The sequence below is a fragment of the Lates calcarifer genome, linkage group LG15 (assembly GCF_001640805.2).
Source record: "Lates calcarifer isolate ASB-BC8 linkage group LG15, TLL_Latcal_v3, whole genome shotgun sequence".
Taxonomy (NCBI): domain Eukaryota; kingdom Metazoa; phylum Chordata; class Actinopteri; family Centropomidae; genus Lates; species Lates calcarifer.
The window spans coordinates 14,410,731-14,532,837 of NC_066847.1; the positions used below are offsets into that span (position 1 = coordinate 14,410,731).

Below are 122,107 nucleotides of genomic sequence, written 5' to 3' on the forward strand. Positions count from 1 at the left end.
ACTGCTGACAAAACTTGTGCAAAAACTCAGCTTAACAAACTGAGGACACTGACACTGTATCACCTTCTAAAGGTGGGAAAATTGCCTATTCACACTTCTGGCAGATAGTGAGCAACATTAGCATATTTTTAGTCCTGTTTTAGTGACCTGGTAAATCTGAACCAAAAGAGCAATCAAAACAGACTAAAAGGCTCAGCAGCTTGTTGGTTGGCTGACTGTTTTGTGCTGGTTTATTACTACTAGCGATTTCATTCACATTACATAAAGTTGTTTAATCTATTGTTATGATTAAAATATTGATTTATGCTGCTTTAAACCAAGACATATAATACTTCTTACTCTTACTCTTACTCTTTTATAATGTGTTATGTGAAACAAAATTATGAATAGAACTTTATCTATTTCAGTTGGATTATCAAAATAATAACATTGCAAAATGAGTAGTCATGGCATAAAAGAACTTACATTGTAATTGGTTCTGTGCCATGTTACTTACCGGTCCTTGCCAATCAGGTTGCCCTAGTTTTATAAGAATGATGCAATGGAGACCCAGTTTCTTGGTCTGTGTTAACTGGTTACAATAGCCATGGCCTTTTGAGCAGAACTTTACAACATCCTCATGTATTGTGCAATAGACAAATGGATTTTGTTAGAATTTAGTGGCAGCATTGCACCAGAACTTACAGCTTCCTATACAGCATCAGCCAAATTTGTTACTGAATGAGTGAGACTGAGAGCAAGTGAGACTGGGCCAGCACAGACTCAATCTTTGCTTTTGCTGTTACGGGAATGGATGTTCCGAAAAGTAAAAGCCTCTTAAAAGACACGGGCCAGGCACAGCTCATTACTTCTCTTTATTCCTTATACGTTTGCAGGCCAACATAATGCCCTTTAAGCTGTGCAGCATCTGTGACTTGATGTTTGGAACTGAGGTTTTTTGGCCAAGGCCTGGGCTGACCTGTGTTAATAGGCCTGGAGAGTTAGCCTCTCATGGTTAGCACTGCCCTGGACCAGTACAGATATGTCACAGCCAGTACTGAGAGGAGTTATTTTGAAGTCTTACTTTCCAGCTAGTGATCGTGTTACCTCACACTTGTAGTTGGGACCTGAGTGAAAGGCACTGGTGCTAGTCCACTCATCTATGAATGAATGTGGATGCTTGTTCAAAAACCAATCAATGGAGATGGTTTAGCTTTGGGTCTGTCTGGTCTCTCATTGCGAAACGTAACACACTGAATTCAACTGAATTTAAAAACAAAACAGTTCAAATACTTAAATTGAATCTACCCCTGTCGTGTTGTGTGTTGTATCTGTTTTGAGGGCATACTTTCATTAAATGGCAAATTTCAGCCTTTTCAAAAAGCTCCAAACTCAGTAACCTCTTCTAATGAAAGTGCAGTTTCCTGGCTCTGACTCTTTGTACCCATATTTAACAACACCAGAGGTTATTTGATAACCCAGTGCCCAGCTATCTAAAAATAGCTCTGGAGATTTCTGGGGTTTTGTTTGACTTCAACTCTTGGAAAAAAGCTTACAGGGTGTTTCACAGGGGCAACAGAACTGGCGTCATTAACCTCTGTGTTGAACTCAGTAAACAGAAAAAAAATCTTGAACTTTTACCACTGCTGGTTACATGACATGTGGCATTTGCAGCAGAAAGCAAGACCCATAGATTGAATTAAAATGTGCTTTAATTCCAAATAATGATATCAGTAGTTTATTATTTTAACTTGTTACTAACAATATTGTTCTTTTAACCTAATATGACAAACATGGATATTTAACACCATTGCTCACATAAATGACAATGCCTAAAATGGGCAATGTACAAGTAAATACTACTAAAGTTGGTTTAGTTTATTAAAAGAGACTTTCAATAATGAGCTGATTATATAACATTTCTCTTATTCTTCTCTACAAATGTACTTGATGTTTTACTAAACAATTCTTCAGTTAGAGTTCTGACAATGTGAGTTGCATGTCAGACTAGAAAAGGGAATAGAGTAACAACAGGATCAATCATTTGGTTCAAATAGTCTTTGCTGACTAAGTGGGAACTCTTGCTGCAGATGATAAGTGAGGAACCTGACCTGGGGCAGTGTCATACTTCATTTTAGATTGTCCTGCCACGTCCTTCAGTAGGAAGCCTCAGAGTTTCAGTTCCAGTTTTGTAGGACATTTTTTTTAAACATCTTACTTTGAACCAAAAATATTTTACAGTAGATTATTCAGTTATCAAGCTCTGGAGGTATATATCCAAATGCATGTATCAGTTTAGTCTTAAATACTCTGAGTAGCAGTGAAGAAAGCAACAAATTCTTTCTGGTTTTGTACGGCTGCCTGGACTAATTCTGATCTCATTATGAAAGGTAAACCCTGCCATCTGCTGGTGTAAAAACACAAAAGCTTTTATTGGATTAGTCTGTAAATTAGAAAGACAACAAGACAATATCCTTTTGATTTTTACATTAAAACATTTGGTTTAAGCAGATCTTTTTATACAGCTTTTTATTTTCTCTACCAATTGGCGATGAAATCAGGATAAAGGTGAGAGGATTCTTATAAAGGTGCATTATACTGAAAAATATTTTAACAGCAGAAACACAAAACTGGATTATCAGTATATTGGAGCTATCAGATATCATCCTTTAATCCTTGTTGTGTGGTGCCCCCCTCTGCCTACTGGCTGCCACATCTAGGCCAGCTCTCCCTCTTATATCCAGCAGGCTGGGAATCAAGCACTGCCCAAAGACCTTTCTTTTGTCTATTTTACACATGTTTGACCTTGAGGCCACATTTCTGCAAATCCTGCCTTTTTCTTATTTCTAAACCAGAGGACTTTATTTGCACCACTGCTGTTTGAATAATTTCCTAACATTCACTGGGTTTTTCATGGTTGGGTTCAGTTTCCATTTGTAATGCTTGTGTAAGAATAGCAGCATCATATAAGGGTCCCACATGAATTTTGCCATTCCCAGACTGGTGCTGATAATGTGCCAAATATAACCATGTTGTTCTCTCAAGATCTTGTGACATAATATTAAGTCTTGGTTAGTTACTGAATGGTGGTTTTTGTATTGACCTCTTTTAGCAAGAACCAAAATGTCTCAAAATGATAATCTAATTGTTTATTCTATAGCTACATGATTAATGGCCATCATCATAGTATTATATATTTATATAATGTGAATGCATGAACCTGATTGTAGCTGTAAAAGGTAGCAAAATTCTAATATGAAATATCCTGCAAGGTTACTTTGTAAAAAGATGTATCACATACAATAAAAATGTATCTTTAGTGATTTAACTTATAAAGTATATGGATAAAGTCCCCAAAGAGGAGGCCCAGGATAATATGGTGATCATCCATATTAGTGCATTATTTTACGTTTGGACCAGTGAAATTATTTACTGCACTGCTTTGTAACAACACAAAAACACACTTTTTTCGCCTCTTTAGACCCCGAATGATCAATCAAGCTTGTATTTTAATATCCTATTGTCTTAGCTTTTTGGATTCTATTGTCTTAGCTTGTAAAGATACAACCCAGAAATGGGCTATTTAACCCTTTCTCTGGTCTTTAGTACAGTAGTTTACCTGCAAATTACTGCATGTACTTAAAGATGCAAATAAACAAAGATGCATCGGGTGAACAAGATGAATCTAAAGACTGAAGAATGCCAGAGTGTTGTATTTTGAATACACTAGTAATGTTTTTTTCTTGAGGCCAATCCCGTCCAATTTAACACATTTCCTGTTTGTGCTCGAGGTCCAACCAGCGGAGCGGTTGCATGTGTACTAATCAACACACAGAGAAGAAGCCTGGTAGAGCTAAGATGGCGGCATGTGGATGAGGAGGCTGGGATCCTAACTCGAGGTTTTTCGCCATTAAACGATTCCTATGAATCCACATATACACAGTAATCGAAAGAATAACAATTTCCACATCTTCCACACGTTTGTGTGTGATTTTGGATTGACCCCATGACATCTATACACTTCGTGGTTCACCCGTTGCCCGGGACGGAGGATCAGCTCAATGACAGGTATTTTGTTGCGGCCCATGGAAAAGAAGAATTTGAATCAGTATTTATGTGCGGGGTGTGATAAATAGGGGTGTGACTGTATTTATGAACGATGTTGACATTGTCATGCGTGTGGATTCGGGTTTTAATTATTTAAATGACCCCCCCAGGGTTGAAACAAGGCCCGGCATCTTGAACAATCCTCGTTAGCTTGCTGCTACCTAAACAGTCGGTCCAGTGCTAGTTGCTATCCCGATAACTGGCTATCGTACGAATAGCTAATGCTAGCAGGCTGTTTCCTTGGTTCTCTAGAAGGATTGGCTCCCAGTCAAAGTTGAGATAGACAATGCGGGTTGGGGGATGGGGGAAAAGAGAGGGAAATTGAGGTCGTAAAACATAACGTTGATGAGAAAATTAGGAGTTTTCGTGTATCGATCGCATATACACTCATTTGATATGTGTCCGTTTTTGTTTTGTGGGCGTCTGGTTGATTATCATGATCAATGAAGAAGCTAACGTCAGCTAACTGATAGCTAGCTGCTAATGCTAGCAAGCTAATTCGCTACCACGCTCTTGACAAAGCCAAATATTTGTATTCCTGGATCTTTTGTGACAGAGTGTTTCTGAAAGTTTTATGACACAGTTTGCTTGCTAACACGATCGAAATGTATTACCTCATTTGTCCGGTTTTAACATTGCGCACTGACATAAATATCTAAAATATGAAGTGAGACACAGTTAGCAACATTGCATACTCATTAATCCTGTTATCGACTTTAATAAGAAGACAAGAAAAGGCTTACAAAGTGTGTAAGATGGATTCTTCAGGGTTCACGTGATCACATGTTTTTTAAAAATGATTTTCACTGTTAATCAGGCTCCAAGTATCTACAGCGTACACGTAAAGTAAATTGGATTGCACACAATATTGTTAGTAGTGACATGCTTCTTGCATATATCACGCTGCGTTTAATGGGGTTTCTGTCGGAAATGTCCAAACTGAAAAGATCATTAGTCGGTGGTAGTTTGAAGAAAGGTCCAGGACATTGTGTGTGACCCGTATTTTGGTAGAACATGTGATTTATAATAAACCTATTTATATCATCCATTGAGATTGAACTGATTAATGAGCTGTTCTACTTAAAGACAAAGAGGTTGAGAAGTCAGTGTGTTTTTAGAATGACCTTGAGATTAAGAACTGGATATAGGCTCAGGATATTTGGACCCTTTTTGCAGGGTGGTGTGCTATCTAACTCTGCTATCTAACTCTGGGAGCAGGCTAGGTCTGAATGCAAGGACGGCTTAGTTTACTCTGCTGGTTACGAATCTTATTGAAAATGCCACTCAGACATCTTGGTGGTATGGGCCATTGGTTCCTTGAAGAGGTCAGGGCTGTTTCATCCCCAGGCATGCATGCCATTGCATGCTACAGTCACCATGTGCTGCTGGGAGGCCCCCTCCTCTCTCTTCCCTGTGAAGTTACTTGCAGTTGTCAGGGCAGATAAGTGCTTCTATCTGAAATAAAAAGGGTTGGTCCAGCTTGGCTCATTAGAGGTGCTTGCCTGGCATGGACATACGATCAGATTGACTGAGGTCTGCCTAGACACATTAATTTAGCACAGTGGAATGGCAGTGCTTATAATTTAAGAACTGGTCTCCTGTTGTTGCACAGTAACAAACATGATTTGTAACAGTATTTGAATGAATAGACCTGACATTAACATGTAGCTTGTATTCACATAGTCCTTACCTGATTCGTAAGTGTGTTGTATTACACTTACTACTGATGATGAGTTTTCTGTAGTCAGATGAAAATGTAGTTGCCTTCCACCCCAGAATGCCAGTTGGCATTTGCTGACATCCTTTCATTTGAGTTTGAATCAGGGCATTCATCAGAACAGTTGCCTCAGTGCTTCTCTATCTGTGTATAATGACTATGTATGGAAGAAGCAGATTGCAGAACCATATATTTAAGGTGACAGCATAGTTCAAAGAGGTGAACCTGTGAGGAGTTTAGAGTTTATGTTTCTTTGACAGAAGTCAGGATACAGTTCATCTTAGACCACATATGTGCTTAAGCATATTTGGATAACTGCAGTCCCTCAACACTATTGGCTGTAAATGGGTTACATGAAAAGGTGAATCAACAGTTTGTCATAGATAGTCAGTCTGTATTGGATATGAGGGTGGAGCATATTTTTTCAGAATGTTAATGTCATTACGTTGTTAATGGTTTGCACTGCAGATTTCCAATCATCTGCAATAGCCAAGCAATTAAATTAGGCTGGCTGCTTTGAAAAATGATAAAACAGAATATATTTAAAGCTTAGAGCAATCTGTGAGTGTATAGTAAAACTGGGTAACATATAATGATTGAACATAAAATTATGTGACTGAAAGTTGTATAATGTAGTATTTATTATTCCATTGGGAATTTGGGATTATTTTTGGATCACTGCAGCGACTTCAGAATCAGAATCAGAATCAGACTTTATTGCCAAGTAAGTTTGCACATACAAGGAATTTGTCTTGGTATATTGGTGCTAAAGGACAGTTATAGTAAAAGAAAAGAGTGAAGAGCAAGAAGAACTATATTTACAAGGAACATAAATATACATAATTAAGAAGTAAAGTGTAAAGTGTAGAGTGCAAAAATGTGGCAGTGATTGTCCGGATGTGCGTTAATATAATGCACTTGTGCCAAAGTTGAGTCTTGAAAGATACTCTCTAACTCTGACTTGTGCCTCTTGCTGGCATCTTCTCCTTAACAATAGATACTAAGGTTCAGGGGTACATTAAAATTTTAGAGTTGTTTAAACATTCCTTAGGAAATTTAAACTAAATTAAAAGAAGTAATAGTTGTAACTAAATACTCTAAATACTTCTGTACGATTGGTTACTCTATTGAGTTGCTCAAATGTGTCTTTGTTGGCATAAGTTTGAGCACTCTTCCAGGTCTGAGACATGTGCTCTGTTATCCTGTGTGTAGTCCACAATGGTTCACAGTTTGTTACAGATGTTCACATATCTAGAGACTTGTTAATGTTATGTGGGTCAGATTCTATGCTCCTAATTTGCCTCATTTGTTTGACATAAATCACAAGTGGTGTATACTAAACATCCTGGGATTATTAGGCTTAATCGGATTTAACTGAAAAGTTGAAACCATTTGACATGCTTCTAAAATGTCTCTGTTAGGGTGATATGATGACAGTAATTTCTGTGAAATTGTTTGTGATATATGTGGTTTGTGTCAGGACTGTCTTTAAATTTCATGAATGAACCTGCATTACTTAAGTCTTAAATAGGTCTGACTTGCATTAATGTGGTTTTTATCTTCTTGTCAGACTCCGTGAAGTCTCAGAGAAACTCAACAAATACAGCTACAACAGGTGAGTCTGTCAACACTGGAATTGTAGGCTGCTTTGCACACTGATCAACTGTTGGAAACAAGATCCCTGTTAATTATCCATTATATTGTCTCAACTGTTGTTTTACACTTTTTCCCCTTTTCCAATGCAGTCATCCACACCTTAGTTTGCTGGAGCAGGCCACCCTGAAACAGTGTGTTGTTGGTCCAAACCATGCTGGATTTCTCCTTGAGGTAATGCTGCAAGACATTTTATCATGAGCATTAATCAAATACTAAGGGAACTAGAGAATATGTTCATCAGTTTTCCACCAAAAACAGTTTAATATAATCTGAAGATTTCCTTTTGCTTTAAAACACAATATAATTTGCTTGTATTTTACTTTGTGGTTCCATTAATTGTGAACATAGGCTAGCTCTAATAGCTTGGATGTATTGTTTATACATAGGACACAACCCTAATTAGGCTAATCCAGTTTGAACAGGGCTATAGACATGCTTAAGAAGCATGTAGTAATTGACCTCAGTTTGTTTATTTGAGCTTTAACTGAAACCTGTGTGTTGATTGTGGAATTAAATGTTGTGGCTTAATGCTTTGCACTGCAATTGTGCTTTAATAATCACACTCTGTCAATATGTAATGTAATACTATATGATATGGTTATAACGTGAATTATTTCTTCCAATATACAGCACCTGTATGATAAAATAAATTGGTGTGCGTGTCGTTGATCTGGATAGTCATGAACTGTCATAGACTCAGGTGTTGTTGGGTTTTGATTGTTTGACTCTATGATATTGTTAATGTAGGAAGTAATTTTATGTTTGTCTTTACATAGGCTTTAGTCTCTAATTTGATGCAATACAGTATGATTTTTTCATTTGTTAAATTTGTGCACACTAAATAACATGAATGCATCTCTTCTAGGATGGACGCGTGTGTAGAATCAGCTTTGCTGTCCAGCCTGATCGCCTGGAGCTCAGCAAACCGGATGGCAGCGATGGGTGAGAGACTTCTCTATGATGGGATCTGTCCCGGAAACTGTTTTAGCTTTGGCATTGAGCTGGAAAACAGATGGCTTGTGGAGATGTTTAGTTCAAGATGCGCTGAACATGCTCAGGCTTTCTGATGGTGGTTTCTGTGATTTGAATGCCATTTGGCACTTGTGCCCTTTTTGGCTGAGTATGAGGCATTTTGACATGGTTTCACTTTTAGAATAATACTCTTAGCTACAAAGATTTCTATCATCTTACATCTATCAAGAGTGAAATGTATACCTGAAATATCTCAAAGATGTATTCCCAAAAAGTCCTCTGTTGGGCTGCTGTGGGACTGACCAATGCTGTGTTTTTGTGCTTGATGAAATGTTGATATCTATTCAGTGATTCCCTCAATAGAGCTGCTTTTCAGAGATTCCCCCCCCCAAAAATTACTCTGTAGGGACATATTTGTTTTACCAAGACAAATATACTTTTGTCTTTATTCTAATCTTCGACACCAAACAACCAGCAGCAAGAGAGTCCCAAAATTGTTTGTGTAACTTTTTGAAAGCCAGTTGCCTTTATGGCTGTGCAAGTGTGTGCTTCTTGCCGTGTTTCTTTTTTTTTCAAGAAAAAAACAACTTTTTTACGAGCTGCTTTGTTTTGTGTTGGCTATGAGCATGTATTTTTGGTGAATGGCTCATTGATAACTGTCGATATATTGCCAGCAGAACAACATCCAACAGTGATTTCAGACTTTTCAAGGCCCCTCTAGCTGCTAAATATGCATGGCTGTAAAAGGCTAAGGAGCTTCTTGCTCCAGACTTTTCTGCAGAGCACATGTTTTGTTCACTGCTTCAGACTTGCAGAAGAAGATGAAATGTAACAGCCTTTCAGTCAACATTGTTGTGGGTTGCTTGGAAGTCTATGGGAAAGAGTATCATAGGTTGTCTTTGGCAAGTATGTTAGCTTACTGAACAAGGCCTAATATGTTACTTTGAATTGTAACATGAGTTACAAGGATTGTGTTAGTTTGTGAATGAGCTTTTTCTCTGTTGTAATGATTTGAATGCCTATTTCTGTATGTAATTGTCCTATATTACAGTGCGGTACTAAATGTGATTGTATTATTTTTGTTGGAAATTATTTTGTTGAAATTCAGTGTCATTGTAGTCTCTGCTATATGAAACGCTGGCAAAATAGTCATAATTAAGTTCCCTTGCCACAGCAAAACACATCAGTTAAGAATATTAACTAAAGTACTTTTGGTTAAACTCAGAAGACATCCCATTGTAAGAAATCTTGAAATAGGAGCAAGCAGTCGCAGCCCTAAACCCCAAGAACTTTTAAAAATGGAAAGTCTTGAAGGAGGAACGAGTTGCAGCCAATTCTGATTCCCAAGGGTGTTGCCATGCTAGTCTCCAAAATACCCCGTCCTGTTTCACAGTATAATATTAAGAGAAAATGAATCCTGAACCAAGGGGTATAATTTAATAAATACCTGGAGTAAATTTAGCTTCTGGTAACCCAGGTAATAAAAAGTTTTTTGGTCCTTCTGGGACTTCTGTAGGTTTGTAACTGATCTCCCATCTTTTGTTTCCAGTTCAAAGTTGAGCAGTGGTTCAGGGACAGGAAGGAGCTCCAGGCCAGGCAGGACTAGTGATCCGCCCTGGTTCCTGTCTGGTTCTGACACACTGGGCAGACTGGCAGGCAACACCCTTGGGTAAGTTCTGGCAGGGTTGACAGAAACAAATGGTCCTGTGAAAGCACAGTGCTTAGAGCATAGCACTGACGCTGCAGCAGTTTAGGGGTGTATTCCTCACAGGCTTCAGTGCCACATATTAAGAAGAGAGAACTTTAGGGTGCTGTAAAATGTAACAGATAAATGTGTTCACAAAAGCATATATCATCGACCCCGCTAAATTTACAGCATGCAGTTGTTTTCTTAGTGTTCTTGTTATTTGACAACTGGAGAAGCCATTCCCTCTTCAAAACATACCTGTTGTGGGTCCTGATATTGAAGTTGTGCAGAACTGACAGAGCTGCAGAATAACCCTCTGAACCTGCACCCTTACACTTTAACGATGAAATAAAACAAAATGATGCTTTAAATATCCAAAATATGTACATAATATATTTATTACTATACTGTATCATTATACTTTTATGTTTCTACACTGTTAATTTCTTCCCTCGTGTAAGTGCTGCTGATACAAAACCTTGTCAGTCTGGATTGCCCTGTCTCTGCTGTCAAAAAGGCTGAATCCCTTCGTACCCAGATGTGTGCGTGTTTTGAGTCTGCTCTGTTAGTCAGATGGTGTTTTTGGCAGTCGTGTCTGACCATGGCCTTGCACTGTATGTAACAGGAGTCGCTGGAGCTCTGGTGTAAACGGAGGCAGTGGAGGAGGTGGAAGTGGAGGTGGAGCAGGGGGAGGTGGAGCTGGAGGTGGCAGCAGTGGAGGAGGAGGGGGCGGAGGAGCAGGTGGAGGTGGAGGCACGTCGGGCAGGTCGTCAACAGCGGCTCGCGATTCCCGCCGACAGACCAGGGTGATCCGTACAGGAAGGGATCGTGGCTCAGGCCTTCTGGGTAGCCAGCCACAGCCAGTTATACCAGCTTCTGTCATCCCTGAAGAGCTTATTACTCAGGTACAAAATTTGTAGAGTTTATGCACCCTATCCCTATCCTCATAATTACAATATTAAAACATTATTGTCAGGTTTTTCTAAAACAGTTTTCTTACTGAAACAGATAGATATTTACACACTAATATGCAGCCACAAATGAGCATCAGTAAACTCTGTTTTTACCATGTTGCCCTTTCCCCAGGCCCAAGTAGTCCTTCAGGGGAAGTCCAGGAGTGTGATCATTAGGGAGCTCCAGAGGACCAACCTGGATGTCAACCTCGCAGTCAACAATCTGCTGAGTCGGGATGATGAGGATGGAGATGATGGAGATGATACGGCCAGCGAGTCTTACCTCCCTGGAGGTTTGTCAAAAAACAAAACAATAAATGGGGCAAATGTGATTGTATTGGATTTTTTTCTTTTTTTTTTCTTCTTGGGTCAAGAGATTTCTGTTAACTATGTCACTGTTCAACACTGAAGGTCAGGCTTAGCAGCACTTCAGTATTGAGTAGTATTTATTTATGATCACTAAAACAGTATTTTCCATAATCATAAAAAGAAAAGATTATTATTATTTCCATTATTATTCTTAAATGTTGCATCCATCTGTGCCCTTGTTCCATGCAGAAGACCTGATGTCCCTGTTGGATGCAGACATTCACTCTGCCCATCCCAGCGTGATTATTGATGCTGATGCCATGTTCTCTGAGGACATCAGCTACTTTGGCTACCCCTCCTTTAGACGCTCGTCACTGTCTCGCCTGGGATCCTCCAGAGGTAACTCAACAACTCGCCTCTGTCTAGTGAGGGGAGGGCAGGGTATGAGGGAGGCTTTGGTGGCAGCACTGGTGATGGCTGGTGTTTATGGGGATGTACCTTCACTGGCTTCAAAGGACAACACAGCAAACAGAAAAGCTGGGCAGTTTTTTCAGTATTTTTCTGTTCCAAAAAAAAAAAAAAAATCAACTCATTGAAGATTTAAATATAAAAAAAGTTTTTAGAGGTAAAAATGTTTTCCTTGCCAAATAGATACTTCACTGAGTTGTAGGGTATATGCAGAATAATGTGCAGTATCTGAAATTGTATTAGCTTGTTTGCTGGGGAAATTTTCTCTTCAGTCTGGTTAGCTGGTTTTGTAATAGGAATGTTTGGTGTTACAGGCTATAAATGTTTGGTGTTGTATGGTGCATGGCTGTAGTACATACTGTGAGCTCTCTGAGAAAGGCCCGCTAGGCCCACCTGTCTTAACAGGGACCCTTTAAGGCAGTCTATTCTAAAAACCTACCTAGCCCACTTTTAGCCCATATGCATGCTTCCTTTCTGTCATCCACTTCCTCTTCTACCTCGCATTTTAACATCTGAGCGTGCGAACTGACTCACTCACCAGTATAATTTAGACTCCCACTCAATCTTCAATATTGCAATTTTGATTTGCATTACAGTAATTCTAAAGACTCTATCTCTCTCTATCTCTCTATTCTAAAAACTATGTTGACGGGTCTTTCCCAGAGAGTGGCTTACTTCTATCCCACTGGTGTGACCTTATTGCATACCAGTTCTCCTTCTTCCCTTAGAGCGTGACTCAGAGCTGTTGCGTGAGCGCGAGTCTGTATTGAGGTTGCGCGAGCGCCGGTGGTTGGATGGGGCCTCATTCGACACAGAGCGAGGCTCCACCAGCCGTGAGGGTGAGCCCAGCCTGGACAAGAAAAGCATCCCGGTCCAGAGCCCTGTCTCCCTGGGAGAGGAGCTCCAGTGGTGGCCTGACAAGGTACTCAAAAAGATTTTAAACACAAATTACAAATCCTTCACCACGACATAGCTGATGAGGTTTTGTTGGCAAATTGAATTCATTTGACATTTAAATTTAAGTTTTGCTTTCACTTGACATCTCAAATTTCCTTTTCAGGATGGTGTGAAGTTTGTGAGCATTGGAGCCATGTTCTCAGAGCTGGTGGCTGTCAGCTCCAAAGGAGAGCTTTATCAGTGGAAATGGAGTGAACCTGAACCCTACAGGAATGCACAGGTGGAAAAATTCAACCTATGAATTGAATTACAAAAAAACTGCACTATATGTTTTTTTTTTTTTTTTTTTTTAAATGAAACACGGTATGCCGCTACCTATATCATATTGTATCATGCCTAAAATATTAACTTTTCTGCCTTTAGAATCCTTCCATTCATCACCCACGTGTATCCTTCCTGGGCCTGGCCAATGAAAAGATCACCTTATTATCTGCCAATAGCATCAGAGCCACTGTAGCTACAGAGACCAACAAGGTAGATGATGATTACTCCTTGACATGAGAATGTGTGTGTGCTCTGCTTTGTTCATAATAACCGTTTTTAATCACAAGATCATTCTGATAGCCAAAATACAAACAAATGTTTGTATTTGTCTGTCGTTACTAACATCACACATATTTATTAAATGAATTGTTCAGTAATTCATGTTTGTGTGTGTGTGTGGGTTATAGGTGGCAACCTGGGTGGACGACACACTGAGCACAGTGGCCTCCAAGCTGGAGCACAGTGCTCAGGCTTTCCCTGAGCTGCAGGGGGAACGCATGGTGTCCCTGCACTGCTGTGCACTCTACACATGTGCACAGCTGGAGAATAGCCTCTATTGGTGGTGAGAAGAATATTTGTTTTCCATTAAAATACATTGAATGGAATTATAATTCTTTGTTTTTAACAATAACATTAGCTCCTGAACGTCATCATAAGATTGTTCTCCTGCTAAGTGTAGGGTCATAGCAACCACAGGAGTGTTCATCAATGTCATAGAACTGAATTTATGTAGTATTCAGTTATAGAAAGCATAGTTTTAAAAAAGGGTATGCTTTGTCAAGTTATAGGCTTTTCTCTCTGTTTGCATTGTGTAGTTGTGATTGTTAAGTTTTGCACATGCTTAACCCAATTTTCTTACTTTTCGGAATCCCCCCTGGAAATTTGTTCTTTGTTTGTTCCACTGAGTAGCCCTTACTCGTAACTGTCTTTTCCTGTCTTCTGCCAAAATACACAACAGGTATCTAGCAAACAATGTGAATCCTCCTTGAGACCTGACATTTAGCAAGCATTACAAAGTGATGTCTTTGTCAATACGAAGGGAGAATGGTATATGTCAGGGACGGGTATCATGAATGTCAGTGATGTTTTGACACGTCACTGCTTGCATTTGTCTGCAGGGGTGTTGTGCCTTTTAGTCAACGGAAGAAGATGCTTGAAAAGGCCAGAGCCAAGAACAAAAAGCCAAAGTCCAGTGCTGGCATCTCCTCAATACCCAACATCACAGTGGGAACACAGGTAAGACACAATTTTTAATTTTCATTATTATTACAGAAGTGATTCAGTGCTGCTTCTTTTAGGATTTTTTTTTAACATTGTCTGTAGACTTATGACTAATGTTAGGGGCTTCATGTAAGTCTTTCAGTTAGTGTCAAACAAATTTCTTGCTACTAATAAATGCAATGGTTTCTTTCCAAGGTGTGCTTGAGGAATAACCCCCTCTACCATGCCGGTGCAGTGGCCTTTTCTGTCAGTGCTGGGATTCCCAAAGTGGGTGTCCTTTTGGAGTCTGTCTGGAACATGAACGACAGCTGCAGGTTCCAGCTGCGCTCACCAGAGAGCCTCAAGAACATGGAGAAGACCACTAAGACCCAGGAAATCAAGTCAGTTTCACTTTATGTAGCAAAAATCTGTTTTTAGAATAGTCTTCAATTATTTTATGTCAGTAAACTTTTTTTTTTAAAACCACAATTATAAGTATAGAGTATGAAGCTATACTAGATTTCATGAATCCAAAAGTAAAATTCCTCTCTCTCTCTCTTTGTCTTACCCTTTAGGACTGAAAGCAAGCCAGAGCTGGTGAAGACTGAGATGGGCCCTCCTCCCTCCCCAGCATCTACCTGCAGTGATACCTCTTCCATTGCTAGCAGTGCCTCACTGCCCTACAGTATGTCATCTTCTCTTCTGCTATCTCTGCCTCTTAACCTCTAGCTCTCTCAACAGTACTCGAGTCTTGACTTTCCTCTCTATCTCCCAGGCACAGAACCAATTTCTTCCTCACTCTGTGCTGTCATTAGCCCTTTGACTTTGAAACAGATGGTGCACAGGCTTTTTATCAGCAAACACCCCCCTCCCACTCCCCACGGCTGTTTCCCTGTGAAGGAAGTGTGGCTAGCTCACAGTGTATACTGTGGTATATTTAGTTGCCTTTTTACTTATCATATGACGCACGCAGCTAGCTGTCAGTGTTGATAATTGATTTTCCTTAGTCCACACTATAGTTGTTGACACCTGATAAGCAGTATACTGATATGACCCAAATCAGGACTATAATTCTGAACCATTCCCAATTCTTTAATGTTTGAATTATTTGAGTATGCAGTGATCAAAGTACTAAGTTGATATGTGGTGTTACTTGCAGAGCGAAGGCGTTCTACCCCGGCTCCTAAAGAGGAGGAGAAGGTGAATGAGGAGCAGTGGCCTCTCAGGGAGGTGGTGTTTGTGGAGGATGTTAAAAATGTCCCTGTGGGAAAGGTGGGTGCATCTGAAATATGGTAATACGTAGAATTGGAATAATGAGTAATGAAAGTAAGATCTTCTGTCCCTCCTCTGTATATGTATGTTTCTGTGTCATAACATTTCAGTTTCACAAATTAATACCTTCATATTCTGTCCTAGGTTCTTAAAGTGGATGGCGCTTATGTCGCTGTGAAGTTTCCAGGGACATCAAGCAGCATGAGCAACCAGAGCACTGCTGCTCCCACTGACTCAGACCCATCATCACTGTTGCAAGACTGTAGACTCCTCAGAATAGATGAGCTGCAGGTACAGACATTGATCAGACTACTGTTGGGTCTTCAGACTTTGACTCTGAGTTCAGAGTTAATTACTGAAGTATGTTTCTGTGTGGATGTGAGAATCTGTCCTGCCGATATTGATATTCATTGACATTTGGTCTGCTTCAATCTGTTCCTGACAGGTGGTCAAAACTGGTGGGACTCCTAAAGTTCCTGATTGTTTTCAGCGCACACCTAAAAAGCTTTGTATCCCAGAAAAGGCTGAGATTCTGGCTGTGAATGTTGACTCCAAAGGTGGGTCTTTGGTATATGTCAGTATGTGCTTGTAGATTTGTATTTTTCTATGGAGTATTTCCAACTCTTAAAAATCTTGAACATCTCTCCACCCTCCAGGAGTCCATGCAGTGCTGAAAACTGGAAACTGGGTAAGGTACTGTATCTTTGACCTAGCCACAGGCAAAGCTGAGCAGGAGAATAACTTCCCTACTAGTAATCTGGCCTTCTTGGGGCAGAGTGAGCGCAATGTGGCCATCTTTACCGCCGGACAGGTAAGATAACCTCCTGAAAGTGTGACATACAGTTACAGATAAGCATGACATTATGTAGAGAACCTTAGTTTCTGCGTATTAAAAACATTTTATTCCACCCAGGAGTCTCCTATCATCCTCCGAGATGGAAATGGCACAATCTACCCAATGGCCAAAGACTGCATGGGTGGAATTCGAGACCCTGATTGGCTGGACCTGCCACCTATAAACAGCCTGGGGATGGGAGTGCACTCTCTAGCCAATCTCCCCTCAAACTCCACCATTAAAAAGAAAGCTGCTATCATTATTATGGCTGTTGAGGTAAAAATGACCTAATCAGTGCAATGTAAAAAAGACTTAACATAAGCTAACAAATAAATGGTATTTAGTTTATACTTGAAAGTTTCTCCTCTAGCCTTGCATAGTCCATCCCACCAGTGTTAGTGGCAGTTTTTTTAAAATCAAATTTGTCCATGTTTTTTTTTTTTTTTTTTTTTTTTAACATGTTTCTCTCCAGAGGTAAATGTGGCAGAAATGGCATCATGATCAGTACTCACTCTTCATTTTTGTCTTTTCCAGAAACAGACGCTGATGCAGCACGTGCTGCGTTGTGACTATGAGGCGTGTCGGCAGTACCTGGTGAACCTTGAGCAGGCATTCCTACTGGATCAGGGCAACCAGGCCCTTGCAGCACTTCTGGGCCACCGCTGTGATGGAAACCGCAACATTCTCCATGCCGCCGTCTCTGTCTGCTTCCCTGTTAGTAATAAGGAGACCAAAGAGGAAGAAGGTAAGCTGGTGTATTAGTCTGTCAACACTCACTTAGGGCTTGATTTAACAACATAAAGACTCTAATTCTGATGTAAATTATATCAGAATAGTATTTTATCTTATTTTGCTGGTTACAGTTTTCTTCCCAACATGTCTCTGTTTTAGACTTTGCCATGTTTATAAGAAAATGGAATTGTGAAAGAAAATAACTTTCTCTCTCAACACACTTAGAGCTTGGAGTCTGCTTACTTTTATTGGCTTAATTGCCTGCTTCCCTCTGACTCCCTTCTCCATGCTTAGTGATCATGCTGTTTCATTTCAGAAGCTGAAAGGTCTGAGAGAAACACATTTGCAGAACGCCTGTCTGCTGTGGAGGCGATTGCCAATGCCATCTCTGTTGTTTCAAGCAACAGCTCTGGAAATAGGACTGGCTCTTCCAGCAGCAGAGGGTAAATAACCAACTTCTCTGATTCTGTGCTATTTTGCTGAACAGTTTGTGCATAAAACTGTTAGTGTTATTTTTGTACACATAGCTGCTCCTTAAAATAATCTCTTTGCTTTCCAATTACAGTGAGCAGATTCTCTTGTATCAGAACACAAGCATTGTTGTTTTTAATTTCAGTGCCATGCTTTACTTTGTATCACCTTTAGGCTGCGTTTGAGGGAGATGATGCGGAGGTCTCTAAGAGCAGCAGGTCTTGGTCGCCACGAGTCCGGCCCATCATCCAGTGACCACCAGGACCCTGTGTCTCCACCCATTGCCCCACCAAGTTGGGTCCCTGACCCCCCACCAATGGACCCCGGTTAGTGCATCTTAACAAGACTCTAAAAATTTGTCAGTTATTTCTTCTGTGACATTGACTGCAGTGACACTGTAAGGCTTAGGCATTTAACCATGAAATTGAACTCTTCCCTTGCCTTTGTGAGTGAATCTAAGACTTTGTGTTATGTTTCTTAAGGTCAGTGAAATCTGCAAATCTTATGTAAAAAGACAAAGCTGTGAAAGATTTGTTATTATTTCATCAACAGATGGTGACATTGACTTCATTCTAGCACCAGCTGTGGGTTCACTCACCACTGCCTCCACTGGGAACAGCCAGGGACCCAGCACCTCCACCATACCAGGTAACAACATTTTCACTAGAGGAGCAGAGGAGGAGTGAGGGCAAGATTATATTTTTACTGCTAGTCAAGATTTGTGATGATAAAGGGAAGTTCAGTTGTGGGTAGCATATGGTTCACACTGCAAAATCATGACTTTCTTCACTTGGTGCTTTTAAAGGTATGCTAAGCTAATACATTTGTAGAGAAGCAGAGAAAGTATTGTGTATTTATGTAGCTTTGATACATATCTCTACAGGTGAGGTCATTCTAAATATGTTTACATGGATAAATTATGGCACGTGGTCGAATATATGTAATCTTGGTGGTATCAGTGTAAATTACTGCTTCATCAGCAGTCTTGGGCATTCACATTCTATTTGAATATGCTTGGTGTCTGTCATCTAACGCGTTGTTTCCTCCATATAAGCAGGACCGTCCACTGAGCCATCTGTGGTTGAATCTAAAGACAGGAAGGCCAATGCCCACCTTATCCTAAAGCTGATGTGTGACAGTGTTGTTCTGAGGCCACACCTAAGGGAGCTGCTCTCTGCAAAGTATGATTCTTTATTTCTGTATGAGCATGCTTACAAATACTCTGCACAGAAGTGTACATTGGATCTTTGCTTATCTGTCCCTCTAAATTGCTCATGAACATTGTTGTTGCTGTTGTTTGACAGGGATGCCCGAGGAATGACTCCATTCATGCTGGCTGTCAGTGGGAGAGCATACCCGGCAGCCATCACTGTTTTGGAGGCTGCTCAGAAAATGGCCAAGGGTAAGTTAATAAGTCAGCTTTCTGTGTACTGCTGTAAGCTGATTTCATTAAAGGGAGACTGGTATGGTCACAGACCTGTGCTTATGTCAGCTCTTTGCGCCTAGTATGTTTTCTATCTATCTATCTATATCTATATCTATATATATATGTATATATATATGTATGTGTGTGTGTGTGTGTATATATATATATATAAACTCGTAGGGTCCCCGCCCCAACACACACACACACACACACACACACACACACACACACACACACACACATACATACATACATATATATATATATATGTGTGTGTGTGTGTGTGTGTGTGTGTGACCACCTCTATGAGTACATTCTGAGAAAGCAGCACACTTACTGTGAATCTGATATAATTTTAACTGGTTAGGTAAGAGCTGGAATGTTGGAGGTTATCCATGAGTTATGTGAATCCTGACCTATTTTGCTTCCTTGCTTATAATAGTGAACTATCATGTTGTAACTCACATTCCTCTGTTTTCATATTTTCCTTTTTGCCCTCATATTTCTTGCATGCAGTGGGAGACCCAGGCATCCCAGAGAAGGAAGATGCAGATTCTGTGTTCATGGAAATGATTTGCCCCTCTGGGACCAATCCAGATGATTCTCCCCTGTATGTTCTTTGCTGCAATGACACCTGCAGTTTCACTTGGACTGGAGCTGAGCATATCAACCAGGTCAGCCCTAGAGGATATCATTACACTGAAATTTGGAGAAAAAGAATTACAAGACTTGTTTTAGACTTAGCTCAGGCCATGTGCACAAGTATCAAGTAGTTCATTCATTTCATATATTTGTTATGTAACTTGACAACCAATTAATTCAAGATGGAAAATTTTTTTACTTAATTATTGCTACTCACGATGTGCAAGCAGCAGAATGAACTATTTCCAGCAGACACCAAAGTAGACAGCATAAATATATTACACACATCAGGCCAACTAGCATAGCTTTGTGCTCTTTCTGCCACTGGAACCTCACTCATTTTGAAGATTGTTTGTGAAGCTCCTCACTACGTAAAGTTCACTTGAGAGTTGACACACTGACATTTTTCATCACACTGACTTTTTATTTAGGATATCTTTGAGTGTCGAACCTGTGGTTTGCTGGAGTCCCTGTGTTGCTGTACTGAGTGTGCGAGAGTGTGTCACAAAGGACATGACTGCAAGTAAGTCCTAGTTTTCAGCATGACTTTATTTAAGCTTTGTAATATCAATGCCAGCACCTGCATTTAGACAATGTCACATTTACAATTATAAATTTGTCTCTGTTTTTCCAAGGCTGAAGAGGACTTCTCCCACAGCATACTGTGACTGTTGGGAGAAATGTAAGTGTAAAACACTGATCGCTGGCCAGAAGGCTGCTCGTCTCGATCTGCTGTACAGGCTACTCACAGCCACTAACCTGGTCACGACACCAAACAGCAGGTAAGACTCCAGTGCTCCCTGTACTGTTACTGGTTTACATCATCTCCACGTCACATAGAGTAGTGTTCTGTCTTTTGTGCTTTGTAATCAGTAAGTGACTGTGAGTATTTTAGGCTATGTTACCTCAACTATATTATATTATCTATATATATATTAACTATAGTATATAGCTGATGAAGAGCATTTATATTTTGAAACTGAAAATGTGATATTTCTGACTGATCTTTTGTTTCCATCTACAGGGGAGAGCATATATTACTGTTTCTGGTGCAGACTGTTGCCAGGCAGAGTGTTGAGCACTGTCAGTACAGACCACCACGTATCAGAGAAGACAGGAATCGCAAGGCTGCTAATGCTGAAGGTAGGTTGACCATCAGTCTCTCATTTTAACTTTAACCATCAGTACAGACAAACATTTTTTTGTATATTACTTTTTAAAATGTTAATTTTCTATTATTTTCTCACAGTTCTGACTGTAGTCAAGTCTGTAGCTATCCAATATGTTATTTCCAGAAGGCACCTGATGTATGAAATCATTATTATTCTTTCCTCTCTTTTAGACTCTGATATGCCAGACCATGATCTAGAACCTCCTCGCTTTGCTCAGCTGGCTCTGGAGAGGGTTCTGCAGGACTGGAATGCCCTCAAGTCTATGATCATGTTTGGTTCTCAGGAGAATAAAGACCCGTGAGTATCACAGCAGAACAGCAGCCCCAACATTAAAATGTTGTTGGTAATAAGAGCTTGAAAGACTGCATTTAGTTTGTGGTGGCTAAAGAGCTGAAAAATGAGAAAACCCAACAGCGATGTATCTTTCCAAAAACTATATACCAGTGATGTGGGTTTATCCACAGATGTCCTTGTGGGCAGTTTTTTTTGCTGCCTTTTTTTTTACTAGTCATACACCAGTCCAGCATACTTCATTGAGATTGCTACTGACCTAATAGAATGCATTGGTATCATCCAAATGTGACTGATGTAGTTAGAGCCTCATGTTACCTTACAAAGAGAATTTTAATTTCTAATCATTTCCACACAGTACACAGATTAGTACTCTGTAACAGACAGTATTTTGAGTTGTGTAATTTTGGTCTCTCCTAGACTTAGTGCCAGCAGTAGAATAGCCCACCTCCTGCCTGAAGAGCAGGTCTACTTGAACCAGCAGAGTGGCACCATTCGCCTTGACTGTTTCACCCACTGCCTCATTGTCAAGTGTGCTCCAGACATCACTGTAAGTCCAGTTAGTCTTTCCTAATGCTCTCTGGTCCTCTCTCTCTCTCTGTCCTATTTTGTTCCTTCAGTTTCTCTATTTATTACACAGAATTCAAAGTGTGCACACAATGTTGAATAAAAACTTCAGTCATTTCTACCTAAGAAAACACCAAATGATACCACCTAGATGTCACAAATAATTATGCATTTTCTTCAGGGGTTTTTTTGCTCACACCCTTGCACTTGGAAATATTTTGGTCATCCGTGGGTGTTTTTATTCTCTTGTATTAGTTCATAGACACTTTACTGGGCACACTGGTGAAGGAGCTGCAGAACAAGTACACTCCTGGCCGAAGAGAGGAGGCAGTCAATGTTACCAGGAGGTTCCTTCGCTCTGTAGCCCGGGTGTTTGTCATCCTCAGCGTGGAGATGGCCTCTTCCAAGAAGAAAAAGTAAGGACATATAACATTAAGGCTTTGATGTCCAGTTCTATAGACAAAGGCTCTAAGAATTAACTGTAATTTGAGTTATGACTGCCCCGGCTCAATTTTAACATACAATGAACCTACAATTTTTGGCACCTGTTATGACATGATATTTTGAATTGTTAAAAACACTGACTCTGTCTTCTCTCCATTTCCTCCACAAAGCAACTTCATCCCCCAGCCCATCGGGAAATGTCGGCGAGTCTTTCAGGCTCTCTTACCCTATGCTGTGGAGGAGCTGTGCAATGTAGCAGAGTCGCTGATTGTTCCAGTGCGGATGGGTATTGCAAGACCTACAGCTCCTTTCACTTTGGCCAGCACCAGCATTGATGCGGTTCAGGGCAGCGAGGAGCTCTTCTCTGTAGAACCTCTGCCGCCAAGACCCTCCCCTGATCAGTCCAGCAGGTTGGTTGGTTTTAGTGCCTTCATTTAATAGGTGGAGTCACATGGTAGTTTTTTTGGCAAGTTATTCTAGAGTACAGAATTATGAAGGATTAAAATGTGCATGCAGTGAGATGGTTAAAAGCCCATTTTAATGTGCTGAAGTAAAGTGTGATGACTTAATGTTTTTCAAATCATTGAGTCATTCAGTAGAATTTTACTCAGAGAGAAGAAACTGAAATAAAGAAGAAGCTTGATTTTTCTTATTCACTTGATATAAAGACTTCTGGGCTTGTGCTTCACTTTTCTCAGCTCCAGCCAGACAGCTGCCTCTTATATCATCAGGAACCCCCAGCCACGACGCAGCAGCCAGTCTCAGCCTGTGAGAGGAAGAGACGAGGAGCAGGATGACATCGTTTCAGCAGATGTGGAAGAGGTGGGGAGCCTCATTATAAAATCATTAAGGCAGTAATGAACTTTCTATGCAAGAGATTCAGGATGCACTGACATTTTAACGACTAGTTTAATGTTTCATTTAGTTTACTCCTATTACATTATAGTCGTAGATCAGATCTGGTTTATTCAGTCTTGCTTCAGAGTTTTCTCTCTCAGTTTCTGATTGTTTGTTTCTCAGGTTGAGGTTGTGGAGGGAGTAGCAGGGGAAGAAGACCATCATGATGACCAGGAGGAGCAGGGAGAGGAAAATGCTGAGGCAGAAGGACAGCATGACGAACACGATGAGGATGGTGAGACAAACCCTACTTTTTATAAGTGGAAATAAGAAATAAGTGACAGTGAAGTTTATTTTATTTCACAAATAATTACTTGAACCTAAAAACCGTGCCAACAACAAGTGAAGCATCTGCTTGTCTTTGTTTTTTGCTTTTAGGAAGTGATATGGAGCTCGATCTGCTGGCAGCAGCTGAAACAGAGAGCGACAGTGAAAGCAACCACAGCAATCAGGATAATGCTAGCGGCCGCAGGAGTGTCGTCACAGCAGCAACTGCTGGCTCTGAAGCAGGTTGGTCAACAGCTGTTTTTAATCTGTCCCTTTAGATTTAATTTTAGATTTTCATTTAAATCCTTCATGAAACATTTTCCTCAGTTTCAATGTACTGTTCCTTTTTGAGTTTTTTTTCTTTTCTTTTTTTTTGGTGGTCATGCGGTCACCAGTCTTATTGACCTCCTTTAACTGACATCTCTCCAAATTTTTGTAAGGGTCCAACTGCTTAGTAAATAGAAATTGGATTTCTGTCTTGCTGCACTGTGGTGTACTTTTCCTTGAGTTACCGACTAATTCAGTTCTTAGAGAATCACTAGAGCTTGACAGCATTTTGGATTGTGGGGATTTATGTTTGGAAAGCTAATGATACAGCAGACAAAATGGTCCCTGGCTGAATACCCAATGTATTTCATTTGCAGGCAGTAGGGTGTCCTTGGCATTTCCTATTTTTGGTATGAGATCCTCTTTACTTCAATGCATATACAGATGTCAGGGCAAGAGTGAATTTGCAAAGTGCATACACAGTTTCCTGCTGAGAGTTCCTTCAGTTCGTCCCCTCACATTTCACTGTTACTGTGTCATTTTTGTGTCATTTTTAACTAATACTTTCCCTCATCACAAGTTTAGTCTTGTTCTTTCATCCAAATAACAAACTAATCAACTTGTAGCCTTTTCCAAATGGTGTGGTGTTTTTTCTCCTTGGTCATCTAAGATGTGTAGTTTCTACTAATAATGTTATCTTGTCATTATTCAGTACAATTGAAATATTGCTGTTCTGTCTCTTAAATGACATTTCCAATAATCCTAAAACACACAGAGGATAATACCATATATAATTAAGCACAAGTTGATCAACAGAGAGCAGCTGTTGTTTTGACCTGATGCCTCAGTGTTTTCATATTAGTGTTGTTTGGCCTTGTAGTGGTGTGATTCACTAACCCGCACTCCTGCCTGGAAAAATCTGATGTGAGAGACAAAAGAGAGAGAGAGGCGAGATGAATAATCAAGCCTTTAAACTTGTCTCCTTTATCTTTTTTCCTCATCCCTCATCCTCCTCCCCTTCCTCTCTGAAGGTGCCAGCAGTGTTCCGGCCTTCTTTTCAGAGGACGACTCCCAGTCCAATGACTCCAGTGACTCTGACAGTAGCAGCAGTCAGAGCGACGACGTCGACCAGGAAACATTTCTTTTGGATGAACCACTGGAAAGAACAACTAGCGCTTCACATGCCAACAGTGCAGCCCAGGCTCCCCGTTCCATGCAGTGGGCTGTAAGAAACACCCCCAGTCAGAGGGCCACTGGAAGTGCCCCCTCCAGCTCATCAACACCAGCTGGTCAGTAAAGTTTTGCCTGTTTCTGCACTTTTAGATGTTTAGATGTTTGGTTCTCCAGATAGTGTCGCAGAAATAGTGCATATTAACTATAACCAATGTGATCTTTGTCTTTTGCACAGCAAGCTCCACAGGCCTGATATATATTGACCCTACCAACCTGCGCCGCTCCAGTGCGATCAGCTCCAGTGCAGCAGCAGCGGCAGCCGCACTGGAGGCCAGCAACTCCAGCAGCTATCTGACATCTGCCAGCAGCCTGGCCCGGGCCTACAGCATTGTCATTAGGCAGATCTCAGACCTCATGAGTCTAATTCCCAAGTACAACCATCTAGTCTACTCACAGTATCCTGCTGCTGTAAAGCTCACCTACCAGGATGCAGTCAACCTGCAGGTAAGATGTAGCGCCTTCATGTGGTGATCAAAATGAACTCAACTCATCCACAACTGCACCAAAATATTGGTGTAAAATCTACATCATTTAGTAGAGTAAAAGATAGTATAATAACAAATGACCATCCTGTCTTGACAATGAATTAGTTAATGTTTGACATTAAGTAGGTAGAATGTTTGGATTTTGGTCAGAGTTGGCTCATATAATTCTGAGCATACGCTGCAGTCTAACACAAAAAATGTAAGAAACACTAACTATTCTGAATGTGTGGGTAATAGATAATAGCCAGAAATGACATAATAATTATACGCATCACTTACATTATTATAGCATCAGAATATCTTAAAGAATGACAACACAACAAAGTGCCACCTGCAGAATCATATCAGGAGCTCCCTGCCAATCCCACCCTTATTAAAATGTAAATGGCATTGTACCCATGTCATTTGGCACAGCAGTGACTGATCATTATCTGTTTAATAAAATGCTGATCTGCCCAGTGAATTGAATGAGACTAAATGTTTGTTGAAACAGAACTATGTTGAAGAAAAGCTGATTCCGACCTGGAACTGGATGGTGTCCATCATGGATTCCACTGAAGCTCAGTTGCGATATGGCTCAGCCCTGTCATCTGCTGGAGACCCTGGTCACCCCAGTCACCCACTCCACGCCTCTCAGCACTCAGCTCGCAGGGAACGTATGACTGCACGAGAAGAGGCCAGCCTCCGCACCCTGGAAGGACGCAGGTAAATGAAATAAACTAGGGTTATCTTGTTTATTTTTTTCCCACTACTTAGTTTGATCAGTTGATTTATTTGTTAAACTGTTATGTCAAGCTATTTAGTTAAAACGAGTCTTTAATGGAACACCTGAAGAGCCTTAACACAAGTTTAGGTATACAATTCAACAAGAAGACCTGAGGAAACCACAGAAGAAATTAGAAAAGACAGCTCTTTACAGTCCTAATCTAATCCTTCATATTGTATTTTTTGCTTGACGTGCACTTATAAGGTAAGCATTGTTTTTACTCGTTCTGCATGTGTTTTGTATTTGTTTCAGGAGAGCGGCCACTCTTTTGACAGCTCGCCAAGGCATGATGTCGGCACGAGGCGATTTCCTGAACTACGCCCTATCGCTGATGCGCTCCCACAACGATGAGCATTCTGATGTGCTTCCTGTACTGGACGTGTGCTCACTGAAGCATGTGGCGTACGTCTTCCAGGCTCTCATCTACTGGATTAAGGCCATGAACCAACAACCACACTGGACACCCCACAGATAGATAGAAAGAGGTAAATTAAGAAAACAAGGGAAAATGCTGTCTTTGTATTCCAAAAATGAGAGTTTAATTCAAGGGAAGAGTAATTCTGGTCTGTTTACAGCCAAAAAGAGGCAAAATCCCACATTTGATGCCATTTCTTTCATGCTTTCAAATTGAATTATATGCCACCAAATTATCAAATAACCTATATAGAATTGCATATGATTGCCTCTACAACCTCTACAGCCACATTTTCACTACTGTTTATGTTCATTTCACAGTATCTTGCTTGATGAAGAAAATGGACAAATGATTGTTGTTAGGGAATTTGATTAACCACTGCTTAAAATTTAAAACATGTGTGTGTACCTGTGGTTTAAACAGTATTTATTTGTATTTGTAGGAATCGAGAGATCTTGGAACTGGGTTTGGACAATGAAGATTCTGAACATGAGAATGATGAGGACACCAATCAAAGTAAGTCAGATGATTACTTGATAATATGCAATGCATAATAATAATAATAATAATATTGATGGCCTATCAACTTATAATTTTGTTTTTTGTGTGATAACAGTTGCTTTGTTTCTGCTTACTTCAGGTTCAACTCTGCAGGACAAGGATGAAGACCCGGTACCAGCTGAAACCGGTCAGAATCACCCTTTCTTCCGACGTTCTGACTCTATGACCTTCCTGGGCTGCATCCCGCCCAACCCCTTCGATGTTCCCCTGGCTGAGGCAATTCCACTGGCAGATCAGCCCCACCTCCTGCAGGTCAGACCATGTTGCTGTGTCCTTCTGTGTCACACACAGGGGCCTCCTAAAAAGCTAATGTGGACACAATACATGCATATTTGAGTCTAATAGTGTCTAGTTTATATTTGTTGTGAAGAGGCTGTGTTTTGGCAGAGATGCCTTGAGCACTTGTTCACTTGTGGCACAAGCAGCAGCAGTAGTTTGAGGTGACAGGCACCACACCACACTAGGGACTGGGTACAGTCACCAGACAGACAGACAGACATAACTGAAAGGAAGATATTATATGATGGCCAAACAACCTCTGTGCCGTCAACTTTACTTTACCTTCAATTTTACTTCCTCTTTCACAGCCTAATGCCAGGAAGGAGGATCTGTTTGGTCGTCCCTCTCAGGGCTTGTACTCCTCCTCCTACATGGCAACCAAAGGCCTAGCTGAGGCAAGCATGGACAGGAACTGCCTGGAGGTAAACATGGGCTCCTCTCTACCCTCCCCCTCTCAGGTATACCACCCCTCTTCACTGAAAAAACACTCTGGCAGCTGTTTTCTAATATCCACACAACAAAGCCCATTAAAATATTGAAGTAACTCTACTTCTAAATGGAAATCTGTAGAAACTATCCAAAATTCATCATTTCCTATTCATTATTTCCTCTACTCTTTGGAGGCATTGGAAATAATAGATAGCAAATAATAATGGAAATGTTGGATAGTCTTTTTGCTTATGTAGACATTTAAGTGTGAATATTGGAACACAGCCTGTGTTCTTTGTCCCATTTCCACATTTCCATCCTTTCATCATCACACTGTCATCATCTCAAGACAACACATCTGTTCACACTACTAAAGAACTACTCTGAACCTCACTAAAACAGATCCTGCCCACTAAGATGTCTTACTCAGCCAACCTGAAGAATGTGATGAGTATGGAAACCGGCCAGCGGAGCACTGAGAACCAGTCGCTGGCAGAGCAGGAGCTGGAGGCTTCAAAACCAGGCCCTTCACCACATGACCTCGCTGCCCAGCTGAAAAGCAGCCTGCTTGCTGAGATTGGCCTCACTGAGAGCGATGGACCACCTCTACCATCATTCAGGTAAACATCCGAGCTGTGCCATGGTCTTAGCTGAGGCTGCAGCTGAAATTGTCCTGAGAGAAATAATTGTCAAGGAAAATTTTGTTTCTGGGCTTGTTTGGCAGAGAGGCATAAAAAATTAAATGACGATATTATAGCCCTCAAGAAAACTTCAAAAATATATGTACAATATATACTTTGTAATACTAAGATGGTTTTAAAATATCAAATGTTGTGTGTCCTCTGTCCAGACCTCACTGTAGTTTCATGGGGATGATGATCTCACATGACATGCTACTAGGCCGCTGGCGTCTGTCACTGGAGCTCTTTGGTCGTGTCTTCATGGAAGATGTTGGAGCTGAACCTGGATCAGTATGTTTTCATCTCAGCATTTTTTTTAAATCTATGTAAAAATAACAATTGTCTCTACATTAGCCTTTCTTTTATAACTCAGAAAATGACTCGCACAAAGAATTATCTACATCAACCAAACACAGTCGTATTGCTCATGTGTTTAAAGCTTTCCTAACATTATATATGCACACCCAGCAGTAAAATGGGTATCCCAGTTTAGTCTTCTCTCTTGCTTTTTTCATTCCATAGTTTTAACGTAACAATGGTGTTTTAGGTTCTGATGGGAGCTTATAATAATTTGTCTTTTTTTTTCTTGTTTAAATCTCAGATCCTCACAGAGCTGGGTGGCTTTGAGGTAAAGGAATCCAAGTTCCGTCGGGAGATGGAGAAACTGAGGAACCTGCAGTCCCGTGACTTGGCCCTGGAGGTGGACCGGGATCGAGACCAGCTAATACAGCAGACAATGCGTCAGCTAAATACGCACTTTGGCAGGCGCTGCACAACCACACCAATGGCTGTACACCGGGTGAAGGTCACCTTCAAAGATGAGCCAGGCGAGGGCAGTGGTGTGGCCCGCAGCTTCTACACGGCCATCGCCCTGGCCCTCCTCTCCAATGATAAGCTGCCCAACCTGGACTGTGTTCAGAGTGTCAGCAAGGGCATGCAGGCCAGCAGTACGTGTCATCACGATTACAATTCAAGTATGACAATACATAGAAACTATACTGCATTATGGAACTTGATTTCATTGTTACATTCAATCATGCTTTTGTTATGCTGAAAGCAGTTATCACATGCGTGAAAAAGAGATTTTGTTACATAAAAAAACTAGCACTTAGAAATTAACATGCTCTATTTGATGTGGATTTGTGTAGATCTAATGCAGCGTTTGAGGAACAGAGACCGGGAAAGAGAGAGGAGAAGTGGAGGGCTTCGAGCAGGATCTCGGAGAGACCGAGACAGGTAAACTTAAACTTAATTCCTCACCTTTTTGTTCTAAACCAAAAAATGTCTGGGCTGTGTGAGCCGAACCTGTGTGTTTGGCTTGTACAGAGACTCAAGGAGGCAGCTGTCCATAGATACGAGACCTTTCAGGCCTTCATCAGAAGGCAACCCCAGTGATGAGCCTGACCCTCTACCTGCACACAGACAAGCTCTGGGGGAAAGGCTTTACCCACGTGTTCATGCAATGCAACCGGTAATAAAACATCTGCATCTGTTAAAGCTCTGTGTTATCATAACTTATTTAATAATTAGCAGATTTGCACAATACTTGCTTGCACATTGACAGGCCCACTCAGGAGTCTGCATACTGTTGAATGATTTCTTGTTTGAATTTAGGATGTTTCCTTGACTGCACTTAGACCAGCTGTGTGTTTGTCTCCTCAGGCGTTTGCCAGTAAAATCACAGGCATGTTGCTGGAGCTGTCCCCTGCACAGCTGCTGCTGCTGCTGGCCAGTGAGGATTCTCTCAGAGCCAGAGTTGAAGAGGCTATGGAGCTTCTCATTGCGCACGGAAGGTGAAATAACCACATCAGTCACACGGCCAAAGATGTGAAATACAGTGGCCATCATTAGTCTTCTGTAGTGAAACATATAGATGGAGTAGTGGTAAACAAATTTATATCAAAATGAACTTTGTACAGAACTATGATGAGTATTCCTTGAACAGTTAACAGAAAGAATCGATGTTCCCACACTAACCAAATTCTTCTGTCTGTTGTCTTCCCAGGGAAAATGGTGCTGACAGTATATTGGACCTGGGTCTCCTGGAGACTCCAGGAGAAAACACAAGTAAACTCAATATCTGTCTATTGTACTTTCCCACTATGTAGAATTACTTTAATTTCTTACCTGCTAGTTATATTCTGAAACATCTGGGGCCCAGTCTTCAAATGTGGTTTAAGTAATTCAGGCTGGTAACAGGCTAAAATAATTCTGTTTATTTTTATTCAGCTAATTTGGCTCTTGAGGATTGATTTGTTCATCCTGGATGAAGACATCTTGTGCTTCTGCTTTAAATTAAAGTAAAATGACCAAAGCTGAGATTAACTGCATATTAGCAGTGAATGTGGTTAGACCAGAAGTGATGCTGGTGCATGATTGGTGAGGTTCTTCCCCATTGAAATGCAGGAGACATTTCAGTGGTAATTAATGGCCTGCTATAAAAATAGATATTTCTAAAATCTCTTGCTGTAAATGCATAAACATTTTCAGTAAATTGAGTTCTGCTGTTGGTTATTCAATAAGACTTGGTGTTCAAATAACCCCATCCCATTTTAATGTCAAAATGGATGCCGTATGTTCTGGCTCTGTTGGTCTTTTATCAGTCAACTCAGTATCTCAAAATGTAGATTGTGTGTTTTTTTTTTTAGTAGTTTTATTTAGCCCTGCTTATCAGCCAATTTGCCATATTTAACACAGCCCTACTCTGTTCTTTTTTGCGTGGTTGTAGCAGCAGGAGAACCGTAAGCGTCATGGTTCGACCCGCAGTGTGGTGGACATGGAGCTGGATGACCCAGACGATGGGGACGACAACGCTCCTCTCTTCTACCAACCTGGCAAACGAGGTTTCTACTCCCCACGACCTGGCAAGAACACAGAAGCCAGACTCAACTGCTTCCGTAATATTGGCAGGTAATACATTTTGATGTTCTGTCCAGTCACACAAAGAATTACATTTTGTTAGTGTAGTAAAATAAAAACAAGATTTTCCCACGACAAGAAATGGACAAAGTTAGGGTAAATGTATTAAAGGTTGAACGAAGTGGGAAAGAAAAAGTTGAGTATTTTATTTTCCTTCCAGAATACTGGGGTTATGTCTGCTGCAGAATGAACTCTGTCCAATCACGTTGAACAGACATGTCATCAAAGTGCTGCTTGGGAGGAAGGTAAAAGAAAATATGTTTTTTATTACATATTTTTGCAGCTGCATTTAAAACCCTACTCCATGATGTTGGCTCTTTTCAGAATGAAGTTGCTAAATGTTCTTCTGTTTGCTACTCTAGGTGAACTGGCATGACTTTGCATTCTTTGACCCAGTCATGTATGAAAGCCTGCGGCAGCTGATCCGCCATTCACAAGCTGGTGAAGCAGATGCAGTATTTGCTGCCATGGACTTGGCCTTTGCCATTGACCTTTGCAAAGAGGAAGGGGCTGGACAGGTAATGGACTACACTGTCATTGTGTCATCAGTTGTGGATTTTAAAACTAAATGTCAACAAATACAAACAGTACACATTTGTAACCTTTGTTCTTACACCTCTTAAGGTTAATTTGTTGGCCTGGTTTTCTTTTTGTCTTTGGTTGTCTGACGTACATTATTTGCATCACTGAACACAGGTTCAGATTTTGTAAGTAAACTATGAATACTCTCAATGCCACATATTAAGTGATTGTTGATGCCTTCTTCCTCTGGTTCAGGTGGAGCTTCTGTCTGGTGGAGTTAACATGCCAGTGACTCCCCTCAACGTGTACGAGTATGTGAGGAAGTATGCAGAGCACAGAATGCTGGTTGTGGCTGAGCAGCCGCTCCATGTAAGTAAAACACTACCAAACTTGGTGTGTCTGTGTTTTGGCCACCGAAATGTGTTTTCATTCTAATTCTGGGTTCTGTCTGTCAGGCAATGAGGAAGGGTTTGCTGGACGTACTTCCCAAGAACGCCCTGGAGGATCTGACGGCTGAGGACTTCAGGCTGCTGGTCAACGGCTGCGGAGAAGTCAATGTCCAGATGCTCATCAGCTTCACCTCCTTCAATGATGAATCTGGTATGGCTGCTCTGTCTGGATCTTCTTTACTCTGTTTGCATCCATCCATTTTCCTGTCTTATCTCTGTTTCCTGTGTTTACATAGTAATAGAAGATTAAAATTTTTGATGCATTATAGTGAGCAAAGACTTGTTCTTCATCCAACAGGGGAAAATGCAGACAAACTACTGCAGTTTAAACGCTGGTTTTGGTCCATCGTGGAGAAGATGAGCATGACTGAGAGGCAAGATCTGGTAAGTCTTTTTTTTCCTTTGTAAATATACTTCAGAAAACAACAGTTAAACCTGATCAGTTATTATTGGTGGTGCATTACCACTATTACATTACATTACACTAATGGTTAGGTTATTGACACCATCCTTTCCTGAAATGTTTTATGGAATAATCAGAATGATCTTATATTCATTATTTTTGACTTGTATATGTTTTTTTATTTTTAAGAAATGCACATCTTTTTCTTACATTCTGTACATATTGCTGAAAATGTACTGTTGTGTTTGTCTTTATTGTGAATGCTAAAGAGGGGGGATGCAAATGAATTGAAAGTCTGTATTTAACCCTATTTTTATATAGTAAAATGTACTTGAAGTGACAGCTTTTAGTCTGATTTCATTCTCAGACAGCAAGTGATGTGCATGACTTGCACCACTACTGAACACAAAAGAACGTATTCAATATCAGTCACGTGTTCAAAGCTTCCTCTTAAGTCAAGCCATGGACTTGAGCATTACAATTTTTTTGTCTAAAATCAAATACCATGGTGACTAATGTGACTGACTATATTCCTCCTCCTTAGGTGTACTTCTGGACCTCGAGCCCGTCTCTTCCAGCCAGCGAGGAAGGCTTCCAACCGATGCCCTCCATCACCATCCGGCCTCCAGATGACCAGCACCTCCCCACAGCCAATACCTGCATCTCACGTCTCTACGTGCCACTCTATTCTTCAAAACAGATACTCAAACAGAAACTCCTGCTAGCTATTAAGACCAAGAATTTTGGTTTTGTGTAGAGGCTCGACAGAAAAGAGTTTAAAAAAAGGAAAAAAAAAAACATGTTTACTGTTGTGTAATATTTACCTAGCTCCATTTTTGTAGATTTATTTTTTGTCTATACAATTTTATGAAATTCGACATACTGTCGCTATCTCCCCAGGCGGTAATATTTGTTTGTGTTGTGAACACAAACGGCTTGTTATTTTTATTTCAATTTTTATTGCTTTTTTTTTTTTCTTTTGTGTTAATGAAGAAGAGGTATACAGTCCAGAACATTCCTGCATTGGCACTGTAAAATGTAAAGCCCACAGCTCTGCTCTATTGGCTTAAACCTTTGCTTCCCAGGAATTTGGTTTGACAGAATGCTGTCTGCCGAAACCCAGCCAAAGATGACAGCAGTAGAAGTATTTAAAAGAAGAAAAGAAGACACACTGTGATTATAAGTTTTTTCCTTCCCTAGAAAAGTACTATCACTGACAGTTCACTGCTGCCTTTGTGGAAAGTCCTTTTTTTCTTGTACAGGGGGAGTAGGGAATTTCAAAATAAACTTGGATGCAAATAAGTTGTCCGGTCTTTTTTTTTTTCCCCCTCACTGCTTTATGTTCACAGTGATAGGGAGTTTAATTTCAGATTAGTGTGTGAGGAGGCTGCTGTAATAATCCATGAGTCCTGAGTCCATGTTTTTATTTATGTTTTAAATAAAATCACAGAATATCTTGTGATTCTCACCATACAGCTTGGTCATATATTCATAATAAATAGAAGTTGGGCTTGCTTTTAGGAAATATATTACATGTACACACTTGTCAGTTCATTATCTTGAACTTGACATTTATAGATTAACCCTCAGACCCCTCAGCACTAGCTGAAAATAATGCATCAGTACCAAACTCACCAATTGATTTTGTTTCTTGTGCTGAATTTTATATATTCCCATTTTACAAGTTTGATCTCCAATTATTGGTATTACAGTCTTATTCTGACCTACACACCGAACAGGGCCCCTCACAGGCTACCAGGTATTAGCTAGTGTACTGTTATACTTGTAGTTAATAGTAGTAGTGTTTTAGTAACTCTATTTATGCCGTTTTGCAGTGGACTTGTAAAGCAAGGAAGTTTTTGTGTATTTGCATTATATAAACAAAACAAATGCAGAGGAAAAGTCTTACAGAGTAAAGTTTAACTAAATATTATTTGTATGGTTGGAAAGTATAAACGACAGAGTAAACGTAATAAAGTATTTTATTAAATATACCTGAAGACCATCTATCACTGGTGTTTGCGGGAGGACTGGAACATTTTTTAAACAGAAGGTTTTAACCAATCATCGTGGGAGAATTCATTGCCCCACCCATCTCATTGGAGCTGTCATGGCTCGTTTTTGTTGCCTTCATAACATTTAGTAAAAAACAGAATTTAGTACATCCGCTTAATTAAGTTGTTCAGGTCAAGTGAACTTATGACAATGACAAAATCAGAATGTGTTATTCATGGAGCTAAAGGCACCTTGACAATAAATGACAGCAAATGTACAATAACAAATATTGGTAAACAATAAAAAAGCACAGTTATATCTTGTGCATCGTTCCCCTATTCAATCTGCCACTGAAAACACGTCTTAAAAATAGAAATAACTACGGAAACAATACGCTGTGTTTAACTTTTTTGGTCATTAATCACGGACTTCTACGACACGCATTTGCAATTTGCATGCTTAAATTTCCGGTTTACAAACGTAAGCGAAGGCAGCATTTCTCCTCCAGTCAAAACGGAGCCATATGAGGTGAACCTGCTTTACTCGCGGTCACAGTGGATGCATTGTGGTGGTGCGGTGGTCAGCTAACGGTGGCATATTATCTTACGATGATTTCAGCCAGTTCGCTGGCTAGTTAGCTAACTTGGTTTGTTACCGCAGCCTATAGAGCATTTAGACAGCTAGCTGTCCGATAAGGCCGATGTTGCTGGTGGAGGAGGGGATGAATTTATTGTTTTCCATCATGTCGAAGTCGTCCCGTTATTTTTAGCTAGCACTGCAGGCTAGCGCAGCTAATAGCGGCAAGCTAAGCGTGACTAATTTGTCTGTTGTTTGTAAAACAATGCAAATGGAACAGTGGCAGGACGCGGCCTCTCAGCAGGTCAAGCTGCTTACAAATCGTCTGAATGAACTGTTGTCCAAAGGCCTGGACCTGCTGCGCTCCGAGCTCGGTGTGGATTTGGGACTGAAGCCTGAGCTTATTCCGCCATGGGTGATCCTCTTAGCGGCATGTACCGGGTTGGTGCTGATGGTCTGTCTGTGGGCCTCCGCCTGCCGGACTCTTTTTAAGAAGCGACCTGCTGTAAACCCCGTGGACGACGGCATTGAAATAAAACGCGGTGTCAGTAAACCGGTCAAATCTGAGGAACCGAAGAAAAAGAAGAAGAAAGCAGAAAAGGCACGTAAATGACACTGGTCTACACCCATGCCTAGCTGAACAGTACCGTAAGCCAGGCTAGCTGTCATGCTAACATCTAATTGACAACTGAAGCTAACTTGCATACTTTCACCCCAGGCTAGTGTCCAACCTTGCTGAGCTAGCCTTAGGCGGCGTTATATTGATTGACTGTAACATTGCTGAAAATTGTTAATGGTCCTCAACATTTTATCTACACGTGTTCTTTTCAGAAAGCCCAGGCTAATGGGAGAGCTGTCTCTGAACCACAGGAAGAAGCCATAGTATCGGAAGAGATAGTGCCACATCACCAGCCGCTGCCACTAGAAATCAAAACTGAAAAGGCTGCAGAGGTAATTTGCTGTACCAAAGACATATGGCAACACATTCAGCACAATGTGGTGGGACCTAAACATCTTTATGTCTCAGTTGTGATATCTGTTGTACATGATGATGTGATGAACATTTGATGTTCCCTGGTTGTGTGTTTTAATGGTTACACCTCACTGCTATTGCTTGTGAGTCGTAAAATGCAGTTGAGAAAACACCACGTTTTCTCACTGTCACCCTGCAATGATGTTACAGGAGCAGCTGCCAGTGTTGGGTTACAGTTTTTAACCTGCAGATGCAGCATAATCCTGGGCGATGGCTTCCTGGCTTAGAACAGTACAAGCCTTTCATCTAATGCCCTCCTCTGGATACCACAGAAAAACAAACAGTGGTCCTAATGATGCTGGAATCAGAATATGTAATTGTACAAACACCAAATGATTGAAATGATGCTTACAAAAGGGACGTGTCACAGATTTAGTCTTGGATGTACTTTCATTTATAAATAGATGTGGCTGGAGCATGCCGATTTGATTGACTGTCCATGGGTTCAGTGTGCATGAGTTTGCATGCCCAGTTGCTGTTTTTGGAGGTGAAGTCCACTGTAGCCTTACCCCTATTTTATTAGCTCCAGCTTCACAATCACAAGTGTGTTTTTTTTTTTTTTTTTTTTCCAGATACTTAAGCTTTAATTTCTAAATTATGTATCTCCACTATGTATCCTCCTTCAGACAAAGAAGTCCAAGAAGAAGGCCAAACAGGCTGTAAAGGAGATCAAGACAGTAACTGCAGATGGCAAAGAACCAGAAGAAGGTGAGATATAATGAATCACATCATTATTATTTTTTTTTTCCATAGTATTCTCTGGGTATACTCTGTTATTTTAGGAGGTCTGTTTCATTTTGTTTGTTATTAAGACACTATTTGCAGTAGACAGGCCATTGCACCAAATACAGGAAAAAAATTCTGCACTAATTTTGTAATGAATTTGGTTAAAGACTGGTGGAATGGGACCAGTCTGAGACTCAAAACGTATTTGGTGTGTATTTGAACAGTCTCTGCATCTATTCCTTCATCCTGCTTAATCCATACCTTATTTCCTCACTAATCCCACAAGGAACTCTTGCAGTATTTTGCAACTAATTCCACACTGCACTCACAATGTTACTTTCCAGGCACATGGGAGACCAAGGTCAGCAACAAGGAGAGGCGTGAACAACGCAAGAAGGACAAAAGTTCTAGTGATGGCTCAGCCAGTCCTGGTGGAGGTGACACACCTGTGAACAATCCCCCAGAGCAGCCCAAGGTCTCTGCAGCCCCTGCGCCTGCAACTCAGAAGAAGAAAAAAGGTGGCTTTAATCTTGTATCATTTTCAATTAGGTTGTGATTTGCTTATTTTGAGAAGTTTTAAAATTGAGAAGAGGGAAGGAGTTTGCAGCCATGGGTTTTTACTTGTATACATGCACACAAAGCACAAAACCTCTGGATCCATCTTGGATAAACAGCCTAATTTGGCATCTAGAGAGAGGTCTGTATAAGATGTTATTGCATTTATATGGTCTCCTGTTGACAGGACAGACTATAAAAACAGGCATTAAGGGAACTGAGTCTCAAGTGAGTGTTACAGCTGAAGTGTGTGCTCTCTCTATCAAAAACAGCCTCATAAGGATGGTGTTCATGGCCTGTATTGACCTTTTCATCCTTTGTTCTCAGGAGAATCAACAAAAGTGAAGGCAGAGAAGGCAGAGCCTGTTGTACCTCAAGGTAATTATTAGCAGAAAATGCTGAAGAGGCTATTGAATGATTACTAATTCAGAAAGAATGATGGTGTCTGTTTATTCTGGCTGAGTATCAAGTGTTTCTCTTGGTTTTAGTTAACAACAGAGAGGTGGCAGCAGTCACTGCTGGTGTGACTGACATGGCAGTTAAGGTTCCTGCTGCTGCCAAGACAGGCCCCTGGACAACCAGCAGAGAGCCAGTGTCATTGTGGAGATCAGAGATAGATGGTAAAAATGTTTTCTCCCTATATTTAATTGCTGAGATATTAAACCATATATGTGCTAGTGTGATATTTCAGAACTTAGGGGCATTTCATGAAGAAGCTGATACCTGATATGCTCTCTATGAGCAGTGTTAAATGGGTTGCATTGATAAATACACTGATGCTAATATTAACTTTATTAAATGCGTCAGGTATTGGGCAGATGTGACTGATGCACATTAAATTCTGTTTCACAGTCACTCTTATGAAACTGTGTGTGTTTCAGAGTCGTGGACTGTGATTGACAGGGGAATGTCCACAACAGAGCTAAATCTGTCTTTCACAGGACTGGGTGTTGGTACAGCTGGTAAGTATACACTAAACAGTTGATTTGACAAGTAACCCTCACCACTAGATGGCAAAGTTTCCCAAAGCATCACATATTTCTGGTAGGTTGACTCACTGTTTCTTGTCTCTTTCAGAGCCCCAGCCAGTGAGTGACCTGCCCTGGCTCAGTCAGCCTAGAGTGGACGATGAGTGGTCTGGGCTCAGTATGGATAATTTTTAAAAACTCTTATTTAATTTTTTCTTTATTATTTATTTGACTTCATTATTATGGCACTCCTTTTACACTTAAAGTATTTTCTGGTGGTCTTGGTAATTTTTCAGATGGTGGTTCAGTCGACCCCAGCTCTGACTGGAACGCTCCTTCTGAAGCCTGGGGCAACTATGAAGAGCCCACTCCTGAGCCCCCACCTGCTCAGGAGCAGCCTCTCCCCTGAGCCTGCTAAGGTCAATCTGCTGATCGCAGCCGCTGTAAGTACATCCCAGGCTTGAAGCAAAACTAAGCATTATGGGAGTTACCTGGACATGTTAAAAATTGCAACCTAGTAGTTGATGACTCCTGGGCTCAGACCTTAGGGCAGCTATCCTGGTTCTTCCCCTTCTGTTGCTGTGCTGCTCATAGTTGTGACTCAACTGAGTGAATATGCACAGGCATTTTTGTTGTTTTGCTCTTTATTGCAATCCCTGAACACCCACAACATACCCACACAGTTCATTAACAGTGGCTGATTAGACACTTCTCAAGGATGTGTGGATGTGCATAGTAGATTCCTTTCATGGCACACATTTTCACTCATAGCAGAGCACACAGTTGTAGCTGATGCAATACATAATCAAGGTAGGCATAGAGGGTGGGATGAATTGCTGTTCTCCAGTGTTATATCTTATATTACCACATGATGGCACAAAGCAATTAATTTTTATATTTGAGACAGAACATGCATAACTGAACTGTCCTTTTATCTCATTTGGAGATAAATGAATTGTTCAGACTTTGAATATTGTCTTATACATTTGTGTTCCTTAGGACAATGATGAGGATGAAAAAGACAAGGGGGAGACTGCTTCTGATGGAGCAGCTAAAACTAAAAAGAAGAAGAAGAAGAAGAAGAAGGCTGCCGAGGAGGGAGGAGCACCTTGCCAGGTAAACTACTAGTGAGAAAAACACAAAAACACACACAATTTTGTTCCCTTGTCTTATGTGATGGAAGTCGACTGAATTCATATTTTAGTCTCTAGCCTCACTAAAGTTTATCTTGAAGTCATGAGACAAGTTAGATGTATACTCTGCATGTGTCCTGTGAAGGGCGAGGAGCCAGAGAAGGAGGCAGCTGCACCTGCAGCCTCAGTGAAGAAGCAACCACCTGTTCAGGAGAATATTGCTGCCATCCAGCCTGTCAAAACAGCTGCTGCTGAGGTCAGTGGAGCTAATGTCTAACGCAAGAGCATGTGGTCTAAAATGTCACAGAATGTTTCCTCTTCTGCCATATTAAACATTAAACATTCTAGTTTAAACACAGAAGCATGCGTTTCCCCTGTGTAGTATTTTAGTGTGACTTGTGAAGCTGATTCGTCTCTTTTGTAATTGCTTTGATCATGCTTCCTTTTGCTGCAGTGATCAAACCTTACTGTGTTTTATTTTTCCTTTTAGGTGAGAGTGGAGCGACCAGTGAAGGACAACATATCCCTGAAACCCCCTGTCACACAAGTGCCACAGAAGCCAACTGATGGAGAGCCCACTGCCAAGCAGAACAGCCTTCCTACTCCAACTCAACAAAGTAAGCACATTAGACTGTCTGCTTTAATACCACTGAATCACTGGGTGGAACCAATAGTTTATTTTCTGAATACAATTCAAATTTTTATTGTGATTATTTTCTATTTAGAAAAATTGCAAGAAAGCACAAGTGCTCTATGTATTATCTAGCACCTAAATAACAGTGCAAACCTGCTATGCGAGATGAATCAGATGAGGTGTTGCAGTTACTTGCTGTCTTGCGAGGTTGATACTGTTCCTCCCAGGGTCATACCAGTCATGTATGAGAAAGAAAAGTTTGCTGCTTATACTAGCAACAATTTAGTGTACATTTAATAAGATATCACATTGCTGACTCTATATTACTCACTGGTACTTCTTAAAATGTCTGTAAGCTTGCATATGTGTAGTCATTATTCTCCCATTTCTGAATTGAACCTGATTTTTGTGTTGAGTGAGCCACTTTAAACCATGTATTTATTATAAGCAAGCACCACATCTGTCCTCATCGTGTATAAGTGTGTGTTTGACTGTCTTGATACAGCACGATGCAGATGAATCCTAGGTTATCTCTTCTAACACTATCCATCCGCATATCTGTTTATTTCAAGTTTCATTGTGATTGTTGATTGGAGAGAAATAAACTGTTACCTTATTTGATGAAATCTGGTTTTATTTAGTTGTTTATCAATTTACTCTCATACTTACTCTTCAAATGTGATTCTACAAATCACATTTCTCAAATATGTATCTCCCCTTGTATGGCATAGTGCATATGGCCATGATGCACCTGTATGGCCATTGTGCATTAATTTAATAACCAGCTTCATTGGTGTAAATGGACTTGTTTACAGTGGCTTCACAAAGGTGTTGCAGTTTTTGTGCATCATATTGTCAGCTGTCAGGTGTCAACATATTAGGGGAAAAATACACAGAACAGACATCTGAGCCAACACAGTACATACCCTTAGCACTCACACTACCTAACAGTTCTATAAAGACTTGCACTCGGTTTACAGATGTAAGCCAAAATGAGGTGTGACCCTCCTGATGAGGTGTGAAAACTTAAGAAAACAAGGAATCACATGTTTAGAGATGTATGACTGATCTCCCTCTCCCTTTTTGTGTTTCCGCAGAGAAACCTGAGGAGAACCAAGCGCCCAAACCAGCAAAGAAGAAGAAGGCAAGGAGAGAGACATGAGATCGAGTCCACTCTGCAGACCTCTGTATGCAAAAGACTTCATATCCTGTTTATGCAACACCTTTTGTGACAAGAACTTTGAACTAAGGTCTTCATGATGAACTTACCTTAAAACCTGTCTGGAAAATGAAAACAACTTTTATACACGTTGAGTGTCAGTCGGTGGATCGTTGAAAACTGAATCTAGATGCAGTGCAATCTAATGTGATGCGGTGTTAATGATTTTTAAGTATGCATTTGATACTCTGATTCTGTCTTCTAATTCTACTGAATCAAATAACTGATTGAAGGAGCTGTATTGTAGTAATTAGACATATAGAAAAATACTGATCATATTTAGAAAATTGATGTTGTGGTGGCTGACGATTGGAACTGATGGTGTAGAGAATGGAAACAGTCAACATACATTAGGTCACACAACACTGGGCCATAATGCTGAACTGGCCTTGGCTTTGCAGTCTTTTATTTTGCGATGACATTTGTGAGCCATAGTGGTACAGTGAGCACTGATGGGCGGAAAGAGCGAAGAGATCGAACGCTAATTTCACATCAACGGTTTTGGCTCAACAGGGTGTAAACATTTGTGGCATAAATGACACATGAGCATCATTAGGCGCAGAAAAGGGAATCTTGTCTGCTCTGTATTTTTGCATTATTATGTGTGACTACAACATTTCATTGACCTAGTCCATCTGGTTTGTACCTTGTCTGACGTTGTACTGCGGTGTGTTGACAACTGTTTCCTTGTTGTTTTTACTATCTGTGGCTGCTTTGTGGCTGGAGCCGTGTGGGGGCCCTCTGATCGTAGATGTACCATTGCAGTGTCATCAATCTCTTCATGATTTTCCACCTGTGGTTGATTTGGAAGTCTTCAGAATCTTTTGTAAACCTGTTTGTAATAAAAGTTAAAGCCATATGTAAAAAGACTAAATAAAGGCCAGTTTTTCTATATTGGGGCTCCTTTATATAATAGTTTATGGGTTGGCTACCCAGCACTGTGTAATGATTAATGAAACAGGATGACAATGCATAGGTTCATGAGTGCTGTCACAAAATGAAACATGGGAGAGCAGACAGCTTTTCACCTTTGTAACATACTCAGCCTACAACACAACAGAAGTGGATAGGAAATCAGAAAATTAGCTGAATGCTTGATATTTGAACTAAAACAAACGGAATACAGTGGGGGATGCTAAATTCTCCAGAAGCAGATCAGTTTTTCCTCACAGGGAGAGAACAACGCCACAGCGCTGTGTAAAGACAGGACCTGTAATTTCTAGATTAAAGTATTTAATTTAAGCCTCCTCTCATGAACTTTCTGGAAATGACGGGTTACATCATCGGATTTGATCCTATCAGCTCTGTCACACGCTGCCTTGTTTATTATCTGCGGGACGACTAAATGCGCCCTTGTCCCGCTGCGTCAAACTGACAGAGTTAACCAGGAAAAGACCGGAAGCAGGATTTTCTGTCTTCAGAATAATAGCGCAGTATCAAGCAATTATCATTGTGAAGCTGTCTAAAACTCCTGTAAACAACTGAATCACTGACATGTCCTCAATAAATAAACTTTAGACTATGTCTTGTTCCTAATTCTATTCTCTAGGTTGTTGCTTTGTTGCGTACAGCTAATTTCTCAGACACTGATGCACCTAGTCTAAAGGCTAGATGTTTATTTTGCATTTAACCAGCTGAGCATAAGACCAGGCAATATGACCTGTTTTTGTGCAGTAACTTAACTAGCAGCTTTTTCTTAATGCAGTAGTTAGCAGCCCCAATGTGAGAACATGCTAAAAGATAACTGTGCAATATTTAATTTAAAAAGACTTATATTGGTCTGCCTACCAACATATAACTTGCATTTAGGTGATAACTATGTGAATGGATTGTAGTGTTGCCTTAAACATTTCCCTTAGAACATTATACTGTTATACATTATACTGCACTAAAAATGGCAACACAAATTCACTATCAGGATTTTATTTTGAAACCGGAAGCTACATTTTCACTTGACGGTGGTTTGACGCTGACCACAGCGTTTCGTTAAGCTGCTCACAGTGATAAGTAACGGTCAGGTCAGAGGCAGTCGAATCCTGTTCGTCATTCTTCGGTGCAGACCGACGCTCAGTGGACGTGTCCCCGGAGAGCGGAGTCTCTTTCTTCATAAACACCGCCTCTGTTTGTAGATGCTCGCGCGGCTGTGATAAAGCAGACAAGATGATGATCTCCCCGTGGGACCGCTGGTACTCCACAAGCTGCTGTCTGTGCTGCCATGTCCGTACAGGAACCATCATCCTGGGGGTCTGGTACATGGTGAGCACCGCCTATAGTTTGCCACCCACTGGATCCATGTAGACATTCAGAAACACCATCACCAGGGAAAACATGACCTCATCCTCATGTATGCCAGGTTTTCTGATTGTGCTGGGCTTTAGAGTGTGTTCCATTAATACTTACATTCTTACTTTCAGAAAAGGACTGATTTATTTTAAGACCATGTCATAGCAGACTGTATCAGTTTGTTATACGTAAAGTTACAAAGGTATACTTGACTTGTCTATATAGGAGGGCACTGTGAATGAATTTTTGATGGCTTTTACCTGCTCCCTACAGATTTTTGAGTAAATTATTATTTTTAAAATTGGGAACATTTTTCAGATAGGAAGTAGAACAAATGAATGACAGCTTTTTCAATTACTGTACTAAATGAGAACATGAAAATATAGGCTACATACTCTTTTTTGTTATAATCTTGACGTTGAATACGAATGAACTGCTGGATGGATGATCTAGGGATGATCTGCTGATTGCACCAGTCTGTTGTGTAGCTGAATTTACAGGACAGGGTTAACTAAACCAAACACCACATGTGGAAAAATCCTCCCTCTGCTCCCTATGAATAAATTAGCAGTGGGCCTCTTCAGGTAGCAGGTTTTGTGTCATGCTGCCTATTGACTGCAAAGAATTTTCCATTGCATTCACCTGATCAGTGGGGATGTATGAGTCATCTGCATAATGAGCTGCGCCAGCCAGACCAAAACAAAAGCTTATGTATGTGCCTTGACTTACAACTTTTGCTGTAGATATTATAGCTACACTATTTCTAGGGATGAGGTTTAATTTACCATTTTAGGTTTATACAGTCACTGTAGGCTACATATTTATATCCTCTTTACTCTATCTTATTAAGATCAATCTATTAAATGCCAGGTGACAGATTTAGAGAGCTTGACATGTCACAACACATTCAGCATTTATCCTTTTACTCCTGCTCCACTATCTCCTGCCCATATTGCCTGCTGTCTGTCTGTCCATATTGTTGCCTTTATCTGGCCATATGTCCTCTGTCCCTAAGCTCATCAATGCGGTGGTGTTACTCATCCTGCTCACAGCGCTCAGTGATCCTGAGCAGTACCACCTGACCAGCGCTGAGTTGGCTAATGACCTGGACGTCATGGATGATGCCAGTAAGTAGCCCAGAGGGCTAGTGTACAGTAAATATCCCATATTTAGTCTCACACAACTATAAACCAGTTTAGGGAGAACAGGATACTAGAGACATTTTAGCATTCTAATATATATAATATATATAAAATAGTTTTCTGATTCTGTTACATGTAATTAGTCGGGTAAGCAGCTTGTTTGCATTCTGTAAGAAGACCCCATTGGCTTTTGCCTTGTTTCTTTTCTACCTGAGACTAAATCTCTTAAAATTGACCGTGACAGTTGACATCTGTGTTTGTGAGGTGACAGGCTCAATAGGGTTGTCAACTGACTAACAGAATGATTTATTGTTGTTAGAGGGACCTCACACGTTTGTCTAGACAACGGTCAGCACTTTAAAAAAAAAAAAAATCAAACATCCAAAGCCACACACGTGCAAGCCTAACGTCCATCTGTGCAGAGCATTTGAAAAGCCTTCTTAACAGACCAGGTGTACACTGGAACAGTCTGACTGGAGGTGGGCCACAGCGTATGCTGCTGGTAACCTCTGATTGGGAATGACTGTATTGTCCCAGTTCCAGGGGATTAGGACGTCCTATGATCCATCACTGCAGGCTGGGCCAGCTGCTGCCACCCTCACATTAGGAACACACACTTGCATTAGTAACAAAAAATGACTTCTGATCATCAACAACACTGTAATGTTGTTCAACAAGCTGAAGTGACAGTTGCTGTGTGGTTTAACTTCTGTTACTCCATGTGGGTTGGAAATATGCCACTAATATCTCTGAGAAATAAATCTAGGTGATTCTAGGCTCTGTACTGTAGATGTTTTTTCCTGTCAAATAACTCAGATGTCTTTGATACTGGGCCTTTGCTGACAAAGGCACCAGCCCTTATTTTTGGTGCATTGGCTCACAAATATAATTCAGAGCTGCATTAAAGTTTGTACTGCAGCACGACATCAAATCTTCAAAACAGGATATTGAGCTTCAAGACAGAGAGGATGCAAAAATAAGCCCACCAGGTAATCAACAGTGCTCTGCTGTTTCTATTTTATTATATATTTTGCTAGCCGTAATGAACACTGAAGGAAAAAATCATGGATCTCTTGCTGCATGCCACACTAAACAAACTCTCTTTAAATGAACAGTTTGACATTTAGGGAAATATGTTTGTGGCGAGGTAGAAGAGAAGATTGATGGCACTCTCATGTCTGTGTGTTAACTACAGAACCTAAAGCTTGCCTCCAATTGTACAGAAATAGTTACAGCACATTATTCAACAGTTTTTAGTTTTATTATTCTATAAAATATAGGTAAAATGTGTGAATTAGTGATCATTAGAGGTGCTGATGGGCAGAGTTTCCTATCTCTGTACAAAGCCAAGCTAACTGATTCCCCCTGCCACACATATTTTGATTTTGCCTGGTGCTATCGTTATGTAACTGAATGATTAGTTCTGTTATGTTGAGTTGATTTGAGGTCAGGCTGACAGGAAGCGAATCACAGAGTAGAGGTTAATTCCTTGTCTGGTTGACAGATGCAGCATGTCATTTATCTTCTGCACACAATTTGTTTTGCCCAGATCAGCCCGACATGATGTTCAGAAATTTGATTTGGAATTGAATGTGCCTCAACCAAAGTAACCTCACACTGACTGAAATAAACAGCCACCATAAAAATCACTATAATTTGTATTTCTAACTTGAATTTTCTTGCTGCTCCAGACATGTGCATCGCCTCAGCGATCTCTCTGCTGATGATTCTCATATGTGGGATGGCAACATATGGTGCATACAAGGTAAACTGATGACAATTATACACTGAATGTGTTAGTCACACTGCAAGAGTGGGAATCAGAGAACCTGTATGTGTTTTTGTGAGAGTCTGTGTATGTTTTTTTTTTTTTATTAATGTTGCTAGTCTACTGCCACGCTCAGTACATTTGTTTTGGGAATCCTTGAACACGTAAACAATCCAAGTGCCATCCCTCCTGTTTCATAATTTTGAACACACTGTAATCTCCTTGTGACCCAGTTTGAGGATTGATTTATGTCCACACTGTTGGTTAAAGAGCTCAGATTGAGTCTCTGCTCAGATAAATATATTAGCCAATCCGAAATACCTAAAATAAATATCTCTTTTTCAGTTGCGTGCTGCCTGGATCATCCCATTTTTCTGCTACCAAATATTTGACTTTGCTCTCAACACCCTGGTTGCTGTTAGCATCGTGGTTTACCCAAACACAATACAGGACTACTTGCAGCAACTGGTAAGAAACCTCGAGTGTTTTCCTCTTAAAAGTGAAGTCAGTGACATCTAACAGCAAGATATTGACTCCTCTATGGTTCACAAAGGTTTTTGCCAGTATTTGGCCTGTTATTTCATCACTTCGCATGACAGTATCCATGTATGGCCACAGCTGCCTCTACTGTCTAATGAGTGGTGCTCCTCTAATGAACTCTCTTGCTGCGTACTGAGTGTTGTTTTTCTGACTCCTGTGCAGCCTGAGAACTTCCCCTACAAAGAGGAGATTGCTGCTCTCAGTAATGTGTGCTTGGTCCTCATGGTGCTGCTCTTCATTGGCTGTATTCTCAGCTTCAAGGTAATATTGTCTAAGCTTTATTTCCACATTTTCTCCATATGTTGAACATAGTTCTTTGCAGGCCTGACATATTTGTAGCACAGCACATTTTCTTACAATAGAAGGAGATGTATTATGTAACTTTGTGACACAGGCTGGTGCTGCTTTTTATGTAACTTTCAGTCCAGATGTGACTTCATGATGTTTTAAGTGGGGTGGAAATAGATTTTTGCTTCACAAATCCTGAGGAATGTAGACCCCAACAACAGTGTAGGACATGAATTTTATTTTATTTTGTTTGGTGAAACATAGTTTCCTTTTAATTATCTTGGGAGGTGTCCGGCATGAGCCATGCATCTCCAGCAGATGTTGTCCACAGCTTTTCACAGCAGCTTGACTTGTTAGAGAAGGAAAAGCACTAATAGCCTGAAACTGAAACAGCTAATTGGAATTCAGTTGTCATTCATTTTATTATTTACACTATTTGTACACTTGCTCATAATAGAATGGCATTGTGGTTGTTGTTGTGGTCATGATGATACTCTGTATTCTGTCATAACCAATGTTCAATCTGAGATCATAAGACAAAGTGCCAGCTGTTGACACTATATATACACAATATTCTTTCTACTATCATAGATAAGTGAGGTTTCACATTTGTAAACACCATGCAGTATCTTCTGCAGCAGACTGGGAGGTAAATTTAGTGTTGCAAATGCATCTCTGAAGATTCCTGTGGATTGAAAAGCAGAGGACATAACTGAGCTGTCGGAGCTTTAAAGCTGCTTCTTAATTAGGCTCATTATCGAAGTTAGAGAGCTCGGTCTGGCTTTGGTTCGTGCAAGTGGATGGATGTAGCAGATGGTGTTGTGTTTGGCTGGGGAGTTCCAGTAGCAGGCATCCTGCAGGGAGCCAGATGATTGCTAGATGACAGAGAACAACAGGAACTTGTTTTTTTTGCTACTCTTAAGTGATATATAACCCTCAGATAGACCCTGAAAACAGAGTCAGAAAACAACAAGTGAGGGAATGAATTATTTGATATGAGTTTCTTTGAATAACACACTGGTATTCTGGGAATAGGACAGCCTCTGATTCACTATGAGACACTGTTGTTCATGTTTTCATGGAGCCATCTGTGTCTGTCTGAGCACAAAAAATACATTGCAGAGATGCAACACTTGCACTATAGCTTCCCGGGGGACAAGATGACCTAATTATATTTTGGAACACCTTGGTACAATAATTTCATGGAATAATAATGTGGAAAAGAAGGTTTGCTTGAAACTACAGTGATGCTGGAACTTTGCTTGAAAATACTATAGATACCAGCTATGTGTTGCGTGAAGACAAGACAAATATATTAATGAATTAACATAAACTGTGAGAATAATGGAGAGATTATATTGGATGTTTACATTCAGTTCAATATTTTGATCTATGTTTTTGCTTTTTTCTGTCTGATATCAGGCTTACCTCATAGCATGTGTGTGGAACTGCTACAGATATGTGAGTGGCCGGGGTTCCTCTGAAATCCTGCTCTATGTTACGACCAATGACACCACGGTACGTCACCTCTGATGATCTTTACTCTACCCATATTACCATGATGACTTCAGAGTATAAAGGTTAAAACTGATGATATCAAATAAATGTTGTAGATATATTAATTCAGTTAAGGTAGGTTCAGTAATTTCCTAAAACAGCTGGACAATATAGTTTTTTGCAAACTGTATTCAAACAGGAGTAAATGTAGCAATTGTCCTGGACTGTTTTCAGGATTAATACACATAATACACAACAGGATAGGTAAATGTGAGACTAAGTCAAACTAAACTACAATATCCACATCCATAGTAATGAAGGAACATATCACCCAGTGCAATAGTGTGACTCACTGGTGATTTTTAGTAGATTTTGGACAACAGTGAAATTCTATGGCATATTAGACAAGGCATATCACACTTCAGTTACACAGGTTGCTGGTTGTGATTTCTTGTCAGTAAGAAAGCAAAGAATATGACTAGACTTTTCCTTTAAACTGAGGTGACACTGCGCTGAGTCTGTGCTCCATTTAGTTCAGTTTACTGGGATGTTGCACTACAGTTAAACAAACCCTGTAAAAAAAACTTTCAGTCAGACCACCTGTGAGAATTTTTATCACATTTTCCAACGAGCTGTTACTAATGTCTTTGTGAAAAGCTCAACAATTGTCACCTCAGCTTTAAAAATATGTACATTCCTCGTGCGCAGTGTGCAGCTGGACAAATACTTTTGTCAGCATTAAGTGTAGGAGAAATATTTTCACAACAAATGAAAATGTCTGACAAGCAAAGCAAATGGTTTACAAGTCAGCAGATGTTAATTAAATACACAAGTGAAGAGGAACAAAATGTCTTCATTCTGTAGGCCTATGTGAGCAACGCTGTGTTCCACATCTTTTATGTCCATGTTGTCATCTAGAGATCCAACATAAAACAATGCCTGATCTTGATTTGCTGCTTCTTTTACTTTTTAAAGGAAACAACTCATGTGGAAAAATGATTTCCTTATTCAATCCAGACTGCAAGTCCTGTTTTTTGAACTGCGTAGGTTTCCTCTGCTCAAGCTAGTCTGGCAGCTGTAAAGTCATCATGTTGTGTGTGTGTGTGTGTGTGTGTGTGGGGGGGGGGGGGGGGTATAATGTTGCGCTGTCATAGCAACAACCACTGGCTGAAGCACAATAGTAGTACAGTGAGCTCTGTCTGACTGTTCTGGGTTCTCCTGTCGGTGTCCTGTTGCTCAGGTCTGGCCCTCAGACCATTTACTACCCACACATCTATTATAACTACTTATACTTAGACAGAAGAAAAATGAGGCTTTAGAAACACTAATGACATGTTGTGTCTATCACAAAATGCACAACAGCTAAGCTGTGAGCTGTAAGCTGCTGGCTCCATTAAGACTGAAATCTGACCCTGCAGTGTGTTGGTTTTCACAGGTATTTTGTGAAATCTGTACACCTCAGTCAGCAGCTTAAGACTCCTCCGAGTTTAACATTCCACACAATTTGAAACAATCCGCTACACTGCTTTATACACTGTGTGGCTTTATGTGATGTTTTGGGGTTATAAGAAAAAGAAACGTCCACAGGCTCCTAATGCATAAAACACCTGAGCTGTAAAGAGAGAAACAGGAGGCCACTGACATCATCAGTGAAAAGTGCCAGAAAAACAGGAGTCTGCCCCTTTATTTCCTACCATTTGCCTCACCTCTGTGTGTATGCTTTTTCAGTTAGAGCCAGGCATATTCAATTAGAGCTCCCCACAGATCACAGGTGTGTGGCTTTTGGATTGTAGCTTGCATGGCTGTGTATCAGTTATGCTGTGGTTGGGTCACAAGTCCACTAATGCACTCCATATGAGCCAAGTTCCTGGACATGGAGAAAAGTCACTCACTCTCACAGTTAGGTGCTTTATTTTATATGTAGGGAGCAACTATAAGTTAAGTTAATAACTGAAATACCTCAGAGAACAAACTTTATGGCACACTTGAGAAAAATGGGAAGATTAATTGGTGACTGGTCATTTTCACAGACTAATTTCTGCTTTTGGATGTGTAAACCTACTCGTAAACACCAACCCTCTTCTGGAAATTATGTTCCTACACAGCTAAACTGCAACAGAAAATATATTTGTGGGAGATGCCATTGCAACCGGATTATGTTTTCTGTGAACATAATGAGGAGATATTGTTCATTTACATATTTGGCAAGTCCCAAAAACGTTGATATGACGTATGTTTGCTGTTGCAATTTAGTTGTATAGAAACATTATCTTTAGGAGAAAGGGTTAACATCAGAAATCTTCCAACATATGCTGTCAGTTTATGATTTTGTTTACTCATGGTGGGAGTTCAGCTCTGGATCTGTCATCTATCAAAGAACAGGACACTGAGCAGAAACAGTGTGATGCAGATGGACAGCCATTAGCCCAGTTTACCAACAGTCACCACGTAGCCCACATTTACTTTCAGTGTGAGGGATAAATAATAGAAGATAAATGAGCAAATCTGCCTTTTAGTTAGAATTTAAAAATAAATCTGGATGCCGAGACCTGCTTTGTTTTTTCAAATGGCATAGTGTCCTATATCTTACTCATTACCCACATTCTCTCCATATACTACATTTCCTTTTTGTTATGAAAGTTTATGAACATGGGGAACATTACACCTACATAGCATTATCAGTTTGACTCACTACTGTTAACATTTAAAGCACAGCTGTACTAGTGGCATGGGGCCACTAACATGGCTGTACACTCTTCTAATCTGCAATATACCTTTTTACCCTGTAATTCATTTCATCTGATTTATTCTGGCGTTTTGGTCTCCGAGTGGTTCTTGTCAACCAGTCTGATTATTGCTGTGTATAAAATGTGGCATACAAATATTGTTTCCTCGCCTTAAATACTTCAGTTGTACACGTTACATAATCATATTTGGTTGAAATCCCGCAGTTTGAATTTCCTTTCTCGGGTCTTACAAATTCATTTAATTCTTCTGTTTGGAATTGCACCAAAGCCGGTAGTATAGTATTATGCAACTTTAACAAATGAGGCTCACATTTTGACACAACTATAATAATATTGCATTACGAGTTTGATGCTGTTCATATTACAGTATACCTGCGCATTTGCAAAGTCCAGTGAAACAGCAACTCATATTAACCAAAAGGTGTTTTTCCTCTTCTTTCCTCCTCGTCTTCAGGTGCTGTTACCTCCATACGATGATAGTGTCAGTGTCCCACCCAAGCAGGCTCCTCCACCCTACATCACTGCTACAGCATGAAGACATTCCCAGGGTGCCGCGTACTGGACCCTGCTGTTAATTAAACCCCAGCAAAATTTATGCACCACACTGCCTCTCCAGTGTACAGTATATTCATGAATATATTGGAGCTACACACACATTACAATCACGCATTACACTCACGCATGCACTGACATGTACAAAATCACGTCGCACACATATGCACATGCACACACCACTATCACCACCGTGACCTCTCATCCCTTCCTCTTATTTATTGATGATATTCCTCCTATAACTCTTCCATGTATCCTCTCTGTCTCTGTTAGTATAATTCCAGAAATGACATGCATTTTTATGCATTTGAATCTGGGTGAAGTAACATATGAAAGCACTAGAAAGTTTGATAGATGATAGATTACATATATTTTTATTAACTCTATTTATGCTCTGTGTGTGTCTGTGATAGTATTTTGTGAGTCCTATCTTTGATATTCATATTTAACTTATGCACAAATGCAAAAATGATGTTATTTCCCACAGTGATGAGTGAGGAGTCATCATATGTTTCCTGAATGTCTTGTCTCTGCTCGTGATCAGGGTTGAATTGCCTTCATTCATAACTTTCTCTCTGATGGGGTGCACTGTCTACACCCATGTGTGAAGTGTCACCTTGACTGGAAGTTTTCCCAAAGAATTGCACCTGCCTGTATTTTGACATGATCATAGAGCAACCTAGTGTATACCGAACATATCACCTTCTTTTACCGTTTTATTCAACCGCAGACAGAAAAGTCTTCTGTTATAAAAATCAGGAGTGTTGGGTTGTGCTGGTTGACCCTCTTAACTTTTAAATGTAACTGTGTGTTTCTACTGATTGACAAGAAATGTCTTGAGCTGCTATTTATCTATTTTGACAGCACAGAAGTAGCACTGATCTGGAATCAGTTTGCTCTTTGAAGTCACTATGAATGAGTTTCTCAAGGGAACCTTTTGCAATGACTATAGATTGGGCTTCTCTACGTTTAGGAGCTCAGTAAATATGGACCCCGGTTGTGTTTTTGCAATTAAGCCAATAGGAGCCTCTGGTCTGTGTAAACACGTGAGTCTGTTCCACCAGATGCAGTTATATTGGCAGGACTGCTCCCTGGACACAAAATGTCCTGCAAGGACACAAACGTCAAAGCTAAGGACTTCTGCTGAATGAAAAATAAAGATGTGACATTTATTTGTCTATTAAAATCTAATTTCACCAACAGATGTTTGTGTTTTATTTTGGAGGTGCAGCTTGGGTATCAACTCAAAAGTAAATTTGTGTTTGAAGGATCAAGTTGAGACTAATTTCCACAAGGACAATGTTTCTGTTGACACTGACTCTGTCGTCTATCCTGCCCTCAGAAACTATTTATAAGAGGTGTATAAATGTGTTCATTGTGTGGCAAACAGGTACCACCACAGTGGTTGGATTTGTGATGACTGCACTTACTAGGTCTTTCCATAACTTGATGTTTCACAGCTCCTTGACATGGGGACATGGAGAGGTCATCCAAGCATCACTTGTAAAATTACAATACACCTCTCTCACAGTGGCTATGACCTGTTAGACTAACAGGGTTAAGACATGTTAACCTCCAGATATTAGACTTAGACTTAGACAAGACTTTATTGGGATGACTCCCTCAGGGAAATTAAGATATCCCAGTTTTACAAAAGTTAATTCCACAAATGTTATGAATTACATGAATTACAATTATTATAAGTAGACACTATCTGACACAAGTGCAAATTCTGATCTTTTAAAGGTCATTTAAGCCTTTACATCTGTGCGAGACAAATTTAACACCAAGCAAACACAATGGATTGTATACAAACTTGCAAAAAAGATCCAATCATCACTGCATGCTTTGTACACACACTCTTTAAAATACATAAAGGATGTCATAAATATTGGAATTTAATGGCTCAAATGCCCTGAATCTAAATTTATAAGGAACAAAAAACGTACATTAAGTCATTAAAATCTTTATTATTTATTTTATGAACAAACTGAGAAGTTTTAGGGTTAACTCCGCTTAGATCAGCCATGTTAGCAAAAGTATCTGAATGTGAATGAAATCCACAGTTAGTGTTTTACCAGTGGACAGAGCTGAACAAGAGGCGTCCCCATAGTCAGAGGGGGAGTAAACAGAGAAACAGAGAGTGGATGGAGTAAAGAGCAGAGCAATGAAAGAGCATGCACAGATACAAAAAGGGCTGGGATATATGCATGTTTACAGTCTGGGGCTACCAGACAGATTTTTCCTGCTGGAACTCCCCTCTTGACTCAGTGTTAGGATTTCTTGACTTTGCACTGTTTTCATTACAAGGTAAGTTGCTTGATTTTCCTGAAAGCACAAATCTGTTTAATTGCTGGAACACTGCAGACTTAATTTGCATATTTCTTGCATAGTTTCTTTTTAATACTTTTTTGTTAGCTTTTCGGAAAACATTGTAAGAAGAGGAATCATCAGCTGTTGTCTTTTCTGTATTTACTAAGATCTACATTAGGAAACAACTTAGTTTCCATTTCCTGCATCATGAAAAGCCATCAAAGTGAATGTGCAAAACAGAGATCAGGTCCCATAAAAACAGTTAGGTACATGCTGTTTTTGTGCTTCATAGTAAACACTACCTTGGCACTGATTCGTGAGGAAATGTGAGAGGGCTTACTCTGTGATAGACACCAAATATTCCAGTCACACACACAACCAACAACATGGGAATTACTGTGAGAAACTGTAAAGGATAACCTCATGTTTTTGTTCCTCCTTTGCCACTGATGTCTTTTTTTTTTAAATCAAAATAATTCTTCATCACAGGCTTAATGTTTTGGAAAATGCTTTTTCCAGCTGGTATACATATTAAATGAATCATCTGCAGAGACATGCCAGTAAAGGACAGAGTTGGGGAAAGTTAGAATTCAGTGATAGTAGCATGTATGTCTGTGGCACTGCACACTTGTTACACTGGCTGAGATATTAATGAAGAAAACGCTGTCAGACCTGTGGCAGAGAGACATCAAACAGATGTGAGGTCAGAGGGCAAAAGCTCTGTGTGGCATGCAACATGGATATGTGACCCCTGCAGGTCTCAGGTCAGCAGCTACCGTATACATATCTGTGTGGGACTGTTCATCGACCAGAGCTGCAAACAGACTGAGCTCTGAGTCAGTGTCATCACCCTGTACAGAGCTGAAAAAGATGTACAGAACTCCATTTAGAAATCCAGAAATTCTGGTAGCCTGGTGGCATCTTACCTTAGAACTTAAACTCCTCTCATGTGACTAATGCCAAATAATTCTGTGTTTGAATGTGGCTCTATTTGTTATTTATGCACTGATCACAAACAGGGCTCAGACAGCAGCGCAGCCTGCAGTCTGAATATGACAGATAATGAATGGTTCTCCTGGGGACTGGATAGGGAAACAGTCTGTAGTACTTGTCAGCCTCTTTTAAATCACTTTAAACCACCTGTGCGGTAAAACATCCAAAAACTCATGCATATGGAGTTTTGGTGACTTCATATGAGGGCAGATGGCAAAATATGACCTTCCTACATAGCTCACGCTTGTCAAGAAACACATTCCAAGGAGGAATGCTGCTATAAATTAATAAGTAAAGATGACACATTTATAAACATAACATCCTAATTAAAATTGACATTTTCCCTTGGCTTTGCAAGTCCTTTGTCATTCTGTGTGTAATACAACTACTCACACTAAAATGTGAAATCTGAAGCTGGGCAGGTCAAATGTGCAAGAGGTGAAAGTTCTTCCTATTTATATCCCTCTTTATCGTTAACTTACTGACACAGAGTCACTATATTTGTTTCCTGTGAATATAGGTTGTGAGGAGGAGGTAACACTACGGACAGGTGACAAATTAAAGGAAAAACCAACTTAAGGGTCTTACTGAGGTGTTGGGCCACCACTTCTTGACATTGATTCTACAAGCCCAGTACTACTAGTTTGAATGATCCTGAAAAGTTTTATGGCATTTCACAATTAGGCAGTTATCCAACAACATGAAGAATCAATGCAATAAATCAGTGACTCAAAATAAGTCTATAAAAAGTCCTAAGATTCAGAGTTGCAGAGTTGCGGTGTTCTCCAAAAATCATAACTACCATCACCCAATTAACAAGATTGTCTGTTGCTGAGGATATTTTAATGCAGATTTGGATCCAGATGCAGTTTGAACAGGGAGTGTTTCTATCCTCTCTGTGCCCTTATCTCTCTATAAATGCTGCAGATGTCACCTCTTATCAGAATGAGGTTCCTGGCCTTTGGCCTCTTCTGCCTGTTGTGCTGTAATGCAGTTCGGCTGGACAGACGCCATCCCAGACCTATTGCAGCCAGAGGTCAAAATGAGACTGTTGTCCAAACCAAAGCAATGGGTAAGTGATAAATTAGTGACCAGAATATTAGATGTTAGATAAAGATATCAAGTTGAAGAACTCTTCAAATTATGGCCTAAGTTTGGTTCCCTGATCACACACCACCTCCATGTCTTTCATCACAGAGAGCCCTTGCAAAGCCATCCCGCTGGATTTTGTCTTTGTCATCGACAGCTCTAGAAGCATCCGTCCTAATGACTACGAGAAGGTCAAGACCTTCATTATCAACCTGCTTCAGTTCCTCAAGGTTGGCCCCAATGCCACAAGGGTTGGTCTACTCCAGTATGGCAGTGTGGTCCAGCCTGAGTTCTCCCTCAAGACCTACACCAGTAAGGCTCAGGTGGAGCAGGCGGTGAGGAACATGGAGCACCTCGCCACAGGGACCATGACAGGTCTGGCCATCCAATACACCATGGAGACTGCCTTCACAGAGGAAGAGGGGGCACGACCGGCCAACTTGCACATCCCACGAATTGCTATGATTGTGACCGATGGGAGGCCTCAGGATACAGTGGAGGAGATTGCAGCTCAGGCCAGACAGGCTGGCATCCAGATCTTTGCTATTGGAGTGGGCAGGGTGGACATGAACACCCTGAGGGCCATAGGGAGTGAGCCACACTCGGAGCATGTGCACCTGGTGGCCAATTTTAGCCAGATAGAAACCCTCATCTCTGGGTTCCAGTCCAAACTGTGTGGAGGTGAGGAATCCCATCTACTTATTACTTACTACTTATATCTACTTATTTCACTGGCCCACCTCATATATGCAAGTATGTTTGTTTCATTTGTTTGAGTCTATGTTTTGGTGAATGTCCCCTGCATGCATTAGTGTCAGAGATGTGTGAGGTTGTGGACCATCAGTGCCAACACATCTGTGTGAGCAGTCCTGCCTCGTACAGGTGCAAGTGCAGGAGAGGCTTCATCCTAAATCCTGATGGCAAGACCTGTAAAGGTGAAGGAACTCTTTTTTCTGATCTGTTCTTTTTTATAGGTTAAAGGTGACACACAGTCATCATCCTTAGAGCCTTCTTGTTACAAAGAAGCTTCACTTTCTTACGCAATGATTGCATTCGATGAGGGCAACTGCAAAATTACAAGCACTTTTGTATCCCCACTGCACTCTGCAGTTAGAGCTAGTAAATACGTTGGAGCAACAGCTGAGAGCCAAACAGTTCTTTCAGGAGCTGGTGGAGACCAAAACACAGCTGAAAGGAGAGTGAATATTGGACTCACATTCATCCAGAAGATGTAAACTCAAAAGGAATGCTAATACTGCTCTGAATCTGGTGGGCATGTAATTATGCATCTGTTTTCTAACAATTTACAGCACAGGTGGTAAGTAATATGTCAGTGTGCTGTGTTTACAGCTTGTTTTGGCTGTCACCAGTTGGCTGACAAAACAGTCAGGTATTGCAGGTTTAAGTCTATAAATTCCTCGATAGATGACAGTTGGATTTCTCTCTGTAGCTGAGGATATGTGCGCTGTGGTGGATCATGGCTGTGAACACATCTGTGCCAACCTGCCTGATGGCTACGAGTGTCGCTGCAGGCCAGGATATAAACTCAACAAAGACCTGAAGACATGCAACAGTAAAGATACATTTCATACATTACCAGGAACGCTTCTCTTTCTTCTTCATCTCTCCCTCTTTTTTGTACTGTGTACTGCATGTTAATATGATTGTCTGTATAGCAATAATCCAAACTAACCCTAACAAATATTACCCAGTTGTATATACACAAGAATATTTTCAGCTCCATCCTATTCCAGTGTAGATATCCCTTGAACCAGTTCAAATTTTAACAACACACACACACACACACACACACACACACACACACACACACACAGAGACACACAGTGAAGCACAAACCAGTGGAAGTTTTAATGTAAGTCCATCAAAATTAAACACGTTAGACCAATGTTCTCCAGTACACCATGATTTACTGTGCCGGTCTTATTTATGTCTGAGGTTGTTTGTGGTTCCCCCCCCAAAAAACAGTTTTTTTAGATAATGGATAATGGACACCCCAAAATGTTGGGTGAATAAAGTGTGGTGTACTGGAGAACCCTAGTACAACATGTGTAGTTTTGATGGACCTCCAATCCAAATGAAAGCCAGCATTCCTCCTACTAGTGATGTTGTTCCTCCCACGGCTGGAAAACGTCCCTCTTGCTCCTCTGGTGGACATTAACGGGAAATTAAGTGGGGGTGATTTCCTGTAGGAAGTGTGCTTTTGCAATCATCACAGCAGCTGGTGAAACGTGGTGTATGCAGGGTGTCATAGTATCACCAAATCAAAACATGAAGGAGCGTTTGATCTGGTTCACAGCTCTGCACCTTTACCAGAGTCTTTTTAAGAATAAATATTAATTCTGAGAGAATAAAAGACTGTTTTGTTCTTGTATACAAGGTATGTGTTTATCCGACAGTCCTTATTTTCATACAAAATATCAGTTGTACCTAATTAACAGATATTCAAGTAATCCCAGCAGCAGTACTAGAAGTAGATCAGCTGAGATTCATCCCCCTCAGAAATAGACTGCTGTGACCTGGGGAACCATGGCTGTGAGCATGACTGTGTCAGCGTTCCAGAGTCCTACATCTGCAGGTGTAAAAAGGGCTACGTCCTCAGTCTTGATGGCAAAACCTGCAGCAGTAAAAAAAAGATTTGTCTTGCAGTACTCAGGTAAAAACACAGCCGCTTCACAGCATCAGCTGAGCAAAGAGGAACAGGTCGAAACAACTTCCATACATTCACAACTACTGAGAACAGAGGAATGCTAAATAGGACAAACATCAAATGAAGTCTGGCACGTTAAAGCTGTTACAGATAATGAACAGCACTGTGTTAATAAAACAACCATCTCTCTGCTCTTTTCTGTTTTATATCCAACGTTACCCAGAGATTGATTACTGTGCTGATGGCACGCATGGGTGTGAACAGGAGTTTATGAATACCGAAGGCTCTTGTGTGTGTAAATGCAGAAAAGGCTACACCCTCAGACCCGATGGGAAAACCTGCAAGAGTAAGTGTCTTATTTCAAAATAGTAGTTCAAGGACTTGTTTATACTTGTAGAGAACATTTTAAACAATGTGTTATTAATTTTCACACTATGTGTAATGCTGCATACTACTTACCTATTTTCCATGCAGGATTTCTATGATTTGGCTCTGAAGTGGAGCAAGAGTCCAACATTAATGCAACTAGAATATTAACAAGAGTATATGAGAAATCTGATTTATTGATGACTCTCTTGGATCTGGCTTCAGATGTTCTCACGGAGTATGTACATGAAAACTGGTCATGTTGATCTCCAGGCCTCAAGATTATTTTACCATCTGATAATAGGAGGGATACAAGAAAGGAGGAGTTCAGTGTCTGGAACATACAATAAATATTTTTCCCACAGTCTATCCATGAGATTTTGACGCACACATGTAAATCTTGGCCTGGATAACCCAAGTTTTCTAAGCAATCCCCTCTCAATCCTAATGTCCTAACAAACTGACTCCTCCCTGAGACCGATTGCTTAATTCACAGTGTTTTTTGTCTGATGTCACCCAGAGATCGATCACTGTGCTGATGGCAGTCATGGGTGTGAGCAGGAGTTTATAAATACAGAAAACTCCTGCATGTGTAAATGCAGACAAGGCTACACACTCAGGCCTGATGGGAAGACATGCAAGAGTAAGTATCCAATGTTTCTCTCTCTTATTTCTGTAACTTCAATGAAGAAAGAAAGATTTTCCTCAAAATTCCAAAGTATAATGTCTTAGTGATTTACATCATGTGTAATGCTGCAAGCATTAATATCTATTGTAGATGGGCTTGAACTTATGTTGCATGTGGTTTAGTCCAACATGAAAGTTGATCACTCTCTTGAATAAAAGGCATACCTTACTGAAGATGTTCTTATAGGAGAAGAATACGTGTAGAAATTCTGGAATCAGCTCAATCAGCAGGCTTCACATCATCCTGATACATCTGATTATATTCACAAAACATATGCAACACACCACCATGCAAAGCTTGAATGCAATGCAAGTAAAAAAGCCCGTGTGTGATTTTTTGATTTATGTAATTAAGATGCACACATGATGCATTCAATCACCACTGATGATAAATCCTTTGTATAGGTCAGACTGGAAAGTAGTAAAGAGTTATTCTATTTTCTCAGTAATTACTGCTTAATGTGACTCTTCCCTGCAGAGATTGATCACTGTGCTGATGGGAAACATGGCTGTGAACAGGACTATATGAGCACAGAAGATTCATGTGTGTGTAAATGCAGAAAAGGATACACACTCCAACTTGATGGCAAAACATGTCAGAGTGAGTCCAAGATATGATTTGAATATTCAGTTTCACTGTTACAATATGATGCCACAAAATAGAATTGTCTTATGTTGTAAAATAGATTATCCTGACTTTAGTCTTGATCATACAGTTAACAGTATAAAAAAATAAAGAGATGATATTTGTGTGAGGCAAAGTGAACACGTTTCATCAGCATGTTTCTCTCCCCTGTTGCAGTATTTGAATGTTACATAATTCTGAATGAATTTTGAACCATTTGGGAGGTCAGTGCTAATCCCAGTGTGTGCAATAAATAAATAAATAAATAAATCCCCTCCCCCCTGGATTAAGGGAATATTCCATGTTCACCAAAATGAAAAATTGCCATTTTTACAACAACTCATTTCTCCACGTTTTAAAAACATCAAGAATTTATGAACACCATACCAATTCTTGTCTCTCTGCAATTCAATTCACAGGTCTGGATCTATGTCAGACAGTGGACCATGGTTGTGAGCATCAGTGTGTCAGCACCACTGACTCCTACATCTGCAAATGTTTTGAAGGATTTACGTTGGCTGAAGATGGCAAGAGCTGCAAAAGTATGACGTTAGTTTTCCTTTGATATAGACCACTGAATTCAAAATTTATCATATATAAAAATATATAAAACATGTTTATGTCTTTGTGTCTGACAGAACCAGAGTGTAGTGATGGAGTAATGGATCTGGTTTTTGTGATTGATGGCTCTAAGAGTCTGGGCCCTGCCAACTTTGAGCTGGTCAAACAGTTTGTAAATGGCATTGTGGATTCACTGGACATTTCCAAGACAGGCACACATGTTGGCCTTCTTCAGTACTCCACCAAGGTCCGCACAGAGTTCACCCTGAGCCAGTACACCGCGGCACAGGACATCAAACAGGCCGTGACCCGGATGCAGTACATGGGGAGAGGTTCTATGACTGGCTCAGCCTTACGTCACATGTTTGAATTTAGCTTTTCAGCCAAAGAAGGTGCCAGGCCGAACATCCCACGTGTCAGTATTGTTTTTACTGATGGAAGATCACAGGATGATGTTTCTGAATGGGCTAATAAAGCAAAGAACTCTGGTACACACATTTTTACGGTGCAAAAAATTTCAAAATCTTGCCTTGCAATCCAGATCGTGGCTCGACACTTCGCTGCATTACAGATTTTGATCAAATCACCCCTGCTCTGATGGCAGTTTGTTGTCCTGTATCTGTTTTTTTTTATTTTCAGGAGTCACCATATATGCCTTGGGGGTTGGCAAAGCCATTGAACAGGAGCTGAGAGAAATAGCCTCAGAGCCTGATGAGAAACACCTTTATTATGCTGAGGATTTTGAAAAAATGGGAGAAATTACAAAGAAGCTCAAGTCCAGGATATGTAAAGGTACTCCACACATGGCGACACTACTCTGTCAAACAAGAAATTGAGCTCTTGGTTCAAATCTAGAATATCAGGTTACTAACAGAACTGTTCAGTGGTCTTGAAAATATTCAGTAAATAAAATGGCGCATCGCTGCCACCTACTGCTGCCATTAAGATTAGAGTCAACACCTGTGTCATTTTTAAGTGAAGCAGCACTATGCAGTGCTCTATATCATGTAACAGTCATTTCTACCCTGCAATCCTGTGCACTCCTATCTGCATCCCACCCACATATGCTGCATTCTCTACAGGCAGAGACAGGAAGGAAAAAATGTAGGCAGACAAAGATAGAGTGAGGAAAAGGATAACAAAGAGAAGATGAAAAAAGATAAACACATTCAAGGTCAGAAAGATTTTCTCATCTCGTTTATTCTTTCCCCACAGACAAACCATCTGATGTAAACATGTGCCAGTGTGAGAACGTGATAATGTTTCAAAACCAGGTCACGGAGAAGCTGAAGAACCTGGTGCAGAATAATATCCTTTCTTGAACATTCAGTATGGTGTTTTGGTAATCTTGGACAGATCTGCCTAGTATCTGCAAAGTATTGCCCAGAGATGTAATATTAGAAGAAAAATGCAAATGAACAGACAGCTACTTGTAATTCCAGTTTTAAGTCTGGGTATTTGCCCCTAAGGATGCTTTTACAGGACAGACTACATATTAGCACTTGGTTGGTTGTTACACAATGACCACCAAATGTCCAGCAGTGCTCAAAAGTGCAAAAGTGCTATGCATCATTTGTGTCCTGTGTTCTGCCTCAATAAATGCTGAAGAACACTAGGAAATAATGCAATATGGAGACACGATGGATTGTTAAGTCCAATATTGTGTCCACTAAAGGAAAAACGTTCCAATAGGTTCATCAGAGGTCAAAGACTGTACAATAATGTGGCACAACAAACATGTCAGAATTCTAACACGTTGAGAGGGACACTGTGCAATTTAAAGGTTTTATTAACCTAGATTTCCATGTACCATGACAAACTAATGACTGGAACATTTAACAGGGTTAAATAATGTAGCTCTTTTTAGCTTCCTATGACCGGAGGCCCAGATCATAAACTAAGCTACAGGCATTAGCAATGAACACAAACTGACATCATACATTATACAAAGGTGAAGGAATAAAATTAACATTAGCTGTAGATTGCTTTTCAGATTTTATTATTTTGCTCTTTGTAATTTAAAACAGAATTCATATTGAATAACATACACATAGTTATAACTTCAGTTTTGAATACCAAATAAAAGTCCTGCATTTCAAATCATTCAGAAGTAAAAGCACAAAGGTATTAGCAACAAAATGTGTGCTAAAATGTCTCCTGTGTTCTTTTATATGACATTATTAGATTCTTAATACTGATGCATTACTAGCTGGTTGAGGTGGATTTAAGGTTTAACTACTTTACATACAGTTAGCTAATTAGCCAATGGCCAGTGGAAAGATATTTAGTAAAATATTGGGTATTTTTACCTCTTTGTGCACCAAGCAGTTATTCAGATTAAACTATCTGATAAATTTACAGGGGAAATCTTTCTCTCTATGGTGAAGCTTCCAACAACTAATGGATTTGTGAAATGCTAGACAAGGGCCTCAACTAGATACAGTTTTTGTAAGGGGTCAGTAAGCAAAAAGGTTGGGATCTAACAAAATAGACTGAAACTCAGCTAATATTGTGTATATACGATCTTAATCTGAAAAGTAATTTGTGACTATAGCTGTCAGATAAATGCAGTGGAGTAAAAGCTGTGATATTTTTCTGAAAATCTAGTGGAGTTAAATTAAACTCCAGTACTTGAGTAAATGTATTTAGTTACATTCAACCACTAGAGGAGTCAGTAGACAGAACACAGGTAAAAAAAATAAGACAGAAGTCAGTATGGTGTATGTTGCCATGATTTAACTTGCATATACTAATATAAGCATGGAGAAGCACAGCTCCACCTATGCAACTTAGAGACATGGGGCTGGAGCTTTGCACATCCTCCTTTTCTCCAACTTTTATGTACATAAATTCTCTTTTTCTAACTTGGCTGATTGTGTTTTTCTCTGGATCCGCATCTTTCCTTAACATGCCTACTCGAAGTCATGTCAAAGAAGCTGAAGACACTTGAGAGTCAAACTTGTGCACAAATAAAAGGCTGAGACTTGTCCATCCCCCCTCTGGCCTGCAGCGTTCACAAGATCCTTTTAATCCTGCTCGACAAGCTATGCAAATGCAATGCTTTCTACGGAAGCTATTTATATACTTTTGTATACAACACAATGTATTCAATGTATTTTTGTTTGAAATGTTCTTTGTTATGTAATGCTAAGTCAAATAAATAACTCTTAGAACAGGAAACTGACAAATATATGATCCACATCATGTTTTATTAGGTTTTGTGGTGATCTCTGTAGAGGTGTATTTACTATTCCTTCACTGACTCCAAAACTGTAAAAATAGGACCAGTAGAGAAATAAATGTGTTGTACATGTCTGGTCTAAACATTGCCACAAGGTGGTGGATCTCTTCCAGGGGGGATACTCCTATAAAGGGGAGGACACACACTCAATACACACGTTTGCCTCCTCCTCCAGTATGAATAGAGTGACTGTGAGCAGGAGGCAGTCAAGGAACATTCAGCCGTAGTGAGCCTGCACTGTATGCTCACAACAGATCGTTGTCTGGGGCAAGAGGGCAGCAGGCCATGCATGAACACACAAACAGAGAGATAATGGTGCCCAGCTACTCTTAGGAACTAAAGAGAGTTTAGCTGTCCATGATTTCACTGCTAGGCAGTCTACGTCGTTGCTAACAGAGAGCTTTGGAACTTTTGTTTGCTCCTTGATAGGTTCCAAGTTTTTTGTTCATCTCAAGCTTTTTTTTTAAATCAAACATGGGGTGCTCCTCGTCCAGCGCACAGACTGTTGATCAGGAGAAAAGACCAGGTACAAAGCCAGAGGAGAGCAATGGAGATACAGTGGGTAAGTTGTGATTGCCTTCATGGAGTTTAAGTGTTTAAAAGTGTCATTTATCTTTGACTGTTCATGTGTGTTTTAACTGCTGAGTGTGAAACATGATAAGCATACTTTCTAAGGTTGCTCTGTTACTTTCTGAGTCTAGTCTTGCTGAGGGAGTGTGCAAGTACTGCTGTTGGGTCTGGTACACTGTGTGCTTTTTCATTTTCTCTGCTGCACAGCACGCTGCAGTGGAGAGAATTATTCATGTTGAGCCATTTTCTCATCAATGCCTAGAAGTACTCGGCATTTATTTTTAGACATCGTCTTCGTTTTTTGGCCTGATATCCTCTGACAAAAGCTGTAAACTGCACTGCATGATTCACTGATGAAATTAGACCTGAGAAGGAGCTGATTGTACACTCATCTTTTATTCTCTAAGTCATTCCATAAAGTGCATCAAGGATTTAAATTCATCAAGGTAGAATTAAGCTAGGACTGCATGTAACTCCTACAGTAGCACTGGGTGAAAACCAGCTGGGAGTGTTGAAGAGTTGATTTGCAGCCTGAGGCAGGAGTTGTGACCCAACCTGTTTGCTGCCACTCTGCAGTAGCCTGATTTGTGACTTTAGATATTTTTCACACCCACAAAAGAACACATTTTCTCCTAAATCAAATGGATGTGATCCAAAAGACAGTGTGCATCTGCCTCATGTTTTCCAAAGTTTGTATGCAGCCAAAAAGCAAGTCACTTAGATTATAATCTGTGTATGCATGATAAGGAATGCTTGAAATCTGCTCTGGGAATTTACAGTTCTCACACACAATAGATGCAGGTTTACAAAGGCAAAAGAGGCGAGGCTAGAAAATTGATGACCTAGTACAAAGAGCCCAAATCCTTTCAGGCTACTCCACTTAACAGACAGCAAAGTCTGACCTGAAACAGTTTTGCATCTAAACATGGAGTCATGATCTGTTGGTAATTGCCTTGGTTTGTCTGGCTTTGCATATGTATTCTGTGTTCAAGCCTGTGCAGACACCCACCAAGAGGCCTGACACAGACCATGATTGTCCATTCATAGGTCCAACAACCTACTGGCACATGGCTATGTCATGTCAGGCACAGCTGCATGTTCAGTATGTTCTCACTGCATCCCACCACCCCATAGACACAACATGACAGTAACTGCCCTTGTGAGACAGTTTTTGCATATAGTTGCTTTGGCTGCAGTCAAGTTCATCATCATCATTTGATTTGGATAAGGAAAAAATGTGGCTTAGAGTTTCTGAGAAAGTAGCCTAGTGTTATGTACTTATACCTGACATTGTTCCTCTGGGTTCATGTGCAGCATTTCCATCTTCCACTATGTCAGTGTATGATGTTTGTGTCAGGGCATTGTTCCTCCAGCCAGTCGGCTATGGTCACCTGGAGAAGCTTGGGTCATTTTCCAGCCCCTTACATCACCCTAACAAGAAAACCAGTTATTGTGCTCTTTGCCCTCTAAAAGTGGCTGAATGGGCAGAGGTTTAAATCATACAGTATACAGCCTGTTTAACAAACCAACTGTATGCCATCCAAGCCACCACTGGTCCCATCCCCTGTCAGAGCCCCTTGCCACCACCACCACCACCCACCCCTCCCTCTCTCGTGCTTCTGGCCAGCCACAGCACTGTTTTGACTGGGATCTCTGTCATCTTTGGCTGCTAAATCATGTTGACACACAAGTCATCCATGCCTGGTGAGGCCGTCTCTGTCTCGACCCAAACACACATTCAGACTTTTCAACGCCAGTTTCTGGCCTTGTGTTCAGACAACAGCTTTCTATTCTGTGGGATATTTGGTCTGAGAAGTGGATTTCTGGTTAAAGAATCGTAGCCTGATGGAGAACGTGTTGAATATCTTTCAAAGACAGTCAAACTTTCTGCAAAGATTTAGAGGATGTTTAAAAAACCACTGTCTAAAACACCACTCTCCTACTTTTACAATTCTACACTCTTTGCTCAAGTGTGAGTATTCCACTCCTCCTAAATACTTTTATGTGTTGCGTGTTCTTCCACTGGCTCTTTTTTATTCGAGTTGCCAGCCCGTCACATTCCCTTCCACCCATCACTCTCAGCCCTTTTTACCTCTTGTGACAGACAAACAAAATCAGGAAGCTGCAGCGTCCAAACCGTCCGCCCATTCAGCCAACTCAACCCCTCTGGTTTGTCTCATTTGTGAACAATGTCCACCCAGTTATCCCTAAAATAATAATACACATCAAAAGCTTCTGTTAGATTGTTATGATTCTTGTAACTGAGATGTGCAGGTCTCTGACATTTGAGTTGAATTATCCAAGCCCGCTATTGTTCCTAATCTACTCTAGTTTCTCCTAAGGCTTGTTCATATGCACAGCTTTAAGAACAGGGAATAAGAATAAAAGTATAGCCATCTTCAAGCCATCGTCATGTGTATTTTATTTCCTCTGAGAGTGACTTGCGTGTCCTCTGGGCTTTGGACAAACACAGGTTTCAATAAATCATATTTTCAGCTACGGAAATGAAAGGATGTTTTCCTCAGCACGCGCTCTGTGTGCCCCTTATTGCTTATTTCCTATCTCCTGCATTCCATCCTCATGTGGTAATCCATATTGAGATACATTATTGTCCATGTGCACATAAAAGTTTTTTTTTTTTTTAAATAAGATGTTAAATACAATAATGTTACTTAATAATATATAATTTTAACAGATTTTCAGGACATTATTATTTTGAAATCAGTTATAGATGTTATGTTTTTATTCAAGAAAAGACCATTCAGAATGACTTAATGACATATAATGAATCCTTACAGTATAGCACCTAATTTTTGGATAATTAACATCTTAGTCTGGTACATTGTATGAAAACTGATTAATTAATGACAAATGTGGTCATTTGTCAACAAAAGCATTCAGGTAAATAAAGTAGTTCAGGGACAGATTCAGACCCCCTACCAAGTTTCTGACTAAGTCAAATGAGTAACCTTCCTGAGGACTTTTTGTTGTTCAGTTGTCATGTAGTCAGTGTTACAGATTAACAGGACATCACCAGCTGAAAGGCCTGATGAAGATTGATGAGTGTCACATGGTTGTCAGTTGTAAATCCTAATCAAGCTTTTGTTGTCCCTGTGTTGACAGCAGTCAGAAACGGTATCATCGCAGAAGATGCACAAACCATCGAGGACCAGATGCAGCTGCCGGTGCAGACTGCTCTACCAGATGATCTTCAACCAGGAACTGATGATGAGACAGAGGCTGTGGTAGTGGCCCTGGAGGCCCAGGAGGATCTTGGCTCTGGAGAGGACCTTCTGGCTGCTCCTGAACCACAGCCAGAACCTGCTGCCCCTGAAGAGTCAGCTCCAGAGGCTCCAGCTGCTGCTCCGGCAGAAGTCTCCCCTGAACCTGAGGCTGCTGTAGCTGTGGTGGAGGAACTACCCCCTGTGGAGGAAGTTGCCCCCGTAGAAACTGTAGTGGCTAAGACCGTGCCTGAGGTCGAAGCCCTTGTTGAGGCTACAGAGAAGGCCCCTGCAGTGGAATCTGTTGTAGCAGAGGCCCCTGTTGTTGTTGAGGAGGTTAGTGCTGTGGCAGCTGAGGCCTCTCCTGAAGTTGCCACCCCTGCTGTTGAACCTGTTGTATCTGAGCCAGCAGAGGCCCCAGTGATTGTGGAAGAGGCAGTAACCGTGGCCACTGAGGTCCCTGCAGAGGTGGCTGCTCCTGTGGAGGCAGAGGTTCCAACTGACAATGTGGTACCAGAGACTACTTCAGAAACACCAGCTGAATCCTCGGAACCAGGTGAAATTTCAGCACCAGCACCAAGTGAGGCTGTGGCAGCAGGTGAAGCTGTAGCACCAGATGTGGCCCCAGCACCAAGTGAACCCTCAGCGCCTGTAGAGGCTGCAGAGCCTGTAATAAATACTGAGATTGCTGTGGCAACTATTCCAGAGATGCCTCCATTATCTCCAGTCACAACTGAGGCAAAAGCTGAGACTCAGCCTGCTGCTGCTGAAGAGGCCACAGAGCCTCCTGCCCCACCAGCAGAGGCACCCTGTCCCACAGAGGCTTCTGCTGCTCCAGCTCCAGAAGCTGAATCTGTTGCTGCTGAGACCTCAGCATCCACACCAGCCGCTTCAGAGACGCCTGCAGAAGTAGCCCCAGAAGCATCACCAGCAGCTGCGACCTTAGAGTCCGCGGTGGACAATGCGGTCCCAGCAGAGGCTCCTGTGGTTGAGCCCACCCCAGCAGAATCTGAGGCACCCTCAGCACCAGCCCCTGCTGCTGACCCAGTCCCTGAATCCTCACCTGAAGGTATGAAACATTAATGCCTCAAGATTACTCTCTTTCCTATCCTATCATAAATTTTACATCGTTTTCTGGCATGTTCAAATAGAGAAATAACTCTTGGCCTACTTTTTAAATCAATCTTCCTTCAGCAAACATTATAAATAAATTATATCGAGCAGACTTTCTTCATATTCCACACGAGACAGCTGACAAACTGCAATGCGGCATTATCACGTTTCCTCCAAAACTGGTAATGACTGAAGGGTAACAAAGATATGGTGCTGGGGGACATTGGCTGCCATTGTTAAGGAGTCTACTGTATGTCTTGAGAGAGTTTGCGACAAACCTGTCATGCTAACTTTGATTTGAACATGTCAGCTAATTTTAACCTGCTTGTTAAGGCATGAATGACAGAGTCTGACAGTTTTTGGGTGGAGGTCAAACAGTGCAGTATTGCCAGTGGCTGAAATAACTGGGAAATCTATACAAACATGTGTTAGTCATTTAACATGTGCAAACAAGCAGAAAGAGGTGAGAAGGAAGGAGGAGCTGAGTCAGTGATGTGCAACAACAGATAAGATCTTGTTCACATCCAAGTAAACAATTAATGGTCCTTCAAATAACCAATCAATCTTCTTGCCACATGTGACCAAAGTAAGAAAGGCAGAGTTTTACAGCATCACCCCCTCAACGGTGCTGTCATTGGTAACTAAGCAGGTATCCAACACATGTATGATTAACAACACCAAACTCTCAGTAAACCATTCTCATACAAAACAATCCCTCACAAAGGGTCCTGTGTGCACTCCTGTGATTGGTTGGCGCTGACAGGATGAATTGGATATTGTAGGGCCTGTGAGACTGAACTGATAACATAGTGTGAAGCACAGAGAGCAGCCATACACACTCTATAGCCTGTCTTGAGTGTGTTGATTATAGCAGGAACATATTGTCAGCACAACAACTCCAGTCACACAACTCGCACTCATTGTGTTTTGTTGTGAGCTGCCTACAGAGAACAATAATGCCCTGCAGCTTCAAATTACACAAAACAATGTAAATACTATACAAGCCGGACTGGATTCATGCAAATGCAAAATTTGGGAATTTTCAGAACTCATTTTGAAGAGAAATTCTTTTAATTGCTATAAGATTACTCAGCAAGATTCTGCCCATCACCTGCATGTATTTCATTTAATTTATAATTTGTATGTATACAGTGCTTTTCTTAGAATTGAATGTAATGTGTTTCATTATAGAAACAGACATATTTGGCTGCGATATGTGGAATTTTACACAATTTTATTACAGAGACCAGATATTCTCTGGTTAACATATAGGTGATACCCAAAGAATACATATACAGAATTACTGACTGTTTGCTTTGTTAGGAAAGAAAGGCCTGATCAGAGAAATGAGTTCAGTATATACATGTTCACAGTTTTATGGTATAGCATATAAACTAATTAAATGTACCTCCAGTGGTCAGTTGCCTTGTGTAAGGGGCAGTGCTTATGGTTCTCAGTTAAGCCTGCACCCCACTCTTGACAGTCAGAGAACATGTTGTACTTTTAGAGCAGAGACGCCCCTCCAGGCAGCACGTGTGGAATACTGGTAGACCTTGCATAACTTTTATGAGACTTTCTCTCCGGAGGCTATGTTGTGCGCAGGCCAGACCAATTACCATACATTACAGTGTGTGTGTGTGAGTGTTCAGAGGGCAGGTAATCGCTAGTAAACCAGTTCAGCAGAACCAGATGTGGTTGCGCCGGAATACTTGCTCTTCACTTCTCCTCTGTGGGCTGATGTGACAGCAGTTATGTCCTCATTTTGTTGATGGTGAAGTCATATGTCAAACAAGCTTAAAGTGCCTTCAGCATGAAAGACTAGAATGTGGCTTATATTGAATTAACATGTCATGTATTGATTTCCTCTCATTGTATGTGTGTGTGTGTGTGCTTGTGCAGTGGCATCTGCAACAGGAGCCACTCAGGATACAGAGAGCGAGAAAACCAAAAAGGAGGACTGAGTTGGTAAGAGCCTAACCACAAACCACACTAAATCCAATGCAAATACTATGGGCTTGGGCTCATTCAGTGTTGGGTTACTGTTAGGGTAGTCATGGCATGCACAGGAGCACAGTAAAACATCCTACTCTATAATGCATAGTATCCATCAACAGCTTTTTTGCTGGGTGCATAGAGTAGATAAATCTTATGACAAAAGGGTTGAATGTCTATATAAATAGTAGAAAATTTCTAAGTCTGACAAGTTTACCACTGTAACTGAAGCACTGTTCTCAGTGTAATATTTGAATATGACTCACAGACCTGTATGGCAGATGTTTCAAGACTGTTGTCTGTTCATTCTCTTATCTTATTCTCTTTCAGGTGAAAGAAATCTATGAAAAAAACAATGAAAACTCCTAAAACTACAAATGCCATGTGTACTGGAAGAAAAACACTACAACACTACATTTACAGTATTGTCTCATCATCTCTCACCAAACCAAATTACACCAGAAACATTAATATACAAGGTGCCTTAATAACTTCTAGGAAAGATCAGGATTTTTCCTTCATTTTTAAATATAAATCTTTATGATGAGTTTTCCTACTGAGACCTGAGGTGCCTGGAGCCACACGTAGGCCTTTGTATGCAAAGTGCTATGAAAACACTTAAGACAGGTAACATGAGACAAGACAGTGCAATACTCTGCAAAACCTGTGAACTCTTGCTTTAGAGATTGTTAACTCATCAGTGACTAGAGTGGCAGTGTGCTGAAGAGTAGAGAGTGATTCTTACATCTTTGACTATTTAAAGTAGCTGCTTCTGAGGAATACAAGCCAAACACAACTGTGAATAAAATTATGCAAAGAGATTGAGGTGACACCCAACTGTGGAAGAACACTTATCCAAAACTGATTTTAAAAGTCCTTTTCACAGATTGATTTTTTTTTTTTTTTTTTTTTTTTTTTATTCTGCCATAAATCCACATTTTGTTTGGTGTTTACACATTATTTAATTGCTGCCTTTGTAATGAGGTTCATTTAATTAATAGGAATGACAGCACTAAGGAGTGTACAGTGTAATACTGATAAGCACTACTGTGAGTCAAATCCATATTCTTTAAAAAAAAATGACAATATCACTGTATTGGTTTACATCGAAAAATCATGTATGAAATATGTGTTGTGCAAGGAAATAAAAATGCATACAGGTGACTGGATGCATGTACAAAAGATTAGTAATGAAATAATGAATCATTGCCAGGTTGATCTAAGTACTGATATGTCATCCTGCTGTTTGATGAAGCCATTTCATGGAGCTGTACTATACCTACTCTTGCTGAAAATGAAGCCATTTCCAACTACATTTAAAGGCCTGGCAACATTTGTGCAATATGCACATTGGTTTTGCTTTGAGTGCATTACATCTCCATACACAGTAGGAGAACACCTAGTGGACATGATATTTAAATTCTCATTAATTCAAAGTCTTAGAAAATAATTTTAATTGCTTAAGATGTGGTGGACGCTACGGGGAGAAAAATCTGTTTTAATGTCTGATATCTTCTTTTCATCTGTTTCTTTCTCTGTAATATATTCAGTCTGTCTGAGCTTTGTCTGTGATTCTGCTAACCTTTTAGTGTACAGAATAAAGTTTTACTCACTAATACATGTGCTAACTAAAATGGGACTGTTTTATTGTATGTGTGTTTCCAATACCTAAACACTACATGTTTTATACTGAAAGGAACATTCATACTTAAAAGCCTGTGAATATTCTCATTCATCCAGGTCATAGTTATCTCAAGGAAAGTTTTAATCTGATGAAGCCTCTTGGATCAGAGGTGAAACGTCAAACATGAGACATGTAATAACAGCAGGCCATTTTCATTATACAAAGGCACAAGATTGATCTTTATCCACCACACCAGTCTCACCTCCTACACAGAAAGTGGGAAAGTATATCTCTGCCATTCAAATTGCTATTGATATTATGTGCACAAAACGTGCCCGGGCGTGACCACGTCATTTAAAATGAATGCTTTGCATAAAAGATGCCTCAGCTTCTCTTTTTCCCATGGTTGACATTATGCAACACACCTGTTGACATACTGTACCATATGCTGACATTATGTTAGTCTTTCTCTGAGAACAATTTTTTTCTGTTGGGTTTAGACAAATGAATGAAATTAAGTTTTCGATGAACTCCTAAAGCTCACATATGGACATGGACTTCTGTAATCTATATTTTAAATCATGTTCCAGGACATAACCCACACTGTCTTATGTATAAATGGATTTCCATGCTGTACAACCCTGGGTGCATCAACAAATCCCCAGTAGGTAAGAACTTATTAATCACCAACTAATGAGAAATAAAAAAAGAAGTAAAGGTAGATTAAAAATATTTATTATTTATTTATATTTGATCATTATCCATCATCTGACATAATGTGAGAAGACACACTGTCATGGGTACAGCTCATGGTCAGCACAGACTGGTAGAGTATTCCTCTTCAGTTTTGTAAGTGAAATATAAGCAGAGGAGATTTCGAATGCAGTGTTGTCTCCAAACATGTCTTATCAGTGTTACTGAGACAGGAGAAAGTGCTCTGAGCTTGTTAGTCTGCAAGGTGCAAGGTCACCCTCAACATATTTGTGACAGTGATAAAGCACTTAAAACACTACATAAGATGATACATCTATAATTAAAATGGTTAATATTACACAGAAATTATGCTGTGTCAATTCTTGCTTCGTCTACAAAAAAGGACCCATATATTCTTCAGTGATTATGGGTTTTCCAGTTTTTATTTTTTGATAGAGATGGTTGTGTTAGGAAACATCAGTCAGAGGGCCCAAAACAGCAACTGCTTCAATCTCAACCAGTCCACCCTGCAAAGAGAGACAGAGAGAGAGCATAGCTTTCAGTCTGGTTAAATTCACAATAGAAACAAAGGAAAAGAGCACTCGAAAAAGACTTACTCTGGGAAGAGCAGCAACCTGATAGGCAGCTCTGGCTGGGTAGTTAGTGCTGAAGACTAGAGAAAGCAACACACTGAATGGCATGAAGTTACAACAGACAATTTTAAACATGCTGACATTAAATGAAACAATCTTGGTCTTAACTGGACAGTCAGTGTCTTTTTCTTACTGACTGATATAAAAACGTTTTTCACAGCAGATACTTTGATTGTCACAGGAAGAAAAAGCACAGTGTAACTAATACCATCAGTTAGGGGTTCTGTTCCATTGTTCCAGTCAGCCTGCACAAGCAATCATTAGATTTAGTAGTTACACCTGTGCTTTTCCTACTAAGACACATCATTATGTCTGCTGTCAGGAGCGCTTTTGTTACTAAACCTTCAGTATATCTAATTTATGAGAGCTTTTTTGTTGTTGTAGATATATTGTATCAGGTGGGTCAAGAAAAATCCTGTTTGAAATTAACACTAACATCATGGGTGAACCCAGCATGGTTGAGCGAACGAACAAAAACAAAACAGCTTTTTTCTGTGAAGTTTCCTTGTAGTACAAAAGAGAAAAATGCACTGATTTATACAATTATTAGGTAACTGTTATTATTGAACATACAACAGGCACAGGGAAATGTAGTGCAATAAAGCCACAACAGTAAGTATTTAAAGGTCCTACACACGCTTGATACACCCACACAGGTGTTTTCACTTATTCTTTTTGATTAGGTCTCTTCAGTGGACTGTGAAGGTGTGTGCAGACCAGGCTTGATTAGAACCTGTAAGGGCTAGAGTATTCATAGCTTTGTCATTCTTATTGGATCAAAAAAGTTCAGTGATCTTGTGTAATTCAAGCATAGCTCCACCTAACTTTAACCTGAGAGGAATAAACACCTGTGTTGCTGTTCAAGAAGAATGAGGGATCATAACTGTTTTTCTGTACTTATCTAACAGCTGGAAAAGTAGTTTGAAGTCCTTAATTACTTTACAGCTCTTGAAGCTAAAAGTGGTTATGCTCAAAACATGAGCAAAGTGAGTATTTTACATATTGCTTCTCGGTTCCAATGCAGGCATTGTAATGAACTGATTTCCTGGTTGTCTGTGGAACATCAGATTTGGCATGCTGTCTGACATTTAGTTTTAGACCCAATCCACTGGCAGCAGCAGCTCAGGTTTCACTCTGCTTGGTGACTCCGTACACTTCAGCAGTCCCTGTACAAGCCCATTGAAAAAGATCACCTGTGTTTGTTTCTGTACATTTGTTATTGATAACAATTATCTCAAAGATATATCCTAAAAATATAGTGCTCATAAATAGATTTCTTTACTATAGAGGAAATGAAATTCTATGTAATCATAGATAAGTGCTCAGAAAAAATAAGCAACTAATCTCTCATTCTGGGTAATAGTAAGGATAGTATGTATAAAGGCATTAATCAGGCAGGGTCGACATGTATAAAAGTGAAACATTACCTACAATTAAGTAGACTTAGTTAATGTGAGTTATGTGGATTGTGCTGACACCTAGTGGCAAAATCTAGGTTGCACAATTCAAGTGACAAACCTTTGCATGAAGAGTCACATGGAGGTTTTTGATCATGACAGATTCTCATGGTCAAAATGACACGACAGCAATGAAAAACTCCAAAGAGGAAATCATAATATTAAGTAAATCAATCATACTTACACTGCTTGTAAACATTGTTGACATTAGTGAAGTCATTCATGTCAGCGAGGAGCACTGTGGTTTTGACAACTACAGGAAACAATGACAAAATTAATAGATGAGCAATGTAAGATGACAGAAGTTTCCTACAAGTGATCTGTTCAAAATGCAAAACTTTTCAGACAGTGAAGTGTCTCTCACCATTCTCATAACCGCACCCAGCAGCTTTAAGGATTTCACCCATATTTACAAGAGCCTGGGGAAAAAGGTTTTCAATATAGGTGCTCTGTTCTTAAGTGATTTATTTCAATTTGTTAATTTGTGAGACAAGCTGGTAGAAAATGATATGAGAGGAATTAATTTAGTTTCAGTAATAAATTCAAGGTATATTATTTATTCATACTGTAGCACCATCTTGGATTGGATATGCAAAACCTAAGCAACTTAAACTTGTAAAATAAGTGAAGTTACAACCACATTATACTCATCATTACAATAAACAACATTATTAGGAACACGTAATATTATGTTAAGACAGTTTATCATTTTGTAGTACTCCTGGTTAGTTTTGTAAAGGGGGCACCTGTCTGGTCTGAGCCTGAACACCACCTTCCACCAGCTGTCCACTGGCAGGATCCATCCCCAGCTGTCCTGAGATGTACATTGTCCGATCCACCACCACTGCTTGGCTGGGAGACACACAAACAGAAACAAAGAATTATATCAATTACACAGACTGATTTCAAATTAAGTGCTGTCCAGTCTTCTCGTCTCGTTTCCTAATGCTCTGCATTGCCACAGGTGAACAGACAGTAAATAAAAAAAAAAGGTTCACGTTGGGTTTAGAAAACATAACACACAATGTGAGAGTTTAAAGTGCAATCCAAAAATCTGTACTTTGGTCCTGAAAACACATCTAATTTGATGACTATAGCTCCACCTCCAGCCATAACCACTGAGCAAAACAGTTAACTCTCCAGTGCAAGAAATAACTGTGGAAACTTTATGATCACATTGAGGAAAACACCAATCACCAACCAATCTCACAATATTTTAACACCAGCCTATGCTTACAACGTGTTATTGTGATTTCTACTGCGTTAGCTGTAAACCAACTGTAACTTGGCGCTTCGAGCTTTCAGGCTGATGGTCCGACATCAAAGCTCTTCTCACCTGTACGGGCCTATAGCAGCAGGAGCTTTTGTTGTGCTGATAATCCTCCTGATTAATGCAGCCATTCCACTGAAAATATGTCGAGCTAACTCAATTGGACAGGCGCTGAAATATGTGACAGTTCAAAGTGAGCTGCAAAGCAAAGGGAGAAATGCACTAAATGACATAAGAACGTCAGAGCTGCTTTACCGTAAATGGCATTTTAGACGCGCTAAAATGTTTTCTTATTTTTCATTTTAGTACGAGTGAAGGTATACAGGAATATTTCAATGAAAGAACATAACAGGACATAAAATAGGACATAATGTCGACAGATTATAATATGAAATATTATTAAATATTTTTGCTGTGCCCATATACTACAAACCCCGGAAGCAAACATACGTCAACACCCACCCACCCATACCCGAGGTACGGGTGGACTCACCCCTACCCTGCCTCTGATTGGCTTACTCTGATATCCTCTCCCTAATCATAACCAATTACCACTCTTCATGCATAAACCTAACCCAACCAACGAAGGCAACAAGTACTATCCAATCAGAGGCAGGGTAGGGGCGGGTCTTTACCCACCTCGGGTGGGAAAAAGCATAAAATCAACCAGCATGAGGAAAGTTCACATGGTAGCTAGCAAATAATAAAGAAGACACTCGGAGCAAAGTTTCTGACATACAGACATACTCGGTAATGTAAAGGTGAACGTAGGTATAATAGATATTCTGCACTAAATTTTAAGATACGCTTTATTCGTGTCTTTGGTCGATAAACAAACTTCAGCATTACGTGGAGTAATGTAACGTGGTCAGCTAGCTGACGTTAGCAATAGGCATAGTGGCAAGTCATGTAGCTGCCTCAGGTGCTAGCTTTTCCTTTAGGAAAAAACACGTCTGTCGCCTGGCGTCTCAAATTTGCCTTCTTGTTTTCTGTAGAAAATGTCTGCAGCTAAAATGAAACTGCGGGAGAAGAAGATGAGAAACCAGCCCGTCAATATACAGTACCCATCTTCTCCCCTGACTGAGGAGAGCAGCACACAGAACGGAGGAGACACCCCGGTCACCGGTACTGTTCCTTCTCCGTTTATGTGTCATTGTCTCTGCTTTTGCTCTTGTGATGCTTTATGTGCCCTTCTCAATACTACTCATTCTCTCTATGACTTCGTCTCCTGTTGCTGGTGCACGGTCACCATTTCACAGGGTCAGCAAATGTCAGTCTGCATCCGGTCCATCACTACTATTCATCACTGACTTTGCATGTCTCTGTGATTTAATCAGTTGTATCAGAGGGTTGTTGAGGATGTCATCAACAATAACGCATTTTGTATACAGGACACAGTTCGTGTCAGCTCCAAGTTTACCGTTCTACTTATCCAAACACTGGACCCATTCAGGGTCGAACTCACTGTGGGTCCGTAGGTAGTGCAGTATTATCATGCTGCATACTGCCCTACCCTATTACCCTGCCCTACCCTCAGTCTGTGCTTGTTCCTTTGAAATAATTTAATTGAGCACATATTTGTATAGGGATGTGCAAAGACTGTAGGTATAATGTCAAGACAAATATTAAAGATCCACTCTTAAGACAGGACCACACAATTATGGAAATATAAGAGTACAAGTGTCACCTTTAAAATCCTTACTATCTCCACTATTACATTTCTTTATTACCAAACAATTTTAAAATAACCATTAAGCAATCGCCATAGAGATAACTACCCCTCAAGGTTTGGGAAGTTGTCCGTTATGCCCGGTCAGTGAACCAGACACATTCTTATTTTACTTGCGAAGACCCCGAAATGACAAACTGATGATCTTCCCAAAGGTGGAGGCGGTGGTCCATCTAACATCCATCCATTGCCAGAGAAGCTGAATAGTCCTCACCACAAGGGTGGATGGGTCCGTGGACACCAGAAAGATGGTGGAAGCTATGACAAGCTTATGCCCAAGTACATCACCGGTAAAGACAATGTCCTTCTTCTATAAATTCACACTGGACTGCATCATTAGATGCTTTTTTTAGGAGGATTGCATAGTGACTTCACAGCCCAGTGTAACTGTTTACTGACTTGATAGCTATAGAGGTCCATCTTTCATTATATGTTATGCTGCAGGCCATAGGATATTGTTTTTATTTTTAGATCCGTTGCTTTCATGTAGGGCAGTTTTGCTGGTTTTTTTTTTCTGTCCTCCTTCAAGAAAACATTAAGTTTAGTTCAATTGAAAAACTGTAAAAAATCACAAAATAGAAGAAATTAATCATGAAATTGCTTTTTCACTGCAAAGTGCTGTGTCAGTGTCAGATGAATGACTTATAATTCAGTGTCTCCACCCTTCTCTCCTGCTACCATTCCTACTCAGCTGGTGCTTTTGCTAGAGCCAGAGCAGCAGAGGTGAGCACCATGTTGAAAGCTGTCAGGAAGGTAACAAGCAGCTGCCAGTTGTTTGCATCCCTGCCCAACCATATGAGGAGACGGGCCATGAGCCACAACACCAAGCGGTACCCTCGCAGACTGAGAGATATGGCGAACAGACTGGTAACGTTCACGACATGTTTACGTTAAGCAGCTTAATTTCTCACTTATGATCTTATGACTTGTTTCATATACAAACCATCCCTCTCTGAGTATCTCTGGCACGTTCAGTGACCTGTTCCACTCCTCCCCCAGCGGGAGAAGAGCCTCCAGGCTTGCTCTAAGAAGAAGGAGCAGACGAAGCGCCAGAGCCGCAAGGCTCGCCGCCGGCATGGAAACCTTCTACTGGAGTTCAACCGCCGCCAGAGGAAGAACGTATGGCTGGAGACGCACATTTGGCATGCCAAGCGTTTCCACATGGTTAAAAAGTGGGGATACTGCCTTGGGGATAGACCAACTTACAAATGTTACCGCCCCTGCTACAGAGCCATGAGCAACCACTGTTTGCTGCAGGTGACCGCACAGACTGGGGATGCATTTCTTACTTCATTTACCTCAGAAATTTAGGATTGAATTGTAGGGGCTTTCAACACTAGTAAATTCACCACAAACCTTCTGGTTCTGTCCTCTCAGGACCTTTCTTACTACTGCTGCATAGAGCTACAAGGAGAGGAAGACAAGCTACTGGCCTCTCTGTCACAAATGACCAGTAAGGAAGCTGGTAAGTATGTTTCCCAACCCTTTCTCCACTAATGACTCTAAGAATATCAGATTTCTCATTTCCCCCATGCATTCTTCCTCTCTGATTTTTGTTATTCAGATAGTGGGTTGCTTTTTTAACATTCAGAGTAACTTTTTTAGCTTGTTTGAGTCAAATTATCAACGCACATGCAGTCTAGTTTAGTTTCAGTAGTTAAAATATGCATGTTGGGGTGTATTTTTCAGGTCCTACATTTGCTGCAGCACTGTGTATATCAGGGCGAAGACAGGGCAGTGTGGTGCTTTACAGAGCAGGACATTACCCCTCGCAGCCCCTGGGCCCTGTCACCTTTCTCTGGAGGCCCCGTGTACATGGCTCAACTCACAGACAGCTGTGGATTTGGGCTCATCCTACTATTAAACAGGTTTGAGGGATTTTATAGGTCTAAATGGTTGTTGTTGACTAATGCTTATACATAGAACCATCAGTATTTAGTGTTCTGGCAAAAAATGTTTTTGGTGAAAGTTTGAATTTTAGTAGGTATGAATCATTAGAGAGACAAGGTCAGCATAACTCTTAATTCCAGATACTGTGTTCTCCTTCCAGGATCTTCTCCCTGAGTTACAAAGTGTGTGCCAGTGCTGCGAGGCTGTAGTCCCTCCAGTTGTGCCTTTGGTAACACCTGCAGAGGTAATTCCTACCCCAGAACCAGAGCGTAGACCTGAAAACACCCCTGAGGCCATGCAGATCCACAGGACTAAGAGAAAACGGAACTGTAAGGATGCCAGTGGACCTCCTGCCAAGAAGATCCTGGGAGATGGAAAAAGATCTCCCTCCACCCCAGTCACATGGAGGTCCAACTCAACTGGAATAGTTATAAAGTTAGTAGAGTATTCAGGTTTGATTCAGATACAAACCGAGTAAACACATGGCTTGGATTAATAATTTTCTGTGAAAATGGTGGTGATTTTTTTTATTTTTATTTTGCACTGTTTGTATTTGACTCACGGATCTGTTGCAGTGATCTCACAATGGAGATTGTACGCTATCGCCTGATTGGACCACAGTCTCATTCTGTTCTGGCAGAAACTTTGGAAGCTGCTACAGATTGTGATGTAAGGATCTCTGTATTATCAACGTGAAAAGCAGACAGCTTCTGAGATATATTTGCATTTCCCACAGAATAACTGTGTATTTGTTTCTTCTTTTTTAAGGAAATTAATAAATCCCAGCCATCCACTCTTTGGTGGCCTGAGCACTGCAAAGACGAGAGCAAGATGAATCTGCATCGACAACAAGTTGACATATTTAACATATTGAAAGGTTTATTGTTATTTCACAGTGTGAAGCAAAATATTGCTATTTTTGTCTCTTAGTACTTACTTTTGCCATTTTGTATGGTTTATGTAACAATGACTGTTTTAATTCATCTAGACATCTATTCATCTGGAGAGCTCCCCTCAGGCACAGTGCTGGGTTTGACTGTAGATGACCCCAGGCTGACTTTACCAACAAAGAGGGTTAAAGCTTTGCCCTGTGTAAAGCAGGCACAAGGTAAAATCAGACCAACCAAACAGGCAGAGGAGTTTACAACAGATGGTTAAAGGGAAAACCATAGATTGTTTCCCCAGAGTTGAATCATTCAGTAATTATCATCATCCAATCACACTCTCTGTTTCCTAACCTGGACTTGTACGTCCTACAGTGTGTGGATGGATGTAATATTTCTTTTCGGACAGTATGTCCCAGCAGAAACCTGACCATTCAATAATACACATGCATAGCCGAGCAGAGAATCAGTCTGTTGTGTCAGGTCCTGAGGTTGTTTCAGTGAGTACATATTTGGTTCTGTGCTCTAGGGGGCCCCTGCTTGGCCATGCAGATGTTCCAGGTTCGAATCCTGGCAGGACCCTGTACTTGAAACACATCCTTAGTGACTGTCAACAGCGGATTCACTCGCAATGAGGAGATACTTCAAAGATAAACCAGTGCTAATTTCTCACCATCATAATGATCAGTTCTAGTGAAAATGTTGTCAGTCCCATTGCTATAGAGCGTTTCATAGTTTTCATATCCAAAATGTTATTTGAGATTTAAAAGCATAAGAAAATATAAAGTACTAATTTTTTTTGTTAGAATTCACAAGGACCTTGACTAACACCTGTAGCCATGACAGCCAGGATAATAAGGCCCAGGCTTAAAATAAACAATATTACTCTTAGTCATTGCATAGTAAACATGTAATCCAAGATCCTCTGATCAAAACTCTGGCTTTGAGAGCTTCATATGTCATTGATGTTGATGCTGGTAATCCAGGCGCATGCCATGTGTTTGTGCTGTGTTTTTCTTTCAGAGGTGGATGAGGAGAAGAGGAGGGAGCTGATGCTGCGAGGAGTACCAGAACTCTGTTGTCAGAGTTTCCTGTGGGAGCGGTCCATCCGGGACAACGTCACTGATAACAAGATATCAGAGCAGGTAGCTTATCGTATTCTTACTACCAGAAATGTCATACATTCATTTTCAGTTATCATCATTATCATCTTTTTTATGCTAACATATCAATTTCTGAAAGTACAGATAAGATTACACGTCACTCTAATCTCTAGTCATTTCTATGTATGGCCACAGGAGTTGAACCGTATGAGGAGCGAGGTGCTGGTGCCAGGTTCCAGGCTGAGCCCCACTCCCCTGCAGGGCAGAGTCCCCATCCTGCTGGTTCACCAGCCTGGCAAGCAGGTGGGACATGAGATGAACTCCTGGGGTGCTGGATGGGACCTGCTGCTTCCTAAAGGCTGGGGCATGGCCTTCTGGGTCCCACTGGTAGGTAGCATTGACAGTGCTTTTATTTGATTTTAATTTTACTGTATTATCTCTTTGTTTCTGCCAGGATGTAGCAGTTTTGGAACAACTGCATTTTCCATTGCATTTTTGGTACATTCTAGAAAATGTATGTGGTTGTCTGCACATGGAAATTTGTAGGCTCCCATAAAATGTAATGATGCAACACTAACAAAAAGTTGAATCAATAATTTTTTAGGATGAGCTTTTAAATTTGAGTATGCAGATGAGATTTGCTTTTTCTTTGTTTGACTTGCACCTTGGATGCAAGTAGTATCAGAATTCTTCTGTTTGACTTTATATGTAGTCCAAATGTTGAAACAAGTCCTTATTGAAACCAAAAATGTATGTTTCCAGGTCTGTCTCATATTTTGTCAGAATAGGTGCTGTGAGGATGCATGTATGTAATGTATAATACAGTGGATGTCAGTGTAGAAGACTATGTGAAAGATGTTTTCATTACTTGGTTGCCTTCAGGTTTGCTTTGCACTTAGGTTTGCTTTATTTGTCAAGTTGCCCAAAATCCAATGTTTACTTATTTCTCCCTCTGCCAGGTGTACAGGGGAGTTCGCATCGGTGGGCTGAATATGAGTCTGAAACACTCTCAGAATAAAGCAAGCCCCCACTTCCCCCATGATTACCCAGACTGTCCCGCAGGCATTCGTTTTCAGGAGGAGCAGGAGGCCGAGCTCCTGGATAAGTTCAAAAGGTCAGCTACAGACTGAAGCTGAGAAAAGGAAACAAAATACTAATGTTGTGTGTGATTATTATTATCAGAAAGAGCGGTATTCATTGCAGAAATCTTGTCCTGCCAAATCTTTTGTATATCTTGCAGTAATACTCTGGCACATAACTAGTATGTCAGCCTGCTGACAGAAAACAGAGTCTCAAGAACTTGCCCAGAATATAAATCTGTTTTACTGATGGACATGTCTCTAAAGTTTATTAAAATTAACCATTAGCAAACTTAAAATTACCCTTTAAACTGTAACTGTTGTCTGTTCAACTAAAATGAGGAGACGATGATACTCTTGTGTTGGAAATAATATATAGGTCTTTTGCAGTTTGACTGTACAGTAATCTGCAAGGAAACAATTCACGAGCCCACAGCCTAAGTAACATTGTAACATTGTCAGTGTATCAGAGGTTTTGATAGAGGGAAGCACTCCAAAGCTCTGACCCCAGTTAATTTCCATTATGCAGATCTTTCCCACCGTGCAGATGAGATGGTAATGAGGCTGCATGCTGCTGATCCCCTACTATCCACTGCTCAACGGTCATGATTTGTTACTTAAATTGGTAGGGTTGCCCCAACAGTTTGACAAGGGTTTGACCTTCTGACCTCTTCTGTAGGCGTCCGCCTGCCAAAAGGACCAATTACATTAAACATGGCTGTCTGGCTCCATTCCGTTGCCCGTGGCAACAGCTGGCTGAGGAGTGGGAGCTTATCACAAGGGAAGGAAGAGAGGAGAGGAAAAGAGACAGCCAGACCCAAACCAAAACAGGCGCTGACACAGTTACGGAGGTGGAGATGACATCACATCCAGATATCACTGTAACAAAGCCTCCGAGCCGCTTCGCTGTACTAAGGTGAATTTTTTGTTTTACTCTTGTTGTAATTTTGTTTGTGATATATACTGAAGATTTATTCTTTTGTTAATACTCCACTTTTACTTGTTGTTAAAATAAACTCATCAGTAAACAAAAACTCAAAACACGCACACCCACTGTAGGTCTTTTCATGCATTTAACATCCTGCACATCTAAATCACACCTCTAACAATATTAATTCAGTTGACTTTTAAAGGTCTCTTAAGCAGAAATGTGCACAGTTTTTGCAGCTTTGGAATCCAGTCATCACTTACTTCTTTCCTCTTTTTTTTTTTTTTATTAAGAGACCCCAGTTCAGTTTTTGACAAGCTTGATGCATGGCGCTTCTCCAGTCTGCCTCCCTTTCATCATAATGTCCCTGATGAGAATCCCCTAAGTACATCCAGCCTTAAATTGCTGCAATACATCACAGAGATTAGTAGAGGGGAGGAGTTGCATCAGTTCTCATAAAACCATCACACAAGCTTTGAGTAATGACTGACTTTATGAGAAAAAAATTGGATTGATTTTCACTGTCCATCGGCTGCCTTTTTGTTTTCAGCATTAGGGATTTAAAAATGTTCTTACACAACATTTTATGTCTCTCAGGGTGCTAAATGGAGCCAATGAAAATGCACTTTTCCTTTTGAATGTTAATCACCTTTTATAAATGGATATTGGTTGTTTCTTTGCTTCCTAGAAACAGAAAGTCTCTGAGGCTGCTCTCTGGTTGGTGCAGACCCACAACATCTAAAGGTCAGAGACCGTGCCGTGTTGGTGAGGTGCCACCTCTTGACTCTTCAGCTGCAACGTCGTTTCTCACAGAGCATGGGATGAGTCTGGTGTGGGTGCGTCTGTCATTGCTGTCAAAGGGCAAACCAGAGCTGCCATGCCATGGTGTGTGCGCCAATCACAGAGGACCTGAGGCTGCTCAGCAACAAGTCAGACTGCAGCAGCCCCCAGGAGCCGCCACATAAAAACCACTTTAACAGCAGACTTAAATGCAGAAAGAAGGGCTCCAAGAAACTGGCTACAACCTCGTCCTCTGATAAGACTGAGGGGAGTGGGTCAGACCTTCCCTCTGCTTCTGAACCAAATCTCACTTCTGTGGAAGATGCCAAATCATCCTCTGAGACTCCCACAGATCTCATTTTCGGGCTGTGGCCAGACCCATTGCCGAGCATCACCTCTCACTGCTCCCGAGTGACTCTAGGCTGGGTTACACAGGGTGACTTCTCCCTGTCTGCAGGCTGTGGGGAGGCTCTGGGGTTTATCAGCGTTGCTGGTCTCATTAGCACCCTCCTCAACCAGCCGATGGAACACAGAGGAACATTGCTGTTGCGCAACCCCACTTCCCTGAGTTACCGCTTTGCTAAAATCAACATAGAGGTCTGACTGAAACATCTGACCCTATGCAGAACCTGATTTCCAAAAAGCACCAAATTCTGCATTATTGGAGAAAGATACAACAATCTGCCGCAACAATAGAACCAGTCACAGTTTTTAATGTTGTAGCTAATTGTTGTACACAGATCTTTTGTCCTGCAGAGTCTTAAGATAATATGCAACCAAGTTTGCATGATGCTTCATTAACTAAGTGATTTCCCAGAATCCCTGTGCCTTTATAATTGCTTTCATATATTGTGCGATCATCTACAGTGTTGGCTGAGGATTTAATGGCATCCACCTGGAATGACTAACAGCTACTGGGTGTCAGTGTTTAAAAGAGGATTTTCAGTTGTAAATGTTATTACTCTGGAAAGAGACATTCTTATTGTTTCAATTTAATAATTTATTTGCATATTTGTTTTAATACTAGTTCCTTTGTCAGAGGAATGCTCCACAACGGGATCAGTAAAATAATGGAACTGAATGAAAACCTTAGTTTCAGTTACAAAGATTAGTTTAGTGTTTTATCAACCAGGTTTCCAAAAGAATTAATTTATGGCTTATTGTACATCCTCTTATATCCAGAGCAGAGTGTTTACGTTGGTGGCATTCTGTTGTTTTTAAAAAGTCAAGGGTTTAAATATCAGAAATGTCACTTTCTGTTTAAAATGCCACAGCACAGAAAAGGTTTTGTTTGAACATAAGCTAATAAAATACTGGACTTGACAGAATATGTCATCTGTGTGTAATTCCTGTCACCTTCACCTGTGTAAAACCACACAATGGCTACAGCACACTTAATAATTGAACCTCCAACACTGGCACACATTATAGTCTGGCCTTATAAGTACATGCATTAAACTACAGATACTTTTAACGTTCATTCTTTTTATAGTTGTGCTGGCATGAGCAGTGGTTTTCCACACATCCCATAATGTGTAGGTGGCACATAAGAGTTTTGTTGCTTGGCAACACCTAAGTTTGGTAGCAGTTGAGTATGTAGTGTGAGGTTTATTTGAGGTAAAGATGGGTGGCCAGACTGTGCATTAGTGCTCTTTAGACCCGTTCTATTGTAATTCCTTAGAAAAGAATTTCAGTGACATGTGCTCATTTCATTAAAACCTGACACATGAATGTCAGCAACTTCAAAGACGGTTTATAGAACACAACCACTTCTCTTTGTCATTTCAAATTAGGTGATTTCACATCACCTCAGATTAACTTGACATGTAACAAAGATGTGTGGTCATCTTTAACCTTCCCCCACCATTAGAGGGCAGTAGTGCACTTATGTTTCTATATGACATAAAATCTCCAGACTACTGAAATCTTAGATTTTGTCCCTGTTTATTGACAACACAAAGATAATTTACACAGTTAATTAACATAATTCATATGTTTTATCAGAAGTCATTTTTCACCGTGGCCTTCTAGACCCATTTTTCAAATTAAAAGTTGCTGCTAATAAGGCATCTGATGTTGCTCTTTGATCCTGAGGTGTTTTATCTCATTTAGAGGCCATCTCTCTGCTCAGGTATTACTGATTACCCTGCTGGAAATACTGTTAACACAAGAGAAACAAAATTCTCTGGGATAAATAGAACTCCTTTGAGAGAGGTCCTCACCATTTTTGGCAATAAAAAATTAACACCAATATGGCCACTGATACTGGCGCTCAGCTGGCACTGGCTTGATTTACTGCCTACCATTTATTTCTATAAATGGAGATATTATTGAAGTACAGAGGAAGAGGCATGCACACACAAAAATCTACCAAAATTACAGTCCCAACAGATGGAGCTGGTCCTAAGAATCGTCTGTTTGGCCAGCTCTGTTGCACATGAGTTTGGCTGCCAGTGATCCGTATGTCGGATTCTTTGCCTCGGGCTGCACTTTGTCTGTGTGCCTTCTCCCTGTGAACACAGACAGCACAGCTCATTAGATGGACCCTGCTGCCAGGGCTGCAAACATTAGCAGTCAGATAACTGCAGGGTCAGTGTTGGCAGATTCATATTGTCACTGCTGGCTGATCAATGCACTACACTCAAAATAAATAGGTCAGCACACAACATACTTTGTTGTGAAGAGAACTGATTAAAAGTTGATGAAAAAGTTACCTGGGATCCTGTCCATTGCGATGAAATTGCGATCTTGTTGCTTTATCTTTGGCCTGTTTCGGGCTATCAGGAAAACTCCAAGGAAAGACAAAAGACAACTGGAAAAAGAGAATGAGGGAGGACTAACACAATCTCACAGTAAATATCACATTTCAATGAGATGCAATTACTGGTGTGGTCTTGAATACCTACCCAAACAGGAACATAAAAATGTTCAGTAAAGCCAAGCCTTCAAATTCCTGGTAAAATACTATCCCTGAAACACGAAAAAGCCCATTACAATGCATTTCACAGAATAACAGAATATGTAGATTATCTGTAGTGCTTTGTTTGTGAAATGTAGCCCTGAAAATCCTAAGCACATTTTACAATGGGTTGAGTGCAAAGAGTTTTCTCATTAACTGAAGGGTGTAGTTGTTACAGAGGAGTAACAACACAGACTGTGTTCAGGATTACCCCTCACTGTATCCAACACAAAACACAATTCCCTCTCAATGTTGGCAAAGTTGGCTATGAAAGGTTTGTATTTTCACTTTGCCTGTGCTCAGTTCACTGCCCACAAGTCTACTGCTGTGACCAGCACTGGGTTTGGACCAAAATAATCATTTGGAACATTGAACACATGGAACAAAACTAATCTTAAAGGAGAAGTCCACCCTTGATGTTCTTATACTGTATAGTCGTATATATAGATACTGCAGTCTTATAGATGGTATGATTATTAGACATCAGTGCAAAAAGGTTGTTCTTTTGTTCTAGAGACTGACACCAAAAGCTGATGTTTTGAACTGCTGGAACATATTCTCTTATTACACACTACTGAAGAGGGACTGGAAATAGTTTTAAACCAAAGTCACGTCAGTGGCTGTAGGGAAATTTATCCACAAGAGGAATAACAAACAAGAACATGGATTTAGTAAAGTGAAGTCCATTGTCAAAAATGGTTTTAACTTATAATAATGTGTTTTTAGGTGTATTTTCCCAACAAGGCAAAAATGCTTTTGAGAAACCCTTAATTTTTTTCAGATTGAACAAAGAAAACTACTACTGACAAGATAATAAAGACCTGACCTGGAAGAATACACATGCTATAAATACTGTGGAGCTTTTGCAGAATAAGAACTCCTGAGTGCTTCACATATATATAGGAGTGAATCACCATCTTGATTGTGTAGTATGGTTCACTGTGTTGTGTCATGAATTGATTCCAACTATTGTAGTCAGTTTTGTAGCATACATACAATTCCACAAAGGCTGATATTTATTTTCTTACTGCCAACAAATCCCATCAAAAGACCAAAACTAACAATGCATTAGTCCATCTCTTATCACTTGCTGACTTAAATACCTTCTCTGTAGCTGTCATGGCCCAGAAAGGCAGCCCACTAGTTCCTATTAATGATGTCAGTCTTTATTTTACAGGTCTATTTTACAGCTTCAGAATAATAGCAATAATAGGCCAACTCTGATTTATGACCACATACCTGCCAAACTAATGACATTCCCATTAGCCTCAGCTGTACTTTGTGGTTAGTGCTAGTTAGCAAATGTTAGCATGTGCATGGTAAATACTATACCTACTAAACATCAGCATGTTTAGCATTGTGAGCAGCAAGTGTAACTTAACAGAACTGTCAACATGGCTCTTGTGAAAGGTGATTTCCTAAAACAACTGGGCACTATAGTTAGCAAACATTACTCTACATGAATGAATTACAGTATGCATTTGTTGGGGACAATGATGAGGGTTTGACTCAAAATAAACTTTGGTGGAAGTGTTCAAAGGGACACATCAACCAGTGCAATGGTGTGGCTCAGTCAACAGAAAGCTATATCAGGTTATGCAGAAAATACCAGTACTGGATCAATTCCTTGTTGGTTTTTGGTCTTTTCGTGGGATTTGTTGAAACAAAAAATACAGCAACAGGTAAAGCTTAACCTACAGATTTATGATTGACAAACCTGCAAGAATGGCACTTGCGGTGAAAAACACAAAGTTGATAGGAACCACCTCTGTGGCATCAAACATTTTCATTGCCTGATTGAGAAATCTGTGGAGAGAGATGAGAAGTTTTGATGTGCAATAAATAAAATGACCTTGGTTAAAAAGGCACTGTGTAACAGCTTATTCATCCATCATAATACTGTAGGTGCGCTGCAGGTACAATGTCACCATGTCCAATATATTACTTTTTCCTCAGTTTGTTCAGGAATTGGTTTCTTGCTTGTGGTGAACATAAGGGACTTCAGCAATAAAAAAGAGCCTGGAAGAGAAAATAAGAAGGTACACATGAATAGAGAGAGAAAACCTTGACTAACTTGATCTGGAAGGCACAGGAGGCAACCATGACGACAACCATTACGTAGAAGATGGGGTAGATGAGTTGTAGCTGGCCTTTTATTGACTCTGTGATCATCCCTGACACAGCTTTGACTGAGATGACTGTCAGAGAGGCTGCAGAAACACAGAAGACAGATCACTTCAGTGTTTAGTTGTACAACTTGAAGCAATGAAGAACTTCCTCACTGGTTCATGCTAATATGTGGAAGTAGTTGATTATCTCTCAGTGAGCTGTACTGAATTATTTTCTTCCATCGTGCTCTACTCAGCTTTTAACAGAAATGATAACAGAGCATGGGTCCATTTTTGGTAGCCAGGCAACAAAGCAATCTCTGACAACCTAAAATGATTTCATCCATAGCCTTTGCCCTCAAACAGGCAGCTTTCATGTGTCCATACCGAGCAGGGCCACAAGCAACATCACAATGACTATGTGCTTCACTTTCCTCATCTTGTACAGATAGAGCAGGATGCAGAAGATGATGACCTCTATAAACTGTTGAGAGAGTGTGAGAGAGGGAGAGGGGTTACACAAATCATTAATACAGACATTTTCTCAGACTTTCCACAGAAAATGAAATTCTCAATTGTTGTACTTTTACTGCCCATTTTATCTATAGAACAAAGTGGTGTATGCAGGCAGTAAGCAGCCTTGTTTAATTCAAACAAATGACCATGGCAGAAAAAAATGAAATGAATTGCTGGTCCTAATGAGAAGGGCTCAGGATTGTCCTTGTGAGTTCAATACCATTCAAAGGTTCAAGGACCTCTGATACAACACCACAGAGCTCTAATGGATGGAAATGAGCACAAAAGTAGGATTGAGGAAAAAGGAACAATCTGGCTCCCAAATGTCTGTCAAAATCATCCCCGTGTTTCTATAACAGGCTAAACAGAGGATTTCAAGATCCATTTAACCCTGTACACACTGCGAATGAATAAAACTATTTAATAGTCTGAGTCCTTCCAGATAAAATCATTTGACCTCTGGAAATAATGCGGAGACATTGATAGATATTTCACTTTGCTCTGATTAATCACCACCTACAGTTAATACCACATTTGATGGAAGCTTTTCCTTTGCAGGCTGATGAGTATTCAGTATGCATTGCCAGAGGTGGAAAACAGCATACTACACACCATCAATCACTGCAGCCAGAGGCAGCAAGGCTATCTCAATTTGAAAACATCTGTCTGATTATCATATCAATATGTCTAATATCTACTTGAATGTTTTTCTTTTGTTTTTCGTGCAATAGATGCTTTACTGTCTCTCAATTTGTCTGCAGCAGTTCAGTAAATATGACTAGACTCAGTGGTGGAATGTGAATTAGGGTTGAGAGAAATGCTGTGCCCTGAATAATGACGGCTCTGCTATCTAAGACACACTTTACACCACTGGCTATCACACCTGATGACCTGCTAGCTGTTATCCTTAATTAATCTCCACTCGGTGTGATGGATTAAATACAGATAATCGATGGTTCCAGAAACAGTAAAGGGAATATTCACTATTTGGAAAGAGATTTGGTGTGATTATATTCTAGTATTTAGTCTGTGTTAGACAAAATAGGTTGAATCAACACATATCTGAGACTGAACAAAATCACTATCATAAGATTATTTTTTCATGTTTGATTTTGTACATATGATGTTTATAATAGTAAATATAGGAGAAAAAGCAAAATATGTATACGTCAGACATGCAATAGGCTACAGATCCCAGGGCTTCTCTTTACCACTCTCTCTTGAATTACACAAAGCACTGAATTCCTACCAGAGAAGTTTAACCTGGAAGGTAGAAAACACGTAGCTCCCTGTCTCTGCTGCTACCATGGGAGTCCTGGCATCAGTGGAAAAGCAGCAGGATATGACCTTCTACTGCTAAAATTTTCCTTTAGAAACATCTAAGGTGTGTTTCTGACAAAGACTAGTGTTCACATTTTGGGCTAATATTTACATTTTTGTTTTGTGAAAAGCACTTTGTTTCAGCTCTTTGTTCCAGATTGGTCACTATGGTAACGGCTATGTTTATGCCATCCCTGCCGGAGGCAAAATTGGAGTAGGAGAGCACATGGGTGAGTGTTAATGCACTTGCAGACCATGAGGTGGGGGCAGATTTCTTTTAATACTGAGTGCAAAAACAGACAATCCTAGTTTTTAAAGGACAGAGAACTGAGCTCATATATATGAGCTAGAAGACCATCAAAGCAATACCAAAGATCGTTCATGGGTGTGAGGATTAATTACATCATACTCTGAGTTCAAATTATTCATCAACAGTAGTTCAACTCTGTTACTGACGCTTCATAATTATTTTATAATTCAATTAACCCTTAAGAGTAGTCCCTCTCTTGCTCCTCTCCACAGTGAAGTTAAAGGTTGGGTTAGGCTAACTAGTAGCAAGACAGGAGCTGCAGTGACACAGTATTACTGGAGGCAGGCAGGAGAGCTTTATAAAATTACACACCAGGTAAAGCAGGAAGTGCCAGCTGATGGCATAGTACTGGACCAGATGAGCAGTAATGTGTGTGGAAGTATGGGGGGCAAAGGTCACCAGGAGATAAGTTCCTGTTATTGCCAGGGTACCACCTATGGAAGAAAGAGAGGAGAGAGTGGTGAGAGTGGTTTTTGTCTTGGTTTCCCTCTAGCTCACCTTACATTGCAACAGTTGGTGCTGGTAAAAGTGATCATCCTATTTCTCTCTAATTGAGCTCATGCTTCAAGCTTCATACATTTGCATTGTACATAGACCATTTAAAGATCAGTCATCAATCTTAAACCTGGTCTTGAATGAATTAAAGCTTCATGCTTTTCTCAAACGCTTACACTGCGAATCAAGAATGCCTGTCTTTTTAGTTATTGAAAGCTTTAAAAATGGTTAAAATGTTAAAAATTATCTGGTTATGGTCACATTAATGAAATGACTATGAAGTAGAAACTCAAACTTGTTTTTTAGAAAGGTCAAACAATTGGTCCAAACTACATGTCTGCTAATTTTGGTGATCATGTAATTCACATTCATTTATTATTAGTGATACCATTCTACATGTCAGAGAAAAATATTCACCGGACATCCTGTATACATCCTATCCTATAGACATAAACAACTTAGGACCTACCTACATAACTTACCTCCTTCAGTTCACATTTCATTGTGACTCAAACATGCAGTCTTTATTTAGAAATTCTGACATAAGAATGAACTAACACTGAAAAAAAAATACACCATGTAGCTTTGTATTTCATAAAAGGTATGATTTTCAGAATATTCTTGGCAAATTCACAATTGACCATATTCATTGAAACTTGCCTACAAGCCATGGTCTTCATCTCCTTTCTTTTGTTATTGTCATTTTGATTATATTTTTTTACATCTTACATCTGTTATTGGTTTGTACAATCTTTTGCAAAGAGAGTACTGTTGAATAATAGAACTTGTACTCAGTGATTCCCCTCTTTATAAATAATACATTCATACAATTAAATGTTTCTAATATGTGGTTTATGATGTCACTCAGCAATTACAAAACTGGCAAAAAACACTAATGATTTATCCAGAAAAACAACAATATACTGTATAGAGCTGTGTTGTGCTGATATGAATTTCCTGTCTAGAGGTTGCAATTAACATCATTGTAGCGACCATCACATCATGCCATTCAGCAGCAGACTCTACAAATTGTTATGACAAACAATAGCTTTTCATAAAACAATGTAATGAGATAGGTCTGTTGAATAGATTGTGCCTTTTTCTTTCCAATGCCAGATACACAGAAATTACACTTTTTAACTAGTGAATAAAATGGCTGACTCCAAACCAAGCCAAACTGAAATATGTTTCCTTTTTTCACACTGGGACCATCTGTGAAGCCAGTTTGATATATTTAAACTGTAGATGTTACTTCTCAAGTCAAAGCAGCAACCTGAGAGGACACCTTAGGTCCTCAAGTGCTGTGATCCTGACTGAGTGTTTACTTACCAACTATGTCAGAGGCCCGCACCGTCTCCTTGAGGAAAACCACAGATATGACAGCACTGGCTGGGAAGTGAAAATATATTCCTGTTAATTTAAGCGCCAATCAAAACATGCTGTTTAACACAGTCTGGACACAACATAATTTGAATTGTAGAATAAAAGCAACTTGATCTCTGTTTGTCACCATAACATCACAATCAATGCTTATTTCCTGATGATAAAACATAATTAGTGTTCAACCATTTTCTGTAACCTCATAGATTTATTTTTTGAAGCAACAGTCAGTTTAATCATGAGCAAGGTCTGATACTGGCTACTGATAAAAATAACAATTATATCAACAGTGTTGCAAACAGACAGTGTTTGTTGTGTACATGTCTTACCAGGCAGTATGCAATATGAGAACATCACTGTAATTTCCCATATATACTATATATACACACAAATTATATGCAGTAACACATACACACAAGCAATAATAATTCACCTGTGCACACTGTGATACTATAAACACATATATTGTATAAATAGATACATGTAGTCTTAATATAAACACAAAGTTGGACATGTTTATATTGATCAGCATAATGCAATCTGTCAGTGTGCTTAGATAAATGAAACTCATTAGGACTTCATAACACCAACATCAAATTGCAAAATGCTATTCCATGCCACATTTTTCATGAACCCATTCATCAATATCATTGTCAAAAACTGCAATGCTGAAAAGCAATCAGCTTCACATGAGCTAAGCCTCAGATTAGTCTTCTTAATGTTTCCCTGGGTTATGCGCTGAGGCGAGAGAGACGAATAAACATGCAGCATTTGGCTGTCACAGAGACAGATAGCGTCACAGGCAGATATGCATGCAGACACACAGATATGATAAACAGGCAGATACACAGATGGATGGCCACACAGGTGGACTAACTGCCTGTGACAGAAAAACAAACTATGACAAACAAGCAGTAGACAGACTGACAGGGAGGCAAATAGATATGCAAGTCACAGCAGCCTGTCACAGAGCGGAGGTCATGTTGGATTCCCTCAACACTCAACATTACGGAGTAGCAAATTTTACATCATTTTTGAGGTTATGTTGTTATACACTCCCACCAGTGTTTCAGCACAGCCGGCTGTGGCAGCTGTGTTTGCTGGGAAATTTTGGGCTCAACTTCAGTGAACCACTGCCTCTGTCAGTCAGGAAGACAGGTGTGCAGGTGATAGCATTCACACTGAGGCCGGCTAACTGAATGGGGAATTGCTGGAAAGAAACAGAGAGGCAGGCAGTTTGAGTTTGGGTTGAGGCTGTGCCACCATCATAAGGAGATTAGCCACAGAGAATAAACAGCTCAATATGTCAAAGCCACACAGCATGTCACAAATGGGATTATTGTGGTGTGGTAGCATGACAGACAGGTTCTCAGGATGTTAAACACTGTCTGTATGTCTAATAAAGCCAAGCCATGAAAAGCTTTACTGTAAACAATTATGCTCAACAGCTGTAACTAAACACAACATGATGCTGACTTTCATAGGACACATACAAACAAGGCATGGATATGCATGATGCTGTGGGGACATTAGTGTCAAACTGGAATTCTGTAATACTCTTGTTGGTATTCTGATGAAACAGTCACTTGTTAATATTTCATTCTGCGAGCATGTTCGCATTCACATTTAGGTATCCATCTTTGCCTCTGGGACCAGCTGGATCTAACAAGTAACCATAGCAACTCCATACAAAGTGATATTCACACGGCTTGATAAAATGAGAAATGTGGCAACAAGAACCTCTGGGGTACACAGATCTGTCGCTGTCGTGTTTATGGAGGTGTTTGCACATGTGTGTGCGTTAGATCAGTTCGTGCCAGTACGTGCTCTTCCTCAGTTGTGTAGTAATGGGGACCTCGCTGTGGGAAAACACATCATGTGAAGCAGTCTTTCAGTGCATGAACGGACAGGAACAGATGAAAACACGGAAAGTCTGGTTGTCATCTCGCAGAGAAAACTTAAAAGTAAGAACTGTAACAACATTGCACCTATTGTGTGTTCACAGTTTAGAAAGCATTTGAACAATAGATGAATGTTGTAATATAGATGCTGTTCAGAAATACAACCATCATGATTTTCCTTACACATTTACCTCAATTAAAAGCAAAGATCTATTTTAAGTGGTAAAAAATGACCAATTCTCATTACAACACATCTTTGTCAATGACACAGTGCTGCAGGTCTGATATCTGCGAGTGGTGCTAATGCAGTGTGTGAATCTGCTTTCTCTTATTTTTTTTCACCATGCCAGCCTCCCACTTTTTTTGCATGTGATGACACAGTATCTAATGGGGGGAGCTGATGCTCTGCTCCATGCAAAAGCATCTGGGATGATGCTGTCATTGCTAATAGAGACCGATGGGCTCTGTGGACGGGGACAGTAGTAATTGCTCTCCATGGAGAGTCAGACTGCCAGTGTGACATGCGGGGACAGGCGGATGACAGCAGCATCATCAGCTCTCCTGATCCTGTTCCTTTCTCCCTCTGCTTCTTCTTTCCACTCTGTATATATCTCTACCTGTTGTCTTATTTAAGTCATCCAGCATCCTTTTTCTCCTCCCCTCCACACTGCTTCTCACCTCACCCTCTTGTCCTCTCAGCGTCCAACCTTTTTCTCCTCTCTCAAACCCTCCAAACCACTTCAACCCACCTCTTGTTTACTAATCCAAGGCCTCCTGCTATCTGCCCACCCCAACCCCCACTCGATGAGCCCTCAGACAGCTTTTGGAAAACAGGCTCAACAGCGCCGCAGGAGGGGTGTGTGTTAGACCTGGGTGTTTTCACACACCACTACAATAATGCATGCATTTGTGTGTGTGTGTGTATGTTTGTGTGTTTTCTCATTTGCAGACAGTGTGAGTCAGCTTAAGGTGAGAGGTGGAGTTACAATGACAGAGAGCAACCTGCACACTCTCCCCTCAGCACCACTTATTAGCTCTGCAGGACGACAGACTGTGTCACCATAGCAGACATCTTCCTCTCCTTTACCTTCTTTTCACCTCTTCATCTCTAGCTTCATTAATTCTTCAGCACTCTCCTTCACCACATGTTTGCAGCTGCACATTATTCATGCATACTCCAATTCAACACAAGTCTCTAGCCATCAGTGTTTTTTTAAGGATAGTAATGACAGTAAAATGGAAATGAGCACAGTAATTGTTACTACCTGTGGCTTTAAAGAGAATCATTATAATGTCAGCTTTAGACACACTGCCATTGCATTGAGGGGTTACTGCTTTCAATAGATCAATGTGCTAAAGGTCTGTTATTGTGATAAAAGCATTTGCTCACTGAAACAAGTGCAACAACATGTAAAACTACAATGAACAAGAGGTGCAGCCTTCTTAACAAGATTTGTGGTTTCGTTCAGTGCTTTATTCAAACCATTCATCCACTTAAGAGACATGACTACAGGAAAATCGTTTGAAGCGTTGGGGTAATAGCTGTCATTAATATCCATGACTCACCACCACCTCTGGCGCAGTGAGTGATGGGTGGCGGGAGGTAAGAAGTGAACCTGTTCAATATTTAACCTGTGTTTGCACTGAGCAGCTGCCAGCAGTAGCAGCCAGGCACATTTTGTTTTGATTGGCTAATGAATCCGGCTTAGTTTATGACAGCTTTAATTCACACTGTGGGCTGTAAAAATCATCATTTCTGGAGTGGGCTGTTGTATTTATAATGTCAGGGGTAATTGGATCTCCTGGATCAACTATACAATTTGAAGTCTAGTAATGTACAAATTCATCTTCTTGGTCTAATTGCTGCATCTAAACTAGGAATGAGAATAGACAGCTAAAATTACTGCCCCACAGTTGTATGCCTCCGCCAGTCAATTTATAGAGAATACGGTCTCCCCTTCTGTGTTTTTGCAGAGCATTATGATATCACAGTGAGACTGACCTTTGTCCATTTGGATATTAATGGTCATCACTTCATCATTTTATTTGACATTTGTGTTGAATGTTGGCATAATTAGCATATGAATTATTTCTTAATAGCCACAAATGACAGAGTGACCTTTAATTTTGACCTTTGATCAGTTCTTCCTTGATTCCAATTGAATGTTGTTACCTGATATGATAGAATTCATTCTGAATATTGTGTTCACAAGAATGGGATGGATGCAAGGTCCCAGTAACCTTGACCTTTTAACTTTAACTACCAAAATCAAATTAGGTCATCCTTGAGTCCAAATGAACATTTGTGCCAAATTTGAAGAAATTCCTCAAAGGCATTCCTAAGATATCGCGTTTATAAGATTGGGATGCATGTATGTATGGACATCCATCCATTATCTATACGGCTTATCTATTAAGGATTTCATGGGGGGGGCAGAATCATTGTTGTAGTGACAAGCTTTCAGTTTTACTTAAATCAGGAGCAGGTAGAGGCGTGAGCTAAAACAGCTAATAAATACCAGGTGTCCTAGCTCATTTCTCAGTTGCATTACTTAGGCTGATGATGTCACAGAGATGTGAACACATGAACACATGTCAACACCTAATGCTCCAAAATTCATGTGAGCAATTTCAGTTCCTGTTCAAGGAGGGCTTATATTTGTGTGTTTTTGTATATAGATCATAGATCAGTGGTTCCCAATCTAGGGCTCAGGACCCATCTAATAGGCCATAAAATGATAACATTTATAACATTATTTATTTAAATGTTCTCCTAATCTTTGCTTTTAAATTACTGAACAGTTTTACAGGCGTCTAAAAAATAGTCACATAAAACAATATGTCTTTGATTGATCTGTCAAACTGGATGACAAAAAGAACTCCGAACTCCAGAAGGCTGGGAATGAATCTACAGTGCAGACTGTAAGTATTTGGATGCTACATTATTTTTTTCTTTTTCAGGCTCTGTGCCTCAGAACATACAATTTGAAATAAGATAACATATACTATACTGTGTAATATTAAAAGGCCAGGCTGTAACTTTAATTTAAGTAGGTTTGCATCAACATAGAAGGAACTGTGTGGGAGTTATAGACATTTTAACACACAGTGCCCAAACTTTAGGGGTTCAAGGAGACAGGACAGATACACACAGAGTCAAACAAAATCTTCATATTTAATATTTTATGGAAAAGTCTTTGACCCTCAGATCCCCAGACACACTGTATCTTTTCTGATGATGCTCTCCAAGGCCTTTACTGCAGGCACCTTTCATTCTTGCTGTGGGGTGTCTTTTGTTTTTAGTCTAGTCTAGTCTTCAGCAGGAATAATGCATACTCAATCAGACTGAGATCAGGTGACTGACTTGGCCAGTCAAAGATATTCCACCTCTTCACTCTGAAAAGGTCTTTAGTAGCTTTGGTCACATGTTTAGCATAATTGTGCTGCTGAATGATAAAATGTCATCCAGTGAGTTTTGACGCATTTGGCTGAATCTGACCACAAAGAGTTCTACTGTATACCTCTGCATCCATCCTGTTGCTTCCAGCAGCAGTAAAATAATAAATAAAAGTCAGTGTGCCAGTTCCATGGTCATCCATACATTCCCAAGCCATAACAGAGCCATCACCATATTTGACAGGTGGGGTGGTATGCTTTGGCTCATGAGCTCTTTGAAAGAGCCTTTTGTTTCAGAGCTCTGCCAGTTTCCTTTTGCATGTTTTTGCAAACTGCAACCTGCCCTTTTTGTTCTGAGGGCCAGTTTGAATCCTGTGGTAAATCCTCTGAAGTTATGATCATGAAATCTTCTCTTGATTGTGTATGCCAACACAGAGAGCGTTCCTGACTTGCTGTGAGGTCATAAAGGGGTTTTTCTTCATCATCTGGTCATTCACACTTCATTGACCATTTTCTAGTTTTCCTGTGCATGCCTGCTCTTTTAGAATGTAGTGTAGTGTAGCCAAGAGTAGTAGTAGCCAAGTGTCTCTTGCAATCTGAGCAGTCACATACAGGCCTTTCAATAGTAACATGAATCTACTTAAATCAAAGCTGAGACTTGGAACGTTAATGTAGTATCAATTACTTTTTTTCAAATTCAATGCTTAAGCACAGAGCCTGAAAAATGTGTAACTATCCAAACACTTTTTGTCTCCAGACTTTATTCCAGAACTCTATTCCCTTATGTTGACTTAAACTGGAAATTAAGCAGATTCATTGTCAGTTTTGGTGAGAGACTGAGACTGAGACTTTGTTTGGAAATTTTCAAAACACTCATTATCTATACTTTCTTCTCCTTCATATTATGCGCAAAAGTAAAACCTGTTTTTCCGTACATACAGTAAACACCTGGCATGAAAAGGCCTTTTTATGACAGGATCAGCAGGCACACTTCACAGAGCAACAACGCTTGACATTCCCAGAGGAAATAACCTTTCATTCTACCTTCATGCATGGATAATGTGTGAGAGAAAAAGGGTAGCACTTACCTATGACGGACACACAGCCCAGTGGGGCTATGAGCGATGCTGGGGCAAAGCCATAAGCAGCAAAGTTCCCCAGTTCCCCAACACCCATGAGAACCACACCGCACCACCACATCAGAGAGGTGTAGTAAGGCTTGGAGCCACGCTGAGCCTGACGGACATGGGCATATTTCTGTCAGAGAGAGATGGAACAGGAGAGGCATCACTCAGATTAAGTGAATCCAATTTCTGGAGAGCTGCATGTGACAAACTCAAACATACACTACACAGATATTAATAACTTATGCAGACAAATAAGCAATTTAAGAGATAATACTGTGTTACAGTGGCATTACAGTGCACAATTTTAAACACCATAACACCCTCTACTGCTGATTAGCATTTCATCTCAGAGGAGGCATGACACCAATTAAGCAGAATCAATGAGGTGGAACACTGTACAAGGCAAACACAAATGTATATTTCATAATTATCACCAGTTCTATCTCTGCAAGCTTACAATGCCTAATAAACATCAGCTTTTTCCAGCACTTTTTCTCATTTAGTTGAAGCTGTCTCTTACTCTTAATCTGTTTAACACACCCTGCATGCTGCTACAACACAAGCCCCAGTTACTGCACCTGTTCTTGAATTTCCTAAACAGAGTGTAATTTAGCTACAGACATTATCATGGTATTTGGTGAATCAATCTATCTGGCTTTATGGGAATGAAATGCACAACCATTTCTGCTGTCTGCTGCGCAATGCCTGCGGTGAATATGCCAGCAGATTGCACAGTCAGTGCCTACATGTACATTCACTAAAGTCCCGTTTAACGCATATAGCACTTGCTAAAGAGGGAGCAAACTGTCAGAGTGGAGAAGTCTTTGAGTCTTTACAGGCGTTAAGTGCCTGCTGTGTGCTGAACAGTGCTGTACAGCTGGCTTCCAGCACTTCATACCTGGATGTTGAGTGAAATGCTGATGAGGACATTCCCACATATAGAGATGATGATTCCCAGGAGATAAGTCTGTAGAAACAAACAGTAAACAGACGAAGATTAGGTGATGCTCTACTTCACACAACACACAACAATTCTGAACACACCATAATACTCCCTGAAAGTCTTCCTCCAGCTGTCACATCTGTCACTTCCATGACAACCACAGAGAGCATTGTTCCATTGGTGTTCTGTTCAAAGGAATGTATGTGTGTGTGTGTGTGTGTGTATGGATGAGAAGCCTCTAAGGTTTAACATATATAAAAGGCAATATCAAACTCTCAGTTCCCACACACTCACATGCAGTAAATGGCAATAAACACTGACATTTTACACACATAAGCAAAAACACAAACACTCCCTCACCATCTTAACTCTCCCGCGACACCTCAAAGTGCTGGATGCAGGTTGGTTCACACCTCTACACACACAAACACCCAGGTCATAACACACATGCAAGGTTTTAGTAAGGGAACTGGGACAATGTAGCCCATATTGTTGGTAGAAGTTGGAAATAAAAGTGTCTCAGCGGCAAATTATAACAAGACCTAAGACTGTAGGGCTGTAAGGTACAACTAAATGCTAACATCATCATGCTAACATACTCACAATGACAATGCTAAGATAACGGTTGGCAGGTAAAATGTTTATCGTCTTCACTGTGGTTTAGGAGTCATGGAGTCCTTCTAATACCAGGGAAAGTTAATATGGACATCTTTTTGTAGTCAACTCTCAGCAGGAATGAATAATTGGTGTTTAACTGATGGAAGGAGAAACAGGATCCGTTCGCTTAAGTGCTTCAAGAATACGTCGGGCTGCTTTCCCCCATGTGCCTGGAAAATTATTGCCAAGAGGAAATTTAATTTTAGGTCATAAACATACCAGTAGCTGTGGGCGGACAAAGTTTACAAAGAAATGAAAGCGTACAGTGGGGGTGGAATGAGAATGATGAAAATCTGAAGAAAGAAACTCAATCACTGCAAAAGAAGTAACATCAGCCAAGCACATCCAAGTATTTATCCCTTGAAAGAGCATTATGAGAGAGATGGAGGGTGGAGAGAAAAACAAAGGGGATATGCAGTGATGGGAGGTAAAACAAAAGAATAATAGGTGAAGAAACAGAGGGGTGAGCTGGAGTGAGGGAGAACAGCACAGTAAGAGTTTAAAAATAAAGATGGAAAAGAGAGTCAATGTTCAGGTTCAGTGGACCATTCTGCGAGATAAGGCTGGCAGTAGGTTATTGTCAATAATACCCATCTGATATAGTTGACAATGAAATAACAGCTCTGTGGTCAAATGATATCAGAATGAATAGAGTGTAAATTAATTCCTCTGATCTCCAAACACAACTGCTCATCACTATCACACAATCCAGAGGTCATCTATCACTCTGTCAGAGCACATTACTGAGCATCATCAGTGAAAACATGAAAGAACATCTCTTCACAACACTGAAGGGATAGAGCTGGCAATTTAGCTTACTCTTAAAGTCATTAAGCAAAAACCAAAGCCCATTCTCTGGACAATGGAAATAGCCATAGCCCTCTGCTCTTTCTGTCAGCCTCAGAAACTACAGTGGACTGTACAGAGGAGCACCGGACAAAATGATGATGGTACATTTCTACAGAACACAGTTTAATAACCTTTCTTTTAATGAGAGCAACAGTCTAACAGGATCTCATCTGCAGGTGTGTGTTATCACTGAGAGATATGTATATGAGATTGGAACTGTGAAGTGCAAGTTGAAATGGAACATCAAATATCTGACATCCCAGACACAGAGCTAATATGTACTTTTCACTGATTTTCATAGTCTACCCAAACCATCAAATATTTCCTTACTCTAGAATACACTTGGGTTGCTCTTTGAGTGTTCAAACAAATCTTTATTTTCATTGGGCTGTGTAAAGTATTAAGCCGTACCAAGATAACCACATTTATACTTTCTGACAGCTCTGGATCGACTAAATCAATGTGATATCTATACAATTTAACACCAGCTTACAGGCAACACAACATCAATTCTCTACATGAATTTATTTCCCTTCAAAAAAGCTGTGGAACCATAAAAAATAAAAATGTTATTAAAACATTAAGTGGTGTGTCTTCCACAGTTCAAAACTGCGTGAAACAAAATGGATTTGGGTGGGTTCCAATATTGACCAATATTGGGCATAAATGTATGTAAAATGTTGTGCATGATAATGCGTTACACATTTGCATTTCATTTTTGGGCCAATTACAGATCCAATTTACAATAACTCTTCAAGGTCAAGGAAACATTGTTGCCTTACATGGGAGAAAAATGTCTTAGACTAAAGGATTTACTGGCTATAAGACATTTAACAATAAAGACATAATGAATAACATGATAGAGAATCTACAGCAGAGGCTCTGTGAGGCTGTGCTGAGGGCACAGTGATGCTTTGAGCTAAATACTAATGTCAGGATGCTAACATGGTCACAATCATCATACTAACATGCTGATGTTAAACAGGTATAATGTTTACCACGTTCACCATGTTAGCACTAAACATGAAGTACAGCTAAGACTGATGGGAATGGCTTTAGTTTTGCAGGTATTTGGTCATAAATCAAACAAAAACAAATTGTAACTCTGACCTGATGATGATGGTCAGAAGTCAGGGTTCACCATAGTTATTACAACTCATCCTGACTACACACGAATTCCTGTACAAAATTTCTTACTAATCCATTCAGTAGTTGCATAAATATTTCAGTCTGGAACTTGTTGACTATTAGTATTCTGAGAGCCACATGGCTGGTGTGACTAAAAATAATGCAAAAAATCTAAATGAAACAAAGACATAAAGTGATGTGTATCATACAACTTAACAGAGTTACCTGACATTCTTTTGTTCAGTGTTTTCCAGAAAATTACTATGACCCACACATCTTATTCAAGTGTGTCAATTCAAATGCACTGATGAGACCTACAGAATAGTTTGCATACAAATGATAATAAATCCAAATTGATAACACTGATCACTTAAAACTGACAAAAAACAGGTTAAACTGCTTGTCTACATTTCTCATCTTCTCATCCTGACAGAATACACTATGACTGTTGCCTGTGACTGAATGTTTGGTGATACAGTGATGGATATTCACTGCCACATGATGTAAAGTGCACCAAAAGAAAGACAAAAAGTCCCTTCCTCACCTCTAAGCACACAGTAGAAGTGAAAAAAGTGAGGAAAGACTAAACTGGTGCTTTCCTCAAACCTCAATATTTTCAATTAGTTTTGACTTGTCTGATCATCACACAGCATATTTCCATCCAACAGCCCACTTTAAAATAAAACCACTACTCTGCATTGCATAACACAACTCTCTTCACCAGACTGATAAAGAATTTAAGCCAAGTGGATTTATGGGTAATTTAAAATTCAGAATCACCACACACAGTCCCGTCCTGTCCTCTATTTTACAGTCTGCATCTATCTTCTCTTCACACTCTGCTCCACATTCACCTAGACACCAGGTCTGATGAGTCCGCTGACCTGTAACATATCAGGAGGGATGATACCTCACCAGAGGTAAACAGGATTTTGACTCCAGTGTGTGCGTGTGTTTGTCTATGTGTGAACTTGTGCGATGACTGCAGTGTATCAGAAGTAAACAGGATTTAAAAGGAGGTGGGGAGCAGATGGGCAACTTGATGATGAGATTCCTTGGGGACTGATATCACATCAAGGTAAAAAAAAAAGTGCCTGTTTGTGTGTGTGGGTGTGCACTGATGGACTCCATCCTCAAACGCTGGCGCAGACAGACAGAGAGTGTGGTGGGCTGACTGTATAGGAGATGACTACAGCTCTGTGGTAATTCATGATCAGACAAACGGCGTCATCCTTCAGGCCAGCTGTGGTCTGTTCACTAAACCAAGATCAATAACCTTGTCGAGCTTTACAGGACAGAGTGTAAGTGGCCCGTTGCTTTGCTGTTACTGAGCCCACAAGGAGGCTGCTGGTTAATACTGAGAGGAGCCAGGGGGCAGAACGAGGTGTATGTGAGAGAGAGAGAAAGAGAGAGAGAGAGAGAGAGACTGTGTATTAAGAGTACGAGGTAGTAGATGTACAGCCTGAGGATGGTTTATTTCACAAACTTCACACAGGAGATGCAGCAATTTGAAGTGTGAGGAGGGATTCATCTCACCTTTTATTGGATTCATTCATATCAGGATAAGCTTGCCAGAAAGTAAATTCGGTCTAATTACAGTAAATTGTTGGTTTTTTTTTCTCTATTTGTTTGTTGTCTCTGTGTGGGTGAAAATAGATAATGCGTGCATTTTCAGTACACGTGGTCACAGCAGGAATCAAGCTCCTCACCCAGACAGCAGGAGCCTAATGCTCTACCCACCGAGGGAGACAAATCCACTCAAGAGAATGTGAGAGAAAGGAAGCAGGGGAGAGAGCGAGACATGAAGAGAGAGAGTGAGAGAGAGACTTTTCCTGTCACAGGAAGAGCAAACAAAGCAGTCGAGGCAGGCGAGGCCAGTACACTGGGAGTGCCTTTGGCTTGTCAGCTTACTTAGCAAACATTACACACTTTACCAAGAGAAAGCAAGAGACTGCAAAACACATAGCTCTCTATGTTGCACTGTACTGGGGCATTTACTACTTTGGTTTTCACTGCTGATGTTTCATATTACTGGACATTTTTATGCTATGAAACTTCACCATGCAGTGATTAATCATCCTGATAGGGTGAAAGACATATTCCAATCACAACAGCAACAGGGTCAGTTTCTCAGTTTATATATGGCAAGAGGTGACGCTTCCAGCTCCACTTAGTTGGTCAGCTTGAGTCACACTTCATACCTGTAGTGTATGATCACAGATATAGACCTAAAGTAGCATTACCTCCTTCAGTGGAGTTGTGTCTTGCTGGGAATTAACTGTGACCCAGTGCCAGAGGAAGTGTGGACACATGCCATGCCCACTAATTTTGGTATTATTAAAAGAGATATCTATCTCCTGACTATTGTTAGGGCTGACAATGTTGGCTTAAATTGTTGCAAAGGAGAGATTCAGTTCCACAAAATGTCACCACAGAACAATTGACAGCTTAACTGGCAAGCAACACAGGACACAATGATACAATAGCATGGTTAGTTTTTAATGCTGCTGCCAGAATCTTAAGAAACAGCAAATTACTGTGAAAATCTGAGAAGGTAATTGGCTTCTTTTACCTGACACTGATACTGATTTTGAGGAAACTAGGCAACGGATCAAAGAAAGATCCTAGTGCTCTCCTACTCAGCATCAAAAAAAAAAAAAAAAAAAAAAAAAAAAAATTCAAACAAGAGCTCAACTGCAGCAGTCGAGCAAGTTTGAATATCAGTATCAACAAACACAGAAGCTAGCACAAACTCTGTGCACTGCATGAGGGCATTCATTATCAAGGCACAATCAAGGTGTCAAATTTTGCTCAGTACAGTCTTTCTGTCTTGTGGTGGCATTAGTGTAGTTCTGGCATCTTTCAAATGAACTTGCGTATTTAACGTTAACTTGTGTATTGAGTAAATGACATAAATGTCAGAGATTAAGTCAATTTGAAGTCACATTTCAAGTCATGTTTTACCTGAAACCAAATTTATATTCTTACTGTGACCTTAATCCTGATCCCCATCTAACCCTGCAAGGACATGTATCATCCTCATAAAGGCACATGTAAAACTACACACACAGCAAAAGTACACATGTACTTGCACAAAGAAAACTGGAATCACTGGACCAAAACTTTAGCCAATGTGCAAAGCATGTTGAACTGCTACAAACGGCATAAAAGCTGAATGGGCCTGATAGCTGAGGGGGACACTAACAGCACTGATCCTTCTCCTCCTCCTCAACAGGACACTGACCAACAGAGAGACAGACAGACAGCATGGCCCTTTGTGTCCACTGACAATGGGGATCTGTCCCTCCCTGAGATGGGCTGATCTCTGCATGAAGCCAGTTTCTGCTCAGGGGTGGAGGGTACAGAAGAAGCATGGGTATGAGGAGTGATCAGCTCAGAGACAAGGATGGAGGGGAAAGACAGAGAGACAAAGGATGGACGGACAGACAGACCTAAAATATGGGGACTATTTATGTTGACATCACAATTTTATTAAGTTTAGTGTTGATGTTAATCTGCATGAAATCAGGTTAACTGCCAAAACAAAAAAAAAATCATCTATAAGCCAACCACAGCAGATGAACACGCTCACAATTTACCTCACACTACATGTTGACTAAAGCAAAGTCATGACCATGATCAAGGTCAACACCTACTACCAGGAGAAGCAGAGTTTAATGTAAAATCTTGTACAGTATACCATCAGTATGCAGGAAAGATAGTATACTTTAATATACTTAAAAGTAGTAAGGCTATGAAGAGGAAGGGCATTGGTATCCTTAATATGAAAATGATTTACTGCCCTGCAAGTAAAAATGTTCTCAGCAAATTATATGACTAAATGCCCATTAAATTTTCATATATCTTGAATACAATACATATTGTCCTGATGATATCACTGTGAGGGCCATCAAGTGGGTCACCAAAGATAATTGTTTACATCCTCTGGGTGCCATGAATATCCACAGTCACTTACATGGAAATCTGGTCAGTAGCTATAGAAATGACATACTCATACCTAAGTGTTGGATTGTCAGATGAACTGACCAACAGTCTTCCTCAGGTTCCTCTGTTATCAGGAAAAAAGATGGTGTATTAACTCAGTATAGTTCTGTGGCCAAGTTTGTTGCAATAAGTATTTCTGCTAAACAGTTATTTTTAGCTGTACAGTCTCCCATCACCCACCTCCTTCACCTCCTATGGAAACAGCACGAATATAAACAGTGTGCTTAACTACACACCGCACTGAAATCATGTAGCAACGGGCTTCAGTTAGTAGTGGAGAGTACTATGTATATTTATATATATATATATGTATTTATTATATAAGTACTGCACTTGATTTTAAGATACTTGTACTTTACTTTGAACTTATGTTCCACTAGAATTTCAAGGGAAATATTATACTTTTGATTCCACTACATTTATTTGACAGCTATATTAAAATCTTAACTAGAAATCACATGTGACAATATTATAAAATACAACGCATTCTTAAAGAATAAACCAGTGGCTCCCATCATTTTTAACTTAAAGCTTCTACCTCACTATGTTTCAGAGACGGATACAGTACATTTATCTGACAGCTAATTAATTTTCACTCATGTTGCTGACACTACTTATTTACTTTTATCTGAGTAAGACAGGGACTGCATGACGACTTGTAATGAGGCATTTTTACATTGTTGTCTTAATAACAAGATCTTAATACTTTTTCCACCACTCTCTTTTAGAGCTGCTTCAAGTTCTCATTTTTACCTCATTTTGTCATATTTTAAGTTAATATTTGTTGCCAGGGGTGACATGGGGTTTAAGGTGTGACCATGAACTGCAATGTGCCCAGGTTGAATCAGCCATAAGACATTTGATGCATTTACCTCTCCATCTGACTCTCCTTTCATTTCCTGTCATTTCTCTACAAAAATAGCAGCATACAATAGCAAAACTATTACTACTGCTACCTAACATAATACATAATAAACTGGGGCAACCAGTGGGAGAACATGCACATTTGCAGTCACACCAATGCAAACATTTTCAACTCTGGAAGGCAGTAAAGTGTCAGACAGACTGATATTGTCCCCTGGATGTCGGGATGTTCTCTGGGATGGTGGGTAGCTTTGGACAGAGGGGGAGCTGGGACCATTAGCCAGCTGTTCAGGACTCTTACAGTAGATCTATTCTCTTACAGCCCACCCATGAGCCATTACTCATTACTCACGCCTCTCATTCCTCCTCTCCTTTCTCTCTCTCTCTCTATCTGCCCCCCGCTGGTAATGTCACACAGAGGAAACATGGCAGAAAGAGAGAAACACACTGACAGGGGAAGATGAGCATGAGGGGAATGTGTCTCTGCATAAGAGTAGGAGGGCAGAGGACGGGTACACATATAGCAGGCCACTAAGTAATCACACACACACAGCCAAAAGAGACAGACTTTACATTATCACACACACTCATATTAATGCTCACTCTGACAGCACACTTTACAAAGTTAAAAGTTCAAAAGAAATAAAAAAAAAAGGCCTTTCAACACAATGATGTAGCCATGATGGCTTCAGAAAATAGTTCTGACAGGTGCCAACACCAATAGATCTCTGTGCTGTCTAGCTTCCTCATCCACACTGACTGCTCATTACCCAAAGAGCTTTGGAGGCTGAGGTTATATTTTAACTCCCAGGATGTTTTTGGAGACTAACTTAATCTGGTCTTGGGCATTAGTGTGTAACTTCCTGCTCCAAATCTAGTTTCCTGAAAGTTCAAAAAAATAAAATAAAGAAAAAGGAGAAAAATCGAAACTGTCCCCTCATCTCTGCAATGTTAGCTCAGTGCTGCAGTGAAGCTGAACAGCTGAAACAGGTTCGACATGATTTATATCACACATTGTGTAGCAAGGAACTAACTATACTGACATGTTTTTATGTATTAAAATTTGAGGCCAAATGCTACTCTTGGGCCTCTTAACGTGGAAATAACTATACAAATAGTCTGGTCAAATAATTCAAGTTGGTTTACCTTACAAAACATCCATGGCATTACAATATCTTCAACTACACAACCTCTGAAATTATTAAGTTAACTCTCCTCTGCCTAAGACAACTCTGTCTCTTCTTATATGACCGAACTTAGACAAACATACCCGGAGTGGATTTTCCAGGATCTCAGCCTGGTGAGCGGAGGTCAGTTGAGGAGCCGCGTACGGAGAACTTGAATTCGCCATGTTTTCCTTATCGTGTAATAAGGAAATAATGTTCTTCTAGATGACGGCTCCCACTCCATTCACATCTTTGTCCACTGTGTTTCTCCTCATCCCATCCCATGCATCCCACGTCCCTTGTCGCTTCACTGGAGACTCGGAGGGAAAACTTCCTCAGTGTTGCAGAGCGGATCAGGAGTTTGTGATGACTTCAGGTGCGATCGGGAAAAAAGACTTTCAATTAACGACACCTTGAAGACTGTGTAGCCTAAACTTTATTTACTTTCGGGACATGGTGGGATATGTGATTGAAATATCAGTGTCCTACTACGGTGAAAAAAAAATTCAATCCACTGCATCAACACATTCATACTTTGTTTCAAGACCCACTTTGTGTACATTCACTGGTGATCAGCTGCTCTGATATACGGCATTACGAGGTGCACGTGAAGGAACCATACAGGTGTCATTTGTTGCGCTCCAGTGCTGCGCTGGGTGCAAAGATAAACACGCACTGACGCAGTGTAGTGTACTAAACATTAACTATGATGCGACACATCATGTAAAATAGAAAAGAACAGAACAGAAATCAGTCGGTTAAAATGCTGGCGTCATATTATGAGGATCTGTTTCTCACTTGCGGTGCCCCCTGCTTGTACATTCTGTTTTAAGGCTCGGATGAAATTGCCACATGGCCACAAGATTTATAGTGCTTGGGTTGAAATGGAAAGTGAATTAAATTTTCTGCTTGACTGTGGTATTGAACCTCCTGGGTCTTTGATACAGTAGCAAGTGTAAGCTTTATAGAATGTGATGGAGTTTAACCTCCTCTGATTTAACTCAGGTTATCAAGGAAAGTCGGGGTTGACAAAATGAAGAGCGTCTGTGTAGGAGAAAATGCGGAGATAAGTCTCTTCAGCTGCTCCTACCATCATCCTACTCTCCTGTGAAGGCGGGTTTTAAACCTTGTTTTTTCCCATGTGCAGCTGTAGACTTTCACAACCCAGTGAATGATTATTTACAACAACACTGGACTGTGAGAAAGTTACATTGTTCATAGATGACTGACATCATCTCAGTAGCCTTGTACGTAAATTAGTTCAAGGTGCTTTTATTTACTTGCAGATATGTTTGTTAATACAGCACATGACTAAAGGATATTAAAAACTGAAATGATGCCCCAATGATGTCTGAAGGCAACACCAGTATAATTATCTACACTTGAGGCTCTGGCTTGTGGAGGTTTCCTGAGTGCTGACTTTACTATTTCAGTATGTATTAAGCACACACACTCAAAAAATTCAACTATGGCATGTGTTTGATTAGCAAGCTAGAAATATGTCAGTATCAAGTGAACTGATTCTGTTTATGTTCATGAAATGACTGGTTTGTGTTTGTTGGACACAACTCAAAGAAAAATCTGATTGATCAATGTAATAATGTCAATCCAATGAGAAAGAGATTCTTCAAAACAGTGACTTTTGTATGGTGAGCTGCTGCGCATACTCCAACTCAAACATATCCAGAAATTCCTAAAGGAGAGAGCAGACAAAGTCTCCCCTGTCTCAGCTGCTGGAGCTTTTAACTCCTTCAGAGTAGTCATAGGTGTGAGGAGTCATAGTGACTCCCTCACTAGTCTCCTTCTTGCACAGTCACTCAGCAATGAGGACGGCCTGCTCTACGCAGATTTACACATGTGGTATTCCTTCCATTTCCTAATGATGGATTTAACTGAACACCAGGGGATTTTCAGTGACTTGATTTTTTTGTATCCATCCCCTGACTTAGACTTCTCAATAACCTTTTCTTTGAGTTGGAGTGTTCTTTTGTCTTCATGGTGTAAATGTAGCCAGGAGCACAGATTAACCAGTGACTGGACCTTCCACACACAGGTGTTTCTATACTACAATCACTTGAGACACGCTCACTGCACTCAGGTGATCTCCATTTCACTAATTGTGTGACTACTAGCACCAATTTACTGGACCTCTGTTGAATTAGGCCAGTCACATTAAAGGGGATGGATATTTATGATGCTCAGTTTACATTATGTATTTTTAATTAATTGACATTATTTTGTAGAAATCTGTTTTCACTTTTGACATTTAACGTTTTTTTTTTCATAAATTATTGTCAAAAAGGTCAAATTAGATTGAGCATGATTCCATTTCTAAAAGCAATAAAAGGTGAAAACATCCAAGAGAGTGAATGCTTTCTATGGGTACTGTAACTGTGAGAAAATAACACATATTCCATATACTTTCCCTGAAGGGAGTCATCTCAAGGGATCAATAAAGTCTAAGTCTACTTATGTACATATACTACACCTGATGTCTCCCATACTGATAGGTTGGCATTGGATTGAAACATTTGTTTTTGATAGATAATGTCATTTTGCAACTTTACTTCTCATCATATGGCAGAATTAGCAGAATTAGTTACTAATGCTCCCACATCACAGTTCACTGTAAATCATGATTCCAAAGGCAGCTATCCATGCAAGTCACTATGGAGTAAAATACCAATTAGTCAAATATGTCTGCTTTAAAATGAGTCCAATAAAATGACATAGCCATTGTTACACTGTCAATACAAAGAGGTCAGAGCTGTTACTGCCTGAATTACTGGTGCATCAGGAATCTCTGTTCTATTTTCCACCTGCTTTTTATATGTTACACTGTGAATTCAGATGTTTGTGGTTTGTATCAGTGACTCTACCATACACTATGCAACCAGTCACAAGAACATGCAGTATCGCTCTGTCTCTGCTCTAGAACGAGCAATGAGGGTGTTTCCCTCATATTAGTTTATTTATACTAGAGATTTTTCTTTGAAGGAATATTCATGTTTGAGAAGCTGAGATCAGAGACTTTGAACATCTCTTCATTTTTTCACCTTGTATAAGTATCTGCATTGATGTACGTAGAATAAGCTGCTTCATTTTTCCATTTATCCTGAGCAAACTTACCTTTTACACCTCTAACAGGTACCATAACAACTCATGTATTATACAATAACACTCATACTAAATAAAATACAAAAAACAAATAATCTTGAGCAGGAAATGATTTATTTAACTTTTCCAGATTTTTTTGTTGAAATCTCTGAAATATTTCTTAATGTGGAGATTAGAGATGGGCGATGTTCTATGGTTGGTGATATACTGGGAAAAAAATCTTCACAGGTAAGAATTAGTCATCCAGAGATAATAACAGTTGATGACATATTTGTGTGTGCGACGCACAAAATCAGAGACTTTGTAAGAGGAAGATGGAGACAGCAATAACCACCAGATTAGTTGACTACCAAGTACATATCGCCCATCTCTAGTTTCGATGTGTCAAGGCCTTTATTATCACCTTACCATCTCCCCAGAGAGCAAGCCATAGCTGTACAGAGAAGATTAAAGCAACTGTACAGGATAACAGGACAGTAAAGGTTGACTGGAGCTAAAATATTTAGTCCTGTCACTGCTCACTGTGAGCTGTGATTTTGGGCGACTGTGGCAAGGAAAAACTCCCTCTGAGGGAGAAACCTTGGGAGGAACCTGGCTCTCTGGGGGGGCCCATCCTCCTGAGGGCTGTGTCCTTCAGCTCCCTCCGTTTGACACATCTGTCCGGCCTCCAGGTCATCTGTCCAGTCCTGTGGTTTGTCCTCTGGTCCCTGCCACTGGGTCCTCAGTCGCTCTCCTGCTGTCTAGTCCTCTGGCTAGAAACACATTCAAAATGAATACAAGTGTATTCCTAAATCCCTCCTCTCAACTGTAATCTGTCTGAAAGAGCAGTGTTCACAGTGTGTGTCTAACTACCACATAATGTGTTTAAATGCAGTGCACATGTGACACTGCTGTCCTCTTACCTGCCTCCGATAAAACAAGATGTACGAGGATCGTTGCCGCTGGTTGCACACATTGACACTGCTTGTTTGAGTGACCACTGTGTCGTTATATGTGAACCAGCGGTCTGTCAGGTCCACCGGTCCCACGTCAGGGGTCCACTCCGTCGCAGATGTAGTGTCCTAGCAGGAGAGGAAGTATTGTTACATGGGCTGTCTTAGGACTCATTAGGTGTACATCATTGAGAATAATGGTTCATCTTACCACTTCTTGCTGTGGTGCCGATGTGGTTTATGGTGCTGATCAAACTGTAGCACGCACCATCCTGAGAAGGAACAAAGTCAATCAGAGTTAGTCCACATATAGTTCAAATACTTACTACTATTTGCTCTGTTTGCTGTCAGGTGGTCTAGTTCTTTACCTGGCCTGAAGACACCACCAGCTCCCTCTGAAGATCGACAGGGTCATGGATCTTCTCCAGCTGGAAAGTTGGAGTGTACCGGAAACGCTTCAAATGCAGGACCAGCACTCTGTTGATGGAACGAGAAGATATGAGCACCAGGTGGCAGAGAAAAAGACTCTTACTCTTGGTAAATACTTTAAATACGTCACAATTATTCCTTAGAGGCAGCAGAGCCCAGTTTGATACCACTGGGTGAACCAGTATCATTGCTGAGCACTGCAGTCAGGAGTTTGATGTTACTCACCTTGGCAGGGTGGCGAATGATGAGCGCTGGCCTGACTTGGTGGCACCACACTCACACCTGTACTCCAACTCTGTCTCCTGTGGAACAGCACAAGACCAACATGCTTTCACTTCTGTACTGGATTTACATGCACAGTTACAAACAACTACATACAGTATACATACACATACTAACACATTTAATAATAGTGTGATGAAATGAGTGTTTTCTACATCATATCTTCACATTGTATCAGTGGGTTCTACTGTGACTGAATGAGGAGAGGCGTTTCTTACCATCAGGTAATTATCCAGCATTTTTTCAACAGTTCCACCTCCAGGTGGAAGGTCCAGAGACAGATTAGTAAATTCTTCCTCTCTGGTGGAACCTGCCCCACAACTTTATACCAACCAATACAAACAATACTGTTATATTTTCAGCTGCAGAGGTCATGGATATGTATGTGATGCAGGTAACTGTCTAGTTTTACCTCTTGCATGTCCTGGTGTTTCGTATTTTGAACATCAGATGGTCTTCTACTGGACAGCTGTAGGCCATGCCCATGCCGGCGGTCAGCACCTGCAGCTGTGGGCCCCAGTATCTCATCTGTTCAAGGACAGCTGTCAGGAACTCATGGGCGTCCTGTAGATACACACAAACAATTGTACAGAGTTTAAACACAAAGGAGGAACTATCAGATGAAACAACACACCACTGAAGCTGCTCACTCACTTTCTGCTGATGGTCCCCAAACTCTGGAGCCCACAGAGCCACCGCCCTCTTGAATGCAGCAAGAAGGCGGAGTTTCTCCTGAGCATCACCGGAGAAGTGATGCTCGCTGATGTTCTTGAATGTTCTGGAGAGGAGGAAATGGAAAATTGTTAGAGACATTGCCTATGACATTAAACTTTTTTGGTGTTGAGGTACAACATGAGGATAAAATGATTGTTTGTGTCTGAGGGGTGCTGTACCTTAGGACTGCTGCTTCAGGTATTAAACTCCAGACCTGCTCCTGGTGACTGATGGCTGCTTACAAAGTCCTCCAGTGTGAGCAGGCTCTGCAGGCTTGAGTTAATATAGCATATCTGTGCTGGGTTGGGAAACCTGACACACAAACATAACAAGTCAATCTCATATCAATATCATCAATTCTTCATTTTAATCATTTCTCTACAGCTTTGTTTTGTGTATGTGTGTGTGTGTGTGTATGTGTGTGTGTATGCAGATGAACTCACCCTAGACACTTAATATGCTCACTCCTGAGTTTCTTCTGTGTGGTCACAGTGACTTCCTCCTTTTTGGTGGACAGGGCCTGAGGAATTCCCTCGTCCTTCATTGGTTCCTTCTCTTTCTCCATCGGTCTTTTGACAGCCACCACCTCATCTTGGGACTTCTCCGGAGTCTCTTCTTCTTGGGGGGTTGGGGACACGCGACATCTATTCTGTTGGAGTAAAGAAAAACTCTGGTTAAATGATGCAAAGACTAAACAATATCTGATTCACCTTGAGCTCCTCACTCTGGGTCAAACATAGATACCTTGCAACAACGCCACCGCCGTGACTTCTTGGCCTTCTTCTTCTTTGTGGTGACGCTGGTGACAAAGAGAAATAGTGTTTTAATTTCCAAAACTCATCAAATTCTTGAAGGCCCTTAATGTCCTAGCTAACAAAAGGGTTGAAAGATTAAAAACATAGTGTTCTTACTTTTCCTTGTTCTCTTCCTGACCTTTTTCTTCCTTCTTTGTTTTTGTCTGTAAAAAAAGACATTAATTAAAACAAACTTTGTCAAATATTATGATGTTTGATGATATTTACAACTTACAAACAACATAAATTTATTTAATATGAAGCCATGACGCTGTCTGTCAAACATACCAGTGGCCGACCGAAGAGGCGATACCTCAGTGGGGCTGTACTGTCGTTGTCCTGGATGGCAAAGGGAGCGCTGGGAGCAGGGACACTGGTGATAAAGACAAACAAACCATGGAACAGTGAAACAGATGAAGAAGCAGTCAGGAGAACACTATGATATATATATAGTAGTGATATAGTGATATAATAGTTATTAACTTCCTTACTTTCTGATCTTCTCTGCCACCAGTTCAACGACTGCTGTTGAGTACTGTACAGAAAAAAGTTACCATGGGATTAATGGAACATCGTATATCTTCACAGCAGATATAACATAGCTTCACAGACAGTACATACTAAACACTGACAAGTGATGAAGTGGAAATAGTCCCACCTTTCACCGTTCACAGCGTCACACAAACAGTAGAGAAATGACAAATGATAAAAAGTGCAGTGTATCTAGAAAACAAACCTTCCCACAGCACAAGCGAAACATCTTCACTTGTTGGTTGTTGAAGTAAATTAAATGTGTAAATTAGAGTGTAAATTAAATGGTTGAAATCGAAAATGAGATTTAGAGTAAATTGTTTCTGTATCCAGATTTGATGAACTCTTGGTAAACTCTGATGTGTTGTCTGTATTACACTCTGACTACAGGAATTCTAACAGAATTCTGTGATGACAATGACACTTCTAGAACGTGACTATGACATGATATCATTCTATGTCCAGATCAACTCTGTGTAAACATGGTGTAAATGTATATATGTTATAAAACCAGTGGTCTTAAAACTCCCACCCCCCCTCCCCATTGAAATGAACAGAGAGTACATTCAATGGACTACACTGATAGGTCTGATTTGGGCCCATCCTGACAAATACAAAAGTACAGATTTGAGCCCACTGCAGATCCTCTCTGTGTGAGGATCCTGATAAAAAGAAACAGAAAAGCTGAAGTTTGACCAAAAACTATCATTACACTCAACATATTTTTTTTGCAATTAATAACAAATGTACTCACTTTGAGAGAAGACCTGTTTCAGCAGTCCATCACCATTTTGTTGCAATGTTAAGTTCTTGTTCCTGTCAGTGGCCTCCTCCTGTTCCAGCTCACATTTACACTTCTCCAATTCAACAGATCTTTATTATAAAATGGAAGGCAAAAAATGTATATTAGTAGCATTAATAACTTTTTAGTATCCCACCACCAGGGCTGCATGATTATGGCCAAAATGATGAAAATGATGACAAACACAATTATTTTGATCAATAGTGAGATCATGATTATTTTTCACTATGATTCATTGATCATAGGGACAAAATATTTTTATTGCACTTTCACTTTAAATAAACAGAGGACAGCTTTCACCTCCATGTTGTGTTACACTCTTGCTAATTTAAAAATGGTCTGGACTGGTTTAAGACTGGTTCACAGGAGCTACGAGGCTCACTGTGTCAACACAAGCAAAAACTTACATCAAGTAATAATTTTTAATTGGTTACCCCGTCCATCCATTTTCCAACTGAAACAATAAGATATATATTTGTAAAACAAATTAAAAAATCACCTTAGTTCATTCAGTAAGACTGACATTAGTTAAAAAAAGACAAAACCTGTTCTAGATTATAGAACAAAGCTGAACTTTGTTGTACTAAACAGTTAACTGAATTGAAATGAATATTCCTGGATTAACTAAGGATAAACATTTTAATCCAATAAGAGGCTAAAAATAAAATAAAATAAAATAAAAGCTGGATTGAGATATTAACACACAGTGAAGAGAGACTGGTTCTGTTTGATTTGTTTAGGTTGGATTTCAGTGCACAATGAACGTTCATCAGTGATTGATTTTTTTGAGTCTATGTAGAGCATTTTACTAAACACATTAATGCTTAACCCCTTAACAGACCTCCTCATTTGTATGCACAATCCTGAAAATTATTTTCCCAAAATAAAAAGCTTATCGTTCAACTCTTGATTATGGCCCTGGTCTCTTTTGAAAGAAAAATTTTACAACCAAAAACTCGTGAGTATAAGAGATACTGAACCAAGGTTACAGAGGCCCAAGCAGGGTAAAATGTAAGTTTATCCCACTACACCTGTTTCTTTTCTTCTTCTTTTTTAAAACTTTATTATTCATGGTAAAGTGAGTCCAGTGCTGGCTTCCTCAGTGTTTAAAGATTTCTCTCTCTTTGTCTTTCTCTGATGTTTCTTTTTTTTTTTTCCACATTGAGCCACTGGTCCATTTTGTGAAGTGTCCCACTGGGAACCATCCAAACTGTCCCAATAGCCACTACACCATTGTATTCAGGTAGGTGTTTAGAAAATGCACCAAAGGAAAATGATAGGTCCTCAGTGAGAGACACGTGTGATAAATAAGTGTGTGTGAGTTCTTGTGTCAGCGAGAGAGAGTGTGTGGAGGGTGTTAACATGTTTTAGTGTGCACAAGTGCAAATGTGCATCTGTACATGTGCTGTGATGTGAAACGTCAGATTAGACAATACTAAGGGCTTGTTAGTGTGTGTGTTTGTGTGTGTAAGATATGCATAAAGCATACAGACAAATCAGGAGAAAGTATTTTTACATCACAAAATCATCCTACCTTGGAAAAAATAATTTCATCAAGGTTGAGCAACTGCCTTTGTAAAATATGTCATGACACAATCCCCCACATTCACTGTGATTTACCACCACCCAGCCAAGGCTCGGTGCCATGATGGTGCTGCAGAAACCCTGCCCTCCTCTACTCACCTTACACACTCATGGCAAGAAAAAAAAAACTGTGTGCAGGCAGCTGTTTTCAGTGAACAAAGCCAGATGAGTTTTCTCACTTAAGGTTTTTGAATGCTGGTTAAATGCCCTTTACTCAGTTAGAATTATATTAATTTGATTCAATTATAATTACAATTTTGTGAAAACTAAAGCCAACAACACTCCCCATATCAGACTTCATATCTTCTCCAGAAAAATGACTGCAACACTTACAGCGATTGTATTTTAATGTCTCCCTGACAAGCAGTTTCTAGCAGTTGTGCAAATAATGAATGCTGTCTATACTGTAAGTAGCAGGAGCAGAAGAGGCATGATGTTGTTACAGTATGGCAAAAATCTCCCAAGTCGTGTTTAGACTAACTGCAAAATAAGAAGGCAAATGTCACATTTTACAGACAGGACCCCAGAGCAGAACAGAGAGCAACACTAACAGTAGCAGCTTAACGAATCTTTCATGTTCAAGTCAAGATGGAGAGGGGATGACGAGGAGGGCACAGGCACAGGAGGGTGGAGTTCAGGGAGAAGGGTTCTGAGTCCGTGGTCGAGGCAGGATGATGAGTTTCCAGAGAGGGATAGAGAGGCGGCTTGAGGCACAGGTGGATTTTCTGCGAGGAACACAGGCAACTTACCCAGGTAAGTACACAAGGTAAGTTATCACTAGAGACAAACACCAGAGTGAGGCCATAGCATTACCACAAAGTGTAGCAGAACTATCTGACATGGGGTGGATTAATAGCCCAGGTTCTTATACTGCCAGTGATGAGTCATGAGGAGCAGGTGTGCTACAGCTGCCACAGGTAAGGCTCCACCTCTGCCAATACACACACAGGCAAGGACAGGGGAGGAGACACAAGGGAAACAGACAGGAGGAAACACACTGGACACACTAGGAAACTTGAGGTCACAGGGCTGTGACAGTGAAGAAGCCATACTTATAGACACATTGTCAGCAAAGTGTAGGTTGCCACAGAAGTTTGCATCATCATCAACATCAAAACAGAGGTGGGGCAAGTCAAGGCACACAAGGTTCAAAGGATCTGTTGAACTACAGCTTTTAAGGTCCAGCTTTGTCAGTCCATATTTGTGTGTCTGTGTCTGTGTGGTCTGCTGATGTGTAGAAGTCATTTATATCAGTAAGGTTGTGTTTCCTCCAACAGTTTCACATTTTCTCCAGACACCGCCCTCCATTAAAAATGACCCCACAGGTCGTTTATACAAACAGCTCATCATAACCCGTGGTTATGTTTTGTTGTTAAGTGCAGCCAGACAGAGAGGCTGACTCCATAGGACGGGGATTGTCTAAAGACCGTCAGCCCACCAAAAAACAAAAAAACCCAAAACAAAACAAGCAAACAAACAAAGTATGTAGTGGATAGTAGAAATATGTGGACCAATAAATGTTTTTTTCATGCTCCGCATTTTTCATTTTCAATTCAAAGTTATTTTAATTTGTGTTTTTTTTCTCACAGTCAAGCAGCAGAATGTAGCATCATTACTGTTGCATATTATAGATTTCAATAATCCTTTAAATGGATGCGTTGTTATTGTCCGACAGAATTAACGTGCGATCTTCACCTGAGAGATACGGTGCACGCCCGTTTTATGCACGCTAACTAACTCCAATTAAGTAAACACCAGCTCAAGTTACCGACATCACACAGTTCACACAGTTTAACACAGATCGAGGCAGTCAGGGTTTGTCAGCCCCGACTTTCCTTGATAACCTGAGTTAAATCAGAGGAGGTTAAACTCCCTTCGTAGTACAGGCCTCTGGTATTAGCGCTCCAGATGTTGTTAAAC

At 40.3% G+C, this 122,107-nt stretch overlaps 8 protein-coding genes across 10 annotated transcripts; 6 read left to right on the top strand and 2 right to left on the bottom strand.

The window, feature by feature from the left end:
- Positions 1 to 3,794: 3,794 nt before the first annotated feature.
- ubr5 (ubiquitin protein ligase E3 component n-recognin 5) lies at positions 3,795 to 33,995 on the top strand. The gene is given in 60 exon segments (XM_051076253.1): positions 3,795 to 4,047; positions 7,374 to 7,418; positions 7,549 to 7,630; positions 8,325 to 8,401; positions 9,981 to 10,100; positions 10,744 to 11,023; positions 11,205 to 11,364; positions 11,630 to 11,779; positions 12,559 to 12,770; positions 12,909 to 13,025; positions 13,169 to 13,279; positions 13,477 to 13,631; positions 14,188 to 14,305; positions 14,486 to 14,670; positions 14,845 to 14,954; positions 15,429 to 15,541; positions 15,686 to 15,832; positions 15,987 to 16,098; positions 16,198 to 16,352; positions 16,455 to 16,652; positions 16,911 to 17,121; positions 17,425 to 17,551; positions 17,754 to 17,905; positions 18,132 to 18,227; positions 18,637 to 18,760; positions 18,884 to 18,981; positions 19,522 to 19,679; positions 20,079 to 20,170; positions 20,283 to 20,429; positions 20,672 to 20,790; positions 20,990 to 21,116; positions 21,531 to 21,660; positions 21,933 to 22,093; positions 22,292 to 22,531; positions 22,820 to 22,943; positions 23,142 to 23,253; positions 23,397 to 23,528; positions 24,584 to 24,841; positions 24,961 to 25,229; positions 25,764 to 25,975; positions 26,289 to 26,482; positions 26,485 to 26,521; positions 26,894 to 26,967; positions 27,092 to 27,264; positions 27,600 to 27,749; positions 28,123 to 28,340; positions 28,571 to 28,691; positions 29,002 to 29,374; positions 29,549 to 29,636; positions 29,727 to 29,871; positions 30,063 to 30,193; positions 30,406 to 30,454; positions 30,456 to 30,467; positions 31,129 to 31,310; positions 31,480 to 31,564; positions 31,682 to 31,837; positions 32,097 to 32,210; positions 32,297 to 32,441; positions 32,589 to 32,674; positions 33,238 to 33,995. Coding segments are annotated over 60 exon segments (8,544 nt in total). The 5' UTR covers positions 3,795 to 3,985; the 3' UTR covers positions 33,451 to 33,995.
- A 1,203-nt stretch (positions 33,996 to 35,198) lies between these two features.
- LOC108876269 (protein LYRIC-like) lies at positions 35,199 to 42,426 on the top strand. The gene is given in 14 exon segments (XM_051076254.1): positions 35,199 to 35,869; positions 36,100 to 36,215; positions 36,924 to 37,005; positions 37,368 to 37,541; positions 37,906 to 37,956; positions 38,067 to 38,198; positions 38,460 to 38,540; positions 38,656 to 38,724; positions 38,843 to 38,940; positions 38,942 to 38,989; positions 39,546 to 39,662; positions 39,825 to 39,935; positions 40,170 to 40,296; positions 41,411 to 42,426. Coding segments are annotated over 14 exon segments (1,611 nt in total). The 5' UTR covers positions 35,199 to 35,529; the 3' UTR covers positions 41,476 to 42,426.
- A 146-nt stretch (positions 42,427 to 42,572) lies between these two features.
- LOC108876267 (lysosomal-associated transmembrane protein 4B) lies at positions 42,573 to 53,549 on the top strand. Its single transcript, XM_018665650.2, has 7 exons — positions 42,573 to 43,788; positions 44,831 to 44,942; positions 46,649 to 46,722; positions 47,071 to 47,193; positions 47,428 to 47,526; positions 48,976 to 49,071; positions 52,252 to 53,549. The coding sequence occupies exons 1-7, from the start codon at positions 43,693 to 43,695 to the stop codon at positions 52,330 to 52,332; spliced, it is 681 nt and encodes a 226-aa protein (XP_018521166.1). The 5' UTR covers positions 42,573 to 43,692; the 3' UTR covers positions 52,333 to 53,549.
- Positions 53,550 to 54,444: 895 nt separating this feature from the next.
- LOC108876266 (matrilin-2) lies at positions 54,445 to 64,841 on the top strand. The gene is made up of 13 exons (XM_018665649.2): positions 54,445 to 54,659; positions 56,583 to 56,727; positions 56,853 to 57,425; positions 57,557 to 57,679; positions 58,195 to 58,317; positions 59,636 to 59,758; positions 60,299 to 60,421; positions 60,944 to 61,066; positions 61,510 to 61,632; positions 61,729 to 62,139; positions 62,291 to 62,443; positions 62,867 to 62,959; positions 64,568 to 64,841. The coding sequence occupies exons 2-13, from the start codon at positions 56,583 to 56,585 to the stop codon at positions 64,630 to 64,632; spliced, it is 2,178 nt and encodes a 725-aa protein (XP_018521165.1). The 5' UTR covers positions 54,445 to 54,659; the 3' UTR covers positions 64,633 to 64,841.
- Positions 64,842 to 65,083: 242 nt separating this feature from the next.
- On the top strand, positions 65,084 to 73,422 carry LOC108876313 (calphotin). Of its 2 annotated transcripts, none has more exons than XM_018665756.2 (4): positions 65,084 to 65,454; positions 68,586 to 69,752; positions 71,696 to 71,761; positions 72,119 to 73,422. In XM_018665756.2, the coding sequence occupies exons 1-3, from the start codon at positions 65,367 to 65,369 to the stop codon at positions 71,755 to 71,757; spliced, it is 1,317 nt and encodes a 438-aa protein (XP_018521272.1). In that variant the 5' UTR covers positions 65,084 to 65,366; the 3' UTR covers positions 71,758 to 71,761; positions 72,119 to 73,422. The 2 variants fall into 2 exon arrangements, with proteins under 2 accessions (XP_018521272.1, XP_018521273.1); XM_018665757.2 differs by having other exon boundaries at positions 68,589 to 69,752.
- A 709-nt stretch (positions 73,423 to 74,131) lies between these two features.
- LOC108876314 (2-iminobutanoate/2-iminopropanoate deaminase) lies at positions 74,132 to 77,719 on the bottom strand. Its single transcript, XM_018665758.2, has 6 exons — positions 77,552 to 77,719; positions 76,962 to 77,067; positions 76,580 to 76,634; positions 76,400 to 76,468; positions 74,723 to 74,778; positions 74,132 to 74,632 (listed from the first exon to the last, which is right to left on the bottom strand). Exons 1-6 carry the CDS (start codon positions 77,614 to 77,616, stop codon positions 74,573 to 74,575), a joined length of 411 nt encoding a protein of 136 aa, XP_018521274.1. The 5' UTR covers positions 77,617 to 77,719; the 3' UTR covers positions 74,132 to 74,572.
- A 390-nt stretch (positions 77,720 to 78,109) lies between these two features.
- On the top strand, positions 78,110 to 87,206 carry pop1 (POP1 homolog, ribonuclease P/MRP subunit). Its single transcript, XM_018665744.2, is given in 17 exon segments — positions 78,110 to 78,235; positions 78,481 to 78,610; positions 79,370 to 79,504; positions 79,906 to 80,081; positions 80,214 to 80,471; positions 80,592 to 80,679; positions 80,904 to 81,082; positions 81,265 to 81,539; positions 81,680 to 81,773; positions 81,873 to 81,981; positions 82,093 to 82,212; positions 83,012 to 83,133; positions 83,287 to 83,478; positions 84,051 to 84,205; positions 84,850 to 85,086; positions 85,787 to 85,973; positions 85,975 to 87,206. Coding segments are annotated over 16 exon segments (2,961 nt in total). The 5' UTR covers positions 78,110 to 78,235; positions 78,481 to 78,483; the 3' UTR covers positions 86,482 to 87,206.
- A 599-nt stretch (positions 87,207 to 87,805) lies between these two features.
- Positions 87,806 to 111,378, bottom strand: LOC108876306 (NIPA-like protein 2). Of its 2 annotated transcripts, none has more exons than XM_051076034.1 (11): positions 111,107 to 111,378; positions 102,289 to 102,357; positions 101,352 to 101,520; positions 94,916 to 94,975; positions 93,404 to 93,525; positions 91,333 to 91,429; positions 90,912 to 91,047; positions 90,555 to 90,643; positions 88,785 to 88,848; positions 88,593 to 88,714; positions 87,806 to 88,388 (listed from the first exon to the last, which is right to left on the bottom strand). In XM_051076034.1, the coding sequence occupies exons 1-11, from the start codon at positions 111,185 to 111,187 to the stop codon at positions 88,282 to 88,284; spliced, it is 1,116 nt and encodes a 371-aa protein (XP_050931991.1). In that variant the 5' UTR covers positions 111,188 to 111,378; the 3' UTR covers positions 87,806 to 88,281. The 2 variants fall into 2 exon arrangements, with proteins under 2 accessions (XP_050931991.1, XP_018521261.1); XM_018665745.2 differs by having other exon boundaries at positions 88,593 to 88,690; positions 111,107 to 111,377.
- Positions 111,379 to 122,107: the final 10,729 nt, after the last annotated feature.

Excerpts from the sequence above, each read along its gene's own strand:
- LOC108876267 (XM_018665650.2), top strand. The coding sequence starts at position 43,693 with ATGATGATCTCCCCGTGGGACCGCTGGTACTCCACAAGCTGCTGTCTG. Across the intron at positions 44,943-46,648 it reads GGACGTCATGGATGATGCCA|ACATGTGCATCGCCTCAGCG; the intron begins GTAAGTAGCCCA and ends TTGCTGCTCCAG. Across the intron at positions 49,072-52,251 it reads TTACGACCAATGACACCACG|GTGCTGTTACCTCCATACGA; the intron begins GTACGTCACCTC and ends CCTCGTCTTCAG.
- LOC108876266 (XM_018665649.2), top strand. The coding sequence starts at position 56,583 with ATGTCACCTCTTATCAGAATGAGGTTCCTGGCCTTTGGCCTCTTCTGC. Across the intron at positions 56,728-56,852 it reads TGTCCAAACCAAAGCAATGG|AGAGCCCTTGCAAAGCCATC; the intron begins GTAAGTGATAAA and ends CTTTCATCACAG. Across the intron at positions 61,633-61,728 it reads AGATGGCAAGAGCTGCAAAA|AACCAGAGTGTAGTGATGGA; the intron begins GTATGACGTTAG and ends TGTGTCTGACAG.
- LOC108876313 (XM_018665756.2), top strand. The coding sequence starts at position 65,367 with ATGGGGTGCTCCTCGTCCAGCGCACAGACTGTTGATCAGGAGAAAAGA. Across the intron at positions 65,455-68,585 it reads GAGCAATGGAGATACAGTGG|CAGTCAGAAACGGTATCATC; the intron begins GTAAGTTGTGAT and ends CTGTGTTGACAG. Across the intron at positions 69,753-71,695 it reads CCCTGAATCCTCACCTGAAG|TGGCATCTGCAACAGGAGCC; the intron begins GTATGAAACATT and ends GTGCTTGTGCAG.
- LOC108876314 (XM_018665758.2), bottom strand. The coding sequence starts at position 77,616 with ATGGCTGCATTAATCAGGAGGATTATCAGCACAACAAAAGCTCCTGCT. Across the intron at positions 76,635-76,961 it reads TTCAGGCTCAGACCAGACAG|GCTCTTGTAAATATGGGTGA; the intron begins GTGCCCCCTTTA and ends CTTTTTCCCCAG. Across the intron at positions 74,779-76,399 it reads CAACAATGTTTACAAGCAGT|TCTTCAGCACTAACTACCCA; the intron begins GTAAGTATGATT and ends TGCTTTCTCTAG.
- LOC108876306 (XM_051076034.1), bottom strand. The coding sequence starts at position 111,187 with ATGGCGAATTCAAGTTCTCCGTACGCGGCTCCTCAACTGACCTCCGCT. Across the intron at positions 93,526-94,915 it reads GCGGGCCTCTGACATAGTTG|GTGGTACCCTGGCAATAACA; the intron begins GTAAGTAAACAC and ends TTTCTTCCATAG. Across the intron at positions 88,389-88,592 it reads CGCAATGGACAGGATCCCAG|GGAGAAGGCACACAGACAAA; the intron begins GTAACTTTTTCA and ends CTGTGTTCACAG.